This window comes from Schistocerca gregaria, chromosome 4, assembly GCF_023897955.1.
Source record: "Schistocerca gregaria isolate iqSchGreg1 chromosome 4, iqSchGreg1.2, whole genome shotgun sequence".
In the NCBI taxonomy this organism is placed as follows: Eukaryota; Metazoa; Arthropoda; class Insecta; order Orthoptera; family Acrididae; genus Schistocerca; species Schistocerca gregaria.
The window spans coordinates 448,503,974-448,648,152 of NC_064923.1; the positions used below are offsets into that span (position 1 = coordinate 448,503,974).

Sequence of the window (144,179 nt, forward strand, 5' to 3'; positions counted from 1 at the left end):
GCAACTCTCCATCCACTGCGTTTTAGTTTCTAGAGGAGTTAACATCGCGAAGCTCAGTGTACGGCATTTACAGTCATTTAATGGCCATCACTTCCCATGGCTCTGGGAACTGCAAAGGTATAGTCATGCGGGAACCACTCGTGATGTTTCTGAAGCACTGCACAATTACGAAGATTGTGACAACGTTATTGCTACGTCCGTACAGCAAGATACTAGCGCTGCAGACCGCTATGTAGCGTAGTAAGCTGTTTTGGGCTGCCCCTGTTGCCATTAGCGTGACCCGCTGTTTCATTTCTGTGCTCTTTCTGGGAACTGGTCTTCATACTGAAGACGTGTTTGTGAGTGATCTTATGGCTTTTCAACTTGGCCTACAGCAATACTTGGGGCAGAGCTACCTCTGAATTTGTATGTTCATTTCTGAATATATGTTTCGCCAGATTACCCATACTTTCATTGTCTGTGTCTTCCTTATTGTCTCTTTTGTAATCTAATTTCGTGCCAGGCTATGAAATACCTGCAGAAGAGATGAAGTCCGGCACTCGGGACAGAAGATCCTCAGGCGAATGATCTGCTAGGGAACATTGTCAGTCCGCTGATAATATGCTACATTTACTGACACAAAAACCAAAACGCTACAAAAGACAGTTTTTATTTGCCATACGCGTTTCGCTTCTTTTAATTATGAAGTACCTTCAGTACCCTGCAATACATGTTTCTTTCTATACATATAATATGTTCTATGTTACGTTTTGTCATGCTTTTCTCTTGTTTTTCAAATTAGAAACAACTTTTATAGCACAAATTTCGTGACGTTAAATTACCGTGGTGTGTTACTTAGGGTTTCCATCGTTGTTAGTCTACAGGGTGGTCCACTGATCGTGACCGGGCCAAATATCTGATGAAATAAGCGTCAAACGAAAAAACTACAAACAACGAAATTTGTGTAGCTTGAAGGGGGAAACCAGATGGCGCTAAGGTTGACCCGCTAGATGTCGCTGCCATAGGTCAAACGGATATCAACTGCGTTTTATTAAATAGGAACCCCCATTTAATTACATAGTCGTGTAGTACGTAAAGAAATATGAATGTTTTAGTTGAACCACTTTTTTCGTTTTGTGATAGATAGAGCTGTAATAGTCACAAACGTATGGCTCACAATTTTAGATGAACAGTTGGTAACACGTAGGTTTTCTAAATTAAAATACAGAACGTAGGTACGTTTGAACATTTTATTTCGGTTGTTCCAATGTGATACATGTACCTTTGTGAACTTATCATTTCTGAGAACGCATGTTGTTACAGCATGATTACCTGTAAACACCACTTAATGCAATAATTGCTCAAAATGATGTCCTTCAACCTCAATGCATTTGGCAATACATGTAACGACATTCCTCTCAACAGCGAGTAGTTCGCCTTCCGTAATATCCTTCAACTTTCCCCACAGAAACAAATCCGGGGACGTCAGATCCGGTGAACGTGCGAGCCATAGTATAGTGCTTCGACGACCAATCCACCTGTCATGGAATATGCTGTTTAATACAGCTTCAAGAGCACGCGAGCTATGTGCCGGACATCCATCATGTTGGATGTACATCGGCATTCTGGCATGCAGTGAAACATCTTGTATTAACATCAGTAGAACATTACGTAAGAAATCAGCATACCTTGCGCCATTTAGATTTCCATCGATATAATCGGGGCCAATTATCCTTCCTCCCATAATACCGCACCATACATTAACCCGTCAAGGTCGCTGATGTTCCGCTTGTCGCAGCCATCGTGGATTTTCCGTTGCCCAATAGTGCATATCATTCCGGTTTACGTTACCGCTGTTGGTGAATGAGGCTTCGTCGCTAAGTAGAACGCGTGCAAAAAATGTATCATCGTCCCGTAATTTCCCTTGCGCCAGTGGCAGAACTGTACCCCACGTTCAAATTCGTCGCCATACAATTCCTGGTGCATAGAAATATGGTACGGGTGCAATCGATGTTGATGTAGCATTCTCAGCACCGACGTTTTTGAGATTCCCGATTCTCGCGCAATTTGTCTGCTACTGATGTGCGGATTAGCCGCAACAGCAGCTAAAACACGTACTTGGGCATCATCATTTGTTGCAGGTCGTGGTTGACGTTTCACATGTGGCTGAACACTTCCTGTTTCCTTAAATAACGTAACTATCAGGCGAACGGTCCGGTCACTTGGATGATGTCGTCCAGAATACCGAGCAGCATACATAGCAGAAGCCGGTTGGGCATTTTCATCACAATAGCCATACATCAACACGATATCGACCTTTTCCGCAATTGGTAAACGGTCCATTTTAACAAGGGTAATGTATCACGAAGCAAATACCGTCCGCACTGGAGGAATGTTACGTGATACCACGTACTAATACGTTTGTGACTATTACAGCGCCATCTAACACTAAGCGAAAAAAGTGGTCCAACTAAAACATTCATATTTCTTTACGTACTACACGAATATGGAATAAAAAACGGGGATTCCTATTTTTTTTAAACGCAGTTGATATCCGTTTGACCTATGGCAGCGCCATCTAGCGAGCCAACCATAGCGCCATCTGGTTTCCCCCTTGCAGCTAGACGAGTTTCGTTCTTTGTAGGTTTTTCGTTTGATGCTTATTTCGTGAGATGTTTGGTCCGGTCACTATCAATGAAGCACCATGTGTGTGGACCACCCTGTATATGTGTGGTCCTGGAGATGTGTTCATTCGGTCCCTATGCTCCAGCTAGACGATTTCCGCCGTTTTTTCACCCACATAATTGTAACACATAATTATCACTTTTCATTTTGTGCTCAACACGTGTATGTTTACAGCGTGTAGTGTTGTCAACTTACGCCTTATGCTTATCTTTCGTCTTTTGTTTTGATATGTGTCTGGTTTGATATTTTGCATTTGTTGCGCGCGCGTTTGTGTGTGTGTGTGTGTGTGTGTGTGAATGAATTTCACCACTTCTTTGAAAAGATAGCATTTGGTATGCTCAACGCCTATCAACCTCACGCTCTCTATAAACTCTAAGATGAATAAAAAGTAATGAAAAACCGGCACACCGCCAAGGAATTATGCGAACAGGATGGAAATCCTTAGATGTGAGGTACACTGCATACAAACAAATGGTTATAATTTAAGAAAAATCGGATAATTAATTCAAGAGAAACAGGTTCACAAACTAAGCGAGTCAATAATGCATTGATCTATCTCTTGTCCTTAGGCAAGCAGTTATTCGACTTGACATTGATTAACAGAGTTTTTGGATATCCTCCTGAAGGATATCGTGCCAAATTGTCCAAATTGTGCGTTTGATCGCCAAAATCCCGAGCGAATTGGAGGGTGCTGCTAATAATGTTCGGAATGTTCTCAGTTTGTGAGAGATCCAGCGACCTTGCTGGTCGAAGTAGGGTTTGGAAAGCACAAAGACCAGCAGTAGAAACTCTTGCCCGATGTTGGCGGGCGTTATCTTGGTGAAATGTAAACCCAGGAGGGGCTTGCAATGAAGGGCAACAAAACGGGGCGTAGACTATCGCCGACGTACTGCTGTGCTGTAAGGGTGTAGTGGATAACAGCCAAAGGGGTCCCGCTATGAAAAGAAATGGCACCCCAGACCATCACTCCCGGTTGTTGGCTGTATTTCCGGCGACAGTCAGATTGATACCCTACCGTTGTCCAGGACGTTCCCAGATACCTCTTCGGCCTGAAACCCCATGAAGTGGGGTAGACTTGTCTTCAGTGATAAGTCCCGCTTCGAACTGAACCCCCATGACCAGCAAAGATCAGTCTCGGTCAACATGGTAAACCAACCCGACTGTCGCCATCTGTATGACCCAACAACCAGGAATGATGGTCTGGGGTGACATTTCTCTTCATAGCAGTACTCTTTCGGTTGTCTTCCGCGGATATCTTATAGCACAGCGGCACGTCGACGGTTTATTATAGCCCGTTTTGTTGCCCTTCATGGCAAGCCATCCTGGGCTTACATTTCAGCATGATAATACCTGCCCATACACGGAGAGACATTTTAGTGCTTGTCTCATGCTTGTCAAACCCTACCTCGGCCAGCAAAGTCATTGGATCTCTCCACATTTGAGAAGCTCCACTGATACTCTTAAAAGCAGAAAATTATTTCTCCATCTGATGCTGCCACACACATCATGTCGTTCCATACTATCTCCTTGTGTCAGAAGCTCGACACTCCACGTCAGTGTTTTTGGGGTTCTCTTAAATCTGTTTCATGCGTTTCTGGGGTTTCTTTATAACAGCTTTCTTTATTTAGTCAAAAAATGGTTCAAATGGCTCTGAGCACTATGGGACTTAACTTCCGAGGCCATCAGTCCCCTAGAACTTAGAACTACTTAAACCTAACTAACCTAAGGACATCACACACAACCAGCCCCGAGGCGGGATTCGAACCTGCGACTGTAGCAGTAACGCGGCTGTCGACTGAAGCGCATAGAACCGGTCGGTCACCGCGGCCGGCTTATTTAGTCAACACGCTCTTAATTTTGAAGCTGTTACCCAAACTTGTCCCACAAAATTTAACACTGTGTTGTCAGTACTAGTGAACGCCACACAAAAAACAACGTACTCATCCATCGGCGTCCTTTGTTCCTACTGTGATCTGTTGTATTTTACAGGTGTAGGTCTCTGCAAGTACAAATCTGGTTTCTGGAACCTAATATTACAGTTTTTTGGAACTTGCAAGTTCTGCAGTGGTATCTCTAGACAAGAAAAGTTTTACATGGTAAATTCGAGAAGGTGCTTTTACTCGTAATAGCTGATTTGCAAAGGTTAGCGTCAATAGACTCCCCATTTTCTGGAGACCGACATCTTAGTAACATGAGTTTGTAACCCATTATGAACAAGACCTGGTCAGCCACTGTTACTTAACTGTTACTGGGTTTCACCGAAGGACGCACAAGATTAGGGAGTATAAGGTCTGGCAGTACTTTGTACCTAACTTCACAGCAAACCTCAAGTTGGATTTTTGCTGAGCTTATCCTCTCATCTTGGGTATTCCCAGTCAGCCATCTGGGCAGATGCAGTGATCGTCAGTGAAGACTTGGCATGATAACAACTAATCTAATCTACCTTTCAGCAGATGTACCTATGTGTCTTTCTATATTTTTATCAACCGAGGAGGCTGCTTGAATTGGTGCGATTGTTTCTGCATTTAATATGAAATTATTATGTTTTTTCTTCCCTTCTTATGGCTGTTTCAACATTTCCTATAATTTTCTCTGCACTGTTCAAATCTCATAAACTTTCTTAGTGCCTAGAGAGTTTAAATTGACCTTATTTAAACGGACAATATTAAACAATCCTGCTATTCTGCGTTATGTAAATATCTCCATGTAATTTACTCATCTTCAATCAAATACCTACCCGAGAATTTTCTGTCTCTTTCAACAATATTACTTCTTTCTTTAACATGTGCATCTATTTTAGCATTTTGTAGCTCCTAAGACTAGTACTGCGGTGTCTTTATTTCTCAGTAAAAAAAAAAAATCATCTTCTTTCTCTTATACCTGTATTTGTTTTATTGCTTTGTTGCTCGTAAAATTTGTAGAATATGTTAAGCTATATGCAGAAAACTAACTCCCCTTTGGGAGTAATTAGAAGAATGAGTTGTTATTGGCGGCTACGCAGGTCATTATGCAATCATTTACTGAACTTCCCGTCTGTTATCGTATTGTTACAAAACCATAAACAGGTAACCAGTTACACTTAACTTCAACAGCTCGATAGTATGTACAACGTGGAAAAAATGTTTCGAGGAGTAATGAATATCTCACGAGAATAGAATGGAAGCCGAACGCTTTAAGATCTGTCTTTAATGCTAGATACACATATTTGAGTGTTCGAGAAAATACGTGAACTACACAAAGACAATTTTTCCACTTTGAAACGTAACTACACATGTGCACTTTGTAGACGCCAGTGGCCTGTCACCCCAAACACTATTTGTAACCACGAATATGATCACAAAGTCGGAGAACAGCGTTCGTAGAAGAGTCCATAGTAATACTCCTTAAGTGACTGATGGATTATCGACATATTATCATTGTGAGGAATGGGACTGAGACAGATTCTCTGCAGCGGCCTAAGGCTACATTGACGTATAGGCTTTTCGAACCTTGTCTGATTCGTATGCATCAAATACAGAAGTTTCCTTCAGGCACGAAGAAAGAATAGTCACTTAAGTTGTTGTGTGCAACCAGTTGTTGCTCTAATATTGTCTTCTCTGTTATTAGGAGGACAGTATACAACAGAGCGAGCAATATTTGTGGGATCAAACCTGAAAAAAGCTTCTTTCTTTCAATATTCCAAGACAATTTCACAAGATATTTCGTCGATCATCTTCCAATCCATTTTCTGTATATCTCCAGTTATATTTTTTCACAAGTCATTTTTTCAGGTTCGAATCCTGACTCGGTCATGGATGTGTGTGATGTCCTTAGGTTGGTTAGGCTTAAGTAGTTCTAAGTTCTAGGGGACGGATGACCTCAGGTGTTAAGTCTCATAGAGCTCAGAGCCATTTGAACCATTTCATTTCTTCAACACAACATGGTACGGAGAAAACATAAAATCCAGTATGTGTCATTTTATAAACGAACTCTTTCACATGGAAACTGATCTGGAAACTAACAATCCACGACTGATCCAATATGATTGTTGCAATTTATATTTTACGCAGTGTTACTCAGATATCTGTATGTTTTGAATATAGCTAGTGATGTCTAATTAATCAAGTACACATATTTTTGTCTCAGGTGAACTGCAAAAATTTATATGCCTCTAAATTTGTAGACATTTCCTAATTCCTGCGGGAGTGCCATATCTTACCAGAATCTGACTGGATGTTTCTATATACACTCCTGGAAATGGAAAAAAGAACACATTGACACCGGTGTGTCGGACCCACCATACTTGCTCCGGACACTGCGAGAGGGCTGTACAAGCAATGATCACACGCACGGCACAGCGGACACACCAGGAACCGCGGTGTTGGCCGTCGAATGGCGCTAGCTGCGCAGAATTTGTGCACCGCCGCCGTCAGTGTCAGCCAGTTTGCCGTGGCATACGGAGCTCCATCGCAGTCTTTTAACACTGGTAGCATGCCGCGACAGCGTGGACGTGAACCGTATGTGCAGTTGACGGACTTTGAGCGAGGGCGTATAGTGGGCATGCGGGAGGCCGGGTGGACGTACCGACGAATTGCTGAACACATGGGGCGTGAGGTCTCCACAGTACATCGATGTTGTCGCCAGTGGTCGGCGGAAGGTGCACGTGCCCGTCGACCTGGGACCGGACCGCAGCGACGCACGGATGCACGCCAAGACCGTAGGATCCTACGCAGTGCCGTAGGGGACCGCACCGCCACTTCCCAGCAAATTAGGGACACTGTTGCTCCTGGGGTATCGGCGAGGACCATTCGCAACCGTCTCCATGAAGCTGGGCTACGGTCCCGCACACCGTTAGGCCGTCTTCCGCTCACGCCCCAACATCGTGCAGCCCGCCTCCAGTGGTGTCGCGACAGGCGTGAATGGAGGGAACTTGCTGTTCTAACAGGATAATGCACGTCCGCATGTATCCCGTGCCACCCAACGTGCTCTAGAAGGTGTAAGTCAACTACCCTGGCCAGCAAGATCTCCGGATCTGTCCCCCATTGAGCATGTTTGGGACTGGATGAAGCGTCGTCTCACGCGGTCTGCACGTCCAGCACGAACGCTGGTCCAACTGAGGCGCCAGGTGGAAATGGCATGGCAAGCCGTTCCACAGGACTACATCCAGCATCTCTACGATCGTCTCCATGGAAGAATAGCAGCCTGCATTGCTGCGAAAGGTGGATATACACTGTACTAGTGCCGACATTGTGCATGCTCTGTTGCCTGTGTCTATGTGCCAGTGGTTCTGTCAGTGTGATCATGTGATGTATCTGACCCCAGGAATGTGTCAATAAAGTTTCCCCTTCCTGGGACAATGAATTCACGGTGTTCTTATTTCAATTTCCAGGAGTGTATATTCAGGAAAAGCAGGAAAAATTACACCCGTGGTAACTCCTCCTCCTCCTCCTCCTCCTCCTCCTCATCATCATTATCATCATTTCAGGACTTAGGTCCTTACGTCTATTTCGTCTCAACATTGGTCTAGCTATCATTTACAACTGCGTCCCTGTCTTCGTCGACCTAATTGTTTGTGTAACCAAGCCGTTTTGACTGTCTCCCCTTTAGGCATGTGCTACAACTGTTGTACCTGGTCGTTCCTATAGTTCTTTAATTTATCAGTCACGCTCTGTGCTCACTATTCTTCCTTTATGTCTTCACTTATTTTATTGCAAAGCTGTAAATAACCCGCTAGGTATCGCAGGAACTTCATTTCGGTTGTTCCTATTTGTTTCACTTGGGGAGTCGCTATCCTCCAGTTTTCACTGCTTTACAGCAATAATGGAACCGCAATTACATAACGTAAGTAATGTTTCTCTTCTCACTTCGTGGTCCAGCGTTTGTTATACTGTTCCCACGAAACATTCAAATCTATTTTCGACCACGCTTTCCTAAAGATAATCGAATTTTTCTGAAGGTTCAGTAACAAGCGACGTTAAAAGACGGTGTTTCTAGTAACTGTAGAACCCACATTCGAAGCTTCAGGGGCAGGGAGTATGCACCAATGGTTCTCCTGTTTGCCTGCCTTTGTTTACCGTCTGCTTACGCTACGCAACCATAAACGGTGTACGGGATGACACGTTGCAACACGCCTCTGTTTCAAGGTATAAACTGCGAGGTAAACACAAGAAAAGTAAACAATTATCCCGGGAGTAGATAATGCCTGTGATCGCGAACGCGCGTTTAGACTGCGTTAGTTACAGGATGCTCGCCGTCTTAGAGGATGCTTACATTTTGCACTGCTGAGTCACGAAAAATGTGCTTCAGAACGAGTTACTAATATGGACGAGGTAAACGAAAGTATAAATGCATGTATCACTTTAATTTATAGACACAATGTAAATAGGAACATTATGTTAAAAGTAATGAAATCCTAGCTCTCATTGCACAATTTTAATAAAATAGGTATAATAAATTAGGTATTATTTTATAAAGAAGATTCTATTTGATGAAGTGGCCAAAACAAAAGTTGACAGAAACGTTCCGGTTAAAATGTAATTATGGATATCATCAATCTGCACAAATCCCGCAAAGTCGCTTCATCGTGCAAATAAAATTACGTAGCACTCTCATATCTGCATCCATTCATTTAGAAAGCACTTTTCATCTCATGAAGGACGTTTTATGAGAGATCTTTTTATTTCTATTAATATGAAGAGTTTTCTACACCATGTGGTGTCTCTCGCATCCAAGCCTCCATTTTCTTCTATCCTGACAGTCCTCATCTTGGAGGGTGCTGTCCTCCATCGCACGCCTCCTTTCACCGTTCCTCTTTTTCTGTGTAGTGGGTGTCTCCAGTGCCAGATTTTAGAGGGCCATTTTTTCCTCTGACTTTCTTCTAAGATGCCCATACCATTTAGCCGTTTACTTTCAGTGGTGTCTCAATATCTTTTGTAACTCCCATCTGTACTTTTTACACTTCATTCCCTATTTTGTCTCTTCTTATTACTTCACAACCTCGTCTACAAGACTCCGTTTCTATTGCCTGTAATTTCTTCTAATTGATCCTGCGGATTTCCGAAAGTTCAACGACATAAGAGCAGTGCTCTCAACTATAGTTTCATGTATCCTCCTCTTCAAATCCTTTGACGTCGTTTTATTGCAAATAATGGAATATAACTGATTGATTGTCACATTTTCCATTCAAAATATGTGCTTTATTTCATCGTTGCTCCCACCTTTACCGAAATGATTGCCAATAAATACTTATATGAACAGCTACACTTTACTATAGATCCGTCAACCATAAGAAAATTCCTTCATGCACCTTGACAACCAAGTTTTCAGTCTTTATAAATTTTCACGTCCCCTGCTCATATTCTTCCTTAAGCATTCTTAACATATCGTACACATTCTCTTCTTCCTCCACGAAGCTGACCTGATCGTCGGCAAAATTTGGGAAGAACAGGATTTCATCGCCTACTGTAATCCTCATGTCTTTGCACTTCCTTTTCAGTGCATCGTTAAAAAATATTTTAAAGAGGGTAGGTGTAAACAACATTCTTGTTTCAGTCCTTTACTAATCTAAAGTTTCTGTGCTGATAACTTCCCAACTTTCACACAAGTATTATCTGAATACAGCATTCCAACGGCCTGTACATAATATGTATGAACGTTCGGGTTTTCCATTGCTTTTTACATCCTAAAAGGTGGTGGGCTGTTATAGGCCTTCTGAAAGTATGTAAGAACCATGTATCTCCAAGTTATGTGCCAGTCTCTTGTTAGTCACCCGTTTAAAGGATCAGATATTATCGATACAAGACATTCCTGCCCGAAGGCCCCTCTGCTCTACTTCATCAATTTCTCTCTCAATTCTACTTATAAGTATCTAACCACACAATGCTGATGAACTGAGAACTGTGAAGGCTCGATAATTTGTGCAGTCATCCTTGTTTCCCTTTCTACATATATTTTCGATGAACCCTTCTTAAAAACTCAACAGTTCTTTCCTTTCCACTACGAGAGTGTTTAACAAGATGTGTCCTTTACAAAGGACCCATCCCGGCATTTGCCTGGACTTAAATATCTCCGCCAACTGATGTTAGCGATAACGTAGTGCAGGCACTACGGTTAAAATTAGCCATGTGTCACCATGGATGCTGCCGCGAGGATACATGATCTGATGCCCTGACGCCATGTAGTCAGTCTTGTATCACACTCTGCATGCACTCAGTTGTATCATGCCTGATTGATATTCCGTATTCGACGTTGCTTTGGACTTCGACAGTCTGGCTTACTTTCATGTTGTTTCTTCAGTGTTCCGCTCAAAACAACGACGACTTTTTCGCGGATCATGAGAGTGTATCAGGCGATGATTCTTTGGGAGTGATTCAGAGAAATCATGGAAAGCCTATGCCTAGATGGGCGGGCAAACACGGATTTGAACTGTCGTCCTCCTGAGTACGAGCCCACTGTGCTAACCACGACGCCACCTCGCTCGATGACACAGAGATAACAACAATTGTAGGGTTACTCTGGTATAACATAGTATATAATATTGTATCATTTAATACAGGCCACATTCAGTATGAATCAGTAACAGAAATTAATTTCTCAGGATCACATAACCTTCAGCATAAGATACTACAGGTGATCTTATGTCACTACAGTCAAACTGATTACTTCAGTGGAGATTCACCTTCAGTAACGCAAAACAGGAACAAAATTATGTAGCTATAAACTAAGTTAGTAGACTTTGTTATCTATAAAAGAGTTAGAATCAATGACGATAAATTATGAAAAGAAAGGTCAGAAGCACGATTTTGGTGATATAAACCATTTTATAAGGAAGAAATTGAGTAACACATGAGTGTAAGTGAAATGAGATGACGAATTTTACGCCTAAAGTATGAAAACTGATTGACATCATGTAGGAGTACCCTTGAAGCATTTCTTTATTAAATATGACATATAGGGTAAAGAAAAAATACTGCATGTAATTCCTCGTGGCAATTCAACACAAAAGCCTAGCTGTCAAAATTACTCCCATCAATAGGTTTAACAGAAATAAGATTAAAAACAAATTACTCTGGCAACGCTGTAGCTTTATGCCAAGAACAGGTTGCATGAACTCTGCAGTGTGCCGCAGCTAGCTGTCCCATTAACCCGGTCAGAGGGCTATCGCTAAGAAAAAAAACGGATCAATGAAGAACTTGAACGGGTGTCAAGAACGAACAAAATGAGATAAAAAAAATAGCTCAGTGAGACGAAGTAATGCAGCGGATAATGAATATGCTGGCACGCCGATGTTCGAGTCGCGTTCATGCCAAACTGTTTTCTTTTCAGTTAATGCATCAATTCGCACTAATTTACGCATTCACAATGTGGTATCTTGTGTATTTCTTTCTGTTATTGTTACGTTTATTTAAACATTAAGGCATAACATAAACATATTACAGAGGTAAACGACCACTTTGTTTTGTCCATGACACAAATAAAACCAGCAGAAAATAAATAGTAGATACAATAACATCGTCCGTATCCAATGAAGTACAAAAACACAATAGGTGGGTTACACTGGATAAGATCATCCATTCTGTAACATTATTCCTTTCTGTACTTTTGACGTCCAGCTTACAATCATAGGGCCAGAACGTATTCGTACGAGTAACGTTCACTTCACCTTGCATTTGCAGACACTTCTTCAATCGCTGGATCATACTTTGCTGGACGCTAGACAACACGCCTGGATCCGCCATTGCCGAAGTGACCTCCACTCGTCCCATTAGGTCGCGTACATCGATAGGTGCAGTACTATAAACTTGTTTCTTAAAGTGTCTCCTCAAATTAAAATCTAGTAGATTATGGCCCAGGGAACGTGGAGGCCAGAACATTTGACCTCCACAATCAGTCCATTTCTGTGAAAACACTTTATTTAAATAGTTGCACCCATTCATTCTAAAATGAATTGTGGCAGTGCGCCATCGTGGTGAAAGTAGATTTTCTGATGCAAATTACTGCAAAGAAACGTACAATACAAGGGCACACTCATTTTATCCAGTAATAGGTAGGGGCCTAAAGCACCCTTCTTAGAGTTCTAGCCCACAGATTTATGCGAAAGCGTTCCTGAAAGACATGTTCACGGGTTTGTTCCGACCAATAATGACTGTTGTGGACATTGAAAATGCCTTCAAGAGTGGAGTTAGGTGCATCAGTCAATACCACTAAAATGTTCGTTGTCTTCCACTTGGTACTACAGCCGTTCACAAAACTGTAATCCTCGAATGTAGTCTTCTGTGCCTTTGGTGATGAGTTAACGTGTAATGATACGGATGCAGTTCTTCATGATGCAACACTTAAACAACCGGTTCTGGAGATACCGGCAACTGCCTTGCAACAACATGGGTACTCCGCCAAGCTTACTGGTGAGCGATTTCAAGAATCGCGTCCTCTATTTGTGAATTACGCTTACTCCTTGGACGACCTCTGTCCGTTATTTGTGGATCGACGTTACCAGTTTATTGAAGGCGTTGTTCCAGATGATGAAGAAAAGTCTTGTACATGATATGCATGAATGTTCTGGAATTTTCACTGCTTCTCGCATCTCAGAAAGTGGCAGACTGTGCCTTCTGAAACTCAGTAAAAACGGTGTGTGTCTCCACGTTATGTGCTAGTCTCTTGTTAGTCAATTATTTTATACACCAAATATTATCGATACAAGTCCTTCATGCCCGAAAGACCCTCTATTCTACTTCAATGTTGATTCAGAATTGAGAACTGTGGTGGTTGCATAATCTGCGCTGTCATGCTTGTTTCCTTTTCTAAATATATTTGCAATGAACCCTTCTTTAAACTCGACAGTGCTTTCCTCTCCATTAACACAGTGGTTAACTAATTTAGCGAGATGTTCAAATACCACGTTTTCCCCGGCATTCAACAACTCCATATACAGAGCCACAGTTCTTAGTGCTGTGCCATTTTTAATCTGCTTTACTGTGTCCTCCACTTCTACTGTTATTTCTGTGTCATGTTCGTTGCCTGCAAAGGAGCCTATATCGATCTACTTCAATCAGTCCTTCATAGTATGTCTTCCATCTACCTAAGCTTATGGCCTATGGGTTTATAGTACGTCTGTTACTTGTTCTTAGCTGTTTCATCACCTTTGAACTCCCTAAGCACTTATCAATTTCTTGACATTTAAAGTTCCACATAGCATTTTCTGCCCTAATTACTGCTTTATTTGCCTCTCTCTCAGTGTTACAGACCTACTTCTATTACGTCCTATTTCTCATAAGCCATCTGTTTTAGGCCTCCTTTTTCTCCTCACCTTTACGGCAATATCATGATCTCACCAGTAACTTTTAAATTTGCTCCGAGACTTTCAAAGGCAGCTTCATGAATAGCTCTGACATTTGTCTTATACGTTACCTCCACTGTTGTACCATCAGTCTTATGTAGCTTTCCACTCAGTCTAAGCTTGGAGGATCCTGTAGTGAACTCAAGTCATATTGTGGTTGGTCCAGTTTCTGTCCATTCTCATGACAATTGTTTCAGCACGCAGAAATGTTTTGAAAGGGGAACCAAAGTGCACAGTGATGCAAGAAATGGTCAGATCCACATTGTGCTCCACTGTACACTCTGCAGTTCTCCACCTTTGTACGATTACTTTCTTTCTCTGAAGCATTATAAATCACGGCTTGTAACTTCCTTTAAGCTGTGTCCATGTATATTTATGAATCTCTCTGTGTTCAAAAAAAGCCGTTCCATATCTTAAGACTGTACTGTCCATTTATTTCTAGCAGCCTCACACTGTTGTCATTCACAATATCCTTCCCGAATTTTCCTACAACCTTGCTAGCATCCTGCTTACCCTCTTGTCCATTAAAATCTAAAGGATATAGTTCCTTCCTAATGCTAATGGCACCTAGGAGGTTTGTCAAACCATTTAAGAATTTATTCTTCTCAGCCTCAGCAGCATTATTTGTGGGTGCATATGGTCTAATGATCGGTACGTCGTATCCTTTTAGATTCATATCCACGTGCATCAGATATTCGTTCACACAGTCCCATTTCTTAACGCAGCCTTTCCACTTTATATACCGCGACGCATATCCACTTCTTTGCCCAACACTTTATTCACACCACTGAAAATATAACCATCTATTTCCTCTAATCCTTTATCTTTCTTTTTTGTTTCTGTTAGAGCTATTGAGTTTAGATTGTTCTGCTGGATGTGATACTTCCTTTCCTTAGTTGCGGAAGTGCCAAAATCCATTTACAGTTTTTGTTTGCTGCGTCGAGTGACACTAATTCTAATCTGGTATCGAGACTTTACTCTTGGATTTTTTGCAGACCGAAGTTCTGAGTGATGGGTAGCAGGCCCAAGACGTGTTTTTTCGGACAGAGAAGTTACTGTAATACGTAGCCCTGGTCGATTCCGATAGGCTAACAACTCAAAAAACAGAGGGAGGCGGAACAACTGGACGCTTATTTGTGTGCCCAGTTGTTGAAATCCCCTCCTAACCATCCAGATTGAGGTTCTCGCTGAAGGCGAATGGCGGCTTGGTTCCTTTGAAAGGATACCGATAGTTTTTTCCCTTTACTTCGCCAGTCCGAGCTTGAGCTCCGACTAACGACATCGTCATCGACGAGATGTTAAATGCTAACCTTACTTACTCTTTTTTTTGTGCCTGCTGGAGATTTCAGAAAGTACTGCTGGGCGACGCGACAGCCTGCTGCTAGCTGACAAAGCGATGCCGAAACCGTAGACACACAATCTGTTTCAAAACGTTGTTGAAATCAGCCGAAATATGAATGACCATACTACTTACTTTCAAGCTGCTACCGTGATTGTATTTCATAATTATATTCCTTCTCAAATCTAACTCAGCACGTAGTGCTATATTTTTCAGTGAATAATAATTCTGTAACAGGTAACAGACTGTGCCTGCCATTCAGTGCACGCGAGTCTTCCAGTACGGCATTTCACCAATCTCGGTCGCGCCATTGGTAAGCAACGCTGCCCAGGTTGATGACTCATCACACAAGTATTACTGCAGGAAGAGGAAAAAGTTGACACTTTACTGATAGTCATAGCCGTCCTTAAAAAGTGGATTTCCTGAAGATTTGACGAGCTGCTCGAAAGTGACCTCCTCCTAAAATAGCGTAAAACATCTCAGATTTATTGTATGAGCATAACGTGGAGTCATAGGAGCAAAGACGTACATGGCATAATTTACTACTAAAAATCGTCCATAAAATACTTGAAAATGGCCTAAGGCCGAAATTGCACAACCGTACATGAAATAAAGAGAACGACAGCTGGAAGCATAGCAAAATCTTTCTAAAAATTCATCGCATCTTCAGACCCTGTCGCACTGAAAATTGTAAAACGGTTTCTTTTGCAGGATGTGAACAAGCTCCGTCCAAAATGGTAATTAATAACGAAACAATGAAGCAAGTTAACGAAGTGCATTTGATACATGAATGCGTGGTATCTGTTCCTTCGGACATGTCCAGATGAACAGCAGCCACGCATTCATATAATTGGTTCGTCTCGATGGACATTGAATCCACAATCATCAGTACAGATGCAGATTTCGTTCTACTTCCTGCGGGAATCTAAAATTAGGGAGATGGAGGAATGAATGCGCACCGTGGATATGTGTCGCTAGGTGCGAATGTCAGTAGGCCGGGGAGCTTGCGGAGATTGTTCGAGCATTTGCAGAGGGTAACGCAACTGCCTAGTAAGCAGGAGCTCGCGGGGTCGGATCCTGGTCTGCCACACATTTTCACTCTTCGCTCCTGATGCCGCATGCAGTCCCGATGTAGCTAGTATCATAATTTATTTCCCTTCCCTTTCTTCCTCCTCCACCTTCAATTTACATAATTAAGTTAATTTGTCAGGTTACCTCCCATTCAGAAGCCTGTCGCACGCAGCGACTGTTATTGACTTGTAAATAATAGATTTCAGCTATCAAAAAGCAGGACTGATAGCTGAAAGTAAATTTGTCTTGGGTGTCTGCATTTAGTCTAATCAGTAAACATTCCACCTCGAAAAACTCATCGTCGTCATTCTGCGAATGTATGCCACGCAATGGATTCTTTGCTAACAGGAAGATAGGCAGTCACTAGGCGTCGCATCAAGAGAATAAAGGTCGGAGCAAAATTTAATAGTTATTAGTCTCTCCGTGTTTAGAGAATGCTGCTGTTCCACAGCTGTACAATCATTTAGCGAAAGGCCGCTCCAGTTGCATACATATTCGTAAGTCCTCGGACGGTTTTGGGCTTCACATCTAATTCATATTCAGGTGGATCCGCAAATAAAAAGACATAAATGTTGAATCCGGTCGTGGGCATCAATATATCAACAATGGAGCGGCCTTCCATCAATTAACAATATCTAATTGTCCAAAGAAGCGGGATGTACTGGAGCATTGTAGTGACACTTCTTTGGCCAGCCTGGTGCGAACCTCCGTCTTGACAGCCTCCTAACTTCTCCAGGAGATTTCAGTAGTATGTTCCTTTGACGGTTTGACGCTTTCGAGCATAATCTGTTAGTATCACAATGAAGTAGCGGTTCATTATGGTCACATTCTTTGATGCGTGATGCATATTTATCACACTGACTTTCACGTAGCATACTTAATTACTCCGCAAACCAATAGCCTCTGGGGAAGGCATGGGATGACTTGTTCTTTTATTTATTGGTACACATCCTATGCGGCCCTTGTATTCCCTTTCTGTGCTCACAAGTGAATCAAAATTAATGTATCCTTAGTTTCAATACTTACGCATAAGTTGAGTAGATGCATTGCCAACCCAATTTCAGGAGCAAGTGTAGCAAAGAATGAAGGATAGGAGATAAAGTTATACGTCAGGTCACAACTTTATCATACAATGAGCCATTGCTCGGCATCTGTCATGATAGCAACACTGTCTCCAGCGAGCACGCCCTGTGACACTGCCTCGTCTGTATATAGAATGCGTTATTTAGTTGTAGCAGCATCGTCCGTGTTAGATAGATAGAACGAGTTCCTCCACTTTTAACCCTTGTATTAAATTTTGATGCAAGGGCGTAGTCTGATGGTCATAAGTGTGAGACTGGACAATCGATACGTCCAGAGGTATCCCATGCTTTAAGTGTTATGGATTCATAGCTTGTTAATATTATGTTCATAGATAGCTCTCGTATAAATGCAGGTGAAGTTTGTCCCAAATAAATGATTGTTTCTTTGTGAGCAGTATGAGTCTTTTTTCGCCACATCCACGACGTACCCATTTCACAACTAGTAAACCATCCTACGTTGCACTGAGTAGTATATTAAAATCCACGTAAAACGGCTACCTACATCCTATACGCACTACTACGTCGTGATTATTTTTCTGATTATTCGTGATTTTCGTAAACGATAATGTGTCTGCATTATTAGCTTCACTCAACACGCACGATGTTAATTTCTTCGTTTGGTTCACTAGTAAAGATGAAGAAGATCTTTAAACTACTGTTTTTTGTGAATGTTGAGACAACCTTTGTTCGCCACCACCCTCATATGTTCTTTTTACAGCAAGTAAGCCGGAGTACGTTGCATTGCGTGGAACATTAAAATTTGCGTAGACTGGCTACCTACACGCTGCCTGGATTATTGTTACGCAGTAACCTTTTTCTTAATTATTTGAATCTCTGTCGATGTGCATGTGCCCTTGCTTTGAGTTTCCTCCATCACCCGGTGCGTTCGCCCTTCAATCAGATTGCTCTTAATAGTCCGTATTTGATATTGTTCATCACTCATTAGCTGTTGAGTGCGGGTGTTATTTACACATTACTATCATTCAGTGGTGGTTAGTAATGTTCATCACCCATCATACTTTGTGTATCTATCTTATTTTAGTCCAGTTGGATATTAGGGTATGAGCTGTTATAGTATGATTTAATGCTTCCGCTTTTGTGGCGAATGGATTAAATGTGTTCCAAATCATTGCCGCCAACTCCTTGGCTTTAAGTAAATAAATATCTACCATAAACGAGAAAGGAATGCTCTTTGTTATGTAAATCTATCACCCAAAAGATCAGTTGTCTGCAGAGCTGAGCCTGAGTAGAAATGGAGTAACGAATGGAAAGAGAAATGTGTAATATGATAATAACGTAAGTGGCTTACGAAACCTTGTCTTCTCTGACTTGCTACTGTCAGCGTTATCGTTGTGCTAAGAACTAAAGTAATTCCTATATTGGGTTAGTCCTATATCGTGACGAGCCTTTTACTCAGCGAATGTTACATGTTCGGAAGCTCACTTCCAACCTTTACAAAAGACATTAGAACTACTAGCTTAGAATCAGTGTTCAGGAAGTTTTCTTTAACCTTCACGCGAGCTATATAATAAACAATACAAACAATATTGTCTACCACCTCCTTTTAACATGATCGAATCACATTACTCGATAACGGTTGGGTTTTCGCCTTTTTCGGTGATGGTGAATCTACACTTTCTAGCTCTCGTTTGGCTCTTTTGACTCGCTTTCGTAGTAATAAACAAAGACATGTAAAGAGGCCGTCTGTATCGGCCTGCCACACTTGCAACATTTCCGGTGCTCCCTGGGTTCGGCGGGCTTTTTGAACGAGTCTATATATCTGCAATGCTGAGACTGATAACAGTAATCATTGGGAATGGGAAGAGCAGTGTGTAATATGATCGCTGAACCCAACTGGTAGCGACTTACGTCAAGTTCAAAATACCGCTTTTTGGAGTGTCGCCTCGACTGTGATACACCGATGTTTCAAGCACCAGGACCGCCACTTCCCTTGCTTTCCCGTTCCTTCACAGAGAATCGTTCGCCGTCATTCAGACTTATCTGACCTCATTGGAAGCGTCTGCGACACCTAGCCACTCTGTCATATGATGCTGCATTGTTGGCGCAAACTTTCACCTACTCATGGATTGTTGCACCATTGTTTCCCTACGAATGCTGAAAATAAATTGCCGCGCCTTTATGTTCTGGCTCATCTAGAGGCATGCTTCGGCACCATGACGCGGGGATTTCATTAACCAAACTAGACATGATTGTCTTATTGGAATTGTCGCGATCGTTCTTTAAATAAAAATAGGGCATTTCAGTCTTCGATCGCTATTTTTCATTTTCTTTTTTATAAAGAAACTTACAAATATAATTAAAACATATACATATTCTTTCGAAAATGTGCGTCTCCTCTTCTATGTATTTGGTGGTGGAGAGGATTTCCCTACGTCAGAACGTACACAGCGCCACGCCAAGTCCTCTTCCGCCGCGCCCAATTCACCTCGGCGCCAGTAGGCTGAGGGCCGTTGCGCTGCAGCTGCTTCTTACTGGAGCGTGTTGTTGCATTTAAGAGTAAGCCTGAAACATGTCTTTAAAATCTCATAACTCCTGTGCATAAATAACTTTGCTCATTGAGTAGTATGTCTGGGTTTTTCCATTGATAGGCGTATATTTGTCTCTTCGAGCACGTCGAGATAGACTTTTTGGAGCTCTATGTAGCACCTCCATTTGTTCATTTATATTGCTCACTTCCTGTTTGCTATCCTTTACATGCGCTCCCAAATGCTGTCCGATTGCTATGACTGCAGTGTTTCCTTATCGAATTTTAAAATTCCGCCATGTCTACCCTGTGTAATAACTGTCACATTCAGCACATTTGATCTTGTATACTCCGGAATTGTTGTATTTCATTTGTTTTGTCGTTGCTGGTTTGTCTTAGTCTACGTGCCATATGCCCTTCATTCTAGAACGCCATAGCGATGTTTTTTGGAAAGCATTTAGCAATTCATTCCGACACACACCCTTTGTATGTCAGGTTGACAAACTTCTTAACTTTAATTTTCCTAGAATTATTACTGATACCCGCGGATTTGTTTTTGATCTTGTTAAACATACGTGTAACATCTTGTGTCCTGTAACTGTCAGCTGCTGCTGCTACTTGCTTAATAATACATAGTTCTCTCTGCAACTAATCGTCCTTTAGTGGTAATCTCAGGACTCTGTTGCACTTTAGATGACAGTACGCTCTTTTATGCTGTGCCGGGTGGTGCTATGATGTTGTCGGAACAGGTCTTTCCTATAGACGCCGAAAACATGCCTACTCCTTCCTTTCTGACGGTCAAATCTAAGTAGTTAATCGCCCGATGGTTCTCCATTTCTAGCGTGAATTAAGTTTTTGGATGCTGCTTGTTTAAAACTTGTCATTAACTTTTTTCTTTTCAATAATAAAATAGTGTCAACATACTGTCTGCTATAAATTAACTTCTCCTTAAATTCTGGAAAGAGCTGAAAAACTTTCTCAAAGTCATTCATAAAAATTTCAGCTAAAATTCCCGATGCTGTTTTCCATAGCTAAACGTTGATCTTGAATAAAAACCTTGTCGTTAAAGACGAAACTATTAAAACTGAATGTGAACTCTAGCATATCCACGAGTTCGACGATTTCACCCATGCTCATTGACCTATTTTTTAACAGGTTTTTCCTTATAATTTGCAAAGTTTCTGCAATTGGTAATTAGTTTCACGACGTTCAACGAGGCTAGGACGGCGTCCTCTGGAACTGCCATGTCCTTCACTTAGTTCGCGAAACACACTATTTGTTTACGTTGTAAACTTGCTGGTATTTATATGCAGATTTTAACTTATGGTACAAAGTCTTATTCAAGAGCTCATTAACACGCATTGGTTTGTTCTCCTTGTGTAACTTTATCTGCGCTCTCGCTTCAGGTGTTCTTGGATTCATCTTTACTAATCTAGCTTTTTCATTTGCAGAGAATAAAAATTGTATTGCTTCTACATTTGCCTTTAACTCTATGTGAAAGTTCTTTGTTAGATCTTTTTTGATTTCTTCAATTCCACTTTTTTCTTGAAAAAACTGCATTGTCGTATCTACATAAACTTTTTCGTAAATCACAACAGAGGTACTGCACTTTCTGACTTAATCACGTTTGAGTTGTTAGGATCCAGTTTTAAGTTAATTTCTTTCACTAACCTCAGCTCACTATATTTACCGCTACCTAATGTTTTCTGGCATTCAATTAACTCTTTGGCTTTGATGGCGATACATGTCTGCTGGAATTTAGGTAACTTAGCGTCCCTACATGCTACCTTCACTTCTGTGATTATTCTCTTGATGTCTCGATCTCGCAAGTTCGTTCGCGGATTATGCTGAAGCCCCTTGCCCAAAAGCTTATGCTCTTCAATAGAAAATATTTTATGTTAACGGTTCCGTCATAAAATTGACATTTCATTGTGTATCTGGACTGCAGACATGCACTTGCAAATATGTTTGTTTTCGAGATAATTAAAATTTCATTGCTACCCCTCTTAGCTAACGCGTCAAGATGCCGCTTGGAGTTTTTCTGTTCATTTTGCTTTTGTTGCGCATTCAAACGTTGGACAGCATACTAAGCCTTACAGCTTGTAGAGGTAGAATAAAAGAAAAACAAGAACCTAGAAGCGCGCTAGATTTTCACGAGAACCCAGTGAGGTGGTGCAGTGTTCAAAACAATGGAACTGCATACAGGAGGAGTGATATCCAAATCTCCGTCCAGACACCTATGAAAGGTTTCCCGTAGTTTCATAAAACAGCTTCCTTTAAAAATAGGACACGGCCGTTTTCCTTCCCCATCCTCGTCCAGCCCAAAGTTGTGGTCTGTCCCTGATCATTTAATCGTCGACGAAACATTAAACTTAAGTCTTCCTTCTTTTACTTTACGTTACTGGCCCCATATTGAAGGGTCTCTGCATGAGCCTTTTCATGATTTTACCACACACAGCTTCATTTGTTTGCTTCTGGCACCTCAATTGTTGATGCAAATGGTCTATTACCCTAAACGTAAATAAGACAAGGGAAAAGACTGAGCAGCTGAGTGTGTTTGTGGTGGCCACAGGATAGTTTATACTAGTTTTAACATTTTATTAGGTTATTGGTACTTGTCAGAGCCCCACACGCATGTTTGATACATTTGTCATACTTCAATGTATCTTTTCTTCCTCTTGTCCGATCAGTTGAATTTGAGTGTAAGGATTTCAGTGTGTACATCTGTGGGAGTGTAGTAGTCTGCCACTGTCAGGACAGCCAACTATAGGAAACACGTACCAGGTAGCAAAGAGGTTTCGGTTTCCTTGGACGAACCTTTCGTAATAGGTTTGCATCACAATAGGGGATCCTATGGCCACTTCCGTAGGTACGGGGAGCGGCTTTGGTTGGAGAGGGAATGATCGTGGAGTGTTCCGTGGGACGCGAGAGGGGTTTAACCTACCGGCAGTAAGTGTGCCTTTTCGATGAGAAGTTAATGTTGTTTTATGCAAGTTTTTCGAAGTTAGTCAAAGTAAATGACTCCTTTCATCTTTCATAGCTTATTATCGTGTGTGTGACAAATTTTACTTGGTAATTCACGAGTGGTAAATGCGTCGGCTTTGATCCGTGACGTAAGGCAGTGGTGAGTGGGATCAGGACGGCACGGACTTTAGTTTGAGTGTGGCGTGTTTGTAGGTGTCATTGTGTTGCGATTCGTGCTGCCCTCTGGTAGTGTGTTTAGGGGTTTCGTGTTGGGTGGTGGAATAGGTTGTTTGGTCTTACTGATTATACTAGCTGGTTCGCGTTTTGGCTGTGTTTCGAGCGGAATTGGTTTGTGATTTAACGTTTAGTGGTTTTGTGTGAAATTTATTGTAGTGCTGTTCGCTGTAGGTCGTATGTTAATGTGAGTCAATGAATTTGTTGTTGGTCTTGGTACGTATGGATATGACCAATAAAACAGTGAGCGGTCCATGCTATCATGGGAGGGACTCAGTGCTGACCAAATTTCTACAGCTTTTTGGGGTCATTGCGGGGGTGGTAAAGTGTGCTGTCTGTCGGAAGAAAATGACATTGGCAAGAGTTCCGGCGTCTCTGACCAGGGACGGTTGTATGTGGCGGTGTCGTAGGGATAACCTGTGGCGCTCCATACGTCGCGGTTCCTGGTTCGAGAAGTCTAGGTTGGGCATGCGCGAGAGTGTGTTGTTGACGTATTACTTTTGTTATAGATCCTCTCGAAGATTTTGCGCGCATGAGACTGGCGTGAGTGAGAGGAGTGTGCTTGACTGGTTTTCGTTTTCCTGTGAAGTATGTTCCAAGTTTTGTAAGTACGTGGGTAATTTGGGTGCGCCTCGGGTTTTGGTGGAGGTGGACCAGTCGCAATTTGGGAAAAGTATGGCAGGGGTAAGTCTGTGGTTGGTCTCTGGGTATGGGGCGGCTGTTGTACGGGAGGGGAGGGGGGGGGGGGGACGTGGCGGGTGTTCCGAATGTGTTTTCTGGGTTGTGGAGGGGCGGTCTAAGACAGAATTTGTGGGGGTAACTGATGAGTTTATAGAACCGGGTTCCACTGTAGTTTCAGATGCTTTTTCTTCTTATAGGGGGTTGGGTGAGAGGGGGTACACTCATTTAGTTGTTAACCATAGTTTAGAGTTTAAAAATTGAGATGGGGGCTTTTCACGAATACTATAGAGGGGATGTGGGGACCGCTAAGTTCAGTTCTTGGGAGGAGGAAGAGGCGCTCTTCCAGACTTCAGCCTCATTTAGATTAGTACTGTTCGCAGAAGAGCGTCCCTGAGGGCTATAGTTTTCTTTCGGGTTTCTATAATGGCTATTAGTAAGATGTACAGACCGAAGGTGGGTGGTAGTTCATTTGTTGGTACTGTTTGTAAGGGGGGGGGGGGGGGAGGAGTGTGTTTGTTTGTGATTTAGTTGTGGAGGATATATTTTGTTGCAGTTTTTGTTGAGTTGTATTGTGTGATTGAGATTATTTTGCGTTTGGTTTTTGTTTATGGGTATTTTATTTTGGGCTGAAGGGGAGGTTGGGTTTGGGGGAGGGGGTGTGGGTGGATTGGGTCTTTCTTTCGGTTACGTATTTTTACGTTGGTTTGTTGTGCCTTTGTGAGATTGTGATGGCCGACCCAGGTTGCGGCGCCGCAATCTTGTTGTAACTATATATAACTATATATAGTTTAACTATATATAGTTAAAGGCTACCCAGCCATTGACCTTCGTCTGTGCAAATGCGCACAGACTGCCGCAACTCTTACGGGAATCGCCAAAGCGTGCGCGAGTAATGAGTGGGTGGGCAAATGTCTATAAGGTACAATACATATGTAGAATTGTGGACAGTTGGGAATGTGAGTCTCACGGGAAGCGTGCAAGGGATAAGTCCCTGCAGTCGCGCTATTCATCTGTGTCCTCGGTGGCTCAGATGGATGCCGGCACGGTAGCTCAGCGTGTTCGGTCAGAGAGCTGGTTGGTCTCTGTTATTAAAAAACAACTGCGTGGAAGGATCAATAAACGAACTTGAACGGGTCATGTGACGTCCGCAACGACCAAACACAACGATCAACAACGAACAAAATAAAAAAAGGGATAGGGTCTTTGATTAGTAATAAAAACGTTATTGGTACCGGGTTCGAAACCTGCCACCACTAAAAAAAAAGAAAAGATGCATAGAGCGTCTGCCATGTAAGCAGGAGATCCCGGGTTCGAGTCCCGGTCAGGGCACACATTTTCAGCTGTCCACATCGAGGTATATCAACACCACCTGTCGGCAGCTGAGGGATCCAGTTACTCATCATTTACTCAGCATATTAGATAATTACGCCGGTGAAAAGTGCAGTCATTAGGTTTACTATTTTGCCATTGGTTATTGATTAAATGCGTGGACTGACGCGGGAGAATGTTGTTTTGCTATTGGCTGTTGAGTAAACTGACCAATGGTAAAGCAATATTCGTCGCGCTCTTTTCTCAGCTGGTAGAGAAAACTTAGTGTTCTAGAGAAGAGTGGGAGTCTAGCCATGAAATAGTTCGGACGTGTGTAGTAGTAGTTCCGATGGAAACTATAAGTTGCCCGATCTAGCAGTGTTTCATACATCAAAAGTGTTGGAAAGTGATGGCATAATTATTCCAATGTGTGTGTAGAAATTTCGGAATTTTTAAGCGAATTTTGTGACGAGAAGAGACTTATATTCCGTGTGGCGTATTGAGCAGGTCGGTGGTTAGAAACTGTGACTGCATTTGGTACCGACAGACTTAATATTTGGCGAGCGTTCTCAATTAAAAACAATTAGTATTTTTGTAGCTATTACGTTTTCGGGAAATGCAACACCATAAAGTTGCTAACGTGAGTGAAAGGGATTGTGAGTGCCTGTGTTAAGACTAGCACGGGCTTGGCAGTGATACTTGTTCACCTAAGTTTCAGAATATATTGACTGAGGTCAAAATTTCCAAGCTTTCATTTCGTGTTTCTCCCGAAACATAGATTAGTGACTTTAATTGCAGCCTGGTTCACGTCGAAGTACAGTAGGTTTCACTCGGCTTTCCTACTAATGATCTGCTGAGACAATGTTCACAGCTAGGTGCTGGTTCGTCGTAAAGGGACGGAAAGAACCGCGTCGCCGCAGTTTCATTCCCAAAACAGAACAAAATTGGCGCGAGCCAGAGGACATGCCGATACCATTAGATGCCTCTCTCTGATGACCCGGTGATTTTCTAGAACCAGTTTCTTTACTTCTTCCACACTGTCAGTAATTGATGTGCTCTGACGACCAGGGTGGTGATCGTCTTCAACATTTTCTCGAGCCTCTTTGAAATGTGCAAACCAGACCTAAACTTTTGTCTTACTCATAGCAGATTCGCCGAAAACCAGTCAACATTTCGAATTCGCAAATGCACTTTTCTCCATTTTTCAAGCAAAATCTACTGTAAATTCTTTGATCCGCATCTTTCAAAATTAAAAATGAAGAACATCTAGATAAATTTTGAAAATCGCATGTATAAAACCTGCGAAATTAGTCCCGTTACTTTGCGATCACACCACGTCTGCGTTGCAAAGTGAATACTGTTTTAGGTTATTGGACTACCAACGCAAGCAGTATCCTGTTATAAACAAATTCAATTCCGTAAGGCTTTAAAGATGAATAAGAAATTAGCTCAGTAGCTTACACTTCCATTAAATCTTACAGCTAATAAAAGGCAGGCGTAGATTGTATTGCTGAACATCAACCAATGTGAAAATAATTTGTAAGATCGTATTAGAATTTGGAATCCTGAACATAACAGCAGTATGCTGTGGAACTTGAAATGACACCGTAGAAAATCTGCAATCAGCGACAAAACGCTTTCACAACTGAAAACTTGTATACAAAGCGCGGGATATTTGATACTATAAATGAAGGAAAATGGCGTGAAGTACTTAATCATCTCTACTTTTTGAAGTCATTAGTAGATAAAGAGGGTATCTTCTATCATATGTGCACCAAGTAGCAACAGACAAAAGCTGCAAGAAAACATACGAAAGTATTCGATAAATGACTGAGGAAAGTAGAAATTAGTAACATAAAATGCAATTAAATATTCTGTATTGAGGAAGCAAAAGACAAATCACTTAGCTTTCAGAATATATAGGGAGCATAAGTCGAGAATTTTAGTAATCACACACATTCAAATTTTTATGTATAACTCCTAGCAAAACAAAGAATGACCTAAATTGTAGGAGAAAATGACGAAATTGAATGCATAACGCGTCGCAGTAAATGAGCAGAACATGATCCTACAGACTCAAGCTCACGAAAAACACACACTCTGAACTTTCGTAACACCTCGTGCCTAAATATCAGCTGGCTTTCACATTTCATCAAAAGTTTATCAGGCGAAATTAGTGAAAATGAATCGTGCGATACAAGTACCACACGAATGAACTGATTGCAACGCCCTGCCTATTAGTAAATTACTAAGAATAAATGGATCCTTATCACATGATCCCCTGAATGCTGCAGGTCACAAGAGGCCTGCGCCTACGCATCTCACATTCCCTGGAACCAAGTGTGTAAGTAGGCTGTCTAGGTTGGTAACGCCACGTAGCGCTTTGTATGAAAATCACTGGCTGTGCTGTGTGCAATCTGTGGCTAGTTTGCATTGTTGTCTGCCATTGTAGTGTTAGGCAGTTCGATGTTAACAGCGCGTAGCGTTGCGCAGTTGGAGGTGAGCCGCCAGCAGTGGTGGATGTGGGGAGTGAGGTGGCGCAGTTTTTGACACAGTAAATTTGTAAGACTGGATGCCATGAAGGTCAGATTGCGTTCCGCTAAAAAAAAATATTGTATGTCAGTTTAGTGTTGATCAGAGTAAGTAAAGAGAGTAATGTCTGAGAACGTTCAGTTTTGCTCAGCTGTTTGAAAAGCAAATAACGTAAGAGGTTTATCAGCACAGTAATTCAATAAATTTTCTAAGGGGACGTTTCAAGGGTCTTTCAAACATACACGAGCGAGCGCCAACTAACAGACTGAGTGGTTGGGAGAGCAGCGCGCTCGGGTGCGTAAACCACCACAGGTATTACGAACTGTGGAATGTCTGCGATTATGGTTTCACGAAGTCCGCTATCTTCGGCACTCCAGGTATAGACATCTCCTTCACCGACACAAAGCACCGTCCTCGTCACAGCGGAATTCCCAGCCACGCGGCTGGACCATGCGCTCGGGCTACCCCTCTCGTCTGGCTAACGTTCGCCACCACTTGTTTGCTGCCGGGCCCCGGCTGGCTGATCAGCCCGTGCGCCAAGGCCAACTTAGTATATTTTCAGGGCGACACAATTCGCCCGTTACCTCACAATACTGAACTCCTTTCTAAGCAGCTGACAGCTGCTATATTGGGTAATAAAGATCATTATTCCCTCTAGAGCTGTAGGTATGGACCTCACTGTTGTTCTGAAACTGTAATGGATTATTTATCACGAATTTTATTAGAAAATATATGTATTGTGACAGTGCAGTTAAAATGCCTAACTGCACGAATTGGTACCCACATGACGTACGTGGGTGTAATTCATATACTTTTACTGCACGCTTTTGTATAAGCAATACTTCCTTTCTTACTGGTTAGGAATCCCCGTAAATTGTTCCATTAGATGCTGAGTGGAAATCCGCAAAATATAATCGAGTTTAATTCTTTTGTTTCCAAGATTAGGAATTATACAAAGAGCAAAACTAGCTGAACATAATTGTTTGAGAAGCTTAGTAATATACTTGAAGTTTTCATTAATATGTACACCAAAAATTTGTAGTATTGTACCCAGTTTGTCAGCTGTTTTTGACCTGCTGCACCAGTTGCTGGTATGACACTATTTCTTGTACAGAACTGAAAACTGTGGCTTTTCAAAATGTTGAGTCAGTTTTCTGACAACAACATAGTTGCCTAGAAACAATACGTAGTCTCTTCTGTTGCTTTCTCTCTAATGGGGTTTATTAAAGCCTTAGTATCGGCTGCAAAAGGAACTATTTCTGTTTGTTGATTAAGTGGAACGAAAATCGTATATACAGGCTGAATCACCTAAAACTTGCGCAGCAAATATTGCGGAGATGGAAAGGGCTTTGATGTGTGGTTTTCACAGTAAATTGATTGGTCGTAAGAGGCTCTTCTTGTGCGAACATACGATTTTTAAATAGAACAATGCCTATTGACGCTAGGACTGAAAATAGGATAAATTAGAATGTCAGTGGTGTGTGTTGGGGAGTTTAGCGAGTCGTTTATTGGCTATCGTGTTTTGAAAAGTACCCACACTTGTACAATACCTGTGGTAGAACACACTAAAGAACAAGGACCTACACTAGTTATGTGGATTCTGACCAATAACGAGACAACTGACCATCAAGGATTGTGTTCAAAACGACCACCAGCAGCGACAATACACGCAGCCAGTCTGGTATGGAACGACTGCTGTACACGTGATAGCACTTCAGCGTAGATGCCCGAGCAGGTCGCAGTAATATGTAGTTCTGCATCATCGAGTGCAGCTGGTATGCCATTGTAGACAGCGTCTGTCAGCTTTCCCCGTGGGGAAAAAGTATACAGGCATCAAATCCAGAGAACAGGTTGGCCAGGATACAGGTCCTCTGCGTCCAATCCAACGATTTGGAAACAGCTTGTGAAATTCTGTAGTACTTCATGCACTATGGACTGGACAGCCATCATGTCGGTATCACAGGTTCCTCCTAGTATACAGACGGACGTTTTCTAGCACCCGTGGAAGATTGTCGCTTAGAAGGCTGTGATACTTGCGCGCGTTCAGTGTTTCATTTATGAAGAACGGTCAACGACCTGATGATTCACTATCCCACACCACACGTTCACATTCCATGAACACTGATGCTCCAACTGACGAAGCCAACTGGGTTTGTCAACAGACCGATAGTGAAACTTCATAGCAAATTAAAACTGTTCTGGACCGAGACTCGAACTCGGGACACGGCACACAGTTTTAATCAGCCAGGAAGTTTCCTATCAGCGCACATTCCGCTGTAGAGTGAAAATCTCATTCTGGAGACCAATAGTGCGTGTTTCGGCGATTTAGCTGGCCATGATTGGTAAATGTGACTTCATTAGTAAACAACATACATTATGCATCTGCGGTAACCTGTCTTGCCCATGTACAGAAGTTATCACGATTCTCATAATCGTTACCATGCAGGTCTTGAAGGAGGAAGATTTGATACGGAGGGAACATATGTTGATTCAGAATGTGTAGGACCATTACCTGCCTCATGTCACTTCCTCGTGCGATTGCGCAGAAGCTAATGTGCGGACGAACTGCAACGGCAGCAGAAACATTAATTTCCCCCTCTTCTACCGTCACTTGTTTCCTTCTGTTACGTGGTCTAGTTGTTACTCTACGGCTTTCACGTAACTGATTAGAGGACGATAAACAACTGCCAAGATGGTTGACGTCTATTGGGATATCTTGCCGCATACGTCGTACGATAACGAATTGTAATCTTTCTACATGCACCATGAGCATGTTAGCTTTTTACGCATTGGTAAATACCATCGTCCATTTACGACCTACAGCTTGGACTGCCACACACTGCGATGCACTCAAGGAACACAAAAGTACACTGTAATAATACATAATAATATCGTGCCCAGTAACTACGCACGCTGAATGGCACAAACAAGCGTTGGCGTCACAACTTTAAAAAATGCGATATCTCGTAAACATCTCGCACGAGACTTATGCAACAAACCCCACTGGCATTCTAATTTACCCTACTTCCAGTTTGCTAAAGTCTGCAGGCATTGTTCCATTTAAAAAAAGTATATGGTTTCTATGCATTATTACAGTCTGTTCATTATCTAACAATACGAGTCCCTGACTACCAACCCATTCTGTGAAAACCGAATGCCAGCCTGTGGCCGAGCGGTTCTAGAAGCTTCAGTCTGGAACAGCGGGACCACTGCGATCGCTGGTTCGAATCCTGCCTCGGGCATGGATGTGTGTGATGTCCTTAGGTTAGTTAGGGTTGAAGTAGTTTTAAGTTCTAGGGGACTGATCACCTCTGATGTTGAGTTCCATAGGGCTCAGAGCCATTTGAACCATTTTGTGATAACCGAACGTCAACAGCACTTTCCATTTCAGCAATATTTGCTGTTCAAATTTTAGGTGTATATGTAATAGAAGTGGACCGAAAATTCAGCCCTGTGGGACTCCCTTTGTGATTTCTCCCCAGTCACTAAAATCTGCTATTCTTTCAATATTCTAGAATGTGATTTTCACTTCGCAGCGGAGTTTCCGCTGATATTAAACTTCCTGGCAGATTAAAACTTTGTGCCGGGCCGAGAGTCGAACTCGAGTTCTTTGCCTTTCCCAGGCAAGTGTTCCACTGCCTGAGCTACGCAAGCACGACCCCCGATCCTCCCTTCACAACTTCAGTTCTGCAGTACGTCGTCTCCTACTTTCCAGGCTTCACAGAAGCTTGCAGAACTAGCACTTCTGGAAGAAAGGATATTGCGGAGACATGGCCTAGCCCGCGAAAGGCAAAGATCCAGAGTTCGTCTCGGTCCGGCACATAGTTTTCAGCTGGCAGGAAGTTTCTTTCAATATCGTTTGAATTATTAGGCACGCCATTATTGTATTATATTTAAGTATGCTCCAAACTAGCTGTGTGTAAAGCCAATGATTCCATAAAAGTATGTGGGTGCTGTGTCCGCAGGAGTGAGACTAGTGAGCGGAAGCGATGTTTCATACTGTTGCACAACTGTTCGCCTCCGCTTAGCCATTCAGCGATATCCCCAGCGGTGCGCTCGTGCTCAGCTGCGCGATGACCGGCGAGCTCTGGCAGGCGATAACGAGCCGCCGATGTCACTGAAGGCCGGCCGCGGCGAGGATTTCCCAGTCGCGCAGCGGGCGCCGGCGCGGCAGCATGGAGCAGCAGAAGCAGCGGAAGCAGCGGCAAGCGCCCAGGGGCTCCCGGCGTCTCCAGTACGCCGCAGCCTTCTCCGGTAGGTGGCACTGCCTTATATGCTGTCTCATTTCGTTTCGTCATTCATGTTAGATGCGCATTATTTGTGAATTGTATTTGGCACACGCAAACTTCTTGACGCTGACACCTTCTATTCACCTCTACGTCTCGTAAATACTAGAGACCACTGTAAAATGGATGGCAGAGAGTAAGCGAAATGTGTGTTAAATCTTCCCCTCGTTTCATCTACGAACGGAAGTGGAACAACGGTTGCTTTTACGCTAACGTGTTATCGTTTTTGCAGTAAATGTGATTCAAGAGTGCTTGAAATGTGCGCTTTTTTTTTGGCTCGTACTTGGTTGTCAAAACATTTGCATCTGTACCTCTTTCCATCCAATCACATCCGTCTGTACCCAGGCATTTTTCGATTGCCTGTGTATATCTTTCCCACGTTGGAAACAATGCGTCTGTTACCCCACGTGTACGTACAAGGATGTCTGTATCACAGAAGTAAAATATTAGAGTAGGTTTCGAGCAAAAATTTAGCGAGTGAGGTGAAGACGGCAGTTCAAATCATAGTCTAGTAGGCCGAGATTAGTTTCTCTATGATTGGTTTAAATCACTTAAGGTGATGGGATGGTTCCTATGAAACAGCGCCGGTCGCTGTGACAGCGGTTCTAAGCGCTACAGTCTGGAACCGCAGGACTGCTACAGTCGCAGGTTCGAATCCTGCCTCCGGCATGGATGTGTGTGATGTCCTGAGGTTAGTTAGGTTTAAGTAGTTCTAAGTTCTAGGGGACTGATGACCTCAGATGTTAAGTCCCACAGTGCTCAGAGCCATTTATGAAACAGCACGGATGATTACCGTACCCATCGCGACATTGTTCTCCGTCTCTAACGACCTCCTCGCAAAACAGTTTCTCTTTACTTCCTGCGCAAAAATTAACCAGTCGTCGCGAAGAATGATTTCGGACATCGCTAATATTTAGATGTTCGAAACCAAGCAAAAATGAGTTATCAAAGATCACATCATTCTTGATTAAGTTATCGTGATAACACTGCGTGATAACATAAACTAGATACGGTGTCACGTCACCATACGGAAGACTTTTTCCTGCAACTGCATCTGGTAATCGCATTTGAAGCTACTCATCCAGTTACACTGACAAAGATACAAAATAGAGCCGACGGAATTTGTTCTTCAGTGACACTGTAATATCGAAGCATGTCTCCTTATTAAGCCAATTCATTTCTAACTCGCAGTTATCATGCAAAAGTGGTGACAATGACGAATGAATTACATTACCCTTGCTTACAGACAGTGATCCATTATCATATCGTGGCAGATTTTTGGTTGACCATTGTTTCAGGTGTGACAAGCTTATTTTATAGCGTTTTCCTACAGCCACTCAGACCAATACAGAGTGAAGAGTGATCATAACTCTGCAAATAGCGAAATGAAAATTTGTGTCGCATTGGGACTCGAACCAAGATTCCCTGCTTCCACCAACATTCACCATAACCATCACAGTTCCCAGTTCGAACCAAACATTCCTATCAATAACATTTTCCCACTAACATTCTTAAGAATCAGCCTGACCTTCTCCATTTCGTAACTGCGCCATCAGACTAATTATCTGATCAGAAGTATCCGGACACACCTATGCATTGTAGAATTGAGCACTGGTTGTCACTAGAGGCGAGACCCAGCAGTATAAAAGGGGTCACGGAGTACGTGTTGTCAGTAGAAAAGCAGTGACAGTAGAACGGGTCAGTTTTAAGAGCTAGGTGACTTCGAACGTGGCTTGTTAGCACACTGGACTCGCATTCGGGAGGACGACGGTTCAATCCCGTCTCCAGCCATCCTGATTTAGGTTCTCCGTGATTTCCCTAAATCGTTTCAGGCAAATGCCGGGATGGTTCCTTTGAAAGGGCACGGCCGATTTCCTTCCCAATCCTTCCCTAACCTGAGCTTGCGCTCCGTCTCTAATAACCTCGTTGTCGACGGGACGTTAAACACTAACCACCACCAACACCCTCACCACCATCCCCCCCCCCCCCCACCACCACCACCACCACCACCACCACCACCACCACCACCACCACCACCACATCGAACGTGGCTGAGTTGTGTGATATCATTTGAGTAACATTCATCAGGGACATTTCAACCATTTCGACGTCGACTGTCGAAGTGGAAACACGAAGGAGTAACCATAGCTAAACGAACACCCCGCAGACCTCATGTACTGATGGACACGGACCATTGTTCCTTGCGAAGGATGGTTAAAAAAAAACAAAAAAAAACAGTAAAATCAGTGGAAGGAATCAGTCGTGAGCTCCAAAGTGTTAATAGCAATCCAGCTAGCACAATGACTATTCGTTAATAGTATACAATGTTCCAGTAGCTCCTCACATACTGAGGACATATGAAACGGTTTCCAGTATGATTATAGGTGCACGACGGGAATCAAGAGACTTTGACCGCGGATTAGTAGTTGGAGCTGGGACATTCCTTTCCGGAAATCGTTAGGAAATTCAGTGTTCAGAGATCCACAATGTCAAGAGTGTGCCGACATACTACACTTCAGGCATTACTTATCACCACGGACAACGGCATGGACGACGGCATTCAATTAACGACCGAGAGCAGCGTCGTTTGCTTAGTTGTCAGTGCTAACAGACAAGTAGAGGTGCGTGAAACAATGACAGAAATCAATGTGGGACGAATGTAGCTGTTAGGACAGTGCGGCGAAATTTGGCGCCAATGGGCTGAAGGCCGGTTCCCACAAGAGCGCGGCAGAGCGTCGTGCGGCAACGGCAGCGGCAAGCGTTTACCGCCTTGACGCGGCGGCTCGCGGAATTGGCGTTCCCATCTGGAAGCGGCAGACGCTAGCGGTAGCCAATGACGGACAGCCACTGACGTACGGGGTGGGACCCACTGAAAAGCCCGGTGCGTTTAACTATATTTTATACCTACATGAAGGAAAGACGAAGTTGGGTGAAGACATACCAATTTTTCATTTTCTGTACAATGTACTTTCAGATATTTCACTATTCCTGTTTTCCCATTACAACACATTTCATGAGTACCGTTCATGATTATTTACTATCTCCTAACACATTGAAACAATGTACAATAAAAGGGATTATTCATATACACTCTTGGAAATTGAAATAAGAACACCGTGAATTCATTGTCCCAGGAAGGGGAAACTTTGACACATTCCTGGGGTCAGATGCATCACATGATCACACTGACAGAACCACAGGCACATAGACACAGGCAACAGAGCATGCACAATGTCGGCACTAGTACAGTGTATATCCACCTTTCGAAGCAATGCAGGCTGCTATTCTCCCATGGAGACGATCGTAGAGATGCTGGATGTAGTCCTGTGAAACGGCTTGCCATGCCATTTCCACCTGGCGCCTCAGTTGGACCAGCGTTCGTGCTGGACGTGCAGACCGCGTGAGACGACGCTTCATCCAGTCCCAAACATGCTCAATGGGGGACAGATCCGGAGATCTTGCTGGCCAGGGTAGTTGACATACACCTTCTAGAGCACGTTGGGTGGCACGGTATACATGCGGACGTGCATTGTCCTGTTGGAACAGCAAGTTCCTTTGCCGGTCTAGGAATGGTAGAACGATGGGTTCGATGACGGTTTGGATGTACCGTGCACTATTCAGTGTCCCCTCGACGATCACCAGAGGTGTACGGCCAGTGTAGGAGATCGCTCCCCACACCATGATGCCGGGTGTTGGCCCTGTGTGCCTCGGTCGATTGCAGTCCTGATTGTGGCGCTCACCTGCACGGCGCCAAACACGCATACGACCATCATTGGCACCAAGGCAGAAGCGACTCTCATCGCTGAAGACGACACGTCTCCATTCGTCCCTCCATTCACGCCTGTCGCGACACCACTGGAGGCGGGCTGTACGATGTTGGGGCGTGAGCGGAAGACGGCCTAACGGTGTGCGGGACCGTAGCCCAGCTTCATGGAGACGGTTGCGAATGGTCCTCGCCGATCCCCCAGGAGCAACAGTGTCCCTAATTTGCTAGGAAGTGGCGGTGCGGTCCCCTACGGCACTGCGTAGGATCCTACGGTCTTGGCGTGCATCCGTGCGTCGCTGCGGTCCGGTCCCAGGTCGACGGGCACGTGCACCTTCCGCCGACAACTGGCGACAACATCGATGTACTGTGGAGACCTCACGCCCCACGTGTTGAGCAATTCGGCGGTACGTCCACCCGGCCTTCCGCATGCCCACTATACGCCCTCGCTCAAAGTCCGTCAACTGCACATACGGTTCACGTCCACGCTGTCGCGGCATGCTACCAGTGTTAAAGACTGCGATGGAGCTCCGTATGCCACGGCAAACTGGCTGACACTGACGGCGGCGGTGCACAAATGCTGCGCAGCTAGCGCCATTCGACGGCCAACACCGCGGTTCCTGGTGTGTCCGCTGTGCCGTGCGTGTGATCATTGCTTGTACAGCCCTCTCGCAGTGTCCGGAGCAAGTATGGTGGGTCTGACACACCGGTGTCAATGTGTTCTTTTTTCCATTTCCAGGAGTGTAGTTAAGGCAGACAAAAATTTAAAATGTGATACGGTAGCAGGTACACGAAAACAGTAAGAACACGATGGCTAGGAGGAAGGGATGAAAGTGGAATGCACCTGATAGAATTTCCCACAGAGCGTAATGTAATCATCGCCAGCGCCTTGCTTAAGAATCACGACAGAATAATATCCATTTGGAACAGTTTTCGAAACCAGATTTTAAATTGTAAGACTTTTGGCGGTGCAGACGCAAATATACAATAATTTATTGTTTATGAGCTGCAGTTTACAATTAAAGAGACAATAAACGGTATCAAATTAAGGAGGTGGAACCTGAATAAGTCAAGAGCCAAAGTTTTTCAATAATCTTTAAGTTACCGTAATGCAACAACTGGCTGAAACAGAGGAAGGAATCCGCTAGAATAGGAATGGATATCTTTGAGAGAAGTGGTGAATGCAGCAGAGTATGTGAACGGGAAAAAGGTACAGTAGAAATCGATAGATAAAACGTGATATATTAAACATGACAAGAGGGAAAAATATAAAAATGCAGCAAATAAAGTAGGCCATGGGAAATAGAAATGTTTAAACATGATGTTGACAGAAAGTCCAAAATCGCAATGAAAATGAGAATGAAAACGTGATAGAAGAAAGAAAACTTAGCTCAAAGGAGAAGCAATTCTCAAGAACTCACTTGGCAAGCCACGACTATGCAAATAACAGAAGGCTACAAAGTGGAAGGAATATGTAGAGAGGAAAGGGGGGACGGGTTGTACAAAGTAACATAAGCACAATGTTAGATTCCTGTGAAATGTCTGAACACGCAAGGAAATACTGATCCTACCACTTAGCTAAGTAGACCGACTGAAGACCTGTGAAACTGTTTATAGCATTTGCGTGTTTAGAGAAAGGTTTTGACAATCTTAATTAAAACATTCTTTGAAGCTCTGGAGATGTCATCGATAAAACACGGGACACAAGATTATCTACAACTTGTACAGAAACCAAACTGCATTTCTAAGACTTCAATGACTTGAAAGGGAAACAGTAATTGAGAAGGCAGAAGTAGAGAAGATATAAAATGAAGACTGTCAATAGCAAGAAAAGCGTACTGAAAAAGAAAATTTGTTCACATCGAATATAAATTGCAGTGGTTAGTTACTATTTTACAAAGGTTTTTGTGTGGAGTGCAGCCTTGTAAGTGAAACGTGGAAGGTGAACAGTTCTCTCAAGAAGACAATGGACGCTTTCAAAACGCGGTGATCAATAAGAATGCTGAAGATTAGATACGAGGATCGTGTAACTAAAGAAGAGGTGCGGAATTCAATAGAGGAGGAAGAGGAAATTACGGCACAACTTTGACTACAAGAGGGGTTGGTTGATAGGACGTATTATGAGGCGTCAAAGAGTGAGGACAAAGGGGCTGGGTGATAGTATTCTGATAATAATCATATGTCGAAATACTATTCTACTATTTTATCTATTAATGTAAGCCGTGAATTTACTCTTCCATGCACTCCTCCACAAAGCATTTAAACCAAAACTGAAATCAGCTGAACACCAAATCTTTCAACCACTGTCTGACAACTACTGCATTCACTTTCAACTTTCTCCAACTATCACTGGCTAGCCACACATACATACAGATATAAGAACAGAAATAAACATTAGTTTTCAGCATATAATTCTTTAGGTTGGCAACATGTGCATAAACAAACCAAACAGGAAGGGACATGAGGTGAACACACTGTAGTTACTTCAAATCAGAGTTTTCGGTAAAATGTGTACAGCTAGTGACAGAAGAAAAAAGAGCGAACATGAAAATGTGCTTATGTTCCATAATCTATTTTAGTTCAACCTCCAGCATGTGACCAGGTGAGGGGAAACGTATATGTCCGCCAAAAACTCGATTCACTGAGAGTAAACAGCTATTCACGTAAAAAAAAAGTGAACTGTTTTATAATCTGCAATTATCACATACCAAAACAAAACTGAATCATTCTAGATTCCACCGAAGATGCCTTAAAGTAAAAGGCGAAACGCGTCTTGAACCAATAAAGTACACTGGATCAAGAAAAAAACATTTGTTACTTACCAAAGGAAATACAGTAGCTGTAGATACATAGCAAATTACATCTTATGAAAAACTAGCAAATTAGTCTCGGTTTAACTTCTAATTCCACATGCTATTAAATGCCGTTTAAAAAATTCATCTATCCCTTCTGAAAAACTGTAGTTACTTTCATATCTCGATAGATAAACAGATTTTGGAAATTTATCATGCGACGAAATACATGACTTTTTACAAGTTATCGATTGCAAAAAAAACACGTTTTGATTTCTTGAACCGTTTACGAAATTTCCAGTTGATACAACCACGTGGTTTACGACGAGCAGGACGAAGTATCGGTCGCGTCGCGATCGACCCGCGCGCGGTCACCGCACAGCCCATCCGCCGACATATCATTCAATATCTCGAGAACGGTGATAGCTATCGTTCTGCTCTCAACTTTAAAAACAATTTCGATATGTTGACTAAATTTCATACGTAATAATGTATTACCTAAAATGAACTGTACACGAATTCCACGCAATGCGTTTTTACCTCTGCACACTCATTAAAATTTCGTGTAAAGGTTTACGTAAATGCGATACAGCAAGTAAGCACAACGAATAACGAAAAGAAATTCGGTCCTTAATCGAGAAAAGATATCTGGCTGTAACATGTCCAAGATTCAAATTTTTCTGCCGAATAGTTTCCTTGAAATCGGATAAGTATTTCATAGTTGCCGCCGCGTCCGCGCCAGCGGTTCGGCGAAAGTTTGTGTGGGCCGGGGTTCCGTACCTGACGTCGCCCTCAGCGCTTTCTGTGATTGGCGGCGCGCACTTGGAGCGCAGCACGCGGAAGCGGTTCGACATGGTCAAACCGCGACGCAGAGCCCGCCGCGCAGTGCCGCTGACGCCGTTTCCATGGCAACCACGCCGCTGACGCGCGGTTTTGACGCGCGGCAGCCCTAGTGGGAACCGGCCTTAAAGCAGCTGACCAGCAGCTGAGTGCCTTTGCTAAGAGCACGACATCGCCTGCAGCTCCTCTCCAAGGCTCTTCAGCATATCGGTTGACACTAGACCTAATCAGATGAGTCCCAATATCACTTGTTAAGAGCCGAGGGTACGGTTCGAGTGTGGCGCGGACCCCACGAAGCCATGGACCCAAGTCGTCAATAAAACATTGTGCAAGGTGGTGGTGGCTTCATAATCGTGTGGACAGTATTTACATGGAATGGAATGTGTCCGCTGGTCCAACTAAGCCGACCATTGACTGGAAATGGTTACGTTCAGCTACTTGATAAGTTGCCGACATTCATGGACTTCGCATTCCCAATCAACGATGGAATTTTTATGGATCACAATGTGCAGTGTCACCTGGCCAGTTATCCGCGATTGGTTTGAAGAATTCTGACAGTTCGAGCGAATGATTTGGCCATCTAGATCGCCCAACACGAATCCCATAGGACGTTTATGAGACATAAACGATACGACAGTTCGTACAAAATAACCTGCACCAGCAGCCCTATGGACTGCTATAGCATGGCTCTGTATCTCCAGGGGCTTCCAGTGACTTGTTGAGTCCATGCTACGTCGAGTTGCTGACTTCGACAGGAAGAATGTAGTTCGACGCGTTATTGGGAGATATCCTATGACTTTTGTAGCTTCAGTATAAGGCACACATTTCTGTAATCAGAGCTTAGAGAAGCATTAGATGGAGTAAAAAGTGTCACTCCTGGATAGTGGATGATTAGAAACAAAGGATTTGCAATGATAAATCATGCTATACTCTGTGGGAATCTGATGGAAGGGATTAGGGATTGCCTGGAGAACGTTACCTGCGATTATGTGTAGAGCCAACATTGAAGTACGAATCAAGTGGTATTACGGTGTTCAGATGTTTCCCGTGGTTGGGATTTGGTCCTTTTATTGCTCTTCTGAAAACGCTACATGCAGAAGGGTATGAATACATTTGAGAGGATTGCGTACTGCATACAGTAGAGGAAAAGTTAGGTAACGATGATTATTTGCATTAGCATGGCAATGCACACTACCATGAAGCGCCATGTGTGAGGCGAATTTGTGGACAATAACACTGCTGAATTCGGCTGCACTGCCCAGAGTCCCAACATGAACCCAATCGAACATATTTCAGATGAGTTACGACGTCGATTGCGCTCCACACCCCAGCGTCACTACCTTTCACTGGTTTTGGCTCTAGAGAGAATGGGCTGCCATTCATCTACAGACACCTCACTTAAAGTTTAGCAAGCAAAGCTGAAGCCGTCATAAAGGCCAAAGGTGGCCATACTCTATGTTAATGTCGACTGTTAAGAGTTCGTATGCTTTTGATCAGTTAGTGTACCCCTAGACATTTACCAATGGCAGGACACGGCACGTACCTCCATCAAATCTGTTCCCCCAGTGGTGTTATTCCCATATATCCTGTAAGAAACCTCTCTCATTTGTTCCATTAGTTTCTATTGCTCATTACATTGTATATTCCTCGTTGCCGACAACATCTCTGATCGCAGCATGGAGTGTTTCGTCCTGTGCATTACAATGAGTAAAACACCTAACCACACCATTTTGGTGGCATCCAAATAGCATGCTAATTGTTCTCCTATTAAATGCACTTGCGCACTGACTGGAGGGCTGGGATCTAGCGAGACCTACCTGCTTGCTGTCTTCAAAACGGAATATGCTCTTTCCGTGGCAGTTAAAAACGGGAAAAATAGCTACTTTAGTTAGGGATTCGTTTCAATTGATGAATCAGTCAGAACAAAAACATTTACTTGGAAGCGCGCTTGCTTCTTGAAACAGTGCGTAGAAAAACGCTCTTCTACAGCCTACACTGTGCCTGTCTTCACATAGTCCTCTGGCGCGGGTCCTGTACGTTTTCTCACGTCTCGCAAATGTAGGAGCACTTCACGTTAGTTATCTTGACCCAGCGGCCGTCAGAGGTTTCGGTTACATGAGCTGCTGGCGCATGAGAGCCTTAATTGAGACATGAACCAAGCTGGCCAGCGGCTTCGCCATCGCTAATAGTCCAGTCAACAGAGGGAAATTAGGTCAAAAAGTTTGTGTAGTCGGAAAGTTTTTTTATAGTACCAGGAGGGAGTGACATGAGCCACGTACTATAATTACTTCTCTTTGCAGTGCGAACGTAGGAGTTGAGGGGGGGGGGGGGAGGGAGGGAGGGAGTCAGAAGTCTCATTTTTGTGTTTTTCTTGAATAACTCTAAAACTGCGGTTTCTAGCGAAAATGTTTCCCCTATACAAATTTGAACTGCAATTAATTTCCTACGAAAAATTTCGATTCATTTTCCTTTAGAGCTAAGAGTTCCTGTGTTTCAGGGGACGGAAGAATCGCAGATTATTAAAAAATAGTGTTTCAATGGCATAAAATTAACGTTTGTTACTAAATGAAATGGGTTGAGATGTGTACCACATGTAACTGCAGTAGCGCCGTGTTAAGGGATAAATTGTCTTCTGTGGGTGTAACAAGCTGTAGGAGGGGTGGGGGCCGATGGAGGGTAGGTGGGTAAGGGAATTTACTGTTAGTCGCCGGATTATGTTCATAAACTTGCCTCCTTCATGGGTCTGCAGTCTGAAGAGCGTGCAGGTGATTCCCTACTTCCTGTTCCCCACTACGTCACAAGAAGCAATTACGGGGTGTTGCAAGAAGTTATGCTGACCCTTCCGCAGCCATTCTTATGAATCACTGGCGACGCAATAAGTAGACGTGGCTGTGGGATAACACCTATGTGTTATGGAACTCCATATATTTCAACATAGGTCAACCAACACATTACAGCAGATTAACGCTGTAGACTGAAACATGATCATTTCCATTGCATGTGTTCACACAGGGACGTTGTGTATTTTGGATAACTGTTTCCGATCAGCTACCAGCAAGATTTAATTTTAGAAGTAAAGTAACTTTCTGGTTCAAATGGTTCTGAGCACTATGGGACTTAACTTCTAAGGTCATCAGTCCCCTAGAACTTAGAACTACTTAAACCTAACTAAGCTAAGGACATCACACACATCCATCCGAGGCAGGATTCGACCCTGCGACCTTAGCGGTCGTGCGGTTCCAGACTGTAGCGCCTAGAACCGCTCGACCACTCGAGCCGGCTAACTTTCGGGCCATTAATTCATCACCAAGTAACCACAACACTGTTACAGTTTTACAGTACGCTGTGCGCGATATATAGTAGCAAGGTGCCATATTTGCCCATCGGATCCATTTGCACCACTACTGCATCGGGCACTGACATCTCACCTAAAAATTAAACATGTATCCGCCGTTGTGTACATGAATGTTCTTGTTGTGGTCTTCAGTCCTAAGACTGGTTTGATGCAGCTCTTCATGCTACTCAATCCCATGCGAGCCTCTTCATCTTCGAAATCTTCGAATAGCTACTGCAACCTACATCCTTCTGAATCTGCTTACTGCATTGTTCTCTTGGTCTCCCTCTACGATTTTTTCTCCCCCCCCCCCCCCCCCCCCCCCACACACACACACACTCTCTCTCTCTTCCCTTTGTAGGAAATCTAATATACGTACATCAAAAGTTTTGCATTACACCGGCTCCCAGAAGTCCTGAAGATAGACGTTGACTGTGGATATTGTATCACAGACACAGGATATTTGACTGTTCAGAGACGTCACAAAACGCGCCCAAAGATGTAAACAACCATGCATGAGCAGCGCCTATTAGACGGAGGGGTCCGACAGCCGATCAATTCCAGTCATTCCACCAGGAAGGACGTACACGTCTCGTGTTGTCCGTAGTTCAACCACGCCGAGACGGTCAATACTGCATTTAGATAGCGTCCGCATTGTTACTTTGTGAAAGGAAGGGATCTCAACAAGAGAACTGTTCAGGCGTCTCCGAAGTGAACCAAAGCGATGGTGTGCGGACATGGAGTTAGAGAGAGAGAGAGAGAGAGAGAGAGAGAGAGAGAGAGACAAGAACTGTCGGTGACAGGCCTCGCTCAGGCCGCCCAACGGCTACTACTGCAGTGGATGACAGCTACCTACGGATTATGGCTCGGAGTAATCCTGACAACAAAGCCACCATGTTGAATAATGCTTTTCGTGCAGCCACAGGATGTCGTGTTATGACTGAAACTGTGCGCAATAGACTGCATGATGCGCAACTCCACTCTCGACGTCCATGGCGAGGTCCATCTTTGCAACCACGACACCACGCAGCGCGGTAAAGATGGCCCCAACAACATGTCGCCGCTGGTCATGGAAGGCCCCGTAACGGCTGAACGATACGTGAATGGCATCCTCAGACCGATAGTGCAACCATATCGGCAGCATGGACGACAATTCACTCCCCCATCACGCTCATCTTGTGAATGACTTTTCAGGATAACGACATCGCTTGACTAGGGTGATCAGCTTGTTCTCCACACATGATCCCTATCGAACATGCGTGGAATAGATTGAAAAGGACTTTTTACAGACAAGACCCACCAACCACTCTTCGAAATCTGTGCCGAATCGCAGTTGAGGAGTGGGACAATATGGACCAACAGTGCCTCGATAAACTTTTAGATAGTATGCCACCACGAATACAGGCAAGCGTCAATGCAAGAGTACGAGCTACTGGGTATTAGAGGTACCGGTGTGTACAGCAATCTGGACCACCACCTCTGAAGGTGTCGCTGTATGGTGGTACAACATGTATGGCGGAAATGTTTGTTGATCCCTATTCCAATTTTCTGACAGGTTTCCGAACTCTCAGAACCAAGGTGATGCAAAACTTTTTCTTTTGATGTGTGAAGTTTACATTTTTACAGAGAAACATATTTGCTAGGAGCCGCGGGTTTCGATTTATCGAAGAGAAACTTAAAAAATGACCTAAAACTCCCTCACATCATCCAGTAGACCCAAGAAACCACTGAATAAGTGTATTGAGAGATATTACCTTATCCTCCCTACGGTTCAGATTCGGCTACCTAGGATTTTCATTTCTTTAGTCCAGGAGCCATTACGTGGAATAAACTTCAACACGAGTAGGTCAAACTATTTGTGGAAAAGTAGCTCAGACAACAAGACGAAAATTTCTTTACATCAGACTTAAAGAAACTAGTAGCTATTTGAACACTTGTATTAATATTGCTGGGGATTATGTTGATAAGTAGTAAGTCATTTTATAAAAATAGTTTTCCCTACACCAATTTGTCGCTTTAATTATTGGACGTTCCTCGTATTTCACGTCACTGCATTTAAATTATTTCGTTCTAATTGATTCTGTACGTTTCAAGCCAGTGAATGCAATTCAACTCATTTACAGATTTCCCCTAGTAAATATCGGATCCGGAAATTTGTTTTTGTGTGTGGTTAAAGTACAAAAATCGAAAATCATTAACTGCGGTCCTCTTAATTTTTCTCTGAATTACACGAGATATATTTATCGCAGCAAACGTAACGAGTGTTAGAAATGTAGCGCCTGCGACAAAGTGGAGAGAACATGTCTGAAGTACATCTAGGCTAGGATGACCAAATTATTTTCGGTGAAACCCGGGCGCCAATGGACACCTCATTCCACATGTACCCAAGTTCCTTAATTTTAAATATTAATGTTTTGCTGATACATTTTGTTAACCCGATTATTATAACTAATAAGAGGATACATAATATTGATATAATCTGGATTATCTGTATAATTGACATTTAATAAACGTATACAGTAATAAAGAAATGTATTACGATTTTACAAAATTTTACAGCCATTCAATTTTAATTAATTAATATTAACTTGAGCTTTAATATTACTGAGCACTTGTAGATAGAATTGACTCTCCTTGGAGAAAAGGGTATTTTTTACTGCCTGCAGCCTTCTTGATCATGTCTTTGTTCTTTGAGTTCAGTGATAAAATTCGGCACAATCCATTTTGTAGTTGTACAGGATCTGCAGGATTGTTTCAAGACAGTCCACCTCCATTCTGTTTCTTTCATCAGTCCACTGGATATCCATGAAGGAAAATATTCTTGGCTGGGATTGGAAATAAATACTTTGCAATTATTACGAACTCAGAGTAATGCTGAAGACAGCTTTAAAAAAACACGCCCACATCTCATGACATTTCAATGGTGTTTTTTTTCATCATTCCACTTGTGAAGACTTTCTTCAACAAAATTTGTCAGTATGCCGAACTGATCATAGAGAATGGAATCATAGATTTCAATCTCTTTACTCTTCAAATAAGAAACTGGCTCTTCAACACTTTCCCATTTTGGCACTCCCGATTAGCTGGCACATCAGTAACCAAGACATGCAAAAAAGAAATGTTCAAATGTGTGTGAATTCCTTTGGAACCAAACTGCCGAGGTCATCGATCCCTAGATTTACACACTCCTTAAACCAACTAATGCTAAGAACAAAACACCCACCCATGCCTGAGGGAGGACTCGAACCTCCGGTGGGAGGGGCTGCGCAATCCGTGACATGACGCGAGACAGGCAACTTATTGAATGTTTCAAGAGCAACTATTTCAATAGCCATGGCAACCTACACAAAACATGGAAAGACATCATCGTGTAAACGTAATAATGGGCGAAAATACTTCTGTGCTTTTAAGGACAGATTTAACATTAAAAGAAATGAACTGCTGTTCTCTCCTTTTAGTAACAGTTTCCAGGGTATTTTTCAAAACATTCATTTACATCTATTACACTTTTCGTGCTTCCCTCAATTTCCTTCATCCCATGCTGCAAAGTGCTAAGCTGACTGTGAATGAACCATAAGTAGACTTCACTTAAAGGGTTACTGAAAAACTGAACCAATATTTTGGGGGCTTTGTCTTCATTTAGGAAAAAATCTTTTAACGGTTCAAATAGGCGGATTACTCTTTCAAATGACGGAAACAATGATAACGAGCGAGTTTTCGAGTGACACATTATTCATATATGCAGTTCCCACATAATCACAGAACTCCTTAAGCCTCTCTGTTCTAACAGTATATATGTAAAAGTGTGAGTATACCTTCATAATGATAATTTCAATATCATAGATTACACTGTCAGCAGATGTCTGCACGCCATTGTGTAAAACATGTGCAGGGCACCCTATGCCATCAATATTTTCATGCAATGTTGCCTTTAATTTGGTAAATACGTTGCATTTACCTTGTCTTTTTAAACTACCAAAGTTTGTGTTGGTGTTGTCTCCACAAAATGCCACACATTTATTTTTCTGAAGATCAAACATTTTGATAGTATTCATACAAAATCTTGAAATTTCGTCAGGTGTTTCATTAGGTAGGGAACGCACCTACAAAAGTTTGGTCTGAATTCCCTGATTAATATCGAAAAACTGGACAACAAACGGAAATATTTTAGTGGCCTTATGATTGCTGGCATCAGTGGATATTCCGTAGAAAGAAGAGTTTTTGATGTATTCAAGGCTTTCCTTTACGCTCTGGGGAGCAATAACTCCTTTCACTAAGGCTGACACTTTAGTTCTTGCTGCACTCTATCTGTTAACGTGTTTCTTTGATCTGATGTGGTCAACTATATCGGAACGTCCACCATCACTTATACTAATAAAACAGTTACATACGGAACACTCTGCTTTGTAATCAAAACGACCTTTCTTAATGAAATTCCATTCCTTGGAATAAGTCACTGAACTTGCAGGCACGTTTCGGAATTGTGTTTCACAGTACTGCAGCAATAATACCACTAATATGAGAAAAAACTATTGCAGTTTGTGAGACAAAACATCAACTACTACACTGTTGCGACAATGTGTGTAAGTGGCGCGACAATCGGACGGTTTCATAGCTCTGTTACAATAATAAAACTTACTACTTGTTGGCCAAAGTACCGCTCAAAGTAAATTATTGCCCCAGTGTATCAATACTGATACTGTGATTACTAGTATGGGACAATGGAGGTTTTAGACAAGTAAGCTAAAATATATCAATTTCTTGTGTTGCATTTCCTTTAATATAGCGAAATCTCAAATTCGAGAAAGTTTCACGAAATGTATTTAAAAACTGAATTCCGGGACTTTTCAGCGTCCCGAAACAAATTTTCGGGACACCGGAACACAGGGATGAAAACCGGGACAATCCCGGTTTTCCGGGACGTTAGGTCACCCTAATCTAAGCACAATAAATACTTTCCACTTTTATTTGTTACTGCAAATAAATCACGACGCTTTAAATTCGTTTGGTCTACTTAGGCACCATTTGTCATCTAGATGCTTTTATTTATTACATACTTGGTATTAGGCGACTTAACCAGGTGGGGAAATACACACTAACTTATTGATTTGTATCATATGTTCTGACTACCACATTCTAGACTTCATCAATCGAACTACTGAGTCAAAGTAACACAACAACGTTCGCGGCGTAGTCAAACATCACCTGAAACGAGGCAGGTTATACCATCGCTTCTTGAAGAAAGGAATATAAAATAATCGATATTAAACTAAAATGAAAGCGATATATGCGCTCTGAGAATTATAATAAGCATGATCTTTGTTAAGTAGTATAAAAGAAAGAAACGTTGGTTCTTTGTTCTCTCTGCTGTTCTTTTGTCGTCTTGGTTCTGACGTACTAGCTGAAGGTCGCTCATAGATTACGGGCTGTAATTAATGTACTCAAATGTAGTGTATTTAGAATTTCTGCTAAATGCATATGTCAGTATCTAATGCAGTATGCGTTTTTGTTAGTAGCAAGAAAGTACTTTGGCTGTCCCCTTTATTTAATTAATTACGTAACAATTACATGTTGTCCTGACCGTTTATAATTGCATTGTTGAAGTGACTCCATTGCTGTTAAAATTGACGAAAGCTTCTCAAATGTCATGTAATTTTGAAAGTATTGAAAGGATTTAATCTTAATAAATGTAAAACGGCGTCTCATAATAATTTCCATTTCATTTTAGGCAAGAGGTATAGTTTTATTGAAAAGAATTATTTTAATTGTGCATGTTACCGTTGCAAGTAGGCAGCTATACTGGAGCATCAATCCTCACAGAGAAAAATAATTGAGTATTATATTTAATTCGCTTATCACATAACACTAAAGATTTTTTTGTCCGTCGTGAGTAAGAGGGATATGTTCACGTTGGAATACGTATGTTTCTGGCAATAGCGCCCTGAGAAAATTTAGCAGTGGCTTTTAATGAACGTAAGAGATTTCCTTTAACAAAAAATTTTTATTCCAAATTAACGGAACATTTTCCTCTTTTCAAAAAGTTATGCGATAATGTTTAATTTGCTAGCCATCTTCCCCAGAAGAAGTGATATATCTATTACAGTAATATGTGATTTCTTTTTTCTGGCTGTAGTGTAATATAATTTAAAAGGGTGGTTTACCAGATACAATTCACTTTTTTTACAAGGCATCAGTAATCGTTGTGTAAATATACCGCATAACACACATTCTTACACTTTTTTTTTGACATTTTCGTTTATTGCATTTCAATGCTGCAAATCTTCTCACGGTGTAATTTCTACAAAGACAACTTGTGTAAAATTTTACAAAAGTGAAGCAAGGTGGAAAGAACGCAAATTCAACGAAAGGTAAAGCGGGTCCCTGGAAGCCAGAAAATCGACAATGGTAAAATTCCAACCGAGAGTCTTTCGGCTGCAGTCTCTGCCAGCAACGAGCGAAAAACAAGTCGATTTTAAAACGTGCTGCAAGGAGTAATAAATGCCATGAGATACATAAGCAAAAACTTTTTTTTCGCGCGGGATAGACTGCTGGTGCTAATGTCTTCCATGTGTGCTTTTTTCTCATTAAAATATGTCGAGTTGATGTTTGCTGGTTAGGGGAATGCTACCCAAGTCTGACAATCGTCGAAAACGAAAAACTATAAAAACTCAGTTCGATATAAGCAATCTTAGTTCGAGCCTACTGCTCCTCCCTCCTTTCTCTCATAGAATTGCAAGTTCAGTGGAAAGTTTATAACAATGCGCTATTGCCTGATTTCTGATCGCACTTTGTGGATCCCTTTGGTAAACAGTGTTCTTTATAATAGGACAGACTGATAATAAGCCACAGTATAGTAAACTATTGGACTTGTCTTGCACCAGTCACGACTCGAACAGATAATGAAACTGCGAGCCCATAGTGAAGCAATGTTTCCTCATTCGCGAAGCGCGTATCAGTTTGAGCTGCGTCACTTTGTCGTCTAACCAGCACAAGGCAAAGAAAAGATTAACGCTGCTACAGAAATTCCAGTGAAGAAACGCAGGCAATTACCGTTTGAAACAAGTTTGCTCTTACTTGTTTTTCCATTATGCGTTTCAGAGGTTTCAACCTTCGTCGTCGTGTCGATGTATGTGTTGCGTTTATTACTTTGAGGTAACCTGTGACAGTACCTAGCAAAAGTTAAAAACAAAACACTATTTCATTACATTGCTCATAGTTTTGTGAAGGTCTTTGATTGCAAAGTTGAACAAGAATATAAATTTAAAGTTAAATATAGCTCTAGAGGTCACAGCATTTCTGTCGTACTACATCACGTAAAATATCATAAACACTTGTTGTTTACAATTGCTGACTTTGGTGCTAAGAAAATGCATGTAATGTTGGGTGTGATGTAACGCGAAAGGAAGGAACCCTGTGACCACTGAAAGTATTTTTCCTTTACGTTTATATTTCTGTTCATGTTTTCAATCAAAGACCTCCACAAAATTATTAGCCGTGTCCTGTAATAGTGTTTCGCTTTTGTCTTCTGCTACCAGACAGCGTCACAGGATACCCTAAAGTCGTAAACACAACATACGAATTCACCTGATCATGAAGGTTTAAACGTACGAAACTTGTAATCGAAACAAAATAAATTGTGACAGGTTAAGAGTAAACTTGATGATTCAATTGGCATCAATAACAGTAGAGCCAAAGCCTAACTTAAAACGTTCGCTCTAAAACTGGAAGCTACCTTAATGGCCGCTGTACTGTAGCATCTACCAGTCTTGATGTGGTCTGTGCGATGATTTTCGCACCCATTTTCCCACATGATCTTCGTTTAAACGAAAACCATGCGCACACACACACACACACACACACACACACACACACACACACACACACAAAGTACACACTTAGATACATTCTCTCTCTTCTCCTCCACCTCTCTCTCTCTCTCTCTCTCTCTCTCTCTCTCTCTCTCTCTCTCTCTCTCTCATAAGATTATTAAGTACCATAGATGAGTGTTGCATTTGTAGGCGATACTAACAAATTGCTCCCGTTTGTCCAAGGCACACAGCTGAGCTACAAGCACATATGCTCTGTTTGGCGATGTAAATTCAGCCGTTTGTTACAGCTTGTCAGGTTAGCCTAAATCAGTTAAATATGCCCTGGACTGATATTCCCTCTCACACAAAGTTTAGGCCCACGAATTCATGTAATAACGGGTATGACTGCAGCGTTAACGAAGTATGACCGACAACTGGAGACACTTACTCTGCTCGAGAAACTCCTAATGTAAATAGCAAATAACTAATTGATTTGCGTGAACCCAGCAAGTTGTAGTAAACAGTTGAATTTACGTACGCATTGTATAAGCAACTATGTTTTTAGTTAATTTTTAGAGATGTTGGACCTGGTTTGGTACCATAGCCTACAAAAGCAAGATGTAAATTAACCACGCATTATACACACATCAAAAGAAGTTTTGCAACACCCCGATTCGCAGAACTCTTGAAGATAGACGTTGACGGTGGATATTGTATCACAGACACAGTCCCTTTGATTGTTCAGAGATGTCACTAAACCCGCCCAAAGATGTAAACAACCATGCATGAGCAGCGCCTATTAGACGGAGGGGGTCCGACAGCCGATCAGTTCCAGTCATTCCACTAGGAAGGAGGTACACGTCTCGTGTTTGTAGTCCAACCACGCCGAGACGGTCTGTATCGCATCCGCCTCTGAAGGTGTTGCTGTATGGTGGTACAACATGCAATGTGTGGTTTTCATGAGCAATAAAAAGGTCGTATATGATGTCCATGTTGATCTCAATTCCTATTTTCTGTACAGGTTCCGGAACTCTCGGAACCGAGATGATGCAAAACTTTTTTTGTTGCGTGTACATACTTCATTTTCATGCTAATAATTATAGCTATTGTGATTAATTTGTTTTTAATAGTTAGTACTTCCAAGCACACACAGCACAATTAATCCATCAACGTTTATTTGTCCCTGGGTAGCAGTGTCAAGTATTGCAGTGCGAACGTGTGGCCGCAAAATGGTTAGTTCATGCTGATAGCCATAGTCCATGTCGCGGTGTAGTTAGAACTGTGCAGAAAACATCGCGTAGTAAATTGTGCGACGTGCCCGCAGGTAGACAGTTAGATAAAGAAAAGAAAAGAACTGACGCGCTAAAGGTAGCACATATTAAGTCCCCCAATGATCACTATATATATGAGGTCGATTTTGATCCGGTGACGGCGTATACCACCTGCTGCATAGCAGATGTAATAATGGTTTCAACAGATGGTATTGTGGGATAACTATCAGAGCGCCATCTGTATCTACCCTTTAACAGGGAATGCCCTCAGCCAGAAGGCTCGGTGTGGTTCAGATGTTTGAAGCAAGTAGCCACCCATGTCACGAGACGCAGTTGTGCTTCCTACAGCCAACTGAGCAAGAATAAATGTTTTTATTTCACGTCTATGACCACAAATTTTGCAGGTCTTCAGACTACCGGTTTCGCTCAGCAGTTATCTTCAGATCTTCTGGAGTACCCAAATGCAGCTAGAGGATATCTACAGCTATTTTTGTCATTTTTATATTATTCTGTGTACTCCATAAGCTGGTTATTTATGCCTTTATATTTTCATCTAAAATTCGCCATTAGAGCATATGAGAATTATTGTCACTAAACTGCTTCCTTTTTAACAATCGAACATTTGTTGTCTTAATTTATTGAATTTTATTTCTGTAATGACTTTACACCTGGTAAGCCTATTACAGACTTTACCAATTTTATTCTTTTTATCTTGCATCGTATAATTATATCATTGAAGAACATGTGTATGCCTACAGTAGCGGCATCTGGCGAGCTTTCGACACAAATACACTCCTGGAAATGGAAAAAAGAACACATTGACACCGGTGTGTCAGACCCACCATACTTGCTCCGGACACTGCGAGAGGGCTGTACAAGCAATGATCACACGCACGGCACAGCGGACACACCAGGAACCGCGGTGTTGGCCGTCGAATGGCGCTAGCTGCGCAGCATTTGTGCACCGCCACCGTCGGTGTCAGCCAGTTTGCCGTGGCATACGGAGCTCCATCGCAGTCTTTAACACTGGTAGCATGCCGCGACAGCGTGGACGTGAACCGTATGTGCAGTTGACGGACTTTGAGCGAGGGCGTATAGTGGGCATGCGGGAGGCCGGGTGGACGTACCGCCGAATTGCTCAACACGTGGGGCGTGAGATATCCACAGTACATCGATGTTGTCGCCAGTGGTCGGCGGAAGGTGCACGTGCCCGTCGACCTGGGACCGGACCGCAGCGACGCACGGATGCACGCCAAGACCGTAGGATCCTACGCAGTGCCGTAGGGGACCGCACCGCCACTTCTCAGCAAATTAGGGACACTGTTGCTCCTGGGGTATCGGCGAGGACCATTCGCAACCGTCTCCATGAAGCTGGGCTACGGTCCCGCACACCGTTAGGCCGTCTTCCGCTCACGCCACAACATCGTGCAGCCCGCCTCCAGTGGTGTCGCGACAGGCGTGAATGGAGGGACGAATGGAGAGGTGTCGTCTTCAGCGATGAGAGTCGCTTCTGCCTTGGTGCCAATGATGGTCGTATGCGTGTTTGGCGCTGTGCAGGTGAGCGCCACAATCAGGACTGCATACGACCTAGGCACACAGGGCCAACACCCGCCATCATGGTGTGGGGAGCGATCTCCTACACTGGCCGTACACCTCTGGTGATCGTCGAGGGGACACTGAATAGTGCACGGTACATCCAAACCGTCATCGAACCCATCGTTCTACCATTCCTAGACCGGCAAGGGAACTTGCAGTTCCAACAGGACAATGCATGTCCGCATGTATCCCGTGCCACTCAACGTGCTCTAGAAGGTGTAAGTCAACTACCCTGGCCAGCAAGATCTCCGGATCTGTCCCCCATTGAGCATGTTTCGGACTGGATGAAGCGTCGTCTCACGCGGTCTGCACGTCCAGCACGAACGCTGGTCCAACTGAGGCGCCAGCAACCTGCATTGCTGCGAAAGGTGGATATACACTGTACTAGTGCCGACATTGTGCATGCTCTGTTGCCTGTGTCTATGTGCCTGTGGTTCTGTCAGTGTGATCATGTGATGTATCTGACCCCAGGAATGTGTCAATAAAGTTTCCCCTTCCTGGGACAATGAATTCACGGTGTTCTTATTTCAATTTCCAGGAGTGTATTTCGTGGCTACTGTGTGGCAGTTTTTGTGCAGTAGCACTACTAACAAGATGACGTTAGCGTGTCTAGCATTTGACGTCATTATGACGTCAGCATGTTATGAAACAGGTATGCCTCGTCATATTTAAAGCGCGTTGTTTTTACATGTATGTCAATAATACGTTTCTTCATGGCTTATTTTTTAAGCCGTAGACATCCACTAGTTCTATTTGCGCTTTGCTGTAGATCTGAAGATGGTCATTGCTGATCGAAACAATTAGTCTGAGAACTTACAATATTTGTGATAATAGACGTGGAATAAAGAAATTCAGTCTAAATTTTCGGATCACTGCTCCATTCACGACTACGCCGCAGCTTGTGCAGCTGAGGGAATTTGAAAGGGTCTATTTGTGGCCTTCCGAGTGACGTAATGGCCCTTTCGCAAATCATCACAGAAGCTGGACTTGCTGAGTCACTTGTGCAACGACGCTGGTATCTTTGGCAATGTGAACAGTCTCACAACCGTGAACGAGTTTCTAGATGTCCATGCAGCACAGACGCTCGCCAGGATCGTCGAATTATAAGAGCAGCAGTGGCAGATCATACAGATACCACAGCACAAAGAAGGCTTGTAAGCCCAGACGTGTCAACACGAAATGTAGCGAACAACTTGTTTGCAAAAGGACTATGGGCATGCACAACTCTAGCCAATCTCCCACTCACGCTACAGCATCGACGTGCAAGGCTCTACGGATGCAGTCATAGGATCACTTGGAAGATGGAATGGCATACCATGGTCTTACAGATGCAAAGCAGGTACTACCGGCACACAAGTGATGGTAGTTTGCGCTTATTATGTAGACCTGGAAAGCGCTGTCTCGCAGAGCGCATTCTTCCAAGACACACTGGCCCCACCTCAGTACGCTAATCTAAGATTCTCGTTGACGTTTGGTGTTTCTAGAGGAGATGCTAACCAGTGCTCAGTACGTACAGGCTGTTGTTCGACTACTTCTTGCAAGAGGAAGATGATGTGTTGTTCCTATGAGATAGTGCTTGCCCACACACTGTCCGTGGAACTCAATGTGCTCCGCAGGACATGCAGCAACTTCCCTGGCCAGCACGAGCTCCGAACTTGTCTCCAATTGAGTACGTGTTTGATATGACGGGACCAGAAGTGACTCGTCGGGTAAGAAATCCTACAGAACTACGCAAACAGGTCGATCAGGCGTTGCATAACGTATCCCGGGAAAGTATTCGCCATCTGTGCCGTCGACTGGATGCCAGAGACAGCGCCTGCATTGTCGCCTGTAGAGGCTACAAAATGGTTCAAATGGCTCTGAGCACTATGTGACTTAATTGCTGAGGTCATCAGTCCCCTAGAACTTAGAACTACTTAAACCTAACTAACCTAAGGCCATCACACACATCCATGCCCGAGGCAGGATTCGAACCTGCGACCGTAGGTAGAGGCTACTCCACGTACTGGTGTAGGTGTTCCAGTATGGGTCGATCCCTAGTACCTCAGAACCGCTTGTGCTATGATCTGTAAAGGTAATCATTTCATGTACTCCATGTTCACTGTTGCAACAATAAATCTTTACTGAAGTGGAACCTCGGAAAGGGTGCGCTAATTTTGTTCTGGAAGGATATACCGTGTGATCAAAAAGTCAGTATAAATTTAAAAACTGAATAAATCATTGAATAATGTAGATAAATCACGGAATAATGTACAAATTGACACACATGCTTGCAATGACATGGGGTTTTATTAGAACCAAAAAATACAAAAGTTCAAAAAATGTCCGGCAGATGACGCTTCATCTGATCAGAATATCAATAATTAGCATAACAAAGTAAGACATAGCAAAGATGATGTTCTTTACGGGAAATGCTCAATATGTCCACCATCATTCCTCAACATTAGCTGTAGTCGACGAATAACGTTCTGAACAGCACTGTAAAGCATGTCCGGAGTTATGGTGAGGCACTGGCGTCGGATGTTGTCTTTCAGCATCCCTAGAGATGTCGGTCGATCACGATACACTTGCGACTTCAGGTAACCCCAAAGCCAATAATCGCACGGACTGAGGACTGAGGTCTGGGGACCTGGGAGGCAAAGCATGACGAAAGTGGCGGCTGAGCCACGATCATCACGAAACGACGCGCGCATGAGATCTTTCACGCGTCTAGCAATATGGGGTGGAGCGCCATCCTGCATAAACATCGTACGTTCCAGCCGGTGTTTATCAGCCAGGCTGGGGATGATGCGATTCTGTAACATATCGGCGTACCTCTCACACGTCACGGTAGCAGTTACAAAACCAGAATCACGCATTTCCTCGAAGAAAAAAGGCCCGATAACGGTAGATGGGGTAAATTCAACCCATACTGTGACTTTCTTGTCGTGCAATGGAGTTTCCACGACAGCTCTAGGGTTTTCGGTAGCCCAAATTCTGCATTTGTGGGCGTTGACAGACCCTCGGAGCGTGAAATGAGCTTCGTCGGTCCACAACACGTTACTCGAGCAATCGTCATCTTCCGCCATCTTTTGAAACACCCACCGCAAATGCCCTCCGCTTCACTAAATCGCTAGGTAACAGTTCATGATGCCGATGGATTTTGTACGGATAGCATCGGAGGGTACGCCTAAGTGCCAACCAAACAGTAGTGTATGGAATGCCGGTGCGACGTGCGACTGCACGAGCGCCGACTTCCCCGTGCATAGACGAACCCGCTACAGTCTCCATTTCTTCCTGGACTGTCTCGGCAGCATTACGCCTTGTGCTCGGTCGGCCACTGCGGGGTGTGTCGTCTAAACAACCCGTGGCTTCGAATTTCGAAATTATTCTCGCTACAGCTGCATTTGTCAACGGACCCGTTCAAATCCCCTTCCTATGGCGATATGATAACGCTGAACTAGCACATTCCCCATTCAGATAATATAGCTTCACTAAAAGCGCCTTTTCAGGTAACGTCAACATGCTGCGACTGCTGGCACATCTGATTCTCTCTCACATTACAGCTCCTTTTATACACAATTGTCATGCGCAGAACTGAAGTTTTGTTGTTCACCGACATCTGCCGGACATTTTGTGAACTTTGTTTTTTGTTCTAATAAAACCCCCCAAGTCATTCCAAGCATGTGTGTCAATTTTTACCTCTCTATCTACCTTACTCCGTGGTTTATTCAGTTTTCAAATTTATACTGAATTTTTGATCACCCGGTATTTACAATTTCATTTTTGCATTGTGTACCTGGAGTCATCCCAAACAGGTAGTGCCCATCATGTCTTTCATCCAACGTCAATTAAAATCGCTGGTTTGTTTCCCGTTGTAAATAAAATGATTTTTAAAGCGGAATTTTAGGTGTCCTTTCGATAGAGCGGTTCCGCGTTAGTCAGATACTAGTTTTGTTGATACCTATTAACAGGAACAGTAAAACTCGAAGAATAACTAGTATCACAGTATCTGTTGTGCAGCCCTGGCCCACGCTGCCGCCAGATTTGTAGCATTATCTGAGTTTCTGCTGGACTGCTGCTTACTCTTAGTGTTTCACTGTCCTCCTTAATACATACCGATAACACGAATATCGCACTGGCCTAATCTGGGACAGCTCTGTCGAAAGGGCAATAAAAAGTCTGCTTTAAAAAGGATTTTTTTTGTAACGGGAAACAAAACGACGCTTTCCTGAGCCATTGCACGATGCATGATAGATGCGATGAGCACTATTTCCCTGGGCTGACTCCAGCTACACATCGCAAAAACGAAATTTCAAGTGTTTTCTGAAACACCAGAGAAAGCTAATAAATTCATAAATTCAGAAGTCATCCTCGTTCCCTACTACTTCGAATCGAAATGCCAGACAGTGGTACAGAAAAAGGTTCTTCTGTGTTATCCAATTTAACAAAACTGAACCAACAATGACGTGACACTCTAAGTTTTAGCAACTAAAAGGCTTCAAACAATACTCAGTGAATGCCGACGTATTTCCATCCTAGAAAAATCATATTAAGGTATTGCATTGGAACTGACGTATAGATACATTACTGTGTAACAAAATGGGTGGTGACATAAATGATCAGTTAGTTACATTTTCCTGAGGAAAGCATGTCCATCTAAGAATTCATATAAATTTTCAAAATTTCTTAGTCAGCAGGGTTTAGAACAAGGGTAGTGAACAAAATTTCGTTTAATTTAACCTTAAGCTTATCCTAATTCATACTGTATTGTAGTTTTGACTTGACATTCGTTTGTCCTTCAGGCAAATCGATGAAGTTGCATAAAACTTAAATTACTGATATTTATTTTCTTGTGTAGTCAGTCAGCGAAAGACTCTATAGCTATGCTCACTTATGCCACAGTGCTACCTCTGTACGTAAATTCGTCAATTTGTCTGTAGGACAGATAAACGGAAATCAACGCTTTTACTATTGAATGTTTGCCGTCCGCAGTGGTCTCGCGGTTCTAGGCGCGCAGTCAGGAACCGTGCGACTGCTACGGTAGCAGGTTCGAATCCTGCCTAGGGCATGGATGTGTGTGATGTCCTTAGGTTAGTTAGGTTTAAGTACTTCTAAGTTCTAGGGGACTGATGACCACAGCAGTTGAGTCCCATAGTGCTCAGAGCCATTTGAACTATTGAATGTTTGAAAGTATGTGATTGTTTCTCTATCCGATGAGTCAGGTAGATATTGCAGCTACTAGGCTGCAAAAAATATTCAATGAATGCAGAGGTACTTAAATTACAGAAAATTCGTATTAAGATACTAAACTGCTCCTAAGGTTGACATACATTATTGTTGGGAGGTTGCCCAGAAAATAATGGACTGCATTTTTTTCTCGGCCGAAAACACTGCTACAAATGCGATACGTTACGTACGTATTGAGGTCTAATCAGAGAGCGCGCCACGTTTCCGTCACTTCCGACAGATAGCGTAGCTGCAGGACAGTTTCAGAATGGCGTCTGTACGTGATGTAGGGTACAAGCAACAACGTGCCGTCATTGAATTTCTCACTTCAGAGACAGAAACTGTGGGGAATATTGACAAACGATTGTGCGAAGTCTATGGAGCATCTGCTGTCGACAGAAGTACAGTATGTCGCTGGGCACGGAGGTCATCATAAAGTGGTTCGGCCATGCTTCACGATTTGCAACGGTCGGGGAGACCATCCACGGCTGTCACACCTGACACATTGCAACGAGCTGATGTCATTCACGATGAAAGACACATTACGAGTCGTCAGTTCGAGCTGCATCGTCAATCAGGAAACGAAGTTCACACAGTGAAGCACTAGTGCCGCCACCCGGGCAAGGATTGGTACCGACAGAGCATATAAGCACTTGTTTCGCGCTTAAGGAAGGCCACAGAACGGTATGGAGATTACGTGTAAAAATAGGCTGTGCAGATAAAACACCATTCTTTCGTATGTGTAAGTCTCGTTATGTTCAATAAAGAATTAAGAAAAAATAAGTGATTCAGCTTAGGACAGGGTGAGAGATAAGCTGGATACAGTAGAGACTCAGCTAGGGGGGGCGGGAGTATCGTCAGTGTAAGTAACGATCGCGGTACTAAGTTATATAATCTGTTTCCTGTTTTTTTTATTTCCATTCATTACCGCTAATGGCTATTAGTGATGACTCATTGGAGAGTCAGCTTTTCAGTAAAATACCAGCCAAGCTAGTAAGGGGCAAAATTGATTTAAGGTTCCAGCATTTGCCTTACAACCAAGGGAAACTCGAAAACATTGGTCAGAACGGGGTATGACAGTTATTCTTAATTTGATTCTGGGAAGCATGTGAAGTATTTCTTCTGTTATCCAAGGTTTCTTCGCAGGTACCTTCCTTGTGCCTCTGTTTGTCTGTCCAGCTTCTGTCAATATCCTTTTTAAATATGTTCATTCCTCCACAGGTTAAATGCCTACTGTGTTCATTGCCGAAATATCTACGGCCTTAGAGAACTTCAAATGCATTTCTACATTCCTTACTATTTGTGTCCTGTTTCGTTCCACAGTTATTCTCCCAGACGATTCTCTTAATGTTCTGTCTACCTTTCATCATTACTACGGTTAGATACAGCTCAAGCATGATGGGACATAATGTTGTCCTCTCAAATAATGTTCTTTGAAGGGTCACTCCGGCTTATTTCTGTCGCTGTCAAAAAATCACATTTTCCAGCCAAACGTGTTCGTTCACGGAGTTGCAGAACAGTTAAATACGAATCATCCTGTGAGGTTTCAACCATCAGCATATCTTCTTCCTCAATCTAAAAACACCATAAGCGATGTACAATCCTTTCCAAAGCCCTCTTTTCTCGGAACCAATCATTTCACCGATGTGCACACATTACAGCAGTGCGACACCCTAAGAACCCAACCATTCCGTCACACATCCAGGCCATGTAGTGGTGTCTTTCCAACGTCACAGTTGTCAGCTACGGCTTCTATAAAAATGCGATTAAAATTCAGGGTGAAAGGATATCATTGATAAGCGTTGCAGTTAGTTAGTTAGTTAGTTAGTTAGTTAGTTAGTTAGTTAGTTAGTTAGTTAGTTCCATAGATCATTCGAATTATATCTTTTACAGGATATGTATACATGATAATCGTTAATGTCAATGAACATATATTTTTAGATTTATACTTCCAGCTATATTCAAAAACTACGCCCTTATTTACAGATTGCCACTTGTAAATAAAAATTCATCTGTCAAATAGGAGTTGTTTAGGAAAATGATTTTAGTTCAGATTTCAAACTTGCTTAGCTATCTATGAGTAACTTATTGGACAACGTCACCTTTGATGATAGGTAATGAAGGCTATTTTTTGTTCTGTAGTTGCAAGTATGGACATCACTATTCTTCTCATAGTGGAATGGATTAATTATGAGGAACTTCAGTAGCATATTCATACATTGTGTCGGTGTAGTTAAAATGCCTAGCTCCTCGAAGAGGTACTCAACTCTTGACAGTGGGTAGATAACACTTATTATTTGTACTGCTCGTTTTTGTGCTATCAACACTTTCTTTCTAAGTGGTGAATTGCCCCAGAAAATTGTTCCACAGGACCTTATTTAGTGGAAATAAGCAAACTATTTCAGGAGGTTGATTCGTTCGTTTCCATGATTAAAAATTATACAAATAGCAAATGTAACTGAACTTAATCATTTGACAGCTCAGTAATGTGCTTATTCCAGTTTAAGTTCTCACCAACATGTGCAACCACAAATTTCGAGATTCTACCCTGTGCTACTTCAGTTGTTGGTACGACTCTATTTCTTGAAGAAGCTCGCTTGACAATACTTTCAGAAAAATAAATAACAATCTCTCCTGTTGCTTGCTCTCTAATGGGACTTGTTGTAACATTAATATCATCTGCAAAAAGTAGCAATCCGCTTGATGAATGTTTAGTTTAAGGTCCTTCACTTATAAAAGGAACAGTGGCGGATCAAAAAATTGACCGTTGTGGGATTCACTTATTGATTTTCCCCGCGTCATTACTGATTTGCTGATGACATCGGTATCACTAGTGACTGTGAGAAAGAATTACAGCACCTGTTGAGTGGAATTGCCTAATAATCACAGAATAGTGACTGACAGTAAAGAAATACCAAAGTAATGAGGAGAATGAAAAATGTCATTACCAGTAAATGCAACACCAAAATTGCAGACCATGTAATAGATGAGATAAGGGAATCCTGCTTCCTTGAAAGCATAATAACAGAAGCAAGAAGGATATAAGAAGCAGTCTAGTGCAGGTAAATAGAGCATTTCCACAAAAAGTGTCTACTAGTGTCAAACGCCCCTTAATTTGGGTAGTAAAATTCTGAGTGTGTATGTCTAGACGACAGCATTTTATAGAAGTAACTCACGAACTTCGAGAAAACCGGAAAAGAAGAGAATCGAAGCGTTTGTGGCTTGGGGTTGGAGAAAGATGTCGAAAACTTAGCAAGCATAAGATAAAAAATGATGTCCTCCAGAGAGTTGACAATGAAAGGAATATGTGGAAAACACTAAAGAGATGAAGAAATAGATGGTAGGACATATGTTGAGACATCAGCACCTAACTTCCGTGGTACTGTAGGGTAAAACGTACATTTGAATATATTCAGCGTGTAGTCGAGGGTGTAGGGTGATGCTCTGATACGAAGGGGCTGGCTCAGTAAACTGTGACAGGTAGTATTATACTAGTATTAAGACGTAAGGCTAAAAACTCACCGACACTGCATCTGGAAAACATCGATGTACCTCTCTTTCCCAACAATGACATTGGCACACTGGTTGAAGTTGTCACGGCCTTGTTGTTGTTATTTATTTGGGCTTCTTTAACGATACATTCTCGTCTTTTTGCTGTTAGTAGCGCTTCTTTTCTTGTTCTTGGGAGTACCTGTTCGAATTCATACTGCTATCCATCATGTCCAGTAGTGTACTTCAGACTTTTCTTTTTAAGTTAAGAGTTGCAGCCCTCCATATAAGCATTTGTAACAAGGCTGTACATCCACAGCGACGCTGGGCTACGTGACGTTCGGTGCCTTCCTGGGCTGGGGAGCGCCGGTGCTGCCGCGACTCACCTCCAACTCGTCGCACATCCCTACCACCGAAGACGAGGCCTCCTGGATCATCGCGTCCAGCTCGCTCTCCATGGTGTTCCCCATGCTCTTCATCGGCCACCTAGTTGACATCGTGGGCCGCAAGCGCATGTTGCTGTTCACTGTGTTCCCCCACTCGGCACTCTGGCTGATCCAGATCTTCGCCACGCAACCCTGGGAGTTGATGCTGTCCCGCGTCATCGGCGCCATCGCGCAGTGCATCGTCCTGGTAGCGTCCCCTTGCTATCTCGTCGAGATAGCCGAGCTCGAGATCCGGGGAACACTGATCACAATCTACCAGGTAAGCAAAGAATGAAGAGACAATTTTTATGCGTGATTGGTGTTGGTGTCTAGAATGACTTGGGTCATCCAGAAAGGAATTCACCTCATCAACAGCTGATGTGTGAAGTGTGACTATAAACGAGAGATTCCGGCTGTCACTGTAGTATGAAGCAAATGGCGCTTCCCGATCGCTCACAGAATCGCCGTCAAAGTAGTTACAAAGGCAATTCTGAGTCCTTCTCCCACCAATTTCGGGGCTGGGTTTCCAACCAAGTGTTAATATGTTCATAAGTTCCAGCACCAATCAGTCAAATGAAAACCCAACACCCGCAACAAAGTGACCATGGAATGGTTCCATTCGAAAGTAATCACCAAACGTGTTAAAACATTTATCCCTATACGAGGCGAGATAATCGACCCCTGTTTCGTAGGACGCGGTCGACCGCTGATGGATCGACAACCGCACCCTCACTTGCACTTCCTCGTCTGCCTGAAATCGAAATCTTTCTTCATGTCACCAAGGATGTGAAAATCACGCAGTGAAAGATTTGGGCTGTATGGAGGATGTTGCAGTGCTTTCCGACCAAAGTGCAGAAGCGTAGCCTTTGTCCAATTGGCAATGTGGGGACGGGCATTAGCACGCAACAGGATGATTCCCTCCAACAGCATTCCGACAGTACAAGGGAAAATGGCAAAGCCAACAATAGAAACATCCCACATCTCCCCGCAAAGAAATCTAAAGATGTTCCCCTGAAGTTCTGGTAAGTTCAAGATGACCGTCTTCGACTGTAGTGACCCTCTGCTCATCTCCCTCAAGCGATGCGACTTTATGGCACCTTGCAGTTTCTGCAAAGTGACCTCATAGCGCTGCACATTGATTGTGGTTCCACGCTCGACGAACTCTACGTTCAGAGGGCCCCTACAATCGGAGAAGGGCGTCACGACTTCAGCGGAACTTGAGTGAACAGCTTTGGATCGCTTTGGTGAAGATTTCAGATGTGTCCACTGGTGACTTTGCCATTTGCTCTCGGGTTGTTGGAATTCTGTCGGACGGTATCAACCTGTTGAACCATAACACCCGTCCCCACACTCCAGTGATTTGGTTAGGAAACACTGCAGTACCCTACTTACAGCCCGGATATTTCACAACGAGTGATTTTCGCATCTGTAGCTACCCGAAGAAAGACATGCATGCTCTTCGGTTTGTCGGACTAGGCAGTGCAAGAGTGGGTGTGGTTGTGGATCTGTAAGCGGAAGGCCGCGTTCTACGAAACAGAAATTGATGGTCTCATCTGCCAATGGGGTAAATATCTTAATGAGTGTGATGATTACTTTTGAATGGAACCATTCCATGGTCCTGTTGTGGGTATTCAAATTTCATTTGACTGACGCTCTGACACAAATTGTTCCAAAAGCTTTTGTGCCACTGTCAATCAATTCCGTGTGGGCTTAAATTCAAACTGAGCAGGAATTGACAGAGTAAGATTTATAAAAGTAAAAAAAAAGAATTACTTGACTTTGAAATAAAAACAAAACAACCAGACTAAAGTCAGTCCGACAAAAGTGCAAATCTCTAATATCAAAATTTTCTGGCGTGTAACATTAAAAACTCCGCGCATTGTAAGGTTCTTGGATCCTCCTTGAGATGCCTCCCACAGGGCATAGAAAAACTCATTTCCTACTTGAAGTGTCCCATTTCCTAATCTAATACTCTCGGCATCACCCGCTTTAATTCGGCTGCATTCCATTATTGTCGTTTAGCTTGTGTTGATGTTCATCTTATATCCTCCTTTCAAGACACTGTCCATTCCGTTCAGCTGTTCTTCCAGGTCCTTTGCTGTCTCCGACGGAATTAGAATGTCATCGGCAAACCTCACAGATTTTATTTCTTCTCCATGGATTTTAATACCTACTGCGAACTTTTCTTTTGTTTCCTTTACTGCTTGCTTATTATACAGATTGAATAACATCGGGGATAGGCTACAAGCCTGTCTCACTTCCTTCTCAACCACTGCTTCCCTTTCATGCCCCTCAATTCTTATGACTGCCATCTGGTTTCTGTACAAATTGTAAATAGCCTTTCGATCCATGTATCTTACCCCAGTCACCTTCAGAATTTGAAAGAGAGTATTCCAGTCAACATTGTCAAAAGCTTTTTCTAAGTCTACAAATGCTGGAAACGTAGGTTTGTCTTTTCTTAATCTATGTTCTAGATAAGTCGTAGCGACAGTATTGCCTCACGTGTTCCAACATTTCTACGGAATCCAAACTGATCTTATCCGAGGTCAGCTTCTACCAGTTTTTTCCATTCGTCTGTAAATAATTCGTGTTAGTATTTTGCAACCGTGGCTTTTAAACTGATAGTTCGGTAATTTTCACATGTGTCAACACCTTCTTTCTTTGGGATTGGAATTATTATATTCTTCTTGAAGTCTGAGGTTATTTCACCTGTCTCATACATCTTGCTCACCAGATGGTAGAGTTTTGACAGGGCTGGCTATCAGTAGTTCTAATGGAATGTTGTCTGCTCCCAGAGCCTTGTTTCGAGTTAGATCTTAATGATTGGATAGTGTGTGGTATTACCCCTCCCCCCAAATCCCTCTCCAGAAATCTTGGTTGTGGTGACAGACTGATTTGTAATGGTACTTTCCCCAGTAGGGGAACCACGAGCCGCGCCTGACCTGAGACAAGAGCGTCTTCAGGAGGTCCCGAAGAAGTGCAATTCTCCACGTAAATAAACGTTTCGACGTTTAAGATCAGCAGCAATCTCCGACTGTTTGCTGATGAGACTGTAGTATATGGGAAAATACCGTCGTTAAGTGATTGTTGGAGGATACAGAAGACAGACATAATTTCTATTTGCTGTACATGTAGCAAAATGCAGATGAGTAGGCAAAACTATCCTGCAACTTTCGAATACAGAGTTAGTAGTGTGCTGCTAGACTCAGTCGCAACGATAGAATATGTAGGCATAACGTAGAAAAGGGATATGAAGAGTTATTGCGTCAGGTTGGTGAAGAGGCGAGTGTGTGACTTCGTTTTATTGGGAGAATTTTGGGAAAGTGTAGCTCACGTATAAAGGAGGCAGCGTGTAGAACACTGGTACGACCCATTCTTGAATACTGCTCAAGTGTTTGAAATCCCCACCAGGTCGCTTTCAACGAATATATCAAAAAGATTCAGAGGCGTGCTGCTAGATTTGTTACAGTTACGTTCCATTAGCATGCAAGTATTATAGGCATGCTTTGGGTTTCCCTGGAGGGGAAGACGTTTTCTTCGCGAGATATTGAGAAAATTTCGATATCTGGCATTTGAAGCTGACTGCGGAGCGATTATACTGCTGCCAATGTACATTTTTCACAAGGACAATGAAGATAAGCTGAGACAATTTGAGCTTATACAGCCAGTCAGACATTTTCCCCTCACTCTGTGTACGAGTGGAACAGGAAAGCAAATGACTAGTATGTGATGTGATACCATCCAGCTTATACCATAAGATGGCTTGTGGAAGCGAGGTGGCGCAGTGGTTAGACACTGGACTCGCATTCGAGAGTACGACGGTTCAATCCCGCGTCCGGCCTTCCTGATTTAGGTTTTCTGTGATTTCCCTAAAATCACTCCAGGCAAATGCCGGGATAGTTCCTGTCAAAGGGCACGGCCGACATTCTTCCCCGTCCTTCCCTAATCCGATGAGACCGATGACTACGTTGTCTGGTCTCCTTCCACAAACAAACAAACAAACAACCAACCATGGCTTGTGGAATATGCATGTACATACGGAAGTGTTGTATGTTTCGTGCATCGATCTTCTTATATACGCACGAATTTCTACTAACTTTGCCTAACGACATCTCCGCGTTCTTTTTGAACCGAGAATGCAACAACCTCGGTTCCTCAGCATTTCCCGAGTTTTGTTATTAAACCACTGTGGGTCCCATTCGTCCTTCATCCATTTGCTCGGCGTGTACCTCTCTACAGTGCAATTTAGTCTGTTTAAACCAGGCCCACAATTCCTGTACTTTCATCATATTGGAACTAAATGGTGTCCATCCATTGTCCAAGTAGGATGGTAACAAATGCTTGTCTGCTCTTTCCACCATAAATGCTCGCCTAGACTTCTTGATGGATTTATTAACTTTAATAGCGATCGCTAGCTTTCTACCGAGCTCTCCTCAGTCGTTGTCACGTAGTAAATGACTGCCGGCCGGTGTGGCCGTGCGGTCCAGGCACTTCAGTCTGCAACCGCGTGACCGCTACGGTCGCAGGTTCGAATCCTGCCTCGGGCATGGATGTGTGTGATGTCCTTAGGTTAGTTAGGTTTAAGTAGTTCTGAGTTCTAGGGGACTGAGAAAATAGATGGTAAGTCCCATAGTGCTCAGAGCCATTTTTAGCCAGTAAAGGACTACCGTGTCGCCGTGGCCTCGCCGTTATGTAGCCGCCCTGTTCCCTGTGACGTCACTGGTGCTCTCTTAGAGGCCTACGAGAAACACAGGTCGTGGCGCGTACGTCATGAAGTTAGGCCTGAGCTCGCTAGCTCAACTCAGAAGACAAACTACATTCCTACATCTGTTAACTCGCAACTAGGTGTGTTCGTACAAACGAGAACTGCATCTTCTACTGGAATCCGCTAGTATGGAGTCTCCCTGTTTATAGTCCTACAATGATTGGCATTGGCATTACTTATACACTCCTGGAAATTGAAATAAGAACACTGTGAATTCATTGTCCCAGGAAGGGGAAACTTTATTGACACATTCCTGGGGTCAGATACATCACATGATCACACTGACAGAACCACAGGCACATAGACACAGGCAACAGAGCATGCACAATGTCGGCACTAGTACAGTGTATATCCACCTTTCGCACCAATGCAGGTTGCTATTCTCCCATGGAGACGATCGTAGAGATGCTGGATGTAGTCCTGTGGAACGGCTTGCCATGCCATTTCCACCTGGCGCCTCAGTTGGACCAGCGTTCGTGCTGGACGTGCAGACCGCGTGAGACGACGCTTCATCCAGTCCCAAACATGCTCAATGGGGGACAGATCCGGAGATCTTGCTGGCCAGGGTAGTTGACATACACCTTCTAGAGCACGTTGGGTGGCACGGGATACATGCGGACGTGCATTGTCCTGTTGGAACAGCAAGTTCCCTTGCCGGTCTAGGAATGGTAGAACGATGGGTTCGATGACGGTTTGGATGCACCGTGCACTATTCAGTGTACCCTCGACGATCACCAGAGGTGTACAGCCCGTGTAGGAGATCGCTCCCCACATCATGATGCCGGGTGTTGGCCCTGTGTGCCTCGGTCGTATGCAGTCCTGATTGTGGCGCTCACCTGCATGGCGCCAAACACGCATACGACAATCATTGGCACCAAGGCAGAAGCGACTCTCATCGCTGAAGACGACACGTCTCCATTCGTCCCTCCATTCACGCCTGTCGCGACACCACTGGAGGCGGGCTGCACGATGTTGGGGCGTGAGCGGAGGACGGCCTAACGGTGTGCGGGACCGTAGCCCAGCTTCATGGAGACGGTTGCGAATGGTCCTCGCCGATACCCCAGGAGCAACAGTGTCCCTAATTTGCTGGGAAGTGGCGGTGCGGTCCCCTACGGCACTGCGTAGGATCCTACGATCTTGGCGTGCATCCGTGCGTCGCTGCGGTCCGGTCCCAGGTCGACGGGCACGTGCACCTTCCGCCGACCACTGGCGATAACATCGATGTAGTGTGGAGACCTCACGCCCCACGTGTTGAGCAATTCGGCGGTACGTCCACCCGGCCTCCCGCATGCCCACTATACGCCCTCGTTCAAAGTCCGTCAACTGCACATACGGCTCACGTCCACGCTGTCGCGGCATGCTACCAGTGTTAAAGACTGCGATGGAGCTCCGTATGCCACGGCAAATTGGCTGACACTGACGGCGGCGGTGCACAAATGCTGCGCAGCTAGCGCCATTCGACGGCCAACAACGCGGTTCCTGGCGTGTCCGCTGTGCCGTGCGTGTGATCATTGCTTGTACAGCCCTCTCGCAGTGTCCGGAGCAAGTATGGTGGGTCTGACTCACCGGTGTGAATGTGTTCTTTTTTCCATTTCCAGGAGTGTAATTTGATACGGCTGTACTCGGGGTGCAATAAAATTAAAATCGTGCTAAAATGATTACGTTGCATACGGCACCTCTTCTATTAAGAGGGCTGTTAAGCAGAAGATACTAAATGCTATAAACAGGCCGTTATACCATTTATATTGAGTATAGATCTTGAACTAAATTTTGTTGTAGTACTGTTAATCAGCAAGATTTCATAGCAGGAGATTCCAGTAGAAGATTAAATTCTCGTTAGTACTTACACGCCCAGTTGCGAGTTAACAGGTCGAGAAACGCATTTTGTCTGCTGAGCTAAGCGAGTTCAGGTCTACCGCTATCTGTCTTTCTCGTGGACCTCGTGCTCTCTTCCTCGCCATACGTGGTAATGTTTTCGTCACGCCTCCATAGCGCCCCTTTCAACCTCGCGATGGCCAGGTCTCAGGCTATGCTTAGCTGCAAACCGCCGTCCTTATTGATAGTGTTTTTTATTTCTATTGATTGCTTTGCAACACTATCCCAAAATCCCTTCGTCCTCATAATGAAAGATGTTTCTCGAACAGAATTCAGTGTCGATTTTCTCAAGCGTGTTCTGCCTCGGCTGATTTTTCAGACTAGCGTAGGCGTTGCTCCACAGTGCGTACGTTCTGTTTGGGCGACGTAGTAGCAGCCACACTGTTATGGCGGTTGCAGCGATCTGCAGCTCAGCAAAGCCTGGTACTCGGTCATCGCGAGGGGCGAAAACATTAACAGATTCGTCTAGGAAGGGGGCACCAATGACGTACAGACATCAGTGCGACCATATAATGACGAGGTAACGGCGACGCAGCAAATCATTTACCACTTGACAACGGCCGAGGAGAGCTCTTTCCTAAGCTCGTGGATATTGGCCACATGACGCGGCTGGAAGCCCTAGAAGATTTTATTACGAAGTTTGTGACTGCTGATTTCGTAGTAGCTACAATGCTTTTGATAAAAATGTTTTCATGCGTGCATAGCCTCAAACCACACATTCTACAATATCCGTGGACGGAAACACACATGCAAATTACGTTTAAATACTGATTTTTATTACCCGTTAGCGGTCATTATACTTCCTGCACATTAGTTTTAATCCGAGGCTTCAATACATTTTCATATGCCTTTTTCTCCTTTACTATGCGACTGGCCGATGAACCAGGGACCTTACCGTTCGTGGGGAAGCTTGCGTGCCTCAGCGATGCAGATAGCCGTTCTGTAGGTGCAACCACAAAGGAGAGGTAACTGTTGAGAGGCCAGACAAACGTGTGGTTCCTGAAGAGGGGCAGCAGCCTTTTCAGTAGTTACAGGGGCAACAGTTTGGATGATTGACTGATGTGGCCTTGTAACATTAACCAAAACGGCCTTGCTGTGCTGGTACTGCGAAAGGCTGAAAGCAAGGAGAAAGTACAGCCGTAATTTTTCCCGAGGGCATGCAGCAGCTTTACTGTATGATTAAATGGTGGTGTCCTTCTGGGTAAAATATTCCTGAAGTAAAATAAACCCCCATTCAGATCTCCGGGAGGGGACTACTCAGGAGGATGTCGTTATCACGGGAAACAAAATTGGCATTCTACGGATCGGAGCGTGGAAGGTCAGATCCCTTAACCGGGCAGGTAGGTTAGAAAATTTAAAAACAAAACTGGATAGGATAAAGTTATAGTGTGAATTAGTGCAGTTAGGTGGCAGGGGGTATAAGAATACAGAGTTACAACTACAAAATCATTTAACGCTAATGCAGGAGTGGGTTTAATAATGAATAAAAAATAGCACGAGTAAGCTACTACTAACAACATAGTGAACCCATTATTGTAGCCAAGATAGACACGAAGCCCACGCCTATCATAGTAGTAAGAGTTTACATGCTAACTAGCTCCGCAGATGGCGAAGAGAATAAAGAAATGTACGAAGAGATAAAAAAAATTATTCAGATAGTGAAGATACACGAAAATTTAATAGTCATGGGTGACGGGAATTAGATAGTACGAAACAGTAGAGGGATATTAGGTCAATATGGGATGGGCGTAAGGAATGAAAGAGGAAGCCACCTGGTAGAATTTGGCACAGAGATTAACTTAATAATAGCTAAAACTTGGTTTGAGAATCATGAAAGGAAGTTATATACGTGGAAGAGGCCTGGAGACACTGGAAGCTATCAGACAGGTTATATAATGGTAAGACAGAGTTAGGAACAAGGTTTTAAATTGTAAGACATTTCCAGGGTCAGATGTGGACTCTGACCACAATCTATTGGTTACGAACTGTAGATTAAAATTGAAGAAACTGCAAAAAGGTGGGAATTTAAGGAGATGGGACCTGTATAAACTGACTAAACCGGAGGTTGTACAGAGTTCCAGGGAGAGTATAAGGGAACAATTGACAAGAATGGGGAAAGAAATACAGTTAAAGATAAATAGGTAGCCTTGAGAGATTAATTAGGTAAAAAGACGAGGACTAGTAGGAATCATTGGGCAGTAGAAGAGATACTGAACTTTATCGCTAAAAGGAGACACTATATATATGCAGTAAATGAAGCAGGCAAAAAGGAATACAAACGTCTCAAACATGAGATCGACAGTAAGTGCAAAATGGCTAAGCGGGGGTGGCTAGAGGACAAATGTAAGGATGTAGAGGCCTATCTCACTAAGGGTAAGATAGACACTGCCTACAGGAAAATTAGACACACCTTTGAAGAAAAGAGAACCAGTTGTATGAATATCAAGATCTCAGATGGAAAACCAGTTCCAAGCAAAGAAGGGAAAGCAGAAAGGTGGAAGGAATATACAGGATGGTTCATTGATCGTGACCGGGCCAAATATCTCACAAAATAAGCGTCAAACGAAAAAACTACAAAGAACGAAACTTGTCTAGCTTGCAGGGGGAAACCAGTAGTTTTTTCGTTTGATGCTTATTTTGTGAGATATTTGGCCCAGTCACTGTCAAGGGACCACCCTGTATAGAGGGTCTGTACAAGGGCGATGTACTCGAGGGCAATATTATGAAAATAGAAGAGGACGTAACTGAAGATGAAATTAGAGATATGATACTGTGTAAAGAATTTGACTGAAAGACCTAACTCGAAACAAGGCCCCTGGAGTAGATAACATTCCATTAGAACTACTGATTGCCTTGCGGGAGCCAGCCCTGACAAAACTCTACCATCTGGTGAGCAAGATGTATGGGACAGGAGAAATACCCACAGACATCAAGAATATAAATCCAGTCCCAAAGAAAACAAGTGCTGGCAGGTGTGAAAATTACCGAACTATCAGTTTAATAAGTCACGGCTGCAAAATACTGACACAAATTCTTTACAGACGAAAGGGAAAACTGGTAGAAGCCGACCTCGGGGAACATCAGTTTGGATTCCGTGGAAATTTTGGAACACGTGAGGCAATACTGACCCTACGACTTATCTTTGGAGATTAAGGAAAGACAAACCTACGTTTCTAGCATTTGTAGACTTATAGAAAGTTTTTGACAATATAGACTGAATTCTTTCAAATTCTAAAGGTGTCAGGGGTAAAACACAGGGAGCGAAAGGCTATTTACAATTTGTACAACCCTCAGGGGGCTCAGCATTTAGTTGCTGGGTACAGGCTTGGCAACCCTGGGGTCCCTGAGCTGGGGTCTGGGAAGCGCCGCCAGTCCTCAATACTGCAAGCTCTGAGCGTGCTTCAACGACCACCATAAGGCGCGACGGTGGAACGTTGTACGGTACAGAGCCTGGGGATCTTAATTGCCTGGGTCGCGAGGATGGTGTACACTTCGACAAAAAAAACCTCAATCTCAAGGTGTGCTGCGCGCCGAGGAGACGCATGGCTGTTGGGATAGAACAGTTGCTAGCGGGCCACCTCTGGGGAACTTGCCGCCCTCAGTTGTATTAGGCTTACCCAGGCAAGTGGGGCTCTGTCTGAGTTGACATTCTTTTCCCTAGCTGCTCGTGGGACCACCATGTAAAGAAATACGAATAGTGTGCAAGCATGAGTCTCTAAGAAAGGAAAGTTCAATGCTTTAAAGTATGACCCCCAATTGTTCCCTTCCCTGCCCACACCAGAGGAGGAAAGGCGATCTAAATTACCTGGGGAGAAGTATTCTCCTCGATTTCTGGTTTGCAGTTAAACATATAGGGACTCATTTCCGACCACAATGCCTCAGGTTTTTTGTGGAAAATTTAGAGGAAAAGTTTGGAGAACTTTAGGGCATGTCTAAAATGAGGTCCGGAGCAGTCCACATACAGACAGCATCCCTAGCACAGTCATGGGCATTGCTTGCTTGTGACAAGCTCGGTGATCTTGCAGTCTCCATTGCGCCTCATTAGAGCCTCAAATGGTTCAGGGACTTATTTTCATTCTGACATGTTGTTGCAGTCTGACGAAGAGCTCCGTGCAAATCTGGAACGCGCAGTGTCCACTTTGTACGACGTGTCTTCAGGGGACCTAAAGAGAGTAGGGTCGCCATCGGCGCCTTCATCTTGTCTTTCGAGGGTGACATCCTACCCGAGAAGGTCAAGGTGATGATACATCGATGTGATGTTAAGCCTTATGTCCCTCCTGCCATGTGCTGCTTTAAGTGCTGTAGGTTTGGGCATATGTCATCGACATGTGACGCCAACCCTACCTGTCGGGATTGTGGGCGTGCCTCCCACCCCAATGTCCCATGTTCGCCACCACCTGTTTGTGTAAACTGCAGACAAAAACATTCACCTTGTTTGTCAGACTGCGCAATTTATCAAAAAGAACGGAAGATTATTGCGTATAAGACCTTGGACAGGCTCACTTACACAGAGGCTAAATGCAAATACGACCAACTTCACCCCGTGCGCATTTCATCAATGTATGCTGCAGCAGCTTCGATGTCGCCATCCCTGGCCATGAGCCCCAAAGCTCAGCAGCTTTTTGTGGGCCCTCCAGCCTGACAGTCTATTCCTGCCCCCCCCCCCCTCTGGTAGTTGGGGAACACCCTCTTCCGTTGCTCTCCCGTTATCGACATAGAGAGTAACAACCCCTCCTTTGGGGACTTCAGTCCCCACCTCCACACCGGAGAAGTGCCCACCACCTCAAGCTCCCCTCGTGCGGAGGGGATCTCTTGGTGCCCTCCCTTCCATGGTTACTGCCCCTCCAGATGTCAGGCAGTGGCTGAAAAAGCCACTACCTCCTACCCCCCCCCCCCCCAGGTTATTTCATATCTTCACAGTAGGATACCATTATCCTTCAATGGAATTGCTGTGGCTTTTCCACCACCTTGATAAGTTGAAACAGCTTTTGTGCCGCTTCCCTGCCACTTGTCTGGCCCTGCAGGAAACCTGGTTTCCTGTTCGGTGGACCCCCTCCCTCTGTGGCTACCGGGGTTGTTATAAGAACCGCGAAGAATACGACAGGGTATCTGGCAGTGTCTGTGTTTATGTTCTTGCCACTGTTCCCAGTGCCACTTCACACGACTCTCAAGGCTGTGGCTGTTAGCATCCTGGCAGGAATGGAGCTTACAATCTGTTCCCTCTACCTTCCCCCAGATAAGGTTGTCCCTCTTGCTGACCTAGCTGCCTTGTTCGCCCAGCTCCCCAAGCCATTCCTCCTTTTGGAGGACTTTAATGCCCACCACCCTTTATGGGGTGGGGCCCAGATCTCGGGCCAGGGTAGGAACGTAGAGGCTCTCTTGGCACAGCAGGACATTTGCCTCCTTAACACTGGTGCTCCCACATATTTTAGCTTGACTCATGGCACATACTCGGCCATTCACCTCTCCTAGTAGCCCAGGTTTTCTTCCATAACTCAGTTGGAGGGTCCATGACGACCTCTGTGATAGCGACCACTTTCCTATCCTGGTTTCTCTTCTTTATTCCCAACCCCCTGACCAACTGCCACGATGGTCTCTTCGTGGAGCTGATTGGGCAGCCTACACCTCAGCTACTATGACCATTGCTCCGCTTCCTGGTGACAATTGATTTGGCAGTGGACGAGGTCATTATGGACGTTGTTTCTGCTGCCGAGGCAACTGCCCCTGTTCTTAAAGTACCCTAAGGAGTAAGTCAGTCCCTTGGTGGACACCAGAGATTGCAGCAGCTATCCGGGACCGCCGGCGAACCCTGCAACGACACTGGTGTCATCCTTTCCTAGAGAATCTAGTTGCCTTTAAACAGCTGCGGGCTCGGGCCTGGGCTCGGCGGTTAATCTGGCGGAGCAAACAAGACTGCTGGGAATGATATGTTGCCACCATAGGTTCTCGCACCTCCCCATCTCAGGTGTGGTCGCGGGTTCGGCGCATTTTTGGATTTCGCCCTCATGCGTCTGTCTCTTGCCTTTCTCTTCGGGGTACATATTGTAATGACTCAATCGCCATCGCCGAACATCTGGCAGAGTGCTTCGCTCATACTTCCGCGACAGCAGGCTATAGCGCAGAATTCCGCGCCATTAAAGAGCAGGCTGAGCGTACGCAGTTGTCGTTTCGCACGCACCGTTGGGAACGATACAACGCCCCATTTAGTGAATGGGAGTTCCAAAGTGCCCTTATAGCTTGCCCCAATACCTCTCAAAGTCCAGACCAAATTCACAACCATTTTCTTCGCCATCTCTCAGCGCACAATCAGGGTGAATTACTCGCCCTGTTTAACCGCATCTGGACGGAGGGCGTTTTCCCAACTCGTTGGCAGGATAGCGTTACCATCCCGGTGCTGAAACCTGGTGCAGATCCGTTGGTGGTTGATAGCTATCGCCCTATCAGCCTTACCAACGTTATGTGCGAACTCCTGGAATGGATGGTGAGTCAGTGGCTCATGTGGATCCTCGAAGCTCGGGGCCTCCTGGCCCAGCAACAGGGGGACTTCAATCAGGGCCACTCAGCGATCGACAATTTAGTCTCGTTAGAATCGGCTATTTGTACAGCTTTTACTCGGAGAGAACATCTAGTTGCTGTTTTCTTTGATCTTTGGAAGGCGTAAGATACCACCTCGCGTGATCATATCCTTGCTACACTGCACGAATGGGGCTTACATGGTCCACTTCAAATTTTTATCGGAATTTTCTCTCCAATCGCTCCTCTCGGGTTAGAGTTGGCACTTAATTTAGATCTGCTCATACTCAGGAGAACGGTGTCCCACAGGGCTCAGTTCTCAGTGTTCCTGTCTTTTTGGTGGCGATTAATGCTCTTGCCGCTGCAGTGGGCTCATTGATCTGTTCCTCTCTATATGCCGATGACTTTGCCTTTATTACAGTTCCCCAAGCATCAGTGTCAGTAAACGGCGGCTGCAGTGAGCTACCCATAAGGCACATATTTGGGCATCCAACCATGGTTTTCTGTTCTCAGCCTCGAAGACCCGAGTGATGCATTTCTGTCGTCATCGAACGGTCCACCTCAATCCACAGCTCTACATTTGCAATGAGCTCCTTCATATTGAGGAGATGCATCACTTTCTTGGCATGCTGTTTGATGCCCAGCTCACTTAAACAACGGTGCTGGCAGCACCTCAACATCCTTCGCTGCCTCAGCCACACTGTTCGGGGGGCTGCATGAACAACCCTCGTGCAGCTCTATAAGGCTTTAGTCCAGTCCCGTCTCGACTACGGAAGCGTGATGTACGACTTAGCAGCGCCTTCAACGTTGCAGATTCTCCATTGTGACGTCAGACTGGCGACAGGTGCCTTCCACACTAGTCCAGTGACTAGTCTTCTTGTAGAAGCTGGAATACCTCCCCTAAGATTCCGCCGAAACAGTTACTTGCGTCATACATCGCACGCGTCCATGCCTCGCCTGACCACCCAAACCGCAGGCTCCTTTTTCCACCTTCTGCACTCCCCTCCCCACGACGGTGGCCTAGGTCGGGTCTTCCGAAAGCGGTCCACGTTCGTTCCCTTCTCTTATCACTCGAGTCCTTGGCCATCTTCTTCTACCCTTCCTTGGTCCCTCCCTCGCTTGCTGTCTTGCTTGGATTTGTCCTGCGACTCCAAGTCCTCCATTCTAACTGCCAGTCTTCGTCAACAATTCCTGGCTCTTCCTGCCTCATTTCGCGATACACATGTAGTCTACACCGATGGTTCTGTGGTCGATGGACGCACTGCGTTTGCTTTCAGGCACGGCGACTATGTTGAGCAGCATTCCCTGCCTTGTGGGACTAGTGTTTTCACTGCGGAGCTGGTTGCTCTTTATCGTGCACTCGCTCACCTTTCCTCCTGCCCTGGGGAGTCATTTGACATATGCAGTGGCTCCCTGAGTGGATTGCAAGCACTCGACCAGTGTTTTTCTCGGGATCCTTTGGTGCGCAGTATTCAAGATGCTGTTTTTGCTTTCGCTGAGTGTGGTCGTTCAGCGACGTTTGTGTGGACCCCGGGCCACATCGCCATTCCAGGAAACGAACGTGTCGATCTGTTGGCCAAGCAGGCCACCACTTCCACCACTTCGCCACCACTTCGCCACCACTTCGCCACCACTTCGCCACCACTTCGCCACCACTTCGCCACCACTTCGCCACCACTTCGCCACCACTTCGCCACCACTTCGCCACCACTTCGCCACCCCTGGAGCTTGGTCTCTAGGAAAGAGACCTCCGGTCAGCCCTACATCGCAAGGTCAACGATGTTTGGAGCTCTGAATGGTCTGTCTTGAACACACCAAATAAGCTCTGCATGGTAAAGTCATCCACTGACTCAGTTGTTCTGTCATCTCCGAAGTGGACATATGCAGTTGCCCACAGCTATCTCCTTCGCCATGAGAACCCGCCCAAGTGTCGCTGTGATGCAGGGCTGACAGTGGTCCATCTTCTGATGGACTGCTCCCTTTTAGACCCCTTGCGGCAGTCCTTTAATTTCCAGCTGCACTTCCTTTAATCCTAGGTGACGATGCCTCTATAGCTGACTCAGCTTTACGTTTTATCCGTGCAGCTGGGTTTTATCACTCACTCTAGCGTGGGCGTTCTCGCATGATTTCTCAGGCTACACCCACTCAAGCGACTTTTAATTGTGATATGGATACCAAAATAATGGCTTTTATGGTAACAAGTTGTGTTGGTACGTCTATCAACGCTTTCCAGCTGGAGGTTCTTCGTTTGTAGTTCAGTGGTTGACCTTTTACCTGATCCATCAACCTCTGTAGTCTGTTTTACTATAGTGAAGTATTTGCTCTGCTCCTTTTAAGTGTCCTCTATTTTGTGTTATTGCGGTGTTCATTTTAGCTCTGAACCCCTTGGTGTTCCCTCCCTCTGGGTACAAAGGTTACGCTTTTACTGTATGACCTGATGTTCAGCCCCCATCAAACCCTAAAACCAACCAACCAACAGATTTGTACATAAACCATAAGGCTGTAGTGAGTCCAGGGCCATGAAGGGGAAGCTATGGTTGGGAAGGGAGTGAGACAGGCTACAACCCTATCTCCAATGTTATTCAATCTATATATTGAGCAAGCAGTAAAGGAAACAAAAGAAAAAATTTGGAGTAGGGATTAAAAAACATGGAGAAGAAATAAAAACTGAGGTTAGCCGATGACATTTTAATTCTGTCGGAGACAGCAAAGGATCTGGAAAAGCAGCTGAATGGAATGGACTTGGTCTTCAAAGGAGGATATAATATGAACATCCAAAAAAGCAAAACGAGGATAGTGGAATGTAGTCTAATTAAACCAGGTGATGCTGAGGGAATTGGATTAGGAAATGAGAAAGTACTTGATGAGTGTTGGTATTTAGGGAACAATATGACAGATGATGGTCGAAGTGTAGAGAATATAAAATGTAGACTGGCAATGGCAAGAAAAGCGTTTCTGAAGAACATCGAGTATAGATTTAAGTGTCAGGAAGTCTTTTCTAAAAGTATTTGTATGGATGTGAGACATGGACGATAAATAGTTTAGACAAGAAGGGAATAGAAGCTTCCGAAATGTGGTGCTACAGAAGAATGCTAAAGACTAGATGGCTAGATCATGTAACTAATGAAGATGTACTGAAAATAACTGGAACGAAGAGGAATTTCTGGTACAACTTGAGTAGAAAAAGGGATCGGTTGGTAGGACATGTTCTGAGGCAGCAAGGGATCACCAAGTTAGTATTGGAGGGCAGTGTGGACGGTAAAAATCGTTGAGGGAAACCTAGAGATGAATACACTAATCAGATTCATAGGGATGTTGGGTGCAGTAGTTACTTGGAAATGAAGCAGCTTGCACAGGATAGAGTAGCATGGAGAGCTGGATCAATCCAGTCTCCAGACTGAAGGCAACAACAACATGTAATATGTAGTGTCTTCCACCCTGATTGTTCTATTATCTTTTCCATGTTGCGTCAATATTTTCATTTCAGAATTCCACCTAGAGCCAACAACTTTAATCGTGACAAGTAAATAATTAACTCACCTGGCCCGTCTTTTTTTCTGTTTCACATATTCGTCGCGTTTAGGAAGTTCCTATTGTGATAGTATTGATGCCTGTTTCCTCTGTGGAGGGGCGTTTTGCCATAACATCTGCAGCTGTCTTTCATAACATGAGCTGGTGCGAATATGAGGTGTATGTGCTAACGTTTATCTTCCTATAGTCAGGTAGCTCAAGAATGTATCAACTGCACAAGTTATCTGTTGTCATGGTGATTTTTATGTAAACCTGTTACATGGTATTATTTTGAATCTTGTTGATGACGGTTTCCTTTCTTCCAACATTAGTGAGGTTCGCTGTTGCCCAGTCGCATTAACCCTTCAAAAGGATCTATTTCGTCATTGTTCCATAAGTACGTGTGTATTCCAAGGAGTTACTCTCAAGACTCGAAACAGAGATCTGCTATTTTCACAAGCTGTTCCTTTCTTACTTTGAAACATTGTGGTTACATAAAGGAATGTACTTGATTACCCGACGATAAAGATTCCGAACATGCGACGGTCACGCAAAACCACTATAGAACGCGATGTGATAGCGGTCGCTTATCAGTAAGTGGACTGTGTGCAAAGTTGATAAGTAGTGTTCTGTCAGGGAGATGACAGAGTTCTTGATAAGCGATGAGAACGCTTTTCGTTATCCATAGAATGATGCACCTCTGTAATGAAGTAATTATTGTGATCCGCATGCCACAAGCAGGCATATCTTCTTTGTAGCGCGTAGTAACGTCTCCTCATGTTGCATCACGATTTCTGGCTATGTACAACGCCTGTTCGTCCTTCACTCTTTCCACTGTTGTCTATATTTACTTGCACAAGTCTTAAAAAAGCTATGTGCCGAACTAGAATGAATCGCTAGTGACATTGTGGGAAGTTGAATTGTTTCGGAACAGGATCATTATAATTAATCACATAAATTAACTTCTAATTAATTAATCAACTAACACAATTTGCAAAAAAATGCTAATAACGAACTAGATTATAAAAGTGGGAAAAACGGGAATCATCTAATTGCAAGGAATGATCGAGCATATCATTGTTAATATAGCCCGTAAATACCAACTATGCTGACATAAATAAATGTAAAAATATTTACAAAATAATTAGTAACAAAACGGAATATAATAGTGGAAGAAAACTCATACAACGAACAAACCTAATAATGACTTGTGGTTCGTAGAATTTAACTTAATGTCTTTCATTTCACTGATGTTCATCACTGATTTCATTACTTCTGATTTTCTCGCTATGACAGCGCTATCCTGAGTGCATAAACTTCGTAAACTAAACGATAGATGGTGTTAGTTAAGTGTCTCATGTGGAAAATCTACACTGATTGTAAATTTATTTCAGGAGGAAAAATGTTTGAGGTGTTGCAGAAGACCTGGAATTTACTTGGAGTGAATATTGTTCCGGATCTATATATATTGCAGTATAAAGAGAATGTTATTGGTAAAGCATTTATTATTCGCAAATAAGTTTAGCATTCACATTACAAAGCACTTGTTTGCCGATTTATACATAGCAGTTAGCAATACGGCGCATTCGCATTACAAAACAATTTTTTGCCTAGTTTAATCGTAACAATTAGTTAGCTATGCGATGTCACGTGGAACGTGAGTTCACGACAGTGTGTGGTGGCGCCACCTCACTACCACTATCCATCAGCCACCATAACTCCAAAGAGGACAGAGATGGATCACCCTTCTTGGCAAGTTTCCCCCTTTTAAGTGAACTCTTCTGCTCTTTTCTGATATAATGTTATGCTTATGAGCCTAGGTTTCATCACACGCGGTAGCCTCCGACCAATGTGATGGCTTTTGTCAATGTCACTACATTTATCCACCACATTTATCTGCAGGCCAAGCTTCTAACAGACAATCACAATAAATAAATCATTCATGTTTCCCCATTCACCCCCCCCTCCACTCACCCCCTCCTCCCCCCTCCCCCCCCCCCCTAGCAAGACGAAGTTTTTCATTCTCTATATTGCGTCAGTGTGTCAACGTCCACGATTATTTTATTCTCAACACCAGAGGACCTTCTCTCTCTTTTTTGGTCAAAGAAATGCTTATAGATATGCTATGATCTATGCAGTGTGGTCGTTGCGTTGGTGTACCGTGCCATGCCTGCCTGAGACCAGACGAATCACTGACGCCAGGAAGTGAAGTCTTACCCTAGGAGTTAACTATGCAGGCTGACTCTTGGCTTCGTCTAGGAGGCAAATCTACTGGTGATGAACAAAGCAGGGTGATGAGTGCCGCAGGCTATAGCTAGAAAGCCCTGAAAAGTTTTTGGTTCTGTAGCCGGCTGTAGACGAATGCCGACTGTCTGTCACTTCTTAGTTACGAAATGTTACTCGTCAATACTACACAGAAAATACACTACTGGCCATTAAAAGTGATACACCACGAAGATGATATGCTACAGACGCGAAATTTAACCGACAGGAAGATGATGCTGCGATAGGCAAATGATCAGCTTTTCAGAGCGACACCTACAACGTGCTGACATGAGGAAAGTTTCCAACAGATGTCTCATACACAAACAACAGTTCACCGGCGTTGCCTGGAGAAACGTTGTTGTGATGCCTCGTGTAAAGAGGAGAAATGCGTACCATCACGTTTCCGACTTTAATAAAGGTCGGATTGTAGCCTATCGCGATTTCTGTTTGTCGTATCGCGACATTTCTGTTGGCGTTGGTCGAGATCCAAAGACTGTTAGCAGAATATGGAATTGGTGGGTTCAGGAGAGTAATACGGAACGCCGTGCTGGACCCCAACGGCCTCTTATCACTAGCAGTGAGATGACAGGCATCTTATCGGCATGGCTGTAACGAATCGTGCAGCCACGTCTCGATCCCTGAGTCAACAGATGGGGACGTTTGCAAGACAACCATCTGCACGAACAGTTCGACGTCTACAGCAGATTGGACTATCAGCTCGGAGAGCATGGCTGCGGTTACCCTTGACGCTGCATCACAGACAGGAGCGCCTGCGATGGTGTACTCAATGACGAACCTGGGTGCACGAAAACGCCATTTTTTCGGATGAATCCAGGTTCTGTTTACAGCATCATGATGGCGACATCGCGGTGAACGCACATTGGAAGCGTGTATTCGTTCGCCATACTGGTGTATCACCCGGCGTGATGGTATGGGGTGCCATTGGTTACACGTCTGTCACCTCTTATTCGCATAGACGGCATTTTAAACAGTGGACGTTACATTTCAGATGTGTTAAGACCCGTGGCTCTACCCTTCATTCGATCCCTGCGAAACCCTACATTTCAGCACGATAATGCACGACCGCATGTTGCAGGTCCTGTACGGGCCTTTCTGGATACAGAAAATGTTCGACTGCTGCCCTGGCCAGAATATCCTTCAGATCTCTCACCAATTGAAAACGTCTGGTCAATGGTGGTCGAGCAACTGGCTCGTCACAATGCGCCAGTGGTACCGCGTTGAAGCTGCATGGACAGCTGTACCTCTACACGCCATCCAAGCTCTGTTTGACTCAATGCCCAGGCGTATCAAGGCCGTTATCATGGCCAGAGGTGGTTGTTCTAGGTACTGATTTCTCAGGATCTATGCACCAAAATTGCGTGAAAAGGTAATCACATGTGAGCTCTAGTATAATATATTTGTTCATTGAATACCCATTTACCATCTGAATTTCTTCTTGGTGTATCAGTTTTAATGACAGCAGTATACTAAAACTTAAGCCAAACAATCTGCATAATAAAATGAGATTTTCGCGCTGCAGAGTAGTGTGCGCTGATATGAAACTTCCTGCCAGATTAAAACTGTGACCCGGACCGTGACTTGAACTCGGGACGTTTAGCTTTTGCGGGCAAGTGCCCTATCCGCACTTGCCCCCGAAAGGCAAATGTCCCGAGTTCGAGTCTGTCCGGCACACAGTTTTAATCTGGCAGGAAGTTTAAACCTACATAATAAATGCGGATCTCATTCGACGCCACTGTGCGAACGCAATTCTTTTCGCATGGTTGGGTCTGATGGACAGCTGCTGGTGGGTGGGTGGCGTTCAACAGAGTTTGAACTTAATCTACGACTAGTAATCTAGGTGTGCCATTTCAACAATCAAAATTTTGAAAGAAATGGTTTCGAGTGGAAGATTTTAACTTTGCGTGAGTGATAGTTCTATTTCGGGCTGAAGTTTTACAGTAAAGCAGATCAGTGATAGAATTTAACATTAACACATGGTGGGGGATTCTATTTAGGTTCTGCTTTCACATAAACGAACTAAATAGGAAATCTGTCAAGTTTTATTGAATATTCCCACTTAGAATACTAAATTTTTAACTTTGCCATCGAACCTACATGATTTTAATGATTTTATGTCAGAGCATTGTATATTTTTGTGTTTTTAATGAACAGTTTAGAGAATTCAACTCAACTTCGCTACTGTGTTGAATACGAGTCTTATTATTTATTTCCCACTGAATTTTAAGTTGTTTATTAACTTATTAAATTATTCATTAACTGATGCAACATATAGCGAAATTAAAGTGTGTTTAATCAGTGCTTGCCTAACGAAACCTATTGCAGACACCGGATGCCGTTATTAGGACATATGCACAGGGCTGGACGCACCATCCCTGTGACTTTAGAGCCCTCATTCCTCGTCAGGGTCGTTCACTTACCTGCACCTCAATAAATTTTAGATCGTATCTGACACCTTTAATGTAACATTTCGTAATCGATCTTCTCATCAGGAAGGAAGGAAGGAGGGGGTGAGGGGTTGAGGGGAGGGAGACAGCTTGCAACCCGCAGCCAGGGATTGGGCAATCATTTTGTGCAGTTGAACACAATAGTGGGATGTCAAGTGTATTTTTGCACATATATTGAACAGTATCATATATTGCACGTACCGGGTGATCAGAAAGTCAGTATTAATTTGAAAACTTAATAAGCCACGGAATAATGTATACACAGAGGTAAAAATTGACACACATGCTTGGAATGACATAAGGTTTTACTAGGACCAAAAAAACACCCCATGTTGCTAGACGCGTGAAAGATCTGTTGCGCGCGTCGTTTGGTGATGACCGTGTGCTCAGCCGCTACTTTCGTCATGCTTGGCCTCCCAGGTCCCCCGACCTCAGTCCGTGCGATTATTGGCTTTGCGGTTACCTGAAGTCGCAAGTGTATCGTGATCGACCGACATCTCTAGGGATGCTGAAAGACAACATCCGATGCCAATGCCTCACAACTCCGGACATGCTTTACAGTGCTGTTCATAACATGATTTCTCGACTACAGCTATGTTGAGGAATGATCGTGGACATATTGGACATTTCCTGTAAAGAACATCATCTTTGCTTTGCCTTACTTTGTTATGCTAATTATTGCTACTCTCGTCAGTTGAAGCGCCATCTGTCGGACATTTTTTGAACGTTTGTATTTTTTTTGTTCTAATAAAACCCCATGTCATTTCAAGCATGTGTGTCAATTTGTACCTCTCTATCTACATTATTCCGTGATTAATTCAGTTTTCAAATTTATGCGACTTTTTGATCACCCGGTATATAGGACAACAGTGGCCCTCTAGAACTCCATCAAAGTTGGTAAAAACAGGCGAGCGAAAGTAACGCACGATTTTCAGTGACTGCCGTGACACTTTTCACTGATTCATAGTATTCTCTCTTGATTCGTCAGACACTGGAAGTCTTAGTGGACGTCTGGAGCTGATACGTTGTTGGGTGGGTGTGCTGACTTTGGCGTACTGCGCAGGTGATGCAGAACCTGGGCACGCTGGTGGTGTTCTGCGTGGCACCGTACGTGCACTTCCGCACTCTGGCCGGCATCCTGCTGGCGTTCCCCCTGCTGCTGGTGGCCACCCTCTCGTGGATGCCGGAGTCCCCCACCTACCTGCTGCTCAGGGGGCGCAACAGCGAGGCCCAGCAGTCGCTCGTCAGGCTGCGCGGCATGAACAACTCCGAGGTACAGCGCATTATGTTTGGCTTCAGTAGCAGTTCTGAAAGCTTGTTTACATCCTCTCATCCACCTTTCAACATGTATGACGTAATCATTTTCTTCCGCTTTCTTTGATATGTGCTAAGGAACGAGAGGAATTGTTGGACTGGAATAATGACAGGCAATGAGGGACGACATGAAATACAGTACATACGTAATAGGGGTGGAGTGATACATTTAAAACGAAATATGGTACCATAATTTACCACGTTGGAAAGCAGAGTAACACACATATATAACGTTCATGTTTGAGACAGATCAGACTCCCAATGTAAATGTTGATATCAGGCTCTCAGTAAGGAGTATGCCCTCCTTGGGCACTTCAGCACATTTTTCACCTGTTTTTCATACTGTTGAGATGTCCTTTCGGGACATCATCCCGCTCCCCTCGTCCCGCTCCCCGCGTTTTTCCATTCTTGTCCTTTTCGGGGAGGTAGTGTTCCGTTGAGAAACAAGTCTTCCAAGAGTTTCCCAGCTCAATAACGTTTAGCTCCAGGGAATACGCAGGCCATTCCATGCTGTCAATATCTTCACTTTCCAGGGTGTCCCACACTTCAGTGGTCCTGTGTCGGCGGCCATTGTCGTCTATAAACAGAAAATCGAAACCTACCGCACCCCTAAACATACGGAGATGATCCAGAATAATCTCGCCGCAATGCCGCTGTGCTGTAACAGTACCGCGCACAAAGATAAGCAGCGCTGTTTGGCCATTGTGTATAATGCTTGCTCACACCGTAAAGCCTAGGCCATACCGATGATGTTCCTGAACATTCTGTGGTCGGTAACGTGTTCCCGGTGTAGCGATGCAAAGGGCACCAAACTTGTTACAAAAGTCAATAAATTACTCAACGGACAGTATTTTTCAGTACACTTATTTCATTCATTCCAAGCAAGTGTCGATTCGTGACGTCATCGTCCAGACACGACATAATCTGAATCCGTTTTAGCAAACTGATAATTTTTTTCAGGTGATAAAATTTTATTGGTTATGAAATAAAAGTTCTTAAAGTTTATACAGAATCGGAAATGTTTAATTAGAAATTACATGACATAATTTATTTGTTTAATATAATGGAGTTTTGAACTTTGTATGCATAAAGTGTGAATTGATGTGCGGCTTTTAGTCTGAGACGAGTTATCACTTAGAGTGCTAAAAGTGAGCGTGTTCAGTTCGCTGACCTATATGGTGAATTTTATTTTGTGATCTTGACCCGAGTAAATCCAGTTTCATTTACGTGAGACAGACACATCACATAATTACAAAAGAGTCGTTTAGCCCATTAGGGAAAACTGAAACCTGCGCACTCGATTTGAAACACGTTACACGCCAGTGCGTGATCGAGCTGGCCAGTAAATCGAGTACAATAGTTGCAAAATGCGTTTGGACTTAATGCACGAAGCTGGAAATTAATTTTGAGACAAGTGCTGATTTTTACAAAAATAAATGAACCGAAAGATTATTCAAAATATCGAGGTCCAGTTTTACTTGAGACACGTATCACCTTGTTGATTACGTTGCCTAGCAATACTGTAAAGCAGCTTAGTTAATTCATTAGAACTCTTTGCGACCTAGTAAGGCCCATTACACACACACACAAAATATTACACGAAATTTGCTGACCGCCTGAGAGTATGAGAGTGTTGTTCTTTCCATAAATGCCAATAAACCGGCAGTTTCAAAAGTTAAATTATTGTTGTGTAAATTCATTGACTCTCCTACACCGCTACGGAACTTGTTGTATCGCGTCTCTTCACAAGAGATCTCAAGAAGCCGCGATAAACAAGAAGAAGAAAAAGACTAAAGAAGAGGCACCGGTATACCGTCTCTCTTTACACTAACTAGTGGCCGGAATCACTAGCCACAGTGCAGCGGGATACATCGGAGACTATCATTCTGGACCACTGTTTCTGACCACAACCAACATTCTCCCTACACCAACGAAATCTTTTTCAATAGTGGCGTAGGAGATATACGAATTCAACAGGCTTCCAAGCATACACATCAGCCTGATATAATCACCGCGAAATATTTCTGGCAGAGATATGTATACGAGTAGCGGTTCCAACAAGTGCAGCGATCTGCCTAGGAGTGAGATACAGTTGTCTTCACTAGGGCTACGTATCGATCCTCTTGCGGTATGGTAGGCCGTCTGCGACTACGCTTTCGCTTATCAGTTACTCCTTCAGTGACCTTTTTAAAGTGCGATATGGTTCTTTTGAACAACAGCCATTCGGTGGCCACAGCTGTGGCACTCTGATCGGCTTCGAGGTGTCCAACTGCTCGTCCACGATCGTAAATAGTCAAATGATCTCCTACAGACATGTTGTCGTACCACACGGAATGCCGCACTACTTCGGTCCACAGCAACCTTCGTCAAACACCCAGTTACCATGAAATGTCGAAGGCATACAGAGCGTTCGTGCACAGGCTTCGCTGCAGTTGTTTTGTCCTCAACAGTTCCTTTTACTATCATTGGTCGGGTGTTCCATAGCAATTTCCGGTTCATACGTAACAATTTGCATTTGTTCCTAACGACCATAGACTGCGCACGTAACTATCTCTGCCGTGTTGAGGTTTGAAACCAACGTCTAAGCCACGTTTCGCGGTGTAGGAAGCAGTTTCCATCATTACGAACTGTGTGGAGTTGAGTTACTGTCCTTTCATTTATAACTGAAATCGAGCATTGATTTTAACAATAAATCAACGTGCCTTATTTATATTACATATGTAGTAGTGCGGTTAACCTATTTCTCCGAAAATCCCAATATTAATGCGATGGTTATCGTCTTTACATGTGACCAGGTGAAACGCATTTATAGCTCCGTTTGTAAGCAATAGAATTAGAGTTCTTCAATGTATACCTGTTTTTGTTGCACTGTGAGGTTTTTATTCACCGCTTCCACAGGAGTGAAAAAGAAAATGACGACTACTCAACAATACGTGCGAAATGTTTTGTTATAATTTTTTTAAGAAATTAAATACTCTATCGTTAAAGCTTATTTTTACTCAAAGTAAGCATACAACGAAACATTATATACTGTAATACATTACAAAACTTTGATTATGGAGAAAACTCCTCACTTGGGGAAACTTGTGGCAACCATGAAACTGAGCCGAAACTGATGTAATAAACGATCAATGTCGTTCCAGGCAATAATTAAACATTGCGTCAGAGCAAATTAAACCAGAAGCATATATCGATATAAATGTTGAACACTGTATAAAAGAGATTGCCAAGAACAAGAAAAGAAAGAAAGGACCACAATTGATCAATGACAACATCTGGACGAAGAGGAAAAATGAAAATCTATACAGAAACATAGAAACAAACACTCACACAATAAGGGAGAGGAGATTAAAGTTTTACTGTCTTATTTACAGAATGAACGACAATAGGCTAACGAAGAAAACTTCTAATTTCATTTCCAAATTAAAAAACACAACTGGGTGGCACGTAGAGACAAGAAGGAATTCAAGAAAACTCAACGTCACAGAAAACACCATACAGGACACAGCCCATTTCAGCCTAATGATAAATACTGCTAAATTTCGTAACCAACAACAGTAATAAATAAAGAGGCCCAGGAATGGTATCGGACGGAGTCATGTTGCACGTTAACGCTTGACCCCACACTGGTTATCGGACGAAGGCCACGCTTCAGCACTTTCTTTGGAAAAACTGCAACATCCTCCGTACAGCCTAGATCTTTCACGGTATCCTTTTCGCATCTTTGGAGACCTAAGAATGACATGCGCAGATGTTGGTTTCAGCAGGACGAGAAAGTGCACGAGTGGGTTCGATTCTGGATCAGTCAGCGGCCGACCGTATTCTACGGAACAGGACAACACAAAGGATGGGGCCCCTCCACGCCCACACCAACGTGGTGACCAAACCAAAAGTTCTACTGCCACCTCCGTATAACATGTTAGTTTTTGAATCAGGAGTCACAGGATGCGGGCTGTGATGTTATCCATGCGTTTGGGTAAGATTACTCATTAACATGGTCCATCAGGAGATAGAAAGTGGACGAAAGCGATCGAAGGGTAGGGGTTGTAAGGGCAGAGGAAAAAAAAGTTCCAAGGCAAGAGCCAAGGGAAAAAACCTCTGCGACAGTAGGACGGGTGGTAAGGGCAGTAGCGGCTTGCTATCTGCGACAGTGCATGCGAGGTGTGGTTATGTTAGTTCGAGGTATCGTGCATCGTTACCACTGTCGTTGTTGGAGCTCGTTGTGGCGCTTGCGGCGCTTGCTGCAGTTGCTGCGTCCCTGCAACAGTTCAAGGTCGTTGTAGATTAGTGGGCGATCGCTCATAGATCGGCTCACAGACGGTGTATTGTGCGTGGCTGGTCTGCGTGCTGTGTACAGCACGGTTTCCCTGCGGTTGCCTGCTTTTCGGCTGGTCGAACATCTGGGGTTTCCAGTAATAACTGTGTTGCAGGGGCTCGCCAGTACTGTCGTGTTAGCGTTCTATGGACCATAGATGTTTAGTTCCTAGCCAGTAATGTCTTCGGTCTGTTATGCTTCCATCTATGGTTGTGGTCGTAGTTGCCCAGAGAAAGGAAAAACGGGTTGCGCGAGTGTCTCGTGTTATTGTACAATCGTGTAGAGAGTTTTTGGAATATCTGCAAGATAGTATCTAGCCGGTATTCCCGGTGAAGGTCTGCGATGCGTGTGTAGCGCGGAGCTTTGCTTATAATTTTGAGCACTTTGTTCTGTATGAGCTGCAGACGGCGCAGGCGAGTTGGCGCAGCGTATCTCCAGACACTGGCTGCGTACGTCATCAGGGGTCTAATAAGTGTCATGTACATGGACCTAGACACCCCCCTGTTCAGTATGCTACGCCTGTTAAGCATAGGGTAGAGTTGAGCCTCGCGTTAGCTTTATTGGTCACTTGTTGAATGTGGTCCCCCCAGAGTAGTTTCCTGTCCAGCCAGACACCGAGGTATTTGACCTTCTCACGGAAACGTATTGGGCGTGTGTGTAGTGTTATTGGGTTGCAGTGCTGATGTTTGCGCAGTTGCTTCGGTCTTCTAGTGAACAGAACGGCCTCGCACTTGTCGACGTTTACTCTAACACGCCATTTCATCACCCAAGGCTCCGCCGTTCTGAGTGCAGTCTGTAGTCGTGAGTTAATGTTAAACGGCTTCCAATCTTACGCAAGGATGGCGGTGTGATCCGCGTATATTGCTACCGTCGCGTTGTGTGTAGCTGGGAGGTCGTTAATGTAGAGGTTAAACAGTAAGGGCCCTAGAATACTTCCTTGGGGTACTCCTGCCTGTACACCATGTCGTGTCGATTGTTTGCCCTGCACGTCGGTGTTGAAACTCCTGTCCGTGAGATATGAGTGTATGAGACGTACGAGCCCGTCGGGGAACCCTGCGTCGCTAAGTTTGCGTATTAGGCCGTTGTGCCATAGACGATCTAAAGCCTTTTCATGTCCAGGAACACCGCCCCAGTTGCTTTGTTTGTGTTGTATCCGTGTGTTATGTATTCAACGACGCGGAGTAGTTGTTGTGTTGTTGAGTGGTGATTGAAACCGAATTGCTCCGGTCTCAGGGTATCGTTTGTGATACAGTGCCTGGTGAGTCGTTTTAATATTACCTTCTCGACCATCTTGCTGAGCGCGCTCAGCAGACTGATGGGTCGGTAATTTTGTGTGAGGGAGTGGTCTTTCCCGGCTTCCTGAACATCAGGACCTTGGCCGGGGAAGTGTTGGTGCTTGAGTATGGCATTCGTGGTAAGTGTTAGGTAGTCGAAGGCTTCGTCTGTGAGCTCCTGGAGGACACGGGTTTGAATGCCATCGTGACCAGGGGCCTTCCTAGCGGTGGTATGCATGATGGCCCATTTGACTTCAGCTATACTAGCTTGTCGGATGATGTTGCGCGCTGGTTGGGCCAAAATGCGTGTGATCTCCTGGTCCGTAGAAAGTCTGAACGCTGGGTCTGAGGGATCCAGGTTCGGTGTGAATGACGCTGCGAGTGTGAGGGCCATCAGTTCCGCTTTTTCTTCCGCAGAATATGCTGGTCCGTCGGGCCCTTGTAGCGTGGGGGTGTACAGTTTCTCCCTGGTGAAGTGTCGGGCCAGCTGCCGCACGCCAGGTCGCGTGGTGTCCAGCCCTTCGAGTTTCTGCCCCCACTGTTGTCTTAAATGTTCGTATTTTTCCCCGGATTATACCCTGGAGCCTGTTACTGTGCTGTTTGAAGTGCTGGCGCCTGGTACGCTTCCAGTGTCTCCTGAAGCGGTTCCTCATTGAGATCAGGACCAGGATCTCCTGGGGCAGGGCAGCACTGTGTTGTTGTGGCATGCGGATTGGCATGGTGTCGGCTATTGCGTCCTGGACGGCACTGGTGAGGGTTTCAACTGCCTCGTCAATTTGGGCTGTCTCGTTAATCGCGTGGGTGGGATGCGACTGTTAAGCGTTTCCTTGAACTGGGTCCAATTCGCGCGCCTGTAGTCTAACATCCTGCGTTGTTCCATGTGCTGCAGTGTTTCTTCAATTTACAGTATAACGGTTTGGTGATTTGAGGGCAGATCGTTTTCAATGCCAACGTTGAGTGTCGTTGTTATGCCCTTGATGAGGGCCATGTCTAACACGTCTGGCCTGTGTCCCCTCCGGTAGGGAATGTGCGTGGGTTCGGTCGGCGCCAGTGTGATGTAGTTTCGTCCTAGTGCGTGTTAGTATAGTTTCTTGCCGTTGGAATTTCGTATTCGTGAGTTCCAGTCCGGGTGTTTTGCGTTAAGATCTCCAGCGGCTATTACCCGCGATGATATGTTGAGTATTGTGCTTATGTCGCGTGTTTTAATGTTTTTAGGGGTGTTGTATACTGACACCAGTGTAGTGTAGGCTCCGTTGAACATGGAAAAACTAGAGGCAACTGCCGTCAGGGTCAAGTTCAGGGAGCACTATGTTTGTGTGTTCTATGTCTTCGTGTATGATTATGGCTGTTCCGCCGTGACCGGAGCCGTCCGGTCGGTCGGTACGATAGGCGCAGTAGCCGGTGAAGTTTGATTAGTTGCGTAGTTTGAGCTTAGTTTCGCTCAGTAGTGCGATAAGAATATCCTTACGCTCCATGAGCGCGGCCAGTTCCGCCCTTTTGTTGTTGACCCCGTCTGCATTCCAGAACATGATCTGTGTCAGTGTCTGGTTGTTTGCGATGGGGGCCGGGTGTGGCGTGTTATCCATGTAATGGTGTAAACAGTGTGGTGAGCGCGGTTTGTATGGCGGCGCAGTACTGCCCAGGTTGAGCAGTCAAGAGCTGTGCGACGAGTGTGGTGACGGCCGCCGCGAACTTGTTAAAGATCTGAGCGGTCGCGTGAGGGGAATATTGTTTCCAATAAACCCTCAAGTGTTGTGTTGGTGTTGTGTGTGTCGGCCTGTGGCTCGGTTGTGGTGTTGGCGGCCGCTGGTGCGCGCGTTGGCGTTATGTGTGGGCTGGCGCTTGTTATGTGGAACATTTTGAGGTGCCTGTGTGTCAGACGTGGTGAGGGGTTGAGTAGTTGTGCGCTGGTATCACTGGCTCGCTGACTGTGTGTCTGTGTGTCAGTGTTGTTATTGTTGTTGTTGTTGGGTACATATAAGCGGATTTACCAAAGTCTTTATTAGCAAGTTCGGCCATATGGTAGGTGCGAAATGCAATAATGTCTGTCAACGAAACTTTCGACTCCAGGAACATTTGGTACTCCAGAACCTCCACGAACAATAGTTACAGTGAACCATCCGTTACCATGGCGGAATGAATCATTAATATCTAAACAAAAATTCAGTCGGCAACCACAGAAAACAGAGGGTCCGTCCAGCAAGGCTTGAGCAGCGACAGACTTGACTGGTATACGGTTCTTCTTGTCTCCAGCTGTTGTAGCAAATCCGATGTTTTCGATGGTTTTGTAGACTGTCTGTTTTGAAAGGATGCAACAGCATGTTACGCCTACTAAGGCGGCTGACGCAACCCGCCGAACAGCTTACGCAATCTTGGCAGCGCGCCATCGGCGGATTTAGCGCACAGCGGACGGGAGCACCTAGAACATCTAGTGCTCCCGTCCGGGATAACGCTCCGCTGGCAGGCTGAAATATTCTAAGTCCGACTCAAGGTCACTACTTATCGGACTTTTATATAAGCGAGCGAGCGCCGCACAGCGGCTCATTCGCGCTGCTGCTGCTGCTGCTGCTGCTGCTGCTGCTGCTGCACAGGCAACTGCATTGAACGCTGCCAAGATGCCGTACAGAAGATACCGTCGTCGTTCAAAACAGACAGTCTACAAAACCATCGAAAACATCGAATTTGATACAACAGCTGGAGACAAGAAGAACCGTATACCAGTAAAGTCTGTCGCTACTCAAGCCTTACTGGACGGACCTTCTGTTTTCTGTGGTTGCCGACTTAATTTTAGTTTAGATATTAATGATTCATTCAACCATGGTAACGGATGGGTCACTGTAGCTATTGTTCGTGGAGGTTCTGGAGTACCAAATGTTCCTGGACTCGAAAGTTTGGTTGACAGTGTGTTCCCGCTCCTGTTTCTGCGTGGTCGCCTACGCCTTCTCTGGGTTTTTGCTTCTGGGGTTCCTTGTGTAAGTGTGTCTTCCTGTGTGTCGTGTGTAGTTTCGCATACAGTGGCTTCAGGGGGTGGGGTTGTGTTGGTACCGGTGTGGTTGTGTGTTGGCTGAGACGACTGTGTTGTTGTCGCAGCGGTTGTTAGGTGCGTGTGCTGGGTGCAGAGGTTCCGCGGCCTGCTCCGCTCCTCCAGGGCCTGTAGCCATGGCGAACGACACTCCGTTCCTGACAGGGTTTGGTGCGGGCCTTGGACGTGTTATGACGTTGAGTGGCTTCGACTTTTGATTTTTGCCCCTCTGCGCCTCTTTGTACGCGTCGCAGCCCCTGTAGCTGGCCGCATGGCCTTGGCCACAGTTGGCGCAACGGCGTATGTTTTCGTGGATTAGTGTACGTGCGTTGGATGCGTGTTTGCCAGCGCATCCGCGGCAAAGGGGTGCCAGGCCGCAGCGGAGGGCCGAATGACCGAACCGCTGGCTGTTGTTACGTTGTTGAGGGACCTGTGGCGGTTCGTATATCTCTACCCTTACGTCCATCCGCAGAAGACTTTTTATCTGCAGAAGGCCGCGGGAGGCGGCCGTGTCGGCCATCTCGACCAGGTAGTGTTGTAGACGGTGGTGGGAGCGGAAGCTCGTCATCCTGGAAGCACTTTTGCAGTCGAGTCCTAGGAAGTTGAGCGCCGCTTGTACTGTGAAGTTTGCGGTCCACTCCCTTTACCACGTACTGCTGTGTTCGTTTTTCACATTACCGTACGTATAATGTTCGATCCCCTTTTCTTTGAGGAAGATAAGGAGATCTTTATATTCATTGTTAGTTGATACGTACAGTAAGGCCCTATCCCCAGAGTACTTAGTGTGTAGTGTGCAAGGTGTGTGCCTTTCCGCGAATGTTCTGTTGAGGACACTGAGGTCCCCGTAGTTTTGTATTACGACTGGGGGAAAACCAGTCTTCTGTTGTGCGGGCGTAGCTGCAGTTGGTGCTTGTGTGGTGTTGCTGACCGCATGTCAGGTCGTGTTTGTTGTTGTTTGTGCTCCTAACCGGAAGTGCGGGTTTTGGTGTAGGCAGCAGCGCCTTTCGGCTACCTTGCGAGTGTGGTTGCTCGCTTGTTTGCGTGGAGTTTCTCTGTTTGCGTCGTGGGCCCTCCGCCTGCCAGGGCCAGTGTAGTGGTTTTCTGTGTCCGCAGCTGCTGGTTCCGCCGTTGGAGTCAGCTGCCGCAGTAGGAAGATAGTGCATGAGTCACCAGTTGCAGGTGAATGTAGCGTGATGTGGAGGGCACTTGTCCGCGTGGGGGACTCACTTGGGCCGCAGAGGTCGGTTATCAATCGACGCTGGCTCAGCAGTCTGCCGATCCTTGTCGGCCAACACCTCAACGGCGGCAAGCGGGACGTTGTCGTCGACGGGAACAGCCGACTCACGCGCCTCTTTAGCTGCAGCCTTGCTGCGGGTTAGGGCGGGGGAACACCAGCGGAATCTGCCATCTTGGTGCTTTCAGGAACTTTATTAGGTGTGGGAGGGCACGACAATTATGCTTTTTCTGAAAAGAAAAGCTACCAAATAGGTCCTACAGAAGAGGGGAGAATGCCCTACAGCCTAGCGTGCGCCGTTGGTGCAGTGGCGCGGCACCTAAAGGAGTTGCGGAGGAAGAGAAGTGGCCTACAGTACACGGGTGGTCAGACGTGAACGGGCCCCTGGCACTGATCAACCCTAGCACAGAACGAGATAGTCTCGCTAAGGGAGTTTGTAACCGAAGTTACGGATTACTGCGAGTCACTCTTCCGACAATTGAGCTTCTCCGCGAGCTACGCGGCTTTTCGACGAAACGAAACTGGAATTGCTCGTATCGTTTGCCAGTGCGATATATGTCTTAAAGTGTAAGGTGATTACTGTTGACGGAAACATCCCATGGTCCCGTTGTGGCGGGTGTTCTGTTTTCGTCTGAATGCCACTCATACGTTAAGTAACTTGAGTTACATTAACTGATCTGTCTGTGAACACTGGTCTAGTCCTGAATCCAACGAACAAGACCAACAAAATTAGGAGGTCCAGTTGGGATCTTGGGGGCGACAAATGTAGCTAATTCTTGTACTGCATTGTGGCACAGTGTTGATACTGATGACTAAGTGAGGTGTAGAGCGGAGCACCTGCTTCTCTCTGCGTATAGCCGATGGCGTCCATTTAGATCTACTTTAATGAAGTCAGTCAGTCTCCGTACCTTGTCAGTCCCAGTAGCACAGCATCAGTTAATTCTGAGTTGCATCTCAGCGCGCTGGGGGCTAAACATATAGACAAATGGTTTTGATACCAAGTACAGCAGTGTAGTGTTGTGTAGAGTAAGCAGTGTAGTGCAGTGTAGTAGTGTAGTTCAGAATAATGCAGTAAACTAGTAGCGTGTGCCTCCTGATGTCCGGATGGACAGACATCTGTAAGTCAGACGGCCAAATGGTTGTATGTAGACCTTTCCTAGATTTTTTAATTATTTTATGTTGTAATTCTACGTAATTTTGTCTTTCTCTCTCAAATAGGATAATGCTTAGTAGTTACTGAAATATTTGTAATTATGCTAAAATATTATGTGCTACATTCACGTCAGCTATATGCAGCATTCTTTTATATAGATAATACTAAAGGAAAATAGCAAATAAAAGTAAAAAAAAAATTAAAAAAGTGTATGATACAGTCCGTGTCGTCTACACATTATGCCATATGTTGAGCCTTTATGGAGCTTGTCTTACCCTGTGAAGTATTCTAGGTTATGGCTCTCTTGCATCTTCTGGTAGACACAGCAAGATTGTTTTTCTCCATCTCTAAACGCAAAGTCTGCCTCCATAGCTGAGTGGTCAGCTTAGATAGGTGCCATGTGGAGGACTCGGGTTCGACATCCGGTACTCCCAAGGAGTTTCCCTTAGTTAGGAGACTGGTATAGGGTGCTCTCACGCTCATAACTGAGTTGCTTGTTGGCCGAGCAGTAGCAGTAGCAGTAGCAAAGTATGTAAAACGCTCGACAGAGCTGTGTCCTGATCCCACTCCCCTGCATGACGCTCAAAGGCGGTGATACAGAGGCCGGTAGACATTCCTTACGTCTCCACGGCTAGGCGAGGAGCTCGTTGTAAACACAACCTTTATAGTCACTTGCACCCAGCAGATACACACACAGCACTCACGCCCCATGAGGATAGAGATCATACTGTACGGGGGAGAAAACATATTCCGATTAGGCTGCAGGACGTAATCATCAGTGCCTCCTCGGAAGCACTGACATGTGACAGTTAATTCCTGTGTGCAGGATGTGGAGGAGGAGTTCGCGGCGATGCGCCGCGCGGTGGAGGAGCGCAACAGCGACCCGCTGGCGCGCGGCGGCTACGCGGCGACGATGCGCGAGCTGGTGTGCGACCCGGTGAATCGGCGCACGCTGCTGCTGGCGTCGGCGCTGCAGGCGCTGCTGCTGTGGTGCGGCTTCCTCGTCATGATGACGTATGCCACCTTCTTCTTCAAGCTGTCCGGCAGCTCGCTCGACCCCGACCTCTCGTCCATCTCGCTCGCCGTCATCCAGCTCATCATGAGCGTCGTCGCTTCCGTCGCCGTCGAGCGCTTCCGCACGCGCAAGATACCGCTCATGGTGTGCTTCTCGGGAGCCTGCTTGGCGCTCATCTCGGAAGGCTTCTACTTCTACATGAAGGACGGTCTCCACGCCGACGTGTCTTCCATCGGCTGGCTTCCACTCACGGCTCATATCGCTTTCTTGGTAAGCGTGCTGGACTGAGTTTCAGCTTTAATGTTGTTGTCATTAGCGACTGACTTACCTCAGTCACAGTGATAAATTTCACCTAGGTAGCACTTAACCAGTAATCCATCCCACAAGGAACTCGTTTCACTAATTCTCACATGTACCACTCCAACAAAATGGTTACAGATGATATATATATATATATATATATATATATATATATATATATATATATATATATATATATATAATTGTGTGTGTGTGTGTGTGATGTCCGTTGTTTCGGACAACTAAGGTGAAGACGGACAATTATATCTTCAGTGCATATGCACACCTGGCTCGAACTCAAACGAGAATCGGCAAAATCCCGCGAGTAAAGACAGTATTGGGAAGGGGCACTACATTAGTTGTGATGATGATGGTCATGAAACACTACTGGCCATTAAAATTGCTACACCAAGATGATGACGTGGTATAGACGCGAAGTTTAACCGACAGGAAGAAGATGCTGTGATATCCAAATGATTAGCTTTTCAGAGCATTCATACAAGGTTGCCTCCGGTGGCAACACCTACAGCGTGCCGGCATGAGGAAAGTTTCCAACCGATTTCTCATACACAAACAGCAGTTGACCGGCGTTGCCTGGTGAAACGTTGTTGTGATGCCTTGTGTAAGTAGGACAAATGCGTACCATCACGTTTCCGACTTTGATAAAGGTCGGATTGTAGCCTATCGCGATTGGGGTTTATCAAATCGTGACATTTCTGCTCGCGTTGGTCGAGATCCAATGACTGTTAGCAGAATATGTAATCGGTGGGTTCAGGAGGTTAATACGGAACGCCGTGCTGGATCCCAACGGCTTCGTATCACTAGCAGTCGAGATGACAGGCATCTTATCCGCAAGGCTGTAACGGATCGATCCCTGAGTCAACAAATGAGGACGTTTGCAAGACAATAATCATCTGCACGAACAGTTTGACGACGTTTGCAGTAGCATGGACTATCAGCTTGGAGACTATGGCTGCGGTTACCCTTGACGCTGCATCACCGACAGGAGCGACTGCGACGGTGTACTCAACGACGAACCTGGGTGCACGAATGGCAAAACGTCCTTTTTTCGGATGAATCGAGGTTCTGTTAACAGCATCATGATGGTCGCATCCGTCTTCGGCGACATCGCGGTGAACGCACAGAGGAAGCGTGTATTCGTCATCGCCATAGTGGCGTATCACCCGGCGTGATGGTATGGGGTGCCATTACACGTCTCGGTCACCTCTTGTTCCCATTGACGGCAATTTGAACAGTGCACGTTACGTTTCAGATGTGTTATGACCCATGGCTCTATCCTTCATTCAATAACTGCGAAACCCTACATTTCAGCAGGATAATGTACGACCGCATGTAGCAGGTCCTGCCCGGGCATTTCTGGATACAGAAATTGTTCGACTGCTGCCCTGGCCAGCACATTCTCCAGATCTCTCACCAAATGAATGTCTTGTCAGTGGTGGCCGAGTAACTGGCACGTCACAGTACGCCAGTCACTACTCTCAATGAACTGTGGTATCGTGTTGAAGCTGCCTGGGCGTACCTGTACACGCCATCCAAGCTCTGATTGACTCAATGCCCAGGCGTATCAAGGACGATATTAGGCCAGATGTCGTTGTTCTGGGTACTGATTTCTCATGATGTATGCACCCAAATTGCGTGAAAATGTAATCACACATCAGTTCTAGTATAACATATTTGTCCAATGAATAACCATTTATCATCTGCATTTCTTCTTGGCGTAGCAATTTTAATGGCCAGTAGCGTATTTGGTTTGTGGGGCGATCAACTCCGCGGTTATGAGAGCTTGTACAAATTCGCAATCTTTTCACAGTCCGGTCACACCAATTTTGCCGTGTGATGATGGAATGATAACACAAACACCCAGTCCTTGGGCTGACAAAATTCTCGAATCCTAGGCCCCGTGATCCAATGGCTTTTTTTTTTTTTTGTCGTCCGTATCCTGACTATTTTGGTACCGCGTGCCACGAATTCCTCTCTTGTACTCACGTCTTCATCTCAGAGTAGCACTTGCAACCAAAGTCATCAATTATTTGCGTGATGTATTCCAATCTCTGTCTTCCTCTACAGTTTTTGCCCTCTACAGTTCCTTCTAGTGTCATGGAAGTCATTCCCTTAAGTCTTAACAGATGTCCTATCATCCAATTCCTTCTCCTTGTCAGTGTTTCCCACATAATCCGCTCGTATTCCGCGCAGAATCTCCTCATTCCACACCTTACCACTCCACCTAATTCTCAACATTCGTCTGTATCACAACATCTCAAATACTTCGACTGTCTTCTGTTCCGTCCATGTTTCACTACCATGCCATGCTGTGCGCCAGACGTACATTCTCAGAAAGTTCTTCCTCAAATTGAGTTCTATGTATGATTGTATTGAATTTAATTGATGAAAGGAGAAAATATATATAAATGCAGTAAATGAAGCAGGCAAAAAGGAATACAAACGTCTCAAAAATAAGATCGACAGGAAGTGCAAAATGACCAAGCAGGGATGGCTAGGGGTAAGATAGTTCCTGCCTACAGGAAAATTAAAGAGACCTTTGGAGATAAGAGAACCACTTGTATGAACATCAAGAGCTCAGATGGAAACCCAGTACTAAGCAAAGAAGGGAAAGCAGAAAGGTGGAAGGAGTATATAGAGGGTCTATACAAGGGCGATGTACTTGAGGACAATATTATGGGAATTGGAGAGTATGTAGCTGAAGATGAAATGGGAGATACGATACTGCATGAAGAGTTTGACAGAGCACTGAAAGACCTGAGTCGAAACAAGGCCCCCGGAATAGACAACATTCCATTGGAACTACTGACGGCCTTGGGAGTGCCAGTCCTGACAAAACTATAACATCGGGTGAGCAAGATGTATGAAACAGGCGAAATACCCTCAGACTTCAAGAAGAATATAGTAATTCCAATCCCAAAGAAAGCAGGTGTTGACAGATGTGAAAATTACCGAACAATCAGTTTAATAAGCCACAGCTGCAAAATACTAACATGAATTCTTTACAGACGAATGGAAAAACTAGTAGAAGCCGACCTTGGAGAAGATAGGTTTCGATTCCGTAGAAATACTGGAACACTTGAGGCAATACTGACCTTAGGACTTATCTGAAAAGAAAGATTAAGGAAAGGCAAACCTACGTTTCTAGAATTTGTGGACTTAGAGAAAGCTTTTGACAATGTTGACTGGAATACTCTCTTTCAAATTCTAAAGGTTGCAGGGGTAAAATACAGGGAGCGAAAGGCTATTTACAATTTATACAGAAACCAGATGGCAGTTATACGAGTCGAGGGACATGAAAGGGAAGCAGTGGTTGGGAAGGGAGTAAGACAGGGTTGTAGCCTCTCCCCGATGTTATTCAATCTGTATACTGAGCAAGCAGTAAAGGAAACAAAAGAAAAATTCGAAGTAAGTATTAAAATCCATGGAGAAGAAATAAAAACTTTGAGTTTCGCCGATGACATTGTAATTGTCAGAGACAGCAAATGACTTGGAAGAGCAGTTGAATGGAATGGACAGTGTCTTGAAAGGAGGATATAAGATGAACATCAACAAAAGCAAAATGAGGATAATGGAATGTAGTCGAATTTAGCCGGGTGATGCTGAGGGAATTAAATTAGGGAATGAGACACTTAAAGTAGTAAAAGTTTTGTTATAACTGATGATGGTAGAAGTAGAGAGATTATAAAATGTAGACTGGCAATGGCAAGGAAAGCGTTTCTGAAGAAGAGAAATTTGTTAACATCGAGTATTGATTTAAGTGTCAGGAAGTCATTTCTGAAAGTATTTGTATAGAGTGTAGCCATGTATGGATGTGAAACATGGACGATAAATAGTTTGGACAAGAAGAGAATAGAAGCTTTTGAAATGTGGTGCTACAGAAGAATGCTGAACATTAGATGGAAGTATTGAATAGGATTAGGGAGAAGAAGTTTGTGGCACAACTTGAGCAGAAGGAGGGCTCGGTTGGTAGGACATGTTCTGAGGCATCAAGGGATCACCAATTTAGTATTGGAGGGCAGCGCGGAGGGTAAAAATTGTAGAGGGAGACCAAGAGATAAATACACTAAGCAGATTCAGAAGGATGTAGCTTACAGTAGGTACTGGGAGATGAAGAAGCTTGCACAGGATAGGGTAGCATGGAGAGCTGCATCAAACCAGTCTCAGGACTGAAGACAACAACAACATGATTGTAGTAGACTTCTCTTGGATAGGAATGCCCTTTTTTGCCATTGTTTTTCTGCTTTTGATGCCCTTCTTGCTCCATCCGTGATTTATTTTACTGCCTAGGTAGCTGAATTCCTTAACTTCTACTTCGTTGCCATCGATCCTGATAAGTTTCCCGCTGTTCTCATTTCTACTATTTCTCATTACCTTTGTCTTTCTTCGTCACTCTCAATCCATACTCTGTACTCATTAGACTGTTCATTCCTTTCAGCAGATCATGTAATTCTTCTTCACTTTCACTCAGGATAGCGATGTCATTGGCGAATCGTATCATTGATATCCTTTCACCTTGAACTATTTCCATCATTGCTTCTTTCATGTACGGAACGTACGTTCGGGGTAAAAGACTACATCCCTGTTCTGCACCCTTTTTAATCCGAACGCTTTATTCTTGATCGTCCACTCTTATTATTCCCTCTTGGCTCTTGTAAATATTTTATATTGCCCGTCTCCTCTATAGCTTACGCCTATTTTTCTCAGAATTTCGAATATCTTGCACCATTTTGCACTGCCGAACGCTTTTTTCCAGGTCATCAAATCCTATGATCGTGTCTTGATTTTTCTTTGGTCTTTCTTCCATTATCATCAGTAACGTCAGAATTGCCTCTCTGGTTTCTAAAGCTTTCCTAAAGCCAAACTGATCATCTAACACATTCTCAATTTTCTTTTCCATTCTTCCGTATATTATTCTTGAAAGTAACTTGGATTCATTAGCTGTTAAGTTGAGTGTGCGATAATTCTCACATTTGTCAGCTCTTCCAATGCTCTGAATTGTGTCGATCTTTTTCCGTAAGTCCGATGGTGTATCGCCAGACTCATACATTCCATACAATGACGTTAAGTAGCCGTTTTGTTGCCTCCTTCCCCTTATGATTTTAGAAATTCTGATGGAATGTTATCACTTCTGCCTTACTTCATCTTAAATGGTTCAAAGCTCTTCCAAATTCTGATTCTAGTACTGGATTCCCTGCCTCTTCCCCATCGACTCCTGTTTCTTCTTCTATAACATCAATCTTCCTCCTCATACAGGCTTTCAATGTACTTGTTCCACCTATCCGCTCTCTCCTCTGCATTTAGTAGTGGAATTCCCGTTGCGCCCTTAATGACTTTGTTATAAGCCGAGTCAGTGCTTTTAACACTAATTTCTTTTCCGATTTCTTCACATTTTTCGTGCAGCCATTTCGTCTTAGCTTCCCTGAAATTCATATTTATTTCATTCCCCGGTGGCTTGCACTTCTGTATTCCTTATCTCCCTGAACGTTTTTGTAGTTCCTTCTTTCATCGATGATCTGAAGTATTTCTTCTGTTGCCCGTAGTTTCTTCAGAGTTATCTTCTTTGTACCTAAGTTTTCCTTTCCAACTTCTGTATTTGCGCTTTTTAGAGATGGCCATTCCTCTTCAATCTTACTGTCTACTGAGCTATTCCTTATTGTGGTATCTATAGCCTTAGAGAACTTAGAGTATCTCGTCATTCCGTAGTACTTCTGTATCCCACTTGTTTGCGAATTGTTTCTTCCAGACTAATCTTTTGAACTTCAATCTACTCATCACTACTACATCGTGGTCTGTGTCTACATCTGCCATTGGGCACGCCTTGCAATCCAGTATATGATTACGAAATCTGTCTGATCAAAAGGTAATCTAAGTGAAATCTTCCCGCATCACCCGGCCTTTCTCTGCTAGTAGGTCGTAAATACAGGTAACACTGTCTTGGTTAACGATATATGCTGTGACGCAGGGAGCCATCTTCTTTCCTACGGAGCGTAGATCCAAAAAATGGACGTCTCCATTTTTCTCCACTTTCTTGGTGAAACAAATGCGAGGTCGGAGAGAGTTTAGATGTTCTAAAACCCAGGTAACTGCGAGTATGACATGCGGTCTGATAGTTCCGTACAAACTTATTTATGTACATACACAATTCATGTCGAAGTTCTGATGAATTTGTTTGTGTCATAAAATGACATAAATATCGGAATCTTTTTACATCATTGACTTAGAAGATTAAATTATTTTAAAGAAATTTGAGCTCGATACCTCTAACCGTTTTTGAGGGAAAAGGGTCTTAAAAGGCGGACTGTGAGGACAACACAGTGATCCTATAAGGGTTCTATTTTTTTATCGACTGAGGTACAGAACCCTACAAACGAAGGCCGCACTGCAGCCCCCTGTGACCATATCATATGACAGATGTACCGTCTACACATCTCCAAAAAGATTTCGGTTGTTCAGTTGTTGTTAGAAGAGAATTATCTTCGAAGTTTTCCATAAAAAGTATAGCTGCTACTTGTACTTTGACGATACAATATAGCTCCCAATTTTTGCAATAAATGTTAAAGATTTTTTCGGCGGCGTATTGATGCAGTTTAATGCTAGTTAAAGGCCTTACGTCGTTCTATTATCGATTGCTGTATAATGTGATCTTACTCAAAACATGAAGTGAAGTGGCATGGAATACAGGCTATCTGGGCGTTCTCTAATACACTACCTAACAAACACGTTCAGCACCCAAAAGGGAAAGGGAAACAAAATTAAATTTCACGGGCTGAGAGAGTATTTGATACTATTTCAGTGATTAGAAAAACGGGTCAGTTTTACAAAGGGCTTAGTCTTATGAGCTGTGATTCATCCACTCTGGCCTGGGCGGATGCACTAACTCGGTTGGAAAGGGGGTCGTAAAGCCGTTGCATCCTCTCCTGAGTCCAACTAACCCATAACTGTTGTAACTGGCCACTGATATCTTAGCTAGTAGCACAGTGACGACGTTAAAGCTGGTCTTACATGTTTTATCGAAGACAAATCTGGAGATCTTGCAGACTATAGGAGTCCCTCAACAACACACAGACAGTTCGTAGAAGCTCGTGCCATGTTTGGCGATAATTTTCCTATTGAAATGGGCACCACGATACAGTCGCATGAGAGGTAGCACTGAGGACATACAATGTCCGTGAAGTGCAGTTGTGCCGTCGTAACTACATGATCAAAAGTATGTGGACATCCCGAAAAACATAAGTTTTTCATATTAGGTGCATTGTTCTGCCAGGTACTCCATATCAGTGAACTCAGAAGTCATAACAGGTCGTGAAAGATCAGAATGAGGCGCTCCGGACTTCAAACGTCGTCACGTGATTAGGTGACACATGTCATACGTCTGTACGCGAGATTTCTACACTCCTTAACATCCTTAGGTCCACTCTTTCCGATGTGGTAGTGAAGTGGAAACGTGAAGGGACACTTACAGCACAAACCGTACAAGCCGACCTCGTCTGTTGACTGACAGACCGCCGACAGTTGAAGAGGGTCCTAATGTGTAATAGGCAGACATCTATCCAAACCATCACATAGGAATTACGAACTACATCACGATCCACTGAAAGTACCATGGCACTTAGGCGAGAGGTGAGAAAACTTGGATTTCATGTCGAGCTGCTGCTCATAAGCCAAACATCATGCCGATGAATGCCAAACGACACCTCGTTTGGTGAAAGGAGCTAAACATTGGACGATTGAACAGTGGAAAAACGTTGTGTGGAGGGACAAATCACGGTACACAATGGGGCGATCCGATGGCAGGGTGTGTGTATGGCGAATGCTTGGTGAACGTCTGCTGCCAGCGTGTGTAGTGCCAACAGTAAAATTCGGAGGCGGTGTTGTTATGGTGTGGTCGTGTTTTTCACGGAGGGTGCTTGCACCCCTTGTTTTGCGTCGCATTACCACAGCACAGGCCTACATTGATGTTGTAAGCACATTCTTGCTTCCCACTGTTAAAGAGCAATTCGGGGATGCCAATTGCATCTTTCAATACGGCCGAGCATCTGTTCATAACGCACGGCCTGTGGCGAAGTAGTTACACTACAACAACATCCCTGTAATTGACTGGCCTGCACAGAGTTCTCATCTGAATCCTGTAGAACACCTTTGGGATGTATTGGAGCGCCTACTTCGTGCCTTGCCTCAACGACCGACTTCGATACATCTCCTCAGTGCAGCACTCCGTGAAGAATGGGCTCCCATTCCCCAATAAACCTTGCATCACCTGACTGAACGTATGCCTCCTAGAGTGGAAGCTGTCATCAGTGCTAAGGGGCAGGGGGGGGGGGGAGAATATAATAATTAATTCCAGAATTACCGATAGAGGGCGCCACGAACTTGTAAGTCATTTTCAGCCAGGTGTCGGGATACTTTTGATCACATCGTGTAGCACTCTCAATTACTACCAGACATGACCTGAAGTCGTATCCAATGGCCAATGGCTCCCCATAGCATTACATCTCGAGTAACACCATTGTGCCTCTTTGTAGCATTGGAAGAAAGGGTCTGCTCCCCATATTGTAGCCATACTCGCCGATGATACTCATGTGGAGTGGTGCAGAACCACGAATCATCGCTGGAGACAATGCGACGTCATTCATCAGCAGTCGATGCTTCCTAGTCTCAACACCACTCAAATGCAGCCGTTTGTGATGCGGTGTTAACTACAGCTTATGTATGGGACGGTAATTTCCTTGTCCAGCTGCTACGATCAATTGTGCGGGATGATAAAGGATGTTGCAGGCAATCCATTACTTGCTCTCGGATGACAGATGCAGATGTGAAGGGGTTAAGATATGCTTGGCACATAACATGGTGAATCTTCCCTATAGCAGTCAGACTTGGTCGACCAGAACCTTGACAAAGTGTGTGCCTTCCCTCACGTTCCTACGCAGTCCAACACTGGGCCTCTGTCACATCTGAATAAACAAAAATCTGGACAATGCACTATTCGATAAGTCGTCCAAACGTATTCCGACAATGAGGCTCCTTTCAAACTCTGTCTAGTGCTGATAACACTGTCTCTTGCGAGTACCAATATCTTTCACAGCGATCAATAAACATTTGACGCCGTTCACGCCTCTTATATACCATACAAGGCCTGATAACACGATTGACATCGGATCATATCTTCTGGGTGCTTCACTTTTTTGGCAGGCAGTGTCATTTTTCATCACAAAACTAATTTGGCTGCAACAAACCAGCGTCATGTCCATCGCAAGTATCTACATCAACATGTATACTCTGCAAATCACATGTGAGTGCCTGGCAGAGGGTTCATAGAACCACCTTCACAGTTCTCTATTATTCCAATCTCGTATAGCGCGCGGGAAGAATGAACACCTATATCTTTCCGTACGACCTCTGATTTCTGTAATTTTGTCATGCTGATCGTTCCTCCCTATGTAAGTGGGTGTCAACAAAATGTTTTCGCATTCGGAGGAGAAAGCTGGTGATTGGAATTTCGTGAGATGATTTCGTCGCAACGAAAAACTCCTTTCTTTTAATGATGGCCATCCCAAATCCTGTATCACATCTGTGACATTCTCCCATATTTCGTGCTGCTTTTCTTTGAACTTTTTCGATGTATTCCGTCAGTCCTATCTGGTAAGGATCCCTCACCGAGCAGCAGTTTTCTAAAAGAGGACGGACAAGAGTAGTGTAGGCAGTCTTCTTAGTAGATCTGTTACATTTTTTAAGTGTCCTGCAAATAAAATGCAGCCTTTGGTTAGCCTTACCCACAACATTTTCTATGTGTTCCTTACAATTTAAGTTGTTCGTAATTGTAATACCTAGGTATTTAGTTGAATTTATGGCTTTTAGATTATACTGATTTATCGTGTAACCGAAGTTTGAGTTCCTTTTAGCGCTCATATGGATGACCTCACACTTTTCGCTATTTAAGGTCAACTGCCACTTTTCGCACCATTCAGATATCTTTCCTAAATCGTTTTGCAATTTGTTTTGATCTTCTGATGACGTTTTTAGTCAGCGTCATCTACAAACAACCGAAGACGGCTGCTCAGATTGTATCCCAAATCGTTTATATAGATAAGGAACAGCAAAGGGCCTATAACACTACGTTGGGGAACGCCAGAAATTACTTCTGCTTTACTCGATGACTTTCCTTCCATTACTACTAACTGTGACACCTCTTACAGGAAATCAGATCCAGTCACATAACTGAGACGATATTCCATAAGCACGCAATTTCACTACGAGCCGCTTGTGTGGTACAGTGTCAAAAGCCTTCTGGAAATCCAGAAATACTGAATCGATTTGAAATCCCTTGTCAATAGCACTCAGTCCTTCATGTGAATAAAGAGCTAGTTGTGTTTAACAAACCCATGTTGACGGGGTGTCAATAGACCGTTTTCTTAGAGGTAATTCATTATGTTGGAACACAATATATGTTCTAAAATCCTGCTGCATATCGACGTTAACGATATGGGCCTGTAATTCAGAGGTTTTCTCCTACCTTTCTTGGTTATTGGTGTGACCTGTACAACTTTTCAATCTTTGGGTACGGATCTTCCGTCGAGCGAACGGTTGTATATGATTTTTAAGTATAGAGACATTGCATCAGCATACTCCGACAGGAGCCTAATTGGTATACAGTCTGAACCAGAAAACTTGTTTTTATTAAGTGACTTAAGTTGCTTCACTACTCGGAGGATATTTACTTCTAAATGACATTATAATTTCTACAGTCATAATTTCCACTTGTCTTAATAATTTCTTCCTTTTTCGACAGTCATGCCCATAACTTAGCGTATAAAACAGGATATCTGACAAATTTCATGTTTTCCTAGTTCCGTATTAGATTACATGTAATAGTGAACCCCTCCGCAGCTCGTGGTCTCGCGGTAGCGTTCTCGCTTCCCGAGCACGGGGTCCAGGGTTCGATTCCCGGCTGACTCAGGAATTTTTCCTGCCTCGAGATGACTGGGTGTTGTCGTGTCGTCTTCATCATCATCATCATTCATCCCCATTACCGTCGGAGGAAGGCAATGGCAAACCATTGTAAGGCGGCGCGTCTCTCCCGAGTCATTCTCCTACGCTTTGTAAAGAAGTATAGGACTTTATCATCATCAATAGTGAACACAGTGAGGGTTTGAATTCTTTGCACAGTCGTCTGCTCTTTCTTAAGCATCTTGTGATTGTCGGAGTAACTTGGATAATAATTGCGTTTTGGTTTATGACCGCATTTGATATTGTATTATCACTTAGTATGTGTTGTCCAGGTTGAGATCCAGGGCAATCATAATTTATGTATAACCTGGTTCGCTGTTTTTTCTGTCATAATAATGATCTTCCACAAGATGCATTCTGCTTGCCAATAACACACGTTTAGGGCGGGTGGTGGAGGCATTCTCACGAGGAATCGTTGACAGATGATAAAATGGGTCACCTAGTGTGTCTGCCATCACGACTCATCGGAAAATTACACGAGGTCTTATTTTCTAATCACATTCATCCATTTTTACGTCAACAGCACTTCTCAGACTATCCATATCTTCACTAACTTGTCACACTATGGGTTCTGGATATTGTTGGAATGGCTTCAGAAATATTATATATGTGTGCTGAGTGATCCATCATACCACAAGATCTGCCTTACTGGACACATTTGGGACGATACAAAAAAGACTGCAAGTCTTGGACCACCCTCTGAACAGTGAGTTGTGTCTGACATTTGAAGGGTTATCTACCAGAGCGGTCTCCAAACTACAGACTGCGGATCAACACCGGCCCGATGTTGCAGATTCACTGCAACGATATCACAAGATCTTTCCTTCACCGGCCCATGTTAACCCTTTACTTAGCAGTATCTGTTTATGAATTTCAATTTTGATTTGTTATCGTTAGCTAACACGAATTCATAGATTCCCACAAGGCAGTAGCTATGCACGTTACAAATTCCATTAACAGTAATGCTATGTCTCTTCTTTTCGATTAATTTGAAGCACAGGCATTAAACAAATATCTTTAAACAAAATGGTCCAAATGGTTCTGAGCACTATGGGACTTTACATCTGAGGTCATCAGGCTCCTAGAACTACTTAAACCTAACTAACCTAAGGACTCACTCACATCCCTGCCCGAGGCAGGATTCGAACCTGCGACCGCAGCGGTCCCGCGGTTCCAGACTAGCGCCTAGAACTGCTCGGCCACCATGGCCGGCATCTTTAAACGACTTTCTTCTAAAATAAGATGTAGTGTGCTATAAATAGATAACAAAACTCTATCATAAATCTGTTTGAGTACTTACTTTTGTCGTAAAGAAGCGCATTTACCAATTCTTCATGGATTCCTACCGAAAAAAAGTTTCACTTAACGAGTTTTAATTACGAGTAAGATTCATGAACAAATCACGAACATCAAATGAACGTTCAACAATCAGTTCTCTATTTTATGACCAATTAAGATACACATTAACTGGTATATACAATGCAAGTGACGCCGGCTGAAGTGGCCGAGCGGTTCTAGGCGCTACAGTCTGGAGCTGCGCGACTGCTACGGTCGCATGTTAGAATCCTGCCTCGGGCATGGATGTGTGTGATGTCCTTAGGTTAGTTAGGTTTAAGTAGTTCTAAGTTCTATGGGACTGATGACCTCAGAAGTCCCATAGCGCTCAGAGCCATTTGGACAATGCAACTGAGCATGCTAACCATAATTAACTGTATGAAATTTCCTAAAAATTTACCGTACGTGACATACATAGGCCATTTACACAATAAAATTAAGCACTGTAATTACAGTTAATTAGATTAATGTAATTGTAACTTCTCACACACAATTGTTCACAGTCGTTGATAAAGTTTACTAGTGGAAATTATTAGCAGCGACCTCACATGTTGATCAGTTTATATCTGTAAATACTTTTGTATAGTCCACGTTTATAAGTTTTTCACAGAGATACGCAGTGCCGAAAGCGAAAAAAGCTACGAGCAAAATTATGTAACTGTTCAAACGCTGTCAGTGGAAGACTCTTACAATATTCCCGCAATGAGAAATATAAATATTTATCTTCATAAACATCGCTACCTTGTAAATCAGCCATTTCTAAGAAATTCTGGGGCAAGAGTTTCTATATCGGCTTTAAAAGGATTTTGCAAAATGTCGATACCGTTTGCAGTTACATCAAAATCTGCGAAAAGAGATTAAAAATTTATTTTTGAAGTACCCAAACCGGCAGCTGCGAAATATAAAGGAAATGGAGTCTAGGGTTGCTGACTGAAAGTTTGGCATGTATTGAAATGAAATGTATGAAATATTTTTGGTTCGGTTAAGACTCAAACAAAATAACGTCTTGAAGGAAGGATTTAGAATGAGTGCACCTTCAAAAGCACTCATTCTTTTGTATCTGCCAGCGGACCATTCCTTTCGTGCAAGAAAATTTCGATGAGGGTTTGGAGCTGAAAGCATCTCATCAGAGTTTTTCCACAGCTACGCCATTGTCTTCAGTCTCTTCAAAAATGCGCGGGTTTGGCGAGATTTGAATATTATGGTTTTGTATAATTAACAGCTGACATGAATTAGCTTTAAAACTTCTGACATATCCAAGAAGTTTCTGCAAAAATACTGTTGATGAATGATGCAGTGTTCAATTCATGACTTTGATCCACCGACATTTTCTATTTATTTATTTTTTCCACACTTGTTTTCACTACCATAAGTTGTTTCACCTTGAGGTTTTCCACTGAAATTTGTTCTTCTGAATAGCATTTTCCAGTCTTATAAAAAATTTCTTCTCCGTGAATGCTCTGAACTTCAAGAATCTCTAAATACTTCATATTTTTTGTTTATCCCTCGAATAAAAATTAACGCCTGTGCAGTGTCTGAAACATCTGTTGACTCTTACAGAGCTAAATAGAACCACTCTTAAACACAGAGTTTTCTGAGACAGTTGAGTCAATATACTTTCAGAAATAACATTTATTCTTCAAGCCACGATGTTTGCTGTGTTTGTTGACAGTCTGATGTTTTTAAATAAATTAGCTTTTTGCGGACACTGCTTCAACTATTGCAGTCATTTAGTTCTTTATTAATTTGGCGTCAGAAAATGTTTATCCATGTTTTTCTATTGAGAGAACCAAGTGAAAGCTAGCACGAGTTGCTGTTTCTTGTTTAACATTTACTTTCTTAACCAATATTTTGAGATATTTCAAACTTGATTTTAAAGGTGTATATGTTTGTAACCCTTGGCTTCCGGTAAATTTGGAATAACTCCTATAATGTTTTGTATTCTACCTATTCTCTGATAACTGCTATTCTTTCAATACAAATTACACACCTTTCTACTCACTGAGTCAGGGAAGATTGGTGTCCCCATTGCTCTTTAAAATTTATGCACTCACTACCTTCCGTTTCTTTTCCATATTTACAGGAATCCACACAAACGGGATGTAACTCCAAAACAAAATATCAATTAATAGTATTAAGCGCAAGGGTTCTGGGTAAAGCACTGCGTTGGATTTATCTTTAAGGCAATTTTGATTAAATTAATTACTCACTGTTTCTTCACCAAGAAACTGTAGTCACAAAACAGACTAGTCTCAATATATTTTGCTTTTCAGATGCCGCTAACCGCAAGATAGTGCTGTACTACTGCACTTAATTTCTCTAACCTCCGGAAGGCTTCATTGCTATGCATTTAGCATTGCCCATTGCCGGAAGTAGTCGCAAATATACGTAAAGAGCAGTACACGTATCGGCTATCACTATACCAATGAAATTACCTGGGCACTTGCCCGTCATTACCAACAGAAATTGAGGAATGGAATCCACCCTCCGCTCCCTGTGCCGTAGATACGAAGGGTACCCAAAAAATCGGAGTAACTTTGCCGCCAGGCTTGTATAGCGCAAACCATTGCCAGTTCAGTGCCGCCTGTGTTGTCCATCTGGCTTGTTCTGTTCATTTGATGATTGTTTTTGCTCGAACTGTTTTGTTCGTGTCATTTTTTATGATGGCAAGTTTAGGTGAACAACGTGCAGCTGTGAAATTTTGTTTTCTACTCCTTAAAAATGCTGCTGAAACTGTGTGTTGGAACAGCTTACCAAGATGATACTAAGGGAAAAACTCAAGCGGTCTGCTCGATTTGAAACAGGCGACATGTCGATTGATGACTAACCTCGTTCTGGACGTCCATCAACTGCCCGAATTGAAAATCTTGAAAAATTCGAGACCTTATGCACATAGTCGACAGTCATTTGATCAACTGTTGGAGATTAGCGTGTTATCGTGGAGCTCTGTTCAGCGAATTTTAACGGAAGATTTGGGAATGAAAAGGGTTGCTGTCAAGTCTGTTCCTAGGGTTCTGACTGACAATCAAAAGGAGCGTCGAAATGAAACATTTCGTGCTTTGAAACAAAAGCTGGAAACTGATCCAGAGGTGATGATTCATGGTGCTATAGGCACGACCCAGAACCTAAACAACAGTCAGAGCTAATGGAAGATGTCATCGTCACCAGACCAACCATCAAAACAATGCTGATTTGCTTTTTCGATGCCAAGGGCGTAGTTCATTCAGTTTGTTTCTCCAGGTCAGACCATCAGTCAAACCTTTTATTTGGAAGTTTTAAAAAGATTGTGCAACAGTGTTCGTCAAGAGAGACCCGATTTGTGGCAGACAGGAGACTGGTTCTTCCACCATGACAACGCACCTGCACACACAGCCATCTCTGTTAGACACTTTTTGGCTAAAAGTGCCATGGTTCCGCTGCTCCACGCACCCTGTTCTCCTAACCTGGCTCTGTGCAACTTTTTGTTATTTCCACGCATGAAAAGTGGCTTGAAAGAACACCGATTTGACAACACTGAAGAAGTCGAGGGAAAAACGAGGGAGGATTCAAACAGTGGTAGCACCAGTGGGACAAATGTATTAGCATTTTTTAAATTATTATTATTATTATTATTATTATTATTATTTTGTACCCACTCACCTCATCGCAATCACGGTGTAGTCCTGAAACGAAAATTTGCGTCTAATTCAACACTACAGTATGTTGGTATGATGTATAGTCTGTCCAACATTTCCTGAGCCATACCAACGGTGACCGTAGGGAACGAAAGAGTAACGATTGCCGCCTCGTGGCGAGGAATGTTGCGGTAGGAAAGCATCCCGCAGTGCTGACACCATATACAGCTCGCGCCAAGTTGCGACCATTTTCTGTGATATTAATGAAGCGCGGAAGTAAAAAGGTTCGTGAAAGCGCCTTACAACTACCTTCACGATTGGTATTTAATTATAGAAATGTATATAAAATGAACTTAAGGCCACAGCTCAATATCAAACAATAAGCAGTTCACTGGGTAATGTCTACTGTGGTATCATTCAATGTCAGTTCATAACGACAGGAAGCAGTGGTAAAGGTCACAAAAAATTCTGAGCTGTACAGACGAGTTCTGAGCAGTGCTAGGGCATGAGGCCACAAGAAAACTTGGACACATTGTAGCCAGGTCTTGGCCTTAGCCACGCGGAGTGGCCGCGCGGTTTGAAGCGCTATGTTACGGATTAGGCGGCCCCTCCCACCGGAGGTTCGAGTCTTCCCTCTGGCATGAATGTGTGTATTGTTCTTAGCATAAGTTAGTTTAAGTAATATCTAAGTCTAGGAACCGATGACCTTAGCAATTTGGTCCCTTACAAATTCACACACAATTGAACATTTCTTTGCCTTGGGAAGAGCCAGTGTGGCCGTTAAGCTAAAAATTTTGGAGGCTCCTGATCTGTAAGATTGGGTCCCCGACGCATTTATTTTTAGTGAAGTCCATATCCGAGATGTAGCCTCTATCATAAATGTGAAGTGATGCTACACAAAATTCCAAGCTTAATGTTATAGCCCAAGGCTATGACGCTGAAATTATTTTTCCAAAACTGCAAGAACTGAGGATATCTCACCGTGGTATTTGATCTGTGTCTCACTCACCGTTTGTGTAACTTGTTTTAATATAAAGTTTGATCTGAAGATACAGAAGGTTATTTAAACCTCCAGTGTTAACTAAGCCATTAAATTTCTACAAATGCAAAAATCTACTGCTTGATACTTTTTTCTGAAACAGTTCATATGTTGCTATCGTTCAGAACTTTCCAACTTTCTATAAACAAAATGTCTCTGAAGTACCCTGTTTAGTAGCTGCACAATACAGAGAAAAGAAAAATAAACAGATAACCTTATCCCTTACGAATGTTTTACGACCTATGACTATGAATTCAACGTAAATACAGAAAACTGCAAGCAATCACTTATTGACATATTCGTTCAATCTATTAACTAGTTTTCTTACCTTTGAGACTCATCTTTATATGGTACTACTGGGAGTTTCATGTTTATTACCGTAGCGTGATGTTGAGTACTGGCTCTTAGACAAGAAAGTAGATAAAATTATCGTAATGTATCACCATAAGTAGTGTTTGTACGGCGAGCTTTATTGAAAAATGAATTGCGTTACTTATTGCAACAATATGGGTGGCTTCGTAATTAGTATCCATTTGACAGCCTTCATAGAGATTGCCAATTGGTCGCAGTTTGATAAGCTTTGTTTGTCAGCATCTCTAACCAGAACAAACAGCTTTTATGCTGAAGTGATGGTTGGATCCGGCACAGAGAGAGAATGGACCGAATTACCTTATTTTACAACGAAAGAAATTTGTCCTACGCTGCCCATTCATTTCTCTACACCAGACACCGTACACCTTGCATGTTTCTATACACACCATTTCGTAATGTAAAGTGTAGTACTTTCAAGAGATAGCACACATCTACACACACACACACACACACTATTAGCTAAAACCTGTGTCTTCATCCCTCCATAAAGATTGAAGTATTTACCATCGGAAACAGGATAAAACGTTATTGTTATCGATCGAAAAAGTTAGGTTTAAAGTTTTCCATAGCAAAAACACTATAGGGCGAAAATTTGTAGTGAAGAGGCAGTGATGTTTCAGTATTACTTAAGAGTACTACAACAATATCAAGTTTCAAATGCAATAAAATATTGTTTTATTAGGCATATCGAGAACGGGAAGTGTTGTACTTATAATGCCATTTCTTATGCCCACAGATCTTCAACACATTGGGCCCAGGAGCCCTCATATGGACTGTGTGCGGCGAGGTGTTCAGGCCGCGTGTCAAGGGCGTCGCCATGTCGGTGTTATCCATCGTCAACTGCGGGTCGGCGTTCGCCACACTCAAAACCTACCACCTCATGTACACCTATTTTGACCTGTACTACTCCTTCTGGATGTTCGCCACCATCTGCTTGGTGGGAATGGTGTTCGTGTGGCAGCTTGTTCCCGAGACCAAGGGCAGGCACCCAGAGGAGGTGGCACTCGAGATAGCGGGACTCAAACCCGGCCGAACTGCCGACGTGCCCGCCACGGCAGAGGAGATGCAGAAGATAAAGGTGTAGCCCACACAGGGAGACACAGAGGATGGACGCTGCTAGCTCATATACAATTATGGTGCACCATGCGACACCCTCGGTGTTGTGTATTGTGCTGATCGCTCTTGGATGAGCTCGAGATTTAAAGGATATCCATGTTGACTTAACGACTATGGTCATCTCTTCGACCCACTGCATTCAACATTACGCTTCCCAAGGTGCTACTATGTCAGTTGCCTGGCTAAAAACAAAGAATTTTTGCAACTTCCTCGGCTGATATCTTCCTCAGCACCAGGAAGGGTAGTCTGAAGGCCTGTGGCATCATTTCGATTAATCCAGCCAACTGCGAACTGGACATCATCTGTACTTAGTTATACACAAAGCTGGGCTCCGTATAATGGATGGGAACCTCATTTACAATGCATTGTATGTGGACATACTTCATAGGACTAAGCTACGACGTGTCTACCACATTTACTCAGACATAAATAGAGGACGTGCGTTCGGTTCGTTATACGGGCGGAACAAATTAAATTCCCCGTTCTTTTCTTCTGTTGTGCTAAGAATTTTCTCTCCCCCAAGACCTCGATAACAAATACCGCCTCTACTAGCTCCAATTGTTTCTGGCGTCCTGATGATTCGAATAAGCCATGACGCCGAGAAAACCTTGTAAATGTTGTACTTTCTAGTCGTGTAGTTTATGAAAGAAAAAACAGCGTCGGCGTACCTTGTAAATTACCACTGGATGAGCTTTTGGGATCCACGTCTCATGTGCAACTTGTTTAATCCTGATTTTCCACCTCGACTACTGTGAGACGAATTTTGTTGAGTATTTAGCCATTTCTACAGAAACTAAATATGAACGAGGAGTTAAAAACACTGGACAGAAATGGAACTAAAATTTGGTATTTCAGTTAAAATCTGAATATCGAACTGAACACTTCTCCTACCAATGTTGCAGATTTCTTACTGTTTTCCACTACATGCTTCTTTTTAAAGAGATCGGCTTTAATAATTTTTACGTTTTTATTGTTTAAAGGTTGATAGAAACTAAAAATATGAGTGTTCAACAAAACTAAGAATCGTGTTATGAATCTTATACGTGAGTCGAGGAAGACAGCGCACTCACTGCATATCCTGATTATTTCAGCCTGATTTCAGTAAAGGAATTCCTGTAGGATTGTTTTGTGAGCAGTTCTCTTAAGTACAACAGTGACACCGCCTTGTGTGATATTGACGGAAAATCCAGCACAGCGACCATAGTACAACACTAGCCACGAGTCTCCAAGTAAAGAATACGTCTCGCCACAGGCTTGAAGATTTCGCTAGAAACGGAAGACTTCGATTCATTGTGAAAGTTCCTTAAAACTGTTACCAATGTGATAGTATTAAATGTGTTAAATTATTGAATTAAAAGAGACTTTCGCATTATTATTCAGTGTTGTAATTCAGTTTTTCATTTACCTCAACCAGCATCCCAAAATTTACGCTGTCCGTCCAAAAAATTAAGAGACTGATTTTATTTCTGGTGCAGTGCAGTGCAGTAACTACGTTGGCACGTTAAACCAGCAACTGTGGGCAACAGACGCGTATTCGGCCAGACAATTGCGAGCAGGCAGTGTTAAACAGTGCACGTGTAGCGGCACTGTGTCACAAATCGCATTGTAGCAAATTCTCTAAATCGAGTGAACAAAAAATTCTCCAGAAGAAAAGAAAATTGTGTACAAAGTTTGTCCTGTACACCTTGACTACTGAACAAAAACGACGCACGGGCGCTTTCTGCGTCCTGATTGAAATACGGAACGCTGAAAATTCTCCCCTGGGAAAAACACAGGTGAGTGCCTAGACTTAGTGTTATCAATATGAACCTACCACAAAACGAAAAGTGCAGAAATTCACATGAAGGGGCAACGCTTTGCCGACATAACAGACATTCAGGCCAATCTATCTGGTTGAACAACATACCAAAGAAATACTTTTCTGACTTTATCACACGGTTGTATGAACGTTATGTGCATTGTAATCGGGAGGGGGGAGGGGGATGGGAGCTATGTAGATACCTGAAGCATTAAAATCTGTCTCGAAATTTTTCTCTGACGAGGTATAATAACTGTTTTAAAACTGGTGAGTCCTGAAACATTACCTAAGTCACTGTCGATTACAGTACAACTAGGGCACAGGCTGCCTTCAAGCATTGCTGACTGCTAATGTCCCTTAATAAGTACCACAAATCAGTATGTGACATGACAGAGGTATTTTTTTTTTTGTAGACTAGAAACATTTTAACGAATCTTTAATGGATGTACATGGCATACAGATATAATGAAAAATACATATTTTGGGAATGAAACTCCGTCCATTGTCTGTATCTCGATTTTTTAGGTTTTCATTTCCGTTCCTTATTTTGGAGTGAAAGCTCATTCAGCAGGGTTTCCAACTCTCACTTGGGGCTTTTCTTCGTGATCTAGTGAAGCAGTACATACGAGCGGTGTTAGATTGTTATATAAACGAAAAAACGTGAGCATTAGTTAATCTAGAGGTTTATGAAACACCTGCACAATGCGGGATCTTCTTCACTGGGTGCTCCCTGATGAAATCCTTCAGCTGGGAAAAATAACGTCCATCCCTCAAGTTCGACAGCTTCAGCAGATTTTGGTGAGACCCAGGTGATGGAGATTTCGTTCTGAAACACGTACCAGGTATAAAAACATAAAAAAATCAACATACGAACAGTCGACGGACTTTTCATAAAATTTATAGGAGCATTTACCCTCAGTACCGATTCAGAAGAGAGCATCGTTGCTATTTTTCAATATTTAACTGTGTCATATTTACGCAGCCAGTTTGACTGCCACCCACTATTACAGAGTAAAATATTCAGAGACAACGAAGTTGTGATTCCATTGTTCAGAGAAGATTTTTCAGAGATGTATAACCCGTTTCAGAGACAGTTCCAAATGGTTCCTTTATTCAGTAAGTATGGACGCCCCGCAAAATTAGTTAAATGAGAAGAGAGAGGATGGGAAGAAAAGTAAATGTAAAACAATTCTAACGTCACACACACACACACACACACACACACACACACACACACACACACACACACACACACACACACACACACACACACACACACGAGAGAGAGAGAGAGAGAGAGAGAGAGAGAGATAGGGGTGTGTGTGTGTGTGTGTGTGTGTGTCTCATACATAACAACGAGACAAACAGAATATAAAATAAATAGCAATGAACTACGATGATGATTGATTATTATAACATATTTGCACAGAATCTGTAGCCCTGTGGATAAGTCTTACACCGCTTACTGAATTTAATCTACTTTTTGAAACTCGCCCCAAAGTGATAACCCCACAGATTTGTTTCACTCGAGCAACCATACTTTATCTAGCTGCAACCAAGAGTTTGGTTTTTACTGTAACACACTAATATTTCTGTTGTTAATAAATTGCTCACTGTCTTTAAAATTTTGCCCTTCAACAGAGCTGAAAGCTTCTTTGCAGTTCATAGCGTTCGTATAGCTGTGTAAGTGATCTCTCTACTACCTGGATGTAGATTTTAGATCTCAGTGCATGAAACTCTCTACAATCTAGTCGTCTGAATGTGCCGCAGATTCTTGTCATCTGTATAAGCCGCCATGTTATAGTCAAACGTTTTCATCGGCCTTTACATGATAAACAACTCTTTACTTCTTTCTGTATTTGAACATTATATCAATATACGATGTAATAGGCTGATGTTAGAACAGAAACGAAAAGTATTTTCATTTTATTTTCTCGTGACATTTCGTGACAATCATATTTTAATTAGGTAAGAAACGAAATGCGAGCTTCTTTTTCCGGCACATTCAGACAGTGTTCGACATCCATATAGCAGAAAGACCACTGGCTGTGTACTGGCAGTCTGCTTATTTTGATTCGAGGACAAAAGTGTGAAATCAGAAAGTTCTGTATCTTGCGCTGTCGAGCTTCCATTGTCTTCAGCTTCTGGCGAGAAAATCTCTGGACCAATACTCCGCTCTAACAATTATATGGCGACGTCCCGGCTCGAGAAAATAAGTTAACCGAAAATTTCTTCAACTCAAGAATATAACATTGGAACACTGGTCGGCGGCAAGAAATACTTTAAATTACTTCAGGTGAGGTATCTGGACAGGATGTAGTGAGTTATTTCGTAGAACACACACACAACTGATACAGGCGGCTACTGACAACCATGCGATTATTTATTCTAAGTGGCTTTGCGTCAATTAATTCAAAGTTTACACTCTCGAGTACATGCGATGCTCTTACAAACATAATATAGCTCAAAGTGCTATGCAGATAACAAGTTTTACAAATTCGCATTTAACCAATGTTCATATGCACGTCTTCATTTAGGCCCACAAACAATAGAGTTCACACCCAGTCTTCACTCTCTCCATCCACACATTACCAAAAGGGTCTGGGTAGTTAACTAGTTTTCTTCAAGATAACGTCATATCTGACTAGCAAGTCCACGTATTATCGATGAAAATCTGAGAAGTTTTTGTCTGCAAAATAACGTAATTGCCGTCTTTCTTGCGATGTCTCCTTTTCTTCTATTCTGTGTTCTATGTTTCTTCTGCGGCGACTTTATTGTTTTTCTTCTTCCTCGGAATACACCTTTCTCCGTCAAATACTTTAGAAACCTAATGTTCTGTCGAAGAGTTAATTGCGTCACTGTAACGTGAAGCCATTATATCATATCCGACAACTTCTTCGCAACGTTCATTGCTAATCCTCCAAAATGCTTAAATTTACCACTTCTCGTAATCGTTCCTTTTTCTGCTTCATACAGGTCACAGTACAAAATTAACTCGAAAAAAAAAAAAAAATTCGTCCCACAACAATCGGGATCGTCCTTTCGCTAACGCTCTCCATTAAAACACTCTTTACGCCACTCTTCAACTGTCTCCTTACTCCTTACAAAGACATAAATATAAGGTATTTAGCCAACTGACACAGAACTTGTTTGACATCGAACACAATGTTTTCATTGACGTTACATGAAATGAACAACTAAACATTCATTTACAGACGTGGTTACATACTGAAACACAGCATTCAAATTTCTTCACTGGAATTTAGGAGTGCTCTCACATGCGGTGAGGTTGGAACTTCAAACTTCATTACTGCAAGATAGATGAATGGAGCCAGATCGAAATATTAGTACTTATCATTCTTTGCCTTGGTTTCTTCTAAATGGAAACTTTGCCTAGTGTGTTCCCCGGTTCTGGAATTCGTGTACCAAGGTTTGTTCTCCGCTGCTTGTCAACGAAAACTACAGGAAGTGTAAACTGCTATACGTGTATCTCCATTAATTCACTGGTAGGCAAATCTCTGCTGGGCATAATTCATTGCACAATCCTCGACATCGTTGCCCAATAAGTACAATTACAGAGCGTTTGAAATTTATTTCCTTATCAGGACATTCATATTACAAGTAAGTTTCGCGTCAGAAATAACTAAAGTCTTTGGCAAACGTCCTGCACCAAAGTATCAACTATAACGTAATTTCGTTACACCATGTTTACTAGGAAAAAATACTAGAGTTAAAATGTCAGATATTGATGTTTCATTTTAATAAAAAAGCAGTGTTGTATCGACGATTAATAACGAAAATATACTTTTACAATGTCGGTAATTAATAGTACAACTAACTTGACAAGAAAGTGAATCCGGCGTCTTCTCGTCAAAAATGTATTTCGATGATAATTTTCATTACGATGTGACTTTTTCTTTGTTGTTCAATTCATTTCGCACTGCAAAAATAGGATATAAATTCTTGTAAAGGTAATCACGAAATACAATAATGTACTTCATGAATTTCTGTGTTGCTTCCATTATGTGGCAGTTACCAATGTTATTTACTAACAGGCTACATTGAGAAACTTCGTGTTTTAACTGCTTCGCTATTCATTAGTACTGATTTATCGTGTCTTTTCAACTATGCTAGTAATTTTGACATCTAATAAAGTATTGTTAATTAGAAAATAATAATTCGATTGATTTGCTGTAAAGTACATGTCAGTATCAAGGTTGGCGTATAGAAGGTTGTCATTCCACCTGGGAGTGTTACTCGTTAAACTGTAGCGTAAAAATATCAACTGAACCTTTCTATGTCAAGAATCTTGAATTGGTGCTCGACAAAAGATCATTTTTACAAATTGAATTTACCGGTCTCATCTTTAAAGTGTTACAATACATTTAATATAAATTTCATTTGAGCCTTAGTAAAAAGAAATCAATAAAACATGTATTAGGCCCTATATCAACATCACCTCCATAAACAAAAACTGAAGATTTTACTGGAATGGATTTTACAGCGTACAAAAATCTCAGTCGTAACTGCACTCATACACTGTCCAAATATTAACGCGGGTGTTGTTGTTCTGTGTCGTGGCTAAGTCGAAATGTTGCAGTAATGCGGAAATAGCACATTCAGGGCTAGCGTCTTCGAACCCTGGCGACGTAAGAATTTGGCGAACAATGGAAGAAGACGCAACAGTATAATCTCAAAACAGTGTTGAAATATCCTGGTCTGAAACCTAGCTTTGTCCTCAGTGTCTCACGGACTTATGACGTGCATCAGTGCTGTGGTAATCCATGTCTCCCATAGAACTGCTAGATCCTGAGAGCTGCTCACTGCGTTTTAAGGAAAGTGGATTAAGTGGTAGCACCGATTTTCAGTCCCTGTTTCCGCCTCATTCCGCACTCATCCACAACACATCATATCATTTCATAGGAAGTCATACCAGCCATTATAATGAAGCTATCAGATCATCTCATTGTAGTCTCAGATACAGTTCCTTCTAGGGAGTAACTTTTTGAATGCCGTTTAGCGATATGCCCATACTCCGAGACATCACACGCGCTCATCCGTATCCCACCATATTTCTTGTACTGAGCAATACAAAATCTGGAACCTGTAATATTTCTTCTCAGACGAGGAACACAACTGTAATATTCCTTCCCATATCAGTAATCTGTAAAGTCGAACATCAGTCAAAGTATGTGCATTTTAGATCTTAGAATTCACCAGCCTTGCACTACATAACTAACACTCGGCAGAAATAGTTACAAACAAAGCAATTATTATTTATCATTTATTCTCGTTTCCAGCTCATTATTCAGGGTCAATATTATGACTAAAACGTTTTTTCTTGGTTTTTCTTCCTTTGTATACGTCGAAATAGCGTTTCACACACGTCTTTCATAGTATGTTTATAGAATGAAAACAAAAAACTGAGACGAGACATTACATTGTTGGAGGAAGAACACAACTCGTACGCTGATAGTAGAATGAGACACTGTTTGGCGCATTTTGCCCCATTTTATAATATTTTATTCATAGGAATGTTCAAGAAATATAAACTTTTTACTTAACGTAAATTTGTAACTCGGACATTAACTTTAGCAAAAGTATTTATTTTTATTAACTATAAATTTGGAACATTTGTTGTTTAATCAATTTCAAAATTGCAAAATAATTTTCTTGAATTCAAAACTTTCTTTCGTCAATAACTCCACAAATGAAATATTTTAGGAAAAAAAGCATTATCTGAACGGTCAGCAGTCTTTTTTTTGTTTCTAATTATCGCCTTCATAGCAAAAATAGATGGTGAGATAATAAATCTTTATTGCTATAATATTAGATATAGGGATTGTACTCAACTATAGCCCAAAAGAAATGCTTTTATTAGGTACAACACCTACTAAATGAAATAATCACTGATATGTCACCTCATGTGTCACGTAACCCTACCAAAAATCTCGACAAGTTCGTGACCAATCTACTTCATACTTTTACGCAATACTCTGATAAATTTTCGGATTGTAACATATATCTCGGAAAGCTGTACACCAATTTACTTCAGATTTTTAAATGATACACTAATAAGCATGGGCGCCATATATTCAGGATGTCTCATTTATCTTGACCACCCTAAATAACTGTTTGTCCAGATGCAAATAATAAAAGTGTTTCAACCAAATGTTCTTTAGCTGCCAGGGGGACATCAATCAGCCTGATTGCCTTCGTTGTAGTTTTGTTTTTTACACAGATATGAACAGCGGTATGACTTTTTTCAAATGGCATCCTGTATTTTTTATTCGGTAATTCACTTCTTCTCCTAAAGACCTGTTCAAAAATGTATCACAGTATACCATTCACTGAAACAGAATGTTATTAATTACATAACACAACATTGACTTTGACCCTGGGATCTCAAACTCGTCCATTTGCTGGAGTTGTCAGAAAACAAATGAAAACCAAGTAAAAACATAACACAAAATTGACTTTGACTCTCCTGTTCCATTGCCCAGGAGCAGAACATTCAAAGGTGCTCAAAGTGGTGACCCTGGACACCGATACACTGGTGCACTTGTTGAATGAAAGAATTATTTACTGCTTCCAGTGCTGCCTGCTGAAGAGACTTACAAGCAATCACGATACGTTCCGGCATGTCCTCTGGAGTTGTTGAAATATCGCGATAGACAAAGTCTTTAATGCGAACCCAAAGAAAAAAGTCCATGATAAATGAGACCTAGCAGGCCAAGTAACTGTTCCTCCTCGACAAATCCATCTGGCAGGATACCTTTGCTCCAGAATCCGACGTGCTCGCAAGGCATTATGTCCTGGACATCCATCGTATTGATACCACATAGGCATTCTGGTTCTTAGCGGCACTTCATCCAGAAGAGGAGGAAGAATTCGTCTGAGGAAGTTGGCATACGCTGTGCCATTTAGACTACCATTGATGAAATAAGGGCCAATAATTGTAGTCCCGAGAATCCCACACCAGACGTTAACTCTTCAGTGACGCTGAAGTTCCATCTGTCTAAGCCATCGTGGGTTGTGGCTGGACCAATAATGCATATTCCTTGTATTTACCTGCCATTTATTTGAGAAGGAACATTCATCGGTAAATAGAACATTGGAGAAGTTCGGGTTGGTGAGGATTTGCTACTGTCCCCACTGACAGAACTGTACAAGATTCTAGAAATCATTCCCATGATATTCTTGATGTAGGTGTACATAATAAGGATGGAACCGGTGACGTGTAAGAATACGACGTACACTAGTTTTAGGAATGCCAATCTTGTGTTCAAGCTGTCGTGTGCTCACTTATGCATTCATAGTAACGGAAGCGAGAACTGTAACATCGGCAGCTTCGTCTGTGCGAGTGCTGCGACGATTGCGTTTTCGGGGGCTGAAACTTCGCATTTCCTGAAGTGTCGCAACAAGACGAGAAAACATCCGTCGGGAAGGTGGGTTCTTGTCAGGATATCGCTCTCTGTACAGTTCCGCTGCCTGCATAGCATTTCGCCTACCTTCAACAACAACAACAACAACAACAACAAATGAAACGTTATGTTGATGCAGTTTGTAGGAAGGACAGCCTTTACTGTGTGCCTACTCTACACAACAGTATTTAAAAGGACTAAACTACTGTACTAAATGTACCCGTACATAAGAAAACAATATTGCAATTACTGTTCTTCTAACTTCCATTCCCCACAGATGAGTAGCATTTCTACTTTCTCTTCATTGGTGTACATTCTACCCACACAACTCTTCAACTGACGATGTTTGACGGATTGACGGGTGTGCATTCTACTTATGTTTGGTCCTCTGTCAACGTCAGCCCGTGGATGTGTTCCATTACCCCAGCACCTGCACTAAGCGCTGGGAGCGTCAAGGTCAATGTGGTATTTGCAATTAATAACGTTGTGTTTCAGTGAATGGTACGCTGTAATACATTTTTGAATAGTTCTTTAGGAGAGGAAATGAATCACCGAATAAAAAATACAGGGTGCCATTTGAAAAAAGTCAAACCACTGTTCATATCTTTCTAAAAAACAAAGCCACAATGAAGGCAATCATTGTAATTTTTTTACTTCCATCGTGAATTTTATTTTTTTGTGGAGACTATTCTGGTGTCCTAGGATGTGACCAAGCTGTTCCTCATTGCGAAGATATTGTCGATGTACATCCGCCACTCGAACTGCTTAAAAACTAAGTAGTCGAAGTCAGAGGGCTGCTGTACTGTCTCTTAGGAAATTAATGGATTTCATACGTTTTTTAAGTCGGAAACTAACGGGGAATACATAACCTTAGAGAAAAAATACAATGAAATGGGGGGAGTTTAAGTAGGTTGGAGTACCGCCGCTCTCAAGACCGAGAAAAGCTTCAGAATCATGCTCTATCTGCATTCAGATTTAATTCCCCCCCCCCCCCCCCCCCTGTTAAGTATGGGGATATTCGTAGCACATACTTCAACAAAGATGGTACGAGTATTACACAGAAGCGCTATATTAAAGCAGGCGAAACATATGTCTCCTAATCCAGGACAGTGTGCTCACACATGCAGTCGAACATGGATGTGACCGAATTAGGGTTGGTTCTCACAACCAATGTTAGGCCACAAGTATTAAGGAGAAGAATCAGTGTGTTTAAGAGACCAGCGCCATTCGGTAGAGTGTTCAGTAGAAGAGTGGACTGATGCTACATACACTCCTGGAAATTGAAATAAGAACACCGTGAATTCATTGTCCTAGGAAGGGGAAACTTTATTGACACATTCCTGGGGTCAGATACATCACATGATCACACTGACAGAGCCACAGGCACACAGACACAGGCAACAGAGCATGCACAATGTCGGCACTAGTACAGTGTATATCCACCTTTCGCAGCAATGCAGGCTGCTGTTCTCCCATGGAGACGATCGTAGAGATGCTGGATGTAGTCCTGTGGAACGGATTGCCATGCCATTTCCACCTGGCGCCTCAGTTGGACCAGCGTTCGTGCTGGACGTGCAGACCGCATGAGACGACGCTTCATCCAGTCCCAAACATGCTCAATGGGGGACAGATCCGGAGATATTGCTGGCCAGGGTAGTTGACTTACACCTTCTAGAGCACGTTGGGTGGCACGGGATACATGCGGACGTGCATTGTCCTGTTGGAACAGCAAGTTCACTTGCCGGTCTAGGAATGGTAGAACGATGGGTTCGATGACGGTTTGGATGTACCGTGCACTATTCAGTGTCCCCTCGACGATCACCAGAGGTGTACGGCCAGTGTAGGAGATCGCTCCCCACACCATGATGCCGGGTGTTGGCCCTGTGTGCCTCGGTCGTATGTAGTCCTGATTGTGGCGCTCACCTGCACGGCGCCAAACACGCATACGACCATCATTGGCACCAAGGCAGAAGCAACTCTCATCGCTGAAGCCGACACGTCTCCATTCGTCCCTCCATTCACGCCTGTCGCGACACCACTGGAGGCGGGCTGCACGATGTTGGGGCGTGAGCAGAAGACGGCCTAACGGTGTGCGGGACCGTAGCCCAGCTTCATGGAGACGGTTGCGAATAGTCCTCGCCGATACCCCAGGACCAACAGTGTCCCTAATTTGCTGGGAAGTGGCGGTGCGGTCCCCTACGGCACTGCGTAGGATCCTACGGTCTTGGCGTGCATCCGTGCGTCGCTGCGGTCCGGTCCCAGGTCGACGGACACGTGCACCTTCCGCCGACCACTGGCGACAACATCGATGTACTGTGGAGACCTCACGCCTCACGTGTTGAGCAATTCGGCGGTACGTCCACCCGGCCTCCCGCATGCCCACTATACGCCCTCGCTCAAAGTCCGTCAACTGCACATACGTTTCACGTCCACGCTGTCGCGGCATGCTACCAGTGTTAAAGACTGCGATGGAGCTCCGTATGCCGCGGCAAACTGGCTGACACTGACGGCGGCGGTGCACAAATGGTGCGCAGCTAGCGCCATTCGACGGCGGTTCCTGGTGTGTCCGCTGTGCCGTGCGTGTGATCATTGCTTGTACAGCCCTCTCGCAGTGTCCGGAGCAAGTATGGTGGGTCTGACACACCGGTATCAATGTGTTCTTTTTTCCATTTCCAGGAGTGTAGTTGCTGAAAAGTTAAAAGAAAACTTCAGTCTCATTTCAAATAGGTATCCCACTCACAAAATTATAGTCTGTGATGACTTCAATTTACCCTCGATGACTCACATGACTACTAAAGGAAAGCCGCTAAATTTCTATTACGCGATAAGTGACACAAATCTTAAGGCTGTAAATTCAACTACATACTTAAGGATTGCAATTGTTAATAACCTAAATTGGAACGATCACATAGATGATGTTGTGGGCAGAGCAAACAAAGACCGCAATTCATTGACAGAACACTTAGAAGATGCAACAGGTCTATTTAGAGACTGCTTACACCACGCTTATCCTCCCTATTCTGGAGTATTGCTGTGTGGTGTGGATCCGCATCAGGTGTGACTGACAGATGACATCGAAAAAGTTCAAAGAAGTACAGCACGTTTTGTACTTTTGTGAAATAGGGGAGATAGTGCCACAGACGTGATACGTGAATTGGAGTGGCAATCATTAAAACAAAGGCGTTTTTAGTTGCGACGGGATGTTCTCATGAAATTTCAATCACCAGTTTTCTCCTTCTATTGCGAAAGCTTTCTGTTGGCACCCACCTACATAGGGAGTAATGATCCTCACGATAAAATGAGAGAAGTCAGGGCTCGCTCAGAAAAATTTAAGTGCTCGTTTTTCCCGCGCGCTGTTTGGGAGTGGAACAGTAGAGAGAGAGCTTGAAGATGCTTCACTGAACCCTCTGCCAGGCACTTTATTGTGAATAGCAGAGTAATCACGTAGATGTAGATGTAGATGGCTGCAGGCTGTTTGTCGAGTACGGCACACAGCAATGCAGCGGGAGGCTTATGTCGCGGCTTCCAATGTCAGACAGCGAGACACACACGCAGTCAGTAAAAAGGAATGGCGGTGAGCACTCAAAGTCGTCTCCTACACTGTGGGCCGACAGGTCATTACAGAAACCCAACAGCTGCAGCTCAGTCACTATTCTCTATAAGTTGCGAAATGCATCTTCAGTCCACCCCCCTGTGCATTATTTGCTGAAGAGTATTCCCCCTACACTTGTCCATTTTCACCTTCGTTTCTCATGTAGACGTCTATGATCACAATCCACAGCTTTATACTTATGGGTAATACATTTATTAAACACCAAGCAAGGTGGGGCAGTGGTTACCATACTGGATTCACGTTTGGAAGGACGACAGGTCAACCCCGCGTCCGGCCATTCTGATTTAAGTTTTCCGTGATTTCCCTAAATCGCTTGAGGCAATTGCCAGGATGGTTTCTTTGAAAGGGTGTGGTCGACTTTCTTCCCTAATCTGATGGGACTGATGACCTTGCTGTTTGGTGCCATATCTCAAATTAACCTATCAACTTATTAAACTGCTTTCTGTCCAGCACCAACATCTCGTTCGTTGAACACATTTCCTGTCAAAAATAAAGGTAGTATCTTCCACTCCAGCCTTTTCCCCGCCAATTCACAAGTGGAGCAGAGAGATTTATTTCGATTTGTAGGTAAATGGATCATCCAACGCAGAGCTACTGTTTATTTTGAGTATGTCTGCTACAAGTTTCAAGTGGTATTGTGATTTTTTTCCAGCAGGATGATACCAATTGTATGACATGGTAAATTTTTGAGCTGTGTTGCAATTTTAGGCGCTCAGTCCTTAGCATTATGCATATAAATCAGTAATTAGGACCGATCTTTACTTCAGTTTCCCACCCAAAATAAACAAAGTACACTAACCTAACCTTCCTCTCCTGCTGCTGGACAGAGACTGACCATTTCCCTCTTTACGTGGCTGCACTTGGGCTTTCCACACAGAAGGTTAGAGTCCTAGAAAGGGCACATGCCATTTTGGATTTGCCGCTAATTCCCGGATTTTGGGGGGAGGGGGGAGGGTGATGTTAGCGCAGTCTTAGGACATAGAAATTCCCACCATTTTTGCAATTCCCCCAATTTCTTGAATTTTCAGCCTAAATTCGTATTTCCCGCCAATAGACTTGGTGGGAAGGTGCAGGAAGTGGGGAGGGAGGGGAGGGAGGGGAGGGGAAAGTTACCCACACACCGGTTGGAGAAAACTCATGATGGCATCTGGGTGTGGGAGTAATTAATTGATCAATTAATTAATTTGCATCATTGTTTTGGTATTAATTTGATATCAAAATTATTTCAGAAACGGCTTTGCACTACTACTCATATACACACACGTCACATGTATTTAAAATATTTCTCACATGCTTATACACATGGTTCACATGTATCTCCAGCAAACCCCTCCCTGCAGTTTCGTTTTCACAGAGCTCAACATTTACAACATCATGTCTCCTGAGCTATTTGTGTTACAGTGATGTAATTTTGTGGGAACACTCAGTATGTATGTTGATACTGTCTGTGAAATGGGTTGCTAATATAGTTAATAGCGAAGAAGAAATAAATTTAAGCACACGCACTATGTGGCAATTTTTCATACATCTCATTGTTTATGACGTCATACCTCCTGAACTATGTATTTCACAATGATAATTAAGCGGTGTACGTGGATGCCGTCTTCGAAATATGTTGCGAATATAGAGTTAGTAGCAAAGAAGTCATAATTTTAAACGTTATGCATGATGCAGCAGTTTTTCACGCATCTCAGTGTCTGTTATACTGGAGTATGAGTCGTACATTGATCTGATGTTGCAGGTCCATTCAGTGGTGTAAGTGAATACCGTCTGAAAAATGTGTCGCTAATACACTTCATGGCAAAGAAGTAATAAATTAAAACATCATGTATGATGCTGCATGAATAGCGAGGACTAAGAGAGGGAAAAACTGTTTTCCTTTCTTCATTATGTGAGCGTTGTCAGTGGGAAAAAAGGAAGAAGAAGAAGTTTAATAAAGGTTTGAAATTACGTGTCAAGTTAGTTGCAAGTCACTCAGTGCTCTCATTTCCAAATACTGGATGAATAAAGTCTGGTTATTCGCTCTTGTTGGGCTTCACTTCTTTTTACCTGCCACCCACATGACAGTGTGGTTCTTACAGCCACAGTGATTCTTTTCAGACAGAAAGTGATATTTGTACCACGTTTGGTTGAAACTAGTTCAGTAGTTTAGCAGAGATGTGGAATATACATGCACACATTTTTATAATATGTATGGATTCGTTAACGTATCGAGACATAACTTCTAAATAACATTAAAAACCTTTTAAATTTCTAACGATAGGTAGGAGGGATGATGGGGTGCAAGGAGTGAATCATAGGTACTTGATGATGTCCATATATTAAAAATGAAATTATTGAATAGAAGCAATAAATTGGTGTGCAGTCCTGAAGCATCGACGGCATACCCACCAGCACAGCGCCGCGAAATGGCATCAAGAAGGCGCCGAGCCACGCGCCAATGGAAAAAGCAGGCAGTGCCACATCTCCAGGAAGACAGAGTTCAGCGTCCCCTGTCGACGCTGACTTACCCAGCCGCTCATTGGTGGGAGGGGCCAGGTCGGTTTCAGTCTTCGAGAGAATCAGTATTATGTAATAGGAAGACAATACTTAGCCTGAGTTCTACGAGTAGCAATAAAATGAAAATGTAATTGCACACAGGAGCCGCAGGAAGCACACACAGTCACCTCATAACAAGAAGTTATGTTTTTTTTTGTTTTAGAAATAAAGTGTTCTATTAATCTGAAAGTGTTATGTACAGACCATTTTTGATTCCAGCCACCGGCCGTCACAATTTCTCTCCTTCCTTGTTTGTGTCAGAGCTGTCTCCCACAGTAAGCTACACAACATTAGGTATACACGAACTCGAGTTATAAGAAGGTAGAAATTAGGTCATTTTTTCCATACTATGTGCATGAAAATCATGGCAAGGGAGTAACTTGCGTCGACAGATTGCTTTTTTCCATACGTTTCACCATGAGGCAAATCAAAATAATCTACAACTGTCATTTTGCAATAAAACGGCTAACTGAAAGATGAGGGACTCCCTCAATGAAGATAGTAGGGTTATATCTGTAAACTACACCCGAGAAACGTTTTACGAAATGGCATTTTTGCTTTCGTAGCTTCTCAAAGTTAATAGTTCCAAATGAAAAGGGAAATCATAAGAAATGCTCGAAGAAGCAAGCTTTTTCGTAAATATTTTAAATAAATAATAAAAATATACGAAGTAAAATGACTCTTCCACTGTTCCGGCAGGACCGATCACTGCCTTGCAACGGAACCACAAAAGGATCTCGAGGCAACGGTCAGTAATTATGAAAGTAGTAGACATTAGTCAGACAAGGAGTTTAGAGACGGTTGCGGTGTTGAAGAGGGAGCTGTCGTGTAGGCACGGCGAAGAAGAAGAGTAGTCCAGCACGTCAAGCGACTTGTCACCAAAGGCCATGGCGGATAAAATACGTACTATCAGCGTATTACATTCCAGACAAATCGTGAGTGCCAAAAACATGGGTCTCCGAGGTCACGCTGGCACTAGCAGTTTTCCATGCCACTGTGTCAAGGACTTACGCTGAGCGCCTCGATTACGGAAAGTCGTCGCCGTCTGAGTCCACTGCCGTGAGCAGCAGATGACAAAGGTCGCAGCCAGCTGTCACTGATTAGCACTGTAGTCAGTCACTCAGTGGATGTCAACAACTTGCGATTAGTCAGGCCATCCTTATCCACATTCAGTCAGATCTTGATAAGATTTCGAGTGGTGGAAAGACAGGCAGCTTACTTTAAATGCTCGAAAATGTAAAATTTGAAACGGGACCTTAAGTGCCGTCTCCTTATTATCATTTTGATGCGGCTTGCATACACACAGTATTGCCTTTTTTGTTGTGTCTTTAATTGCTCAGCGGACCAATGGTCTTTGAAGAAGGAATGGACGGACTTGTTAGATTATTCATTGGTAGACAACCTTTTCGATACTTATGTTTCTCTTCTCTGAACCCCTCAGTGTATGGAAATGAGTGTAGCGTAAGTCTGAATGGTTACAAGGGGCAACTACACATGCGTGAGTGGTATAGAAACATTGCCAACCTAACTTCATGGGAAAGTTAAGCAGAGAATGGGAGCCAGAGGACGAAACGTGGATATAGGATGGGTTCGAATTTTGTCATGCTGTAGTTGCCCACAGCCACCAGATCGCTACCTCCCACCACTTGTCTGAACGCGAAGTCATTTCTCAGCATTCACCATGTCAGGCATTTGGTCCTCGGTGCGGTAAGAGAGCAGACGCTCTATAAGAGCGTCTTGCTTGGTTCGTGGATTTACGAGTCAGAGTGTGTTATTTGGCTGTAAAGAAATAATTCCCTTTCTTTCAAAGATTTTGATGTCAGGGAGGTAAGGCAAGGTCATCTAATTGTGATTATTTTTGTAAAATCTCTGGGAAGATTGTAATCCGATGATGACCCCCTTGTGAGACTTATGGCCACCAGTATATGCCAAAGTATCACTTTCCTGAGGGGGACCATTATTTGAATAAGATTCAAAAAAATCGATCTTTTTATTTTTGTCTTAAAAAATTTCTCTGTAGTTTTCAGAACAAGAGAAAGTTTACGTCGAGGAAGTTGCACGGAATAAAGTCCCAAAATAAAGGAATTTAAAAGTATCTGCTCACATGACGACGCCCCCGTCTCCCACAGATAGCTCTGTTAAAAACAGAATTTTGTTCTCAAGTTTTTTTGTGATTTTCTAGTCTCTGATGTCCTAGTGACACAAGATTATTAGTGAAGTAATTACATGGTAGAACTCACAACCCCACTGAGAGTTTTAACAACTGTACTTCTGAACGGATACCAAAAACTTTTCTGGTAAGACTAAGTATTTTGAACATTATTCTGCTTGATGCTGTGATATGTTTCAGCGACGGTGCAGTGTCAAAGTTAAAGGTTACCTAATTGATGGGAATGACTTTTGGACTAAATATGCAAACAACTTTAATTGCCATTGACCAAAGGAGACTCTTCGAAAGCCAGCCGGAGTGGCCGAGAGGTTCTAGGCGCTACAGTCTGGAACCGCGCGACCACTACGGTAGCAGGTTCGAATCCTGCTTCGGGCATGGATGTGTGTGATGTCCTTAGGTTAGTTTGATTTAAGTAGTTCTAAGTTCTAGGGGACTGATGACCTTAGAAGTTAAGTCCCATGGTGCTCAGAGCCATTTGAACCATTTTTGAACTCTTCGAAATAGAGCCACCAAAGAAGAAGGAATGAGAAGGAGAAGAAGAAGAAATTTTAAAATGAAAATGGAGAGAGAAAGAAAACCAGAAAGAAGATAAATATAGATCTGGGCTCTAATAGTGTTATGCAGGGTAGGTAGAAGAACCAATTTTAACTTTGACTTGAATTTCCCAGAAATTCACTTTTTAATGTTCTGGTACACATTCGCTGAAAACAGTTTAAAGACAGAAAGCTGTAATTTTGTATGCTGCCTTAAAACATACTTAACTAAAAGACACATTATTCTTATGATTAAAATTTGCAACTGAAAGACTTTTTAAATAAAAACTCTGAGTTAATTACTGAAATTTCTGATAATCATCATTAAAAATTATTTAATAACAGCAACATCTTTTTAAAAGTCTGTTTTAAACATAACGGTGTAAAGAACTTCCAGAACAAAGTCATTCTTTTACTTTGTTTCTATTTCGAAATATGTATACCTACGACGTACATAAATAATTAACGTACTTTATTTCGCTTGAAACACAAATTACAATTCAGAAATAAATGTGAGACCAATAGCCGTGGTTCATACATCAAATTTTTCCCAAAAGGTCTGTTGAAAGATGGTAAGCGTTACCTGCGCTTGCAACTCTTAGTCCAAGAGCTACACCGTTTAGAAAACTGACAAATGTTTCGAGCTCTACCCTTATGTTCAAGAACCAATACCCTTAAGCATATAGGGTTAATATGTTGTTTATGTTGGGTTATAGATGGTTCACGTAGGATTCTGAGTGAGTCGTATCAAATTCTAAATGTGTTTTCTTGGAGGCTAGCATGTCCACCTTTGGCTACTACCACCCTATGTCTTCATGGGTCCACAACTGGGAGCTATGGTACTTTCTGCTTTGTAGCATACTAAATATGGTGTAAATTTTGTCAGTGGATTTGAGCTTATTTTAGTGATGGTTTCTTTGCGAAAGTTCGCCTCCGTAGCTGAGTGGGTGGCGCGGCTGACTGCCATGCGGAGGACTCGGATTCGATTCCCGGTACTGCCAGGGATTTTATCGTTGGTAGGAGGACTGGTACGGGGTGTAGGCCTACTCAACTTCGTGATGCCAATTGAGTAGCTACTCGAGCAATTAGTAGCGGTTCCATAGTCAAGAAACCCTAAAAAGACCAGGAGAGCAGTGTGCTGACCACGTGCCACTCCATACCGCATCAAATGACGCCGAGGGCGATACGGCGGTCGGTCGAGCACGGTTAAGCTATCTAGAGCCAGAGGGTGGGACTCTTTTTTACTTCTACTTGCATTTCTGGATGAACAGACATTAATGAAGATTTACAGCCGTCCGAAATTAATTCGAAATAAATTTGCTGAAAGCAAAAAATCTCGGCATCAGCAGTGTTAGGTATATATGTTGCACAGTGACCGAAATGGTAACACCTAGGAACCACAGATTCGACACTTATTTCGAACTGTATCAGCCAAACACCTACGTAATTATGTCTCAAATAATCGTTACATATACACCAGCAGCGATCAATACTTCTAATACGATTTTACGAGAAGTAGATCCTGGTGGCGAACAGTGTATCACATCCGCTGTATCAGCAAACAACACTTAGGATGTGCATACGTATGTGGAGAATTGTGACTACGTATATATGCCATGTGCTTAAATCTGATGTTGCTGTGTTCTAGCTCAAATATACTCCAATTTAAATTAAATTTCGAAGTAGCAACTGCGCGTTTTATAGAATCCGAACTGTCTAGTAATCAGTAGAACCAGGTGTCTTTACTAAGTTGGAAGTACGTAGCTGGACTTTTAAATGCAGGGTAGAGGACATTCGCTATTGTTAAGTGTTAATGAATAATGTAATTTTATCCAAACTATGCTTTGGTGTTCTCTAAAACTATACGCGGTGGTAAGTATTTCGTAGAAACATAACAAGATATGGTGCAAAATATTTGGTATGTGTTATCGACCAGATGTGCTCAAACAAATCATTTATGAATATGTTCTAAGCGGTTTTATCGCGATGACACCTATTTCATTGATACAGTGCAGAAACATCGCTTAATGAGTTTCCCTTACCTAAAATATTTAATTGGTGCAATTTCTGCTCAGATTGTGAATAAAAGAAATACTTAGACACACAGTCAACGATGCAATTTTTCTCGACAAATGTTCGCTCTGTTTTGTTGGGGTATAAAATAATTATTTTATTTATTTCCTCTTTAATATTTTTGGCCTCGAGATTCACTGTAAAGAATTTCATTAGATATCAACCAACGGTTTTGATAAAGGTTCCTTCTTTAGCTGTTTTCATTTAAATTAATGCGTCTATGAACTGGTTTCTATGTAGCAGCGAACAGACCAATAATATCATTGCATTGCACTTACCTTGTCTAGAAATTTCTAAAAGTGTCTTCACCTTAATTTAATTTCAATAACTTTTTCTTCAACGACTTAAATGGTTTGGGGGTGACTTTCATTTTTTGTAAGTAATAGTCGCCAAATCTTTTTTGTTTTGACGTACCGCGGCTTTATTCGAACTTTTTCAGTACATTAGAAATCGACAGTAGTGAACGAGTGCCAGAAAGTCTGTATCCCCCAACACAGTAATTCAAGATTCACTAAAAAATTCAAACGAAAGTACTACGTCCAACCACGAGTCTGGGCCTTGAAATTATAAAATTTAAATAAATTTTAAGCCTCTTCAGCTGTTCCCAAACGCGACCCACTCACTATTTCTTATCAAATGCAATGGTCACTCCCCACTTCAAATCTTTAAGTGATTGTATGTATACGAAGTGCTTACATAAATGTTTCCAATATTTCTCTATTTTTAATTGAGGGAAAGATCTCGGCAGGTTACGGGCGATTAACACTGTATGGCCAATATATAGCTTTGTTCTGAAATTCCCTAGGGCTTGTTGAACCAAAACCGTTGCTAGTTCGTAGCTATCGCTCACTGCAATTACAAATACATTCACCACACAAAGGGCGCAACACATTATCCTCTCAGAGTGAACAGACCCCCATATAACACTGCTGACTTTCTGTTGCCTCTGGGTGCGCTAACCATACATACACAATTACAGAAATACTTAGTCACGTGTGTGTTGCTGAACAGGAACACCAGCTAGAATATCCGGAGCACTTGAGATGAGCATCTAGTCATAGTTCCAATCAAATATCGAACTTCACACTTGCTCCCAGTACAGTTCTCACTAGGAAATATTTCAGTCACTCAACAAACTAATTAAGCCGACTCTTTACCATCATATTGCCAGATCTACCTAACTAATGATTCAACGATTCTCAACGGGAACCATCAGACAGTGAACTCCCAGAGATAATTCAGTCATTCTAAACCCCTCCTCAGGACAACTGCCCTCGGACGGCTGCTCTTTACAACTCCAAAGTCCATGTTAAACATCTATCCTAACAAGCGTTCAGCGATACCATTAATTTTAACAATTAAACCCATCAACCGACCGACCGACCAACCGACAAATTGGACAGCCACACAAAAGTTCGTTTTTTGTCTCAGCTTGCGAGATTAAGTTCTGTACTAATGCAAATAACAGGATGCGAGGAGAACTAAACTTCAAGGACAGAATTTCTGGATAAATTTAAAGACTGCAGATGTTATCAGGACATGGCATGGGAGAAGTATATATATATATATATATATATATATAAGAAGGGAGAATTTTTTAATTTTTTTCACGAATCCATAATGGTTTCGTGTGGCACATGGAGAGAATAAAAGTAGGTCGACGTACTGTATTTCTGTTTCTAAGTTTTCTTTCCGATACCTATAGGAAATGAAATGAAATCTGAAAACCGAAATGTCGCCATTAAATGAGTGTTAATACATTAAACACACTTTCTTCATTGGTATAAGAGTAAAAAGAAAAAGTTAAATCTACGCCCAAGTCTTCTGCTGTGAAGAACAAAGTGTGAGATATTTTTCTGCAGTTCTAACAGCTGTTAAATTCTTCACTTATTATGTATGTATTGTTGTATTTATTAGATGATGTGCACCACAACATTCTTCTTCGAATCTGAAATGAGTTTTTTAAACTCACAGGCCATATTTACGCCACATACATAGTTAAATTAATAACGTTTACACGAACATCTTTTGTTTTATTTATTTTTCTTTACCATGGTGTATTTCCTCACTCAACTATATATCACGTTGCAGGTTTCATGAGTCATTTTAGGTAATAATTGTGGGGACACAACAGCAGTGAATTTGGGGTCCTCTTAACTTCTTCCGCCGGCCGCTGTGGCCGAGCGGTTCTAGGCGCTTCAGTCCGAAATCGCGGTGCTGCTACGGTCGCAGGTTAGCATCCTGCCTTGGGCATAGATGTGTATGATGTCCTTAGGTTAATATGGTTTAAGTAGTTCTAAGCCTAGGGGACTGAAGACCTCAGGTGGTAAGTCCCATAGTGCTTACAGTCATTTTAAACATTTTTTTAACTTCTGCCACCGGCTACAAATAGCAATATAGCTAACAGTCTCTTCTCGCAGGTTACAGCACGACTGTATTCTTTTACGTGCACAATGGTTTGATGATGTTCAAAATCTCAGAAATGCTTGTCTCGTCCATTGTTAGATGATTACGAAAATGATATTTAAGTAACAAAACGTGAGTAATTTCTTTCCTTGCGTTTGCCGCTTCTATGCACACAGTTTTCTCTCGGCTTCTTTTTGTCTTGTTACCTCTAAACCAGTCAAGACAAACATCCGTTTCTGTTCCAGTGTAAAACAGAGCGGAATCTCGTAGAACATAAACTCAATGAACTAAAGACAAAGAAGTCACAACAGGACGGCGCTGTAATTGCTGGCAGCAGTCGGCCGGGACATGTGTAGGCTGCACGAAATTGGTCTATCGTTCGGTCAGCCGATAGGTTGGTGTGTATGTTGGGGCCTTTGTCATAATTTCAGACGATCATCAATCCTTATCTCGTGGCCGGCTTCTGCCATCGTAGAATCTACTGTCGTCCGCCACATAAGTAATTACGATCTCTGCCGCTCGAAGCTTGAATACTGGTTTTGCTTCTGCATGGATACTCTATATCATATTGAACACAGACGCATATAAGTAACGTTACAGTAAATAACAGTGAATATTCAACACATATCAATGTAAATTTCCGCTACTACACCAACAAGGTAAGATGATAAATCTACCGTGATGACTACAAAATTAAATAGAAAAAAAATTACAGATAAATTTGCTGACTGTGAATAACTTGGCATCACCTGTGTTAGGTACAGTATCATATAAAAATTTACGCTGGACCTGCGCTCGAATCCAAATTTCCCCCATATCGCGAGCAGTCGGCTTAACAACTTCGGCTGTCCGTGCTTGTCTCCAAAACTGATCCAAACTTCCATACGTCACACTGTCTGAATCTCGATACAACAGTTCCCTTACACTCATCGCTTAATGCTCACAACTTTACTCAGCATTCCCTGACCAGTGTAAACGATGCCGAGGCGGTCACAAAACCATAATATAACTCAAGGTTCCTTATAGTCTCGTTTTCAGTGATGCGGAACTACAAAGTAAAGCAGGGAGCATTAAGTGATGAATGTAGAGGACTGTGTGTCACATGGAAGTGTGACACATGGAAGTTTGAATCAGTCCCGGAGACAGCAGGAACACCCGAAGTGGTTAAGCCGACCGCTCGAGATAAGGGGGCATTTGGGTTAGAGTCCTGGTCTAGCATAAAATTTCATATGCCACTAATAGGTAGTACATGTGTACCTAACACAAGTGATGCCAAGATATTCACATTCAGCAAATTCATTTCTAATTTTTTTCACATCTTTGAGAGTAGCGCATCTACCTTTCTCCACCACCAGCCCCAGTGCTCATGGATCTGCGGCTGGCGAGCTATAGTTTCCTCCAGGGTGTAGTTTGTTGAATTCTATGTGAGCTGTGTGACTGCTCAAGTTACGTGCTAGAAAAATCAAAAATGCAATTTGACCACAGCTACTCAAAGGAGATAGGAAGCTAGGCATTTTTGCTGATGGGCAATCTTGTGGTTGGCACATAATTTTAATTTCCACTAAAGAACAAATTTCATTATTACGCAGTAACAAAATTGGAATAACAACATAAAATTTAATTCGGACCTTTGTTCTCTTAAGAGAATGTACAGCTTACTTTAACCGTCTGCCATGAATTGATACAACAAACAATATTTTAAAGATAATAATTATATCTGATTGCAAAAGGATCACAGACAGTCATCACCAATATTTCATTGCTTACAGAACCAAAATTTACACAAAATTAATGATTCACTTTGAGTTACTTATGAAAATCTCGTCCGTCCCGGCGGACAGGCCGGATACTTAACTAAAGTAAGGAAGCAAGCCTTATACACGGTGGTACGCGAAACAAACGATAAGAAAGCAACCGCCAAGCAATTTCGAATATGATTAGGCTGCAAACCAGGGCAGAAAACATGCCAAACACACACACGCTCTCATCCTGCCCGCCAAGGCGACGAACCCCATCTGCCCCACGTACCAGATTATTTCTGCAACAGCGAATAATTCACGCAGCAGACAAATTCAACTCGTGATTCAGCTTTTTCAAGACCATGCAAGGCTTACTAACTACGCGACTACCTGTAACATAACTGACAACCAAACGGATACATTTAACGAATAAAAGAACAATTAAAATTACACTGTCTTACGAAGCTCTGAACTTCATATTAAAAGAAAGTCTAAAACCAAAACTGGGCGAAGAGCACACTTATTAACACACTCCATCAAATTAACATTGCAAGGAATCTTTAAAACAATCAGTAAACAACACTTGGAAGCCTTAGACTTCGTAAGTTCATTGTAACACTCTCTTATTCAGAACCATCCTTAGCTGATCTCCGGCATATGCCACATGCCACCATAAGTTTCACAAATCTTCACAGGTTAACAGCAGCATACTGTAGTGTCGCGGAATAGTAAAGAGTTGGAAACGTGGAATATTGTCAAAGTTTCATTGCCTATGCCGAGAGCCAGAGGCAGTAGGTTAGCCAAGAAGTAAGAGAAATGCACAGGTATCGGAATGTGTCGTCACGCAGGGGCAGTGGCCTGGTTACACACAACAGGCGAGAGAGAATTGCTTAGCACGCGGGTTTGTGTTAGACGGAGACTTTCACAGAGTGCAAGACAGAGGTATAGCGTCAGCTGTACTGCATTTCACAACTTCGCGTAAGTCTTCCGCAACAACACGTAACTCTGTCGCGAGAACACCTAAGGGGAGAGTACGACAGAATGAGCAGTATAAGTGGAACGAATGCGGTCATTACAAACGAGCATGACGTCAGAACGTCGCTAGTGCTTCCTTTAAATACACCAGCTTTGATAGCAACAAGGCACTCGCACTCGCGCTCGCGGTTAGACTTGCAGTTAGATGTGTACTGGGTCGGTGCATAACGCTCAGCTCGGTGATCGACATGTTAATCTTGATTAAGGAGATGTTGCAGTAAGGGCGGCCCATCCACCAGCAGACGTGAGGGGACAGTACCAGCTCTGGTCCTCTTTGCTCCCGCTGTCAATCATCAACCCAGGATTGGCAGACTCACTCGCCGCCAATGCTGACCACATCAGTGAGCCGTCGTCGAGATCGTTCGGGGCCTAGGCCCTGTGCATCCGCTGTCACATCCGGGTCAGCCGACGACGCTGGGGGACTGCAGCCCGTTCCGCCCGTCCACCGCGGACGAGCCACTAGGAGGAGCAGGGTGGGATAGAGTACACTCTGCACTACGAGAACGCTTCTCGTGCCGACAGCGCCAGGACTCCAACCCGGAGCCTCTTGCTGTCAGTCGCCGAGCCGGCCGGCCAGCCGGAAGCCACCATCCACGCGCGGCCGAAGTAAGGGCATTCCTCCGCTACGTTACAGCACGCGGCGCTGCGCTAGCAAGACTGCGCGGCCCGGATCTGGTGTCATCGCTACGAGTCAGCGAGGACTTGGGGAATGTCATTGATATCACCAAGCCACATTGTACTCGGCATGAATAAAGGTTTTATGAATTAATAATGTTTCTTTGGCGTTTCTGAAGCTTCTACAGCCATTCCCTAGCATCCTGACAACTGGAGAGGTCACCGCTCGGCCATCCAGTCCACCGTAGGCGACCGGGACCACCGGGGCGCCTACAATATGAATCAGACGTTACTTAATGTTTCCAGTTACGCGATGAGATGGTGTCCAGCCTGAGATGACGGACCCGCCACCGTCTCGCACGCAAACGCGTCTACTAATCAGCACGGAACACCCGATGCGCGGCAAAACGGCGAGGACGGCGGGACCCAGGCACAGCGGATAGACGAGGGCCTGCCTTCAAAACGTGTTCGGTCGTTGAACGCCGAACAGCGAGAGAGCTCGGCCGCACGCCAAGCCGGAAAATCAAAGGCTGAACAGTCAGAGATATCAGACCAGAAGAGTGTCGATATCAGCGACGCAAGTGGAGCGTAACCAGCGCCGGTCGCCACGGCTCACTATGGACAAAGAGTACCTAAGTCCCATGTAACATATTAACCGTAGTCTATTTTCTTTCCTGAATTACACTGCACAACAGAATTAAGAGATCACTTTTTTCGAAATTCTGTATTGTCTCCCATCCCAACGCATAAGTTTGAAATTTGGCTCAGAGGTGCCTACAGCCTTTCTCTGTAACGCTGCAAAAGCGTGGCGCCCTGCAACGTCACCCTCGAATTCGACAACGCTTCAAGCAGAAAGGTGTCGATACACGCAGAAAAAATCCCAGATGTGACGTGTAAAATGGGTTAATGGCGTAACATTGATACCAAATTTCCGCCCAGTTCTGTACACTGCCACCCACCGTGGAAGCGTCACACGATAGGAAGGTGCCCACAGCCACTCTTACAAAACACACTTTCTTTAGACACTTCTGTGATGGAGGTCAGAACCGAGACGCCCAGCATTAAAATCATGCGATTTTCTTACTGGTTCCCGAGGAAAACATTTCAGACACTCCGCCGCTCAGAATAGACACTAAAAGGCCTCAAGCGGTGGCATAAAGGTCGTCTATAAAATAACTGGACGTTTCAGATCTTCTCTATAGACATTGTGGGGATGAATCCCCATTGAATGTGATACCACCCCAACTGCAGTGCAGCGCTACCGCTATTTTTACTTGCTGTACAGGTTGGAACCACTAAGGACTGTTGAAAACTATTCGACGAAATTTGAACGAAATTGGAAGCAGCAAAGGGTCCTTATGCTTTCTCAGTTCTCCTGTTTGATGCTCTCTCAGCATAATCATATTGAAGCGCGACATTGACACGTGTGAATAAAACGTCAAAAGTTCCCTTTAAGACCAACCACTTTGGCAAAAGCGTACCCGGCCACAATTCTTCAGAACTTCCAAAATGTCGCTTTGCAAAGAAAACCCGCGAAGTAGCCCAAGTGCCTGCAGGTAGGCAACCTCTTAGCACACTTCTGAGGCCAGTTGCCTACCTGCAGGTTCTGTCCATTCTCAAGAAATGTGGGCAGGTGCGGTTTTGCCAACTGGGTGGCCGTATAGAAAACCTTTGCCACTTTGTTCATGAAAGTGTTAATGTCACATCCCTCAATGATCATGACACAGGAAGGTGTGAAACAGGAACACTGAAAAACCACAATGACCCTTAACTGCTTCGGATCACGTTCAAATTTCGTCGAATGATTTTAAAAGCTCCCTAGTGGTTCCACCATCTACAGTAAGCATAAATATCTGTCTAACTGCACTCCAAAAGGGTGACATCACGTTTGGTGGTTTTGTAGCCCCGCGATGTTCATCGAGAAGGGTTGAATCGCCCAGCAAGTATCAATAGTGCCAAAGGTTGTTAAGAGTGTAGTCCCTTTGCTCATTGACTGCAAACTGTCATTTTAGACCGCGAAAAATGTTGGGATCAACGTCCCGAGAAAAGGAGTGGTTTCATAGACGCGTTTTATGCCACCACCTGAGGCCTTTTCGTGTAGATTCTGAGCGGCCGTGTGTATGAAATGTTTTCGTCGGTAAACCATAAGAAAACCGCGTGATTTAAATTCTAGGTGTCGCTATTATGACCTCCATCACACAGGGGTCAAAAGAAGGAGTGAAATA

At 43.4% G+C, this 144,179-nt stretch overlaps 1 protein-coding gene across 2 annotated transcripts; it reads left to right on the forward strand.

Moving 5' to 3' along the window:
• Positions 1-19,922: 19,922 nt before the first annotated feature.
• LOC126267108 (facilitated trehalose transporter Tret1-like) lies at positions 19,923-117,385 on the forward strand. Of its 2 annotated transcripts, none has more exons than XM_049972007.1 (6): positions 19,923-19,987; positions 31,640-31,928; positions 62,381-62,766; positions 84,943-85,152; positions 97,018-97,476; positions 115,631-117,385. In XM_049972007.1, the coding sequence occupies exons 2-6, from the start codon at positions 31,850-31,852 to the stop codon at positions 115,976-115,978; spliced, it is 1,482 nt and encodes a 493-aa protein (XP_049827964.1). In that variant the 5' UTR covers positions 19,923-19,987; positions 31,640-31,849; the 3' UTR covers positions 115,979-117,385. The 2 variants fall into 2 exon arrangements, with proteins under 2 accessions (XP_049827964.1, XP_049827965.1); XM_049972008.1 differs by lacking the exon at positions 19,923-19,987 and adding an exon at positions 23,251-23,267.
• Positions 117,386-144,179: the final 26,794 nt, after the last annotated feature.

Excerpts from the sequence above, each read along its gene's own strand:
- LOC126267108 (XM_049972007.1), top strand. The coding sequence starts at position 31,850 with ATGGAGCAGCAGAAGCAGCGGAAGCAGCGGCAAGCGCCCAGGGGCTCC. Across the intron at positions 62,767-84,942 it reads CACTGATCACAATCTACCAG|GTGATGCAGAACCTGGGCAC; the intron begins GTAAGCAAAGAA and ends CGTACTGCGCAG. Across the intron at positions 85,153-97,017 it reads GCGGCATGAACAACTCCGAG|GATGTGGAGGAGGAGTTCGC; the intron begins GTACAGCGCATT and ends TCCTGTGTGCAG.